Source organism: Mauremys reevesii, linkage group 1, assembly GCF_016161935.1.
Source record: "Mauremys reevesii isolate NIE-2019 linkage group 1, ASM1616193v1, whole genome shotgun sequence".
NCBI lineage: Eukaryota > Metazoa > Chordata > Testudines > Geoemydidae > Mauremys > Mauremys reevesii.
In genome coordinates, this window is record NC_052623.1 from 145,501,124 (window position 1) to 145,623,019 (window position 121,896).

The following is a 121,896-nucleotide window of genomic DNA, read 5'->3' on the forward strand; positions in this document are numbered from 1 at the left end:
TCTGTGATGTGGAGTAATGTGGATAAAGAAGCATCCTCACCGCCACCCCCACTCCCACTTAAGAACCACAGGACATTGTTGTGAGGTTTTATACCAACCAGTTAGACCCCCCCCCCTTCTGGGAACATAGACCAATTGACTTGTTTTTGCTAGAGCAGTCTAAATTAGTCAACTAAAACCCAGTAACATGCAGCTGGCATTTGTGTGAGATGTTCTAGTGACTATTCTCTGTTAACATCTGTCCAGAAAGTAAAAGTACTTGAAAGTATTTCAATATCTGGGAAAATGTTCACTTAACTCGTGGGTTATGGAACTCAAACTGATGTTTTCTGGTGCTGTGTGGCTTGAGTGCTTTGGTTTCAGGAGGCTGCATGTGTTACACAATGATTAGTGCATCCGTTGTAACGAATTGGTGATTTGCCCATCACTGCATAGTACCGTTCTTTAGCACTAATTCAAAATGGCTCCCATTAGACCTGTGTGAAATCCTCAGATTCCATTTTGTGAATTTTAATTTTCAAAGAGATATTTCTTACAACTTTTTGCTTAGCCAAAAATTCAGACCTTTTACCCTGAAGCAAAGTTTGATGACTATGTAGGAGCAACTGGAAGCTCTAATGTAACTTCATTCTTGGCAGAAAAACTGTCAGACATCCTCAGGCTTGTAGAAAGACAACAGAACCTGGGGATGGGTGGAAAGGTACTTTGAGGAGTGCTAGATAGCCTCTTCAAGGACCTGTTGTTTGTTTGGGGGTTTTGTTTGCTTTGTTTTTGATATGTTCTTGAGGCTCAAGCCTTGGCCTGTAGTTTCCAGCCAGATGGGGGATGGAGAGAGATTCGGGAGCATAGAAAATCAGCTTAGTTTTAGTAAAAATTCAAGACTTTTCATGTGATTGTCTACTCTAAAGTGTGATTCTTGTCTACCTGTTTCACTTCCACTTTCATTTTTTTCCACAGAACTCTAAGCACACTGTTGCTTTTTGTGAGCTGAACTTTGAGAGTCCTTTGAAAGATCCAATTTTTCATATCTGTTTCTGAGCTTGATGTAAGTCTTTAAATTAGGTCCCCAGCTGCACATTTATTTCAAATTTTATGTGACAGTCATTATTGTCATCCAAATAACACTCAATTACCCTTCATTGAACTGTTCAACAGATAGATAAATACCTCTTTATTGAAGTTTAAAAGCTAGTGTAACTATCAGTAGATTTACTAACATCCACTATTATAAAACTCTTTACATTTAAGTTAAATGAATAGCTGGGACTGTCTTTTAAGTGCTCCTGAGGGAAGGGATGGGTATTCAAGCTTGTAGCTTCATAGGTCTCTCATTAAATCTAAGTAAAATGGGGCCTTTTGATATCTCCAAGGAAGAACATTAAAAAAAAGTTAGAACACCTACTCTTTTGTCCCAAAATCTGGTGGAGAGAGGGTGTTGACACAAAGTGGTATCATTCCCCTCAGCCCCACGGAAACCCCACCATGAAAACTCCATGTAATGTGGTTTGGGGGTACACACATGTGGGGTTTTGCCTTGATTTATCAGAGATTGGGAAGGTCAGGGAGGAGCTACTTCTGCAGCATCACTTCCTCAGGGAGACCCAGAAGAATTTTCACACAGACACACATCCTGACCCTTCTACTTCTATTCCCCACCTTCAGAAAGAGGCTAGGCACAGTCAGGGAGCCAGTGTGATTCCTTAGGATGCTCCGGGCCAAAGGCAGGCTATATTCACCACAGTATTGATTAAAATTTGTATAATTTAGGCTCATATACCAACCCAGAGCTGGTTAATCCTGCACAAGAGATTACCCTTAATAAACAACTACAAAACATCCCTAAGTGCCTGTAAAATTCTGCTCACCCTGTTTTAGAGAGCCATCTTAGGTTAAGCAACTAGTTTTTGTCACATCCTTGAGTGATCCCTTGCCACAGGTTTCACTGTGTTTTTAACTGCAGTACAGAAAATCCCTTTTCCGGGGGGTGGGGAGTTCAGTCAGTGTCTAACACTGTGTTACTGTCAGGCACTGACTGAAAGTTATCTGAGGATAATAAAATATTATTCCAACTTTTTATTTTAGATGGCTCTATATATGATTACCATTCCATTCAGAACATAAATTACAAACATTAAAAATTCCATTTAATACATTATTGTTCAGAGCAAATTTCTGATAATGGACAAGCATGTAAAAAAAAATGCAAATGACCGTCAAGTTCAGTCTAGTCTTTCTTGCAAGATTATTCCCTATGGTGGCTTAACATGAGTTCATTTTTCAGTTTACAAGTATTCCATTCCGGGAAAACACTGAGAGAGAAAAACTGGAACATCTGGAATAATTTCTCGGTAAACAGAAATTGGCCAGGGCAGAATTTTCTGCCCAAAGCTTTATCAGAGAATTTTCTAGTTAGATTAAAATTAGAACTGTGAAAGCTGAGGAAAACCTGTATGGCAAGGAACAGCTCCTTTTCCAAAAACAAACAAGCGCAATCAGGTCAGTTTTATAAGCCCAAAGGGAGAGTAAAAAATGACAGAGAGTCCTGTGGCACCTTAGAGACTAACAGAAGTATTGGAGCATGAGTTTTTGTGGGTGAATATGTCTGACGAAGTGGCTATTCACCCACGAAAGCTTATGCTCCAATACATCTGTTAAGCTATAAAGGTGCCACAGGACTCTTTGCTGCTTTTTACAGATCCAGATTTTACAGATCCGACTAACACAGCTACCCCTCTGATAAAGGGAGAGCGCATCACTGAAGCAGCTTGATATATCTATGAAACATACCAGCATTTGCTTCACATCTGAGAGCCTTCTTGATCCAGGGCTGAATTCAGACAAAACGGACAAAGAAGTAGCATGCTGTAAAGTGACAGTTTGTATTTTTAAATGCTGGTCTGGATTCACTCTCCTCCTTCCTGCCAGTTGCCACAATCTACCCCAACCAAAAATTTGATTTCCTTCGTTTAAAAAAAATAAAATAGTTACAGCAATGTCACAACCTGACAGTCCCTCTTTAGAATGATGCCCACACCCTTAAACAAGAGAGAAGCAAAGCCCTCTGTTAAGGCTGAGTTCTACAAAGAGAAAAACTCTAGTTATTTCTAGCTTTCAAATGTTAACAGATACATAGTTTCCTGTTCCTTAAAGTTTGAAAGTAGATAAAATTACTATGAGCCAGATCTTCCCACAGTAGGCCTTGTATGCAATTCTACTTCATGGGGATGTGGGGACCAGAAGCAGAGGGCATGGATAAAGAGTCCAGGCTCCCTGTGCACAACGGAAGGGCGCCAGCCATCCTAGTGTGGATAGATTTTGGAGACCAGGCTGAGGTTCACACTGAGGAAAGCGTAAGACGTGCTGTGACTGCTGCAGGACCCCAACGGTAAGGCCCCGTCCACTTTCTTAAAGACTTTGCATAGTGGAGAGGATTTGTCCCCAAATATTTCCTGTACAGTATTACTAGATATCAATACTTAATGCAGTAAGTATCAAGTGATACTATTATCTCCAAACAAGATGTATTTTTCCCCCTTTTTCTTTTTATAAATACTTAAATTTGGTAATAAATATTTCTAGTGATAAAAGTTATCTACCTTTGAATGTTCTTAAATTAGGAACAGTATCTATTCATTTCAATTCCACCATGTCTTTGGTGAACGGACTGGTAGCATCAGCAGGAAACGAACAACTAATCCACCTACCATAGGTGTATGTATAGGCCCTGATCCTGCATTCGCCCCCACACAGTTGGACCCTTGTCCAACTGGGGCTCTGCACCGGCACAGAGGTTGACCCTCCTGCAGGATTGGGGCCTTAGGTTTCTCTGGCAGAGCATTGCACATAGGAACCCCCCATGAAATTCATTCACCACAGGGGAAGTGCAGGGAAGAACTTTTCTGATCCTATCCTTGCTAGAGCCCTGGTAGAGGCTGCTCGGCAAGCCTTGCCTATCTGCAGATGCAGAGAGGTGCTCCTGACTGCTACACTGAATCATGGGGCATGACTCACATATTTTGGCAGATATGCCCCCTTATCCAGCAGTGGCACCTAGGTGTGCACACACACACACATAGCCCTACATAGTTTAGTCACGCTGTTGCTACGCAAAGGATGGGCGCACAACAATGATGCCTTTGCAAGCATGTATTGTGTGGCCTTTTGGGAGGCACATATTTCTTTGACTTGAATTTGTCTCTGATAGTCTGCCTTCTAAAAATCTCCACAACCATTTGTTTGGGGGGAAAACAGATACAAAAAATTCGAGGTCATTTTGAATTTTCCAGCTCCAAGATATTCAAAAATCTAAATCCATGTGGTAAATTAACGTCTTGTAAAATTTCAGGTGATTTTTGGTTACTATTTTTGTATTAATTTAGGAAAAAACTTGTATAACAAATCTCAATGTACAGCCAATGCCTAAAATAAAATGTCTCTCCCTCTCTCTTGCTCGCTCTGCTTCCTCTGCTCCCAAACTGCTGCAGAATCATATTCTGTCCCCTAATTAAGAAACTGATTTATCTGGCCAAATCTTAAAGCGGTGCACTAGGTTCTCCATGAGGACCCGGTGGAGAAGAAATCTTCCCACAAGGCTGCACAGTAACAGTAGAATTACTGATTTCTGGTGGCCTTAGTGGATCTGTCTCTCTCTCTCTCTCTCACACACACACAAACACACACACACACACACGCTTTTCCTCCATTGGACTCTTCATGCTATCAGTAGGGCCCTACCAAATTAACGGCCATGAAAAACACATCAGAGACCATGAAATCTGGTCTTTTCTGTGCTTTTACCCCATACTATACAGATTTCATGGGGGGAGACCAGTGTTTCTCAAGTTGGGAGGTTCTGACCAAAAGGGAATTGCAAGGGGGTCACAAGGTTAATTTAGGGGGGTTGTGGTATTGCCACCCTTACTTCTGAGCTGCCCAGCTCTGAAGGCAGCGCTGTCGCCAGCAGCAGCACAGAAGTAAGGGTAGCAGTACCGCAACCCCCCCTACAAAACCTTGTGATCCCCCTGCAACTCCTTTTTGAGTCAGGACCTTTACAATCACAACACCGTGACATTTCAGATTTAAATAGCTGAAATCATGAAATATATTATTTTTAAAATCCTATGACTGGAAAATTGACCAAAATGGACCCTGAATTTCAGGCCCTACCTATTAGACGCCCTCACAGTACATAGCCCAACAGCAGGATTGGGACATTCACTCTCTACACAGGGTCCCCACAACTCGGTACAATGGAACAAAGACAACTCCACAGCAGGCAGGTCCCTCCATGTTCATAGGATTAGCCCTTTAAATATAAACAATCATATTATTCCTTTGCCTTAGCCACTTCCCGCAGCAGAATTCCAGCCCAACCCCAATTAATCAATTATTTAAAATAAAAATCTGGAGATAGTTGCAATTTGTTTGAGTGGCTCAAAATGCAGCATTATCTTGATGGCCTGAACAATGGTCCCACCCTTATTGCCAAAAGGACTGCTCTTAAAATCTTCCTTACCAACATCCCCAGACCTGAGATACACACTCCTCCTGATAACACTGAGGACATTGAGGCAGATCCCTGTCCATTCACAGCTGTGAATTCTTCCTGTGCATGTCTTTCTTCCCTCTCTCACACACACAGGCCAGTCATTGATTCGTAAAGCATTGTCATTTAACGTATGTGGCCAGATTTTCAGAGGCTCAGCTCCCATTTACACACCTAGATGAAATGACCAGGGGAGCCGCTGAGTGCTGAGCTCTTTTTCAAATCTGCCCAGTAATTACCACCTTTATTCACCTTCCCTCCTTTTCCTGCTCAGAGACTCCCACCATCACTGGAAAGCCAGAAGCCAGCTTCCCTCAGTGCTTTCCCTGAGCTGATTATTATTCCTTGAGGTCCATTTGGACCGACTGCTTCAGAACTGAAGTAAACAATTACACTGAGTGAAAAGTGTGTTAGCAGCAGTTGCTCTGACACACCTGGGTGCAGCAATCAGCTGAAAAAAAATGTCTACTCAAAAGAGCAAGAGAGCCGGACACAAGCCTAAGACACAATGAGAAGCAGCAAGTCTGGGAGCTGCAGAGGGTTTGACTGCCAGAGTTTTGCTCTTGGACACTTTAATTTAAAAGGCGATTGTGAGTATGGAAGTCAAATGTCATATTCAGAGGCAGGTTGATCAGCTTAGTTACCGTTGCTGCTCTAGTCCATTTCAATCATTCTTTATCAAATTATCTTAAAATCTACATTTTCATGCATGGATGGCAGAAATTCTGGCAGTAACAAAAAACTCCATAGATTTTCTGATTGCTAATCTAATGTAAGAGAGGCTACATCGTCTTTCAGGGACTCAAGGAACAAAATTTTAGTACAGTGCTAATGTGTATCTCCTGTCAACGTTACCGAGAGCTGTGTGACTAATTCTCCATGCATGTAACTGACTAATAATACCTTTTTTAAACGTACTAATATATTATTCCTGAAACACGCATTCCTCCCTACAGTCGTATCTTTAGGAGGTAGGCACATTGGATCTGATTTTTAAATAAGTGAGATGTGCAGTTGTGCACAAATGACATGCCCAAATTTCGTGTGCAATTCTTATGTTAGGGCATGCAAATCAGATAGTTTTACCAAATTACCATAATTAGTCACCTGTGCAATTACTTGATTTTCATGAGCAATTGAAGTAACTTGCACACATAAACAAGGCATAAATTTCCTGTGCACATAGAAACAGCTGTGTGCTAACACTTGCACTCACCATTTAAGGAAGTGCAAGTGTTAGCATTTGCACCTAGAGAACTCATTAGAAAGAACTGGGTATATTTTGTTGGTGAAAATATAAGTACTTGCTGGTGTTAGATAACAAGCTCGTGCAAAAGTGTTCCCTTTGTAGCAGGTGTTTGTGTGTAGGAAGTGCAGATGCATAAGAAATTTTACACACACACACACACACACACACACACACACACACACACACACACAGGTGCTGGTATAGGTCCAGTTTAAAGTTTACCCCTAAAGGAGATAAAGAGTTGTATAGCTAAAGAGCTATCTTGCCATTTTTCATATCCCATGTGTATATAACCTAGTAGTATAAACGTATGCAAAGTATTCCATAAATGTTCTCTGTGGCCATGTGCACTCCAATCTGTGTCTGAACTGAGCAGGCATAAATGTTCCCAGAAAGCAAATTTCAAAGTTGCATCAGTGAGTTTGGATGGAATCAAAATTTTAAATGTATACATATAAAGATTTGTGCCAGAAGTATTTGAACACTGTCCAACCAGGGAACAGAAGCAATACCATGTGACTTATCTGTCCTATCACAACTGAATAATCTAGCTTGAATAACAAATGCCAGATATTTACAGAGCACTGTTCACAATCAATCTACAGACAGTTATAAATAGTGTGCAAAAAAAAAATCAGTCAAATGCTTTCACAAAGTGGCTACATTTGAGAATATACCAATTTGTTTGCTGATTCTATAAACAAAAGTGGTTAAATTTGTCATATAAATTATTTAATAACCATATGCCCAACAAATACATATGCACTTTATGTAATATTTATACACACACACACAGATTGCAGTATGAAATGTTAAATACATTTCAGCCCATATGCTCAACACAACTCAGGCTGATAAGAGTTGCAGGAACAGCCAATCCAGCAATCCAGTGTTGAATGTTGGTTGGCAAAGCTACTTTAGTGGCCTTGCAAGCAGTAATGAATCAGCAAGAGGGGAGCAACAGGGAAGCTGTCAAGGAGTTTAGGAAAAGAGAAGCTGGATGCACAGATGCACAGCCAGAGGTGGTGTAGAAGAAATAAACAGACTATCAAGTGACCAAGATAGAAATGGTGTAGAAGCTGTTGAGTTTGAAAGAGGAAGGATGCATTGGTAAGCATAAGGAGATAGCAGTATTGCTTGAGTGTGTGTGTAGAATATGGAGCTAGAACATATACTAAGGTTACCTAACATAATTTATACAGTAAAAAAAGTCTATAATTCTCTCTCTTATTTGTACTGGTAACTATAGAAGATGGTCCAGCTTGACTCTCATTGTATGTGGCATCAAATTTCACAGCTGCCTATATAAATAACATATATAAAATCAAATCAGAGGTAGACTTAACGTCCCTGAACTTTTGGGTAAAATATGGAAACTCGGAATCTGAACCCAGATCCAGAAGTAAATTCTGGAGAACTCAAAACAGAACTCCTCACTGATATTTATAACATAATTTGGAATGAAGGAACAATCTGATAATTCTTTGGGTCAAAACTCATTGGCCAATTATTCCCTTTCAAAATATCTGTATTCTAATGATTGAATGAGAGAGAAAGAGAGAGAGATTTAGAATCCTAGCAAAAGGATTTTTATTTTATATATATATGGGATATATTGAGGAGTCTAAATTCTAAAGAAGCAAATGATTTAACATTTTTAAAGCCTACATCTTCCCTATAAAATATTAATGTGCTGGATGGGGTTTTTTTTTAAATGTCATCAATCTTTTTTCGTGCTCAAAAGTGAATCCATGTGGTACATTACCTGTCACAGGAAGTGGGAAATGTCAGTTCTCTCAGAAGATTCTTGAGTCAGGATCATCTGCAATTGAATTTCTCCCTTCCCCCCCCCCCCCCTTTTTTCTTCTTCTTCTCAGCATGTTATTTATTTGATCATATTGTGAGCTGCCTCAGCATTGCCTATTCACACCACTATACAATTCAACATACCGTGACTCTTACTGTGACTTTTGAATCTCTCCGTCTCTGCTGATTGCTTCACCTGTTCTTACTGTGAGCGTCCCTACTGCAACTCCCATGGGAAGTCAGACACTGTGCTGCTCTCATGCCTCTGATATGGGTAACTAACAAGGTGGAGCTCCCTTCGGTTAATCTGGGGAAATCTTCAAAGCCCTATGTCCAATACACACCTTGTTATTGTTTATTACCCTTGTACATGCATATGTAGTTTCTAGACAAACATTAGACTATTATAATGTGGCACTAGCAGAGGAATGGAATACAAAACAAAAGAGGTGATGCCACTTTAGCTATTTGAAATACCTTGTGCAGCAATGAGGGAAAGATCACGGCCTTGCGGACAGTGACAGCCACGCCTAAAGAAACTGGCTTATAAGGAAAGGTTAAAGGAACTGGGCTTGTTCTCATTGGGAAAAGAGAAACTTGAAGTTGATGTAATAAGAGATTTCAAAGCTTACAGAGTTCATTTCCCCCCTCCCCCTCCCGGTATGTGGTTCAAAAACGAAGGCACTGAGTCTAAATCAATGTATGGAATGAAAAATATATAAGAATATTTAGGGATAAGAGTTTCACTGGAAGGATAACAAATGGGTAGTTGACAGGAAAGACAAGTGAAATGGAGACAAAAAGTGAAATCAAGAAACGCCCAGATTTCTTTTAGAAGAGAGAGTAGAAGAGCATGATGTAAAAGCGAAGCAGAGAAGAACATTCAAATATACTCACAGCCCTGAACAAATCTTCAGGTGGTCTGTTTCAACAGCTTGCTGAAAATAAGGTAAGAATTTTAAATGATTGATATTTACGGCCTACCCCACTTTAAACTGGGGGACTGGGAAGAGAGAAAAATGTAAAACATGACTGGGAAAATTCTTTTCCATAAATAACTCTTGGTGACTAATTAGCTGCAGGTGAAGAGATGAAATTTAAATATATTTAAAACTAAAAGGCCAGAAATTCAGCTGGTATAAATCAGTATATCTCCATTGGAACTATAAAGATTTACACTTGCTGAAAATTAGGCTTTTAATGTTAAAAAATCAGTTCCTCCTTCACTTAGCTGCCAAGGGCTGAGTGTAGGGTTATCAGTTTCTCCTCTTAAGTTGATGGTAGCTCTTAACATTGACTGGAACAGTTGGAACTACAAGAAATGCATCCCTATAATACCTCAGTGGATAGGAGGTCATCAGCTGTTGAAAGAGAAGCAACCTGAACCTACTTGGAAGTGCAAAAGGCCTTTACTTAACCTTTCATTTTAAAAAAATGAAAACACAGTGCTAATATTTTAAAGGAAACTATTTTTTAAAGTGTTCTTTAAAAAACTTACCAAAAAAACCCAGCTGTGTCTTTCTTTAACTTGTACAATATTTTATAAAAGCAGTAACAGAGACACCTGTACTGGATGCCTGCACATCTCTAGCACTTGATGGGCATTCAGCCTTTAGCTTCATACCTTGCAACCCACCTAAGATGTGACAAGATTTTGTTCTCACAGTTGCTTGCTCAAAAAAACTGTATTTGTGTGTGAACAAGTATTTTCATGCATGAATCAGTGTATTTGCACTACAAGTGCTCACCCACCCATCCTACATTTACTGGGTTTGTGGTTTTGGAAATGAGGGTGTCAGAGACAGGAAGACAGTAGGAATTTGAGAAAAAAAACATTTTTAAAACAAACAAAGGCCCAGATTTGGAAAGTTGCCTCTGATTCAGTTACATGAGTTTTAGGTAACTTCATGTACCTACGGCCTGATTTTCAAAGGTGCTGAACACTCACAAATACAGCTGAAGTCAATGGGAACCTGGGGTTTGCTTTATTTCTGGAAATCAGAGTATGGCAAATACTCCTGCTGCCTGAAAAATATTTTTCCCACTGAAAATATCAACAAACATGAAAAAAATGCTTTCTTCGAAATTTTCAGCAGAAATTTTTGACTTTTCAATTAAAAAAACTGAAAACCAACAATTTTCAGATTTCATCCTTCCAGTTTTATGATAAAAAATAATTTTTTGAGGAAACAGACACATTCTGCAGAAATTTTCATTTGGTCGAAACCCCAGTTTTCCATGAAGAAAAAAAAAAGTATTTATGGAAAGTTGTCTACCAGCCCTTTTGAGTGCCCAAAACTTAAGGCACACAAAGCAGTGGACATTTTCTTAAAAAGTGGCCTAAATAAACAACTGAGTGATCACTCAGCATGAGCAATTAAGAGAAGCTTAAGGTAGGTAGAAAGGGGGTGCCACTGTAGAAGAATCTCTGTTCTGAAGTCGTTTCTTAAATGTTTCAGCCCAAGCCATGGAGCTAGGTGCTTGCAGTGTGTCCAGATATCAAGTCAGTTGGGGAATCAGTGTCTAGACACAACTGCCCTATGTAAAAACCTCTAAAGTGTATATAGTTCTGTGGTAACAAGGATACCCATCAGGCTGATTTCAAGATGCTGCTGGAAGGAATGAAAGCCATCAGCCCTAACTCCATCAACAGGGAAAAACAGGAGCGGGCAGAGAGCACAGCAAGCAGCAGTACCTGTCAGGAAAGGGGAGGCCCCCCGCAACAGCAGTTACCTGGTGTGAATGTGACAAGAGAGAACTCAATGCAGACAGCCAATAAATGTAGGTTATAGCTTTCTCTACCCCTCAGTAAGGAAAGACTCCAGCTATTTAAAACTCTGGGCTCCACCATCCGTTACCAAATATTCATGCTTGTGCAAAAAAGGACAAGAAACTCTTTTCAAAGTCCTAACATTTCTTAGACTTGTTTACCTCCTGCTACTGTCTCTCTGACTGAAGTAACTCCAACTAACTCTCTTTCTCTGTCTCTCTCTCAGATTCAAAGCCGCAGTTATTTCTTTAGGTACTGCCATAGCTCCTATTGATATGTTAGGTCATCCAATCAGCAAACATAAACCATAGCACATGATCTAGCTGACCATACACAGAGCTCAAATAGCAAATACCAAAAACTGATTGCTTGAAAGATTACTTGCTACATACAGCTTGCAAACATTCCAGAGGTCCACGTTTGTTCATAAAACTATTCATTTAACAATTATGAATAATGAACAAATCTGTAGAAATGAGAATCTATTTGTGGGCAATTTACTTATAAAAAGTAGGCCAAATAGAATGAACAAACTGTTCCCAACAAATAATTTCACTATGCCTAATTGTGAAGATAAAGTATCTCTGTTCAGATCCATCTAAAGAGAATACTGGCGAGATGTACAGAATACATAAAGAAGAAAGAAATAATGCATATGACCTCTTTAGAACCTTGGCAGTTGACCTTCCTGGGCTGAGAATAATGAGCTGTTTGGATGACTAGTACTGCATCAAGTGGCTGATTATATTTCCCCCCCACAAAAAATGCAATCCAGCTCTGCTAAAGAGTGCCAAAAATAAATATTGGCCATGGGAGGCTTCGTCATTAGCATCCTTTTCAAGGAGCATGAAAAAGAATCAGGTAATTGAACAGTGTAATCAAATGAATTCGTGAGATCTCTTCACTTTGAATTTCTTTAGAAGGTTTTTTTTAAAACCGTTGCCAAAGGGGGGAAAAATCAGAAATAAAAATGTTCCAAAGCCCAGAATTTACTTTTAATATATTTTTCCTTACAGACACACTGTCCCCAACCCCTTCTTCTTTTGCTCTTATGAAATTCCCAATCTTCGGCTATTGTGGTTCAATAGCTCCCCAAACACACTTTTGCAATTGTAAGCACTCAGGGGTTCCACTAAAAGGGTGGCTGGATGCAGCTTCAGGACTAATTGTATCCTACAAGTTATAGAATTATGCACCAACAGCTAAAAGGACACAATTACAAGTTGAACTATTCTGACACACACTGTGTAATGTCATACAATCAAATGCAATGTTTAGTAAACATAAACCTCTTTGTCATTTTGTATTTATTTATACAGGTTTAAAAAATAAAGCACACATTTAAAAAATGTAATTTCTCTACTGTATCTCTGTAATAATATGCACTTTTCTGAGCGGCTGAAAGATGGGGTGAAGATGAGCTTGAGAAATATGGAATGATTATTAGATTGCATTAAACTGCAAAGAGAATATTTTAATTCAGCACCCTGCCATAGCCTGCTTGGTGACTGTTTCAGCCTATCATGTCAATTAAGAATTGGCTTGTTAAGGAACCAAAATTCTACTGATTAGCGAGACCTTAACTAGGTCATCACATAGAAGAGTACAATGCTCCAAAGACGCAGTTATGGTCCATTGGGTTGATAAATACTGAAGAGTTTATAAAGTTAGAGTCCCCCTTCTGCTACACAGCACATGTGGGAGTAAAAGGAAAAGAAAATGGATTGAAAAGCTGTGAAGCCAGTGGCCAAGGAGACACACCATGACACACTCCTTCCCCTTCCCATAAGCCAGTGGAAGTTACTCTGCGAGGACACCAAATGGTGGGCTGCCTGGAGGTTTGAGGGAATAGTATGGCTTCATGAGGATGAACCTAGGGAATAGCTGCTGTCTGCAGCAGGCTCCTTTCCAACTCAGCAGATTTCCAAGAGGAAATTTCCAGGTGGTTAATACCGTTCTAAGCAGCAAACCTTCCAACCTGAGTCTTTTGCACTGGCAGAGAGGATGATAAATCACTGGGACAGCCAAGCAGCACAGGTCCTCAAAGCAGGAGGAGGACAGGGACCAGTATGGAGAGCCAGGCACTCAAAAAGTTGCCTCAAGATCCATGGATTTAGAGCATGATATTCCTCCATAAACTCAGATTCCACAGAATTTAAAGGGGGTACCTCTCATTCGTATGAAGATTTTTTTTCTATCTGTATCTCCCTTCCCCTACTTTCCCCCCACCCCACCCCATTTCCTTGTGGGATATATCACAGCAAAGGAAGCACGTAGGTCAATTCCTACATTTACAAAACAGGCCTTTTAGGCCAAAACCAGCTCTGACTGAAATGGGCACAACTGCCATTGATTTCAGTGGAAGGTCAATGATGTTTTTCATGCAATTGGACTACGCTCTCCTCTTTCCGTGTAAGAAACACAAGAAAGAGTAGGGGAGCAGATGGCCCAAACAATAGTATCTTAAGCAACAGTCAGAAAGCAATCATGCATTTTTATTAGTAGTTTTAAAAGGAGACTCACTACCTTAAAAACAAATTAAGGCCTCAATCCTGCAAACGCAATGGATTCAATGGGACTATCCACATGCTTAAAGTTATGTAAGTGTTTGCAGGAATCTGGCCATAACTAAAATAAAACTAACCACAAAGAAAGGACATTTAGAGTTGACTCCTTTATAAATCTCCTTCCATTACTCGCCCCTTCACATGCAAGTACTGGCATGGGATTTGATAGTGGCCATCATGAAAAAAAATAATCATTATTTGCCAATTGTTACCATGCAGTTTTTGAGAGGCCAGCTTTCTTACCTATTCTTAAAATAAGGCCATGTCTACGCTACTACTTATGTCAGCAAAACATATGTCATTCAGGGGTGTGAAAAAACACCCCCTGAGCAACTTACATTACATCGACATAAGCACCGGGGTGGACATTGCTAGGTTGGCTGTCTATGTTGGCTTAATAAGACTAAAATAAAGAGCCGTTTAGCAGCTGGTATTTTTTCCCTGTGAAGATACTTACACATGGTAATGAAGTCACCTCACAGGCTTCTTTCTGATAAACTACATCAATTAAGTTCACTATAAGCCATTTTCTCCAGCGTTCACAACATTTGTGTAGCTCTTTTCTGCACTCTCTCCAGAACTGTAGACACCAGAACTGTATGCAGTATTCCAGTATTTGTCTGGGCAATGCTGTATACAAAGGTAAAAAAATCACTTTACCACTCCTACCCTATTTATATATTGACAAATCATATTAGCTCTTTTTGCCAGAATGTTGCACTAGGAGCTCATGTTGCGTTGATTGTCCACTATGACCCCTAAATCCTTTTCAGAGGAACTGCTCTCCTGGAGAAAGGCCACTGTTCTGTAGGCATGGCCTGCATTCCATGTTCCTAGATGTATAACTTTGCATTTGGCTTCATTGAATTGCATGTTGTTTGAATGGGCCTAGCTTACCAAGTGATCCAGATTGTTCTGTATAACTGCCCTGTCTTCATCAGTATTTACTGCTCTGCCAATCTTTGTGTCATCTGCAAATTTTATCACTCGTGATTTTATATTTACTTCCAGAGCATTGGGCCTGGTATGGACCCCTGCAGAACCCCAATAGCACCACCCCCATTTAATGATGATTCGCCACTAACAACTATTTTTAGATCTAGCTATTAACCAGTTCTTAAGCCATACAACGTGTGCTTTGTTGATCTTGTATAATGATATTTTTTTAATCAGAATGGCATGATGTATTATGGCAGGCGCCTTTCATAAGTCTATCAACCAAACTTATAGTCTCATCAAAGAATTAAATCAGGTTAGTTTGACAAGATCTATTTTCAATGTTGACTGGCATTAATTATATTCCTATCCTTTAATTCTTTATTAATTGAATCTCATATCAGCGTTTCCATTATTTTGCTAAGATGACCTATAGTTACCCAGGTCATCCTGCTTGCCCTTTCTCAGTATTGGCACAACATTACAACTCTTCTAGTCTTCTGGAATTTTTCCCAGTATTCCAAACATTAAACATTAACAACACTGGGCCAGAGAGCTCCTCAGCTAGCTTTCAGAACTCTTGGGTGCAAGTTATTGGGGACTGCTGATTTAAAAATGATTATCCATAGTAGATTTTGTCTAACATTCACCTCGGTTACTAATGGATTGGAATGTACTTCATCATCCTTAGGTGATAGGAGTCTATCACCCTGCCTGTTGTGGGGAGGGATAGCTCAGTGGCTCGAGCACTAGCCTGCTAAACCTAGGGATGTGAATTTAATCCTTGAGAGAGGTCAGTTAGGGGTCTGGTGCAAAAATCTGTCTGGGGATGGGTCCTTCTTTGAGCATGCAGTTGGACTACATGACCTCCAGAGGTCCATTTTAACCCTAATATTCTATGATTCTTTCCAAATGCAGAACTGAAATATTTATTGAATAGCTCTGCCTTTTCAGCAACAGTATTCATAATGCTACCAGATCCATCTAGTAATGGACTCTACCAGTGTTATTTCCTTTGTTTCTGCTATACTTAAAAACACTTATCCTTGGCCCTACCAAATATGGCTTTTTCCCTGATGTCTTTAGCTTCCCTTATCAATTTTCTACACCTCGTTACTTCTAATTTATTCTGATTGCTGTCTGCTGCCTCTTTTTTTCATGTTATTTTTTTTCACTTCCCCTCTTAATCAGGATGGGCTTTTAACCAAAGTTATTTCTCTTTTTTAACTGTGGATAGACCAAAGAGCTATCTAGTATCAGAAATCCCTTCCATGGGTAGGTTCTTTTAGATAAGGATGTTGAGAAAAAGATGGTTCTGTGCAAGGATCAGGGAGTGGGGCTAAGAGGAGAAAATGACGGTTGTGTGCAAGGATGCCCTGTGTTAGGGAAATTGGCTTTGCCTCTTGGACTGGAATGGGGAGCACAATCCCTCTGTAAAACATCAGAGTTTGAACAACCCCTCCATGGAGCTGCTGAGGGAGGACAGACAGGCATGCAGGAGGCGTCACTAAAGTCCAGAGACATCAGTGCTTATAAATGACCCCTGACTCCATCCATCTAGCTCCAGTCTTGCCAATATAGTCCTCTTCCCCACTCAGGCCCGTGCACATACTGTTTCCCCACCTGCCCCTTCCCAATCAACTCTATCCCTTCACGGCCCTGCTCACCCTCTTCCCAAGCCGCCTCAACACCAGAAAGAAGCACTGTGGGAAGTCACCACTATGTCTTGACACTTGAGGAGATACTTGACGTATGTGAGGAGAACATGGAGATGTGAGGGGTCACAGAAGAGTCAGTGGGTAAGTGAGAAGCTGGGGCAGAGAGTGCGGAACGGGGGCGGGAAACAGCCATATTCGTCTATCCATCATCTCCTCAGTTCTGGAGGGAGGTTTGACCTTGTGGAGCAGGAGACTGATTTTGACTAATCTGATCTGGTCGGCCAGAGGAAATTTCCCCTCTGATGAAGCTCAGGCAGTTAATCAGAAGAAGCTGATCAGCTTTGCTCCTGAGCCATCACCATTGATAAGTCTCCTTCTTCTGCCTACAAGTAGGAGCCAAAGATAAAGTAGTTCTTCATCACTGATTGCAATATTAGCTTTGAAACAAGATAGTAGATTATGGAGAAGCAGGAATGACTCGATAGTTTAGATTGTAGCAGGATTTCTGTTTAAAGCCCAAGTTTTAAACCTCTTTGAAATCCACATGTATCATGAGATTGGCTTTAAATCTGGCCTGGCAGTTCAGGGTCTGTGATAGTTTTTGTGTGTCAAATCTGGGGTCATTTGCTCAAGGACCCACCAAACATTGTGTGATTTTAAAATTAAAACCTTTGCACATGGGTAGGAGGAAGAACCCAAGCTGACAGGACTGGGCTGCCCCGTGTGGGAGCTGATATCCAGCATACGCTCTAAACCTTACAAAAACAAGATAGTTAGTGGAGCTGGTTTTGTGTTCTGGAGAGCACAACACGACAGTGACTGAGCATCTGGGTTCTACTGTACCTAAGCACATAGTCATAACAAATAATTTATCTGATGAGTTTGGACTCTTTTCCCATTCATAGAATATTACAAGCAGATCAGTTTTCTCAAATGTACTCAAATTATTTAATATTATTTAACAAAATTTTGATGACTTTTTTAACTCTATGGATTGACTGCAGTTATTCTTTCCAAGTGTATGCTTGCGAAATTCACAGGAGTGAAGAGACGTATACCACTTACAAGGCTTAAATAGGACATACATGGAGCATAGCTCTGGTGGGAGGTTACTGCATAAAGGTGAATTTTACATCCAATTTGACATCTAGGCCTGGTCTACACTACGCATTTAAACCGGTTTAAGGAGCATTAAACTGATTTAATGCCACACCCGTCCACACTAAGAGGCCCTTTATATCGATATAAAGGGCTCTTTAAATCGATTTCTGTACTCCTCCCTAACGAGAGGAGTAGCGCTAGTATCGGAATTACCATATCGGATTAGGGTTAGTGTGGCCGCAGATCGACGGTATTGGCCTCCGGGTGGTATCCCACAGTGCACCACTGACTGCTCTGGACAGCAATCTGAACTCGGATGCAGTGGCCAGCTAGACAGGAAAAGCCCCGCGAACTTTTGAATATTTCCTGTTTGCCCAGCGTGGAGCTCCGATCAGCACATGTGGCGATGCAGTTAAAAATCAAAATAAAAAAAGAGCTCCAGCATGGACCATGTGGATGTGATCGCTGTATGGGCAGGCAAATCTGTTCTATCAGAGCTCCGTTACAGAAGACGAAATTCAAAATCATTTTTAAAAATTCTCCACACAGACGCCATAGCAGGGACTCAGCGCACTGCTGCGTGACAAGCGTAATGGAAAGCCAAAGAATCAAATGGACGCTCATGGAGGGAGGGAGTGGGGACTGGAGGACTCAAGCAATCCCTGCAGTCTCCTAAAAGCATTTGCATTCCTGGCTGAGCTCCAAATGCTTCTAGGGTCAAACACATTGTTCGCGGTGGTTCAGGGCATAGCTCGGCAATTTACGCCACCCCCCTGACACACCCCCAGAAGTGAAAGGGAAAACAATCCTCTCTTGACTCTTTTACATGTCACCGTATCTTTACTGAATGCTGCAGATAGACGCGATGCTGCAGCAGTCAACACCAATATCCTCACTCCCTCCCTCCCCCATGGGTGGCTGATGGTACAATATGGCTGATATCCATCATCATCATCAGCCTTTTGGCACATGGGGCAGTGCAAAAGGACTGGTAACCATGCCGACTAGCATCCAGTGAGGTCAATCATGGGTGCCTGTGTAAAAAACTCCTAATTTTTTCTGGTAGATGGTACAGTATGGCTGGTAACCGTCTTCATCATAGCAACAGGGGGCTGAGCTCCATCAGCCCCCGCCCTTCATGTGTAAAGAAAAGATTCAATTGTCCCTGGACTAGCAGCGGGATGCTGGGCTCCTCTCCCCCACTCTGCTTAATGTCCTGTCTGGAGTATCATAGCAGCTAGAGGCTGCCTTCCACTCATTTCTCACTAACTAGTCACTGTTTCTTATTCCTGCATTCTTTATTACTTCATCACACAAGTGGGGGGACACTGCAACGGTAGCCCAGGAAGGCTGGGGGAGGAGGGAATCAACAGGTGGGGTTGTTGCAGGGGCACCCCCTGTGAATAGCAGACAGCTCATCATTTCTGTGGGATCTGACACAGATCAGCTGTGCTCTCTGGTTCTATGATACAGTGGTTCTCTAGTACACTTGCCCATATTCTAGGAGGACTGATTCTATTTTTAGATACCAAAAAGGAGGGATTGACTCAGGGAGTCATTCCCAAGTTTGGCTTTTGCGCCCCCGGCTGATCTCAGCCAGGGGCACTTATGACAGCAGCAGATGGTGCAGTGCAAAAGGACTGGTAACCATGATCATCTTATTGCCAATTTATGGCATGGTAGATGGTACAGTATGGCTGATAACCATCTCTGCTGTCATGCAAAAGCAAATGCATGCTGCTGTGTAGCGCTGCTGAATCGCCTCTGTCAGCGGCATCTAGTACACATACGGTGACAGTCACAAAAGGCAAAACAGGCTCCATGATTGCCATGCTATGGCGTCTGCCAGGGCAATCCAGGGAAAAAAGGCGCAAAATGCTTGTCTGCCGTTGCTTTCCCAGAGGAAGGAGTGACTGACAACATTTACCCAGAACCACCCGCGACAATGTTTTTTGCCCCATCAGGTACTGGGATCTCAACCCTGAAATTCCAAGGGGTGGGGGAGGCTGCAGGAACTATGGGATAGCTACGGAATAGCTACCCACAGTGCAACACTCCAGAAATCGACGCTAGCCTCGGACCGTGGACGCACACCACCGATTTAATGTGTTTAGTGTGGCCGCGCGCACTTGATTTTATACAATCTGTTTTGCTAAACCGGTTTATGTAAATTCGGAATAATCCCGTAGTGTAGACGTACCCCTACTTGAGCTGTATTGCATAGTTATGATTGGTCAGATAAGACACAAGGTTTCGTTGCTGTTCTCTGTCTGGGACCCCAGTCCTGCAAGGGTCTGAGCTTTCTGGGGCCCGACCAGCAAAGCCCATAAGCATGTGTTTAACTTGAAGCACAAGTAATCTCACCGCACTCACTGGGATTACTCACATGTTTAAAATTAAGCTAATGCTTAAGTGCTTTGCTGGATCATAAACGGGCACTCAGTACCTGGAAGGACTGAGCCTTGGATGAGCATGTGAACATTTCTGGTGCTAATACTCACATATTTGAATTTCCACAAATACTTGCACATGAGACTTTGAAACTGACTTTTCTGGAACATTCATAGCCGTTCACTTCAGTTTCACTAATGTTCACAAATATTAAAAGGGACATGAACATGATCAAGGGGGATGCATTTTAAAATTAATATGCACAGAAAATGTTTAATGTTGAATTTTTTTCTTCCAGTCACCTCCTGCAAGGATCCACATTTCAATTCTCTCTTCCCACAGCTGGCATCTTGTCCTACTCCCATTAGAGTCAATGGGCCTAATTCACCATTGCACTGTATCACGTGTAGTCATTTGCACTTGCTCTGTACAGGAGTAAATTATGACAAAAGGCTCAGTGCAGTGGTGAATCTGACTTCAGCAGAAACAATGTAAGGCTCCTGCCTGTAAAATAAAGGGCTAGTCCAAAGGGGCTTGTAAGGTTTTGTGCCATTTCATTCTAGCACAGGGGTAGGCAACCTATGGCATGTGTGCCAACTTCGGCACATGAGCTGATTTTCAGTGGCACTCACATTACCTGGATCCTGGCCACCAGTCCGGGGAGGGCTCTGCATTTTAATTACATTTTAAATGAAGCTTCTTAAACAATTTTTTAAAGTATTTATTTTACATACAACAATAGTTTAGTTATATATTATAGACTTATAGAAAGAGACTGTCTAAAAACGTTAAAATGTATTACTGGCACGCAAAACCTTAAATTAGAGTGAATAAATGAAGACACGGCACACCACTTCTGAAAGGTTGCTGACCCCTGTTCTAGCATCACAAAATCCATCTTTATATTCTCCATGTAATGTACAAATAATTGCCCTACTCCTTTAGTAGAAGGCTAGTGAGCACTTTCCCTTGAGGTTGATGGTAATCTATACACTAGCCAGTGGGAGGGGCTTTCATTCTACTCTCTCCTTCAGAAATGTCTGAGATGAGAAAAATCAAAGTTGTCTCTTCCATGAGATTTTGGGCAGACAGTGAACATTATAAAGTGAACATTATGAAATACATGTGCTGCAATTAGTACTTCACAGCAACACCTGCTGTATTATATTCTTAATATACATCAGTCCATTAAACACCTCATCATATTCTTTAAGAATATCTTTTGCAACCTTTTCCATAGGTAAGTTAGATACCCTGCATTCAGGAGTTACGTTATACAAGCTGCATCACCTGCATTTACAGAATGCTCTTCAACCCAAGCACACTTGGGACCACCTGTTTCTCTATTTCAACCTGCCAAAAAAAGTCATTTCAAAATGTCAAGAACACATTGATCCATGGAAGAATGTCACTTGGAAAAGGCATGCTTTCTTTACAAGAAACCAGATGTCAGCTGAGACCACCAATCATTCTGTTAGCAACCTATCTGTTCAAGTTAAGTCACGTAAATCTGAATAGTGATTAGTTGGACTAATTACAGTCAGGAGTATGTTTGTAGGGGGACGGGTGTCTGGGACAAAAAAGGAGGGAAGGATGGGGAAGATCAGAGAAAAGGAAGGAGAGATTGAGGGGAGAAAAGATACTAAAAGAACATAACAGAAATAAAAAGACAAGATGGTAAACAGATAAGATAGAAGGAAAGAAAAAGACAGAAATATACATTAGAGACAAATATGTTTGGGGGAAAACAGAAATAAAAAAGAGAAAAAATGTACCACAATATACTCTCAATGAAAAGAAAATAAGAGTGAAGGAAAGGAAAAAGGAAGGAGAAGGAAGAAAAATACAAAGGAAAAATGATGAGTTCAAAAACAATTATCACTTAAAAGAAAGTGTAATGTCAAAATCCCAGGGGTGAAATCCTGGGCCCATTGACATTAATGGGAGGTTTGCGCTGACATTTAAATCTCTACCTGAAATCAAAGCTATGGGTCCTTGCATGTGTGTATATCTCACTGAAGTCAATAAGAGTTGTGTGCAGAAGGACAACATTTTAACGCATGCTTTTTTTTGGCATAGAAAATGTAAACCTAACTTTCTTTCCTCACCTGTTCTGCTTTACTGTCTGATTATTTGTGGCCTATAATCCCCATTTATAGTCCTTCTGCAATGATGGCTTGAAGAGGAAGAGAAGGCAGAAAGCACATATTGTCTGTGCTTAGCACATAATCATTAATAGACCCAGGAGCAGCACCGCAGCAATCTCAGATAACCGGTCCACTAGCCTTGAGTCAGCTCTTCTGTACTTGTTTCCTGTTGCTTGCATAATTGACCACATTTTACTTATTTATTTTGTCCATAAATACTGTTCTCAGCTGAAAAGTGTTGCAAACTCATTCAAATTTCATGAATCCACAATGAGTCTTCTGCAATGTATCCGTGAAGGAAAAAAAAAACAAACCAAAACTCTTTTCCCCCTAATTTTCAAAGGACAGAGACAAATGTCTGAATAACTGAAAATTATTCAACTATTTAATCCTTCTTCAGATTTGCAGCTTTACCCATATACAATGTCAATTCAAATGACTGGAATATTACACCATGACCCCTGGATATCCAGCCCGTTCACTAGATCAATGGTTTTCAACCTGTGCTCCATGGACCCCTGGAGGTCTGCAGACTATGTCTAAGGAGTCTGTGAAAGGTTGTTATTACTATAGACCAGTGATTTTCAACCTGGGAGTCTGCAGACTATGTCTAAGATTTCCAAGGGGGTCTATACCTCCATTTGAAATATTTTAGGAGTCTACAAATGAAAAAAGGTTGAAAACCTGAGCTGGAGTGTGGTAAGGAACAACATTGCAAAGTAAGTGTGTTCAGAACAATGATTCAAAGTTACTGTTGCATTGACATAAATTAGAGACAACAACACCTCTTAGTGTAACCCTTTCTAAATGTATTACCAATACACTGAAAACCACAACAGCTTAGATTTTCAAGGCTGATTTGTTAATGAGAAGAGCTAGAAACTTTTTTGTTGTTTTTATAGTAGCTTAGTTCTGAGGCAACCCACCAAAATCTGCAGGAAGTCTCCAAATCTGTTGACTTCCCTATTTTTCCTTGTCTGGGATGATGAGATAGATAAAATGCATACATATAATTAGTAGAGAAGACTGGTTTTCAGCTGCCTATATAGTGGGTGCAGTTTTACACTTACAATTAGTTGTGACTACAAATAATTGAGGGCAGAAATTATAGTATTGAGGTATGTAGCTATCTGCCTATGCAATCAGGTAGTTAGATGTACAAACAACACAATTTGTGCCTGGTGTTGAGGAGATAGTGTTGAGGTCCCTTTAAAATCAAGGCTTTCAAGCACAAATTAGTGAAAGGAGGAAGACTTGACTCTACGCTTACACTGTAAAATACTCCATAATATTTCACAAAGATGCTCACTAAGTAGAGCAACCATCTATATTTAAAGAAAATAAATAGCAACTGAATGAAAAAAACAGAACAAGGTTTATTTTTTCCCAATACAAATTCATATATTTGAATCACATTGTATCCTTTCATGATTACTACATAAAAATGTATTTTTATCTAACCAACTGCATAGTATCTCCTTAATACATATGGGTTATGGGAACTTAAGTACATCCATTAAAAAATCAGAGCAAGTGGTCATCTTATGATGAGAAATACAGTTAATCAAAACAATTAATAAGGGTCAGGTAAGTGGAATTCCAGTGAAATGAATAAACTAAATGCCATACTCCTTCTACGGGCACCACGGTTGCATTCAAAAAATCCTCAGAGTTTCCATCAAGATTTTACAATGCAGCAGATTCTCCTAGGTGTCACACTCAGGAAGTCGAATGTCATAATTGTGGTAGACATGAATGTGATGCTAGAGTGTGCCACTTTTCAAGAAAGAACACTATGAAACATTAGTGCCAGATTTTACTGTACTGAGTATTATATACTATCCATAACGTCCCACCTGCAAAACCTATAATTATTTGCACTGTGAGGAGCTCCTGGAGAGTTTGCTATCTCTCTGATCTAAATATCTTTTCTGTTCCTGTCTTCTCCATTTAATGGAGATTTCCTTTGCCAGCCTGCCCCTTTGACAATAACAATATAACATTTCCCACCAGATTTAAATGGAGAGCACCCAAATCCTGCCTGCCTTGCTCATGCAAGATGACTTCAGTAGGACTACTCCTGTGATTAAGGCAAGCAGGATTTGGACCCAGTCTTTAACATTTCTCTGAGAGATTTCTCTTACTGAAAAATTATTTATTGGGATTTCATTCCTTAACACCAACAAGTCCCATTCCTGCTCCTCTCTACATGATTACAACTACAAACCTGATTACAATGCATCTTTTTGATGCATAATCATCCTTTCATGTACACCTGCCAGATGGGACTGTATATTAGCTCTGAAGATGGAAACTAACAAGAATCTCTGCTTACTATGAAATTGGATTAGGAACAGCTTCTGATGCATTCCCCCTTTGTCTGGGGCTCCTTAGACATTCCAATGCAAACTATTTTCAGAACTTTTACATGGGAAGTGACATTTCAAAATATGAAATTCATTTCAGAGTAAACGAGGCAAATGATCATTTGTGACAGAAATGCATTATTGTGGCACTCAAGATCTTGCTCAAACATTTCCAAATAATGAAATGTATCTAACTCAGTAACTACATTAGTTACTTTTCAAATTTAATCCTGCCACTAAATACCTACAGGTACATACTAAACAAACACACATACATGCTGTCATTCTATGTTCTCACACTGTCTCCGTGGTACATGGGTGCTTTTCCATATACTAGTGTATACTGCACATTGTAGAGCACCCCAAAATATTTACACTAAAACTATTAGTCAAGGGACATTCTCTCAGTCTTGAAAGAACATATGATGACACTGAGAGACAGCCGAAGTATCCAAGCCAGGCAGCAACTATTACATCTAAATAACACACTGAAGGAATACTAAGGTTCCAAAATCAAGTGAACCAAAATTAGAGAACACCAGAATTAAGGTTGCCCATACAACCTTAATTCAACCCCTTGTGCATATGCATTATGATATCACCTTTAATTACAGGATCACTCGTGATTTTTTCCACAGAATCCCTGTTTCATTCAGTGCACTAAATGAGCAGCTACTCACTATTTTCTTTTAACCTCATTGTTCAACCTCATGCGCCTCATGCCTCATTTACTGCACACTGTTTAAACCTGTTCTGAAGAGAGAATTATTAATTTCCTCATGGGCTTTTTTATGGCGCTCATTGCTATAGGGTCTAAGTACTTCACAAAACATTAATTAATTCATCTTCCGATCATTCTTGTGCGATGAGGGATATTATTATCCTCATTTTACAGATGGAAAACCGAGGCACAGAGACATTAATGTCGAAAGGCTCCATAAATGTTTGGTGCCCAATTTGAGATGGCTGTGGTCTGATTTTTTTCAGGGAACTTTTCATTTTATAGCTCTTAATATGTTCAAAGCACAGCTCTCATTGGCTTCAGGTGCAATTGTGAGTGATCAGCATCTCTGCAAATCAAACCCCAGGCACCTAGAAAATAAGGAATACACAATTAGTGAATAGTTTGTTTTAAGAGACTTGACTAACATCACACAGGAAGTCTGTGGCAGAGGCAGGAATAGAATCAAGGTCTCATGGTGAACCTTGAAGAACTGGATTCTCTCTCTTTCTCTCCATGCAGACCCCTGCAACGAATGAGGCAGGGTCTTACAGATAACCATGTCATTCACTACACAACCCTAATTTATTCCCTGAGCACCATCCATCCCAGGCACAGGATGAGGCAGGGATCCTGTGGAAAAAATAGTATCTGATCTAATTAAAGACTGTGTGACTCGTCGTTTCTGTTCTCAGTTCAGACTGGAGTGTTCTCTAGTGGTTACAGACCTTCTGTCCCTGTGTACACGCACCCACTCCAAGCCTGAGGCTTTCTGCTCCTTGTCTCAGTCTCCATGCCCCAGCTCCTTTCAACTCTTCATGCCAGCCCTAGTACTTCTGCTCAGATCTGTGTCCTAATGCCAGTTCTCCTCTCTGCTGACTCCTCAACCCTCCAGCCCCGGTCCTCATTCCAGCCCCTGATCCCTCCCTCCAGTTCCTTGTCCCAATTCACACACACACTCTACATCCCATTCCTGATGCTCCCTCCCACTGTTCCTCATCCCTGGGCCACTTCCCCCACCACCTCCAGTTCCTTGTCCCCATTCTCCACCACATTCCTTATCCCAGGCCCCCCACCCACCAACCCTTGTCCTAGCTTCCTCACCTCTGCAGCCCCTTGTCCCAGTCTACCTCCTTGCCAACCTCGCCCCCACTCTGGCTGCCCACCCCTCTGCATTTCAGCCAGGCTGCTTTCTTCTCCTCCTCATTGCCTGGGTGCCAACAGGGGAAACACTGAGAGCACAGGAGGAGAGCACCTCACTGCTCTCAGTTCCAGAGTCCAGCAGTACTGCAGCAGAAAACAGCAATTACAAGAAAAGTTCTGCTCCACCCCTGCAACTCTGGAATGGAGCATGCCCAGTGCAGAGAGACTCTTTGGCAGATTTAGGTGCTAAACTCTAACTAATATCTACTGAGCATTCGCAAATGAAAATTTTTCAGGGGCTTATAACTTAGCAAAATTTGGATGAATTTTCATGGTGGCTTATTCCTGACATCAAAGTAACCTCTCTGCCAAATGTCAAGTACTTCCCCCAAAGCAGGAAGGTGCTAGGGCTTCTCAATAAAAAAAGTTAAAAAGTATTTTTAACATGAGCAAAGCAATGGGTTTTTTTTCCCTAATCTCATTGTCAATAAAGCTCAACCATTTTAGTTTATCCTTTGAAGAACAATTCAGCCCGAGGCAGACACTCAGCATGGAAAACTGCAGTCCAAGTGATTAAAGTCTGGCAAAGTTATAAGCAATTAAAAACAAGGTCTTATAATGGAAAGTGTCAGGCAACCTTAACTATAGGCGTTGTTTGCTGCACCACCTGTAATAACAATGGCCGCATCGAATGCAGTAAAAGCCTGAGATAGACAGACTTCTATTTTTTTCCTTACAAAATCAAAAAGCAGTTATAGACACCGCTTCCATTAATGAAATAAGGGGCACCATTAGTGAGGTATTTGGTTAAGCACATTGGATAAACTCAGGTTATTAATCATACTCACTATGCTACTATCAGATGTGTTTACGGCTGAGTAACCAAGCTACCCAACTCATAGTTTACAGACAGAACTTTCCCAGGCCCATGTCCTTCTATCTAGTTGCCAGGCTGTAGTTTTCCTGGCTCTCTTCAATCATATAAAGTCACGACTCCCTAATGAACAATACACCACCAATATGATTCAATGAATAATGATAAAAAAGCTGTTTACGTAAATATTCCATTCAATCTGATCAGTTCTACATCTGGAGCTGGTTTCCTTCAGGAAGTTATTTTCAGTCCTTCTTCCAGTCTATGCAATGAGTAGGGAGACCAATTCCAGATGAAAAGTGTCTGAGCAAGTCAAGTTCAACCATTACCACCTGTCCAGTTGTGAACAGAACATAAACTGTACAAAATGCCCCTTTTTACTGTGCAGACCTGCTTTCTAGAAGCCAAATTATAAAACAAAAGCCGCTAAGTTGCAAGGCCCACAAACTGGGAGTTCTAAATAATGAAACAAAAACCAGACAAAGTTAACTTACACCCTCCTCTGGTTTTCCAACACGTCCTTTCGTCTATAAGGGCTTGATGCTGGCAGACCCTTACATGGCCACAAGAAGTAAGGAGCTTCTTGCCCACTTGCACGGCCCAGGTAAGAGCTGTGTTCAGAAATCATTTATTCCCCCAAGCCACCAGATACCTCAAATACCAGGATCCCTATGTGCTGACCAGTGGAGCTGAGGTCAATAGAGTAATCCCAGTTCACACCAGCAGTGATCCAATATTTTTTCTTGTAGAGGTCTGTGCATTGATTCCACACATCTGTTTTTTTGACATATTATTGATATGCTGACCTTCTGAGAGCACTGCCAACTGGTTAAAGCAGGGGACCAGGAGTATGGAGTTGTGACATCTGCTCTGGTTCTGGGTTCTCTGAATTATTTAGGGCAACAAGTATCAACTGCAGTGTTCAAAAATCATGATATTGACTTAAAAATCATGAGATTTTTAAATATAATACATGCTGGGTCTTTTTATTTGGGTTTTGAGCCTTTACAATTCACATTTTCAAGATAGTCTCTGCAACTATTCAGGCTAGAAACTTACTTTGAAAAAAATTAAACCTGAGGTGGGAGGGATAGCTCAGTGGTTTGAGCATTGGCCTACTAAACGTGGGGTTGTGAGTTTCATCCTTGAAGGGGATATGGGGCAAAAATCTGTTGGCTGATTTAGTTGGGGATTGGTCGTGCTTTGAGCAGGGGGTTGGACGGGATGATCTCCTGAGGTCCCTTCCAACCCTGATATTCTATGATTTTCATATAATAACATGACTCCAGGAGCTGGTGCTTTAAAACATCAAATATCATGAGCAACACAATAAAATCACAAGAGTTTGCAATGCCATCACTTGCAGCCTGATTCTCAAACATACTCAGCACCCATAGTTCCTATCAACTTCAACAGAACATGAAGATGGTCAGCAAGTCTGAAATTTGACTCTTAACCTTTCTGTTCTTCAATTTCCCCATCTGTAACACAACAATAATATTTTATCAAACTAACAGGAGTGTTTTTAGGAGTCTTAATTAATGTTTGTAAATTGCTTTTAGATCCTTGAATGTAAGGTGTCAAACATATAAAAAAACATGATTTATTATTAGATACTCCAGAAAATTTTAAAGATGTCTTAATATGGCCAGCAGTTTTCCCCCAAGAGGCTAATAAAAATGTATTTGTTTTAGTCCTCTTTTAAAAGTTATTTTCTAATTGGATATAGTACTGTCAATTATTCTACAGCTTATGCTGTGAAAAATTAAAGGAAATATGACTGATGCCTTTGGTGAAGTAATTATCTTTTTTGACATGTCATTATATACGTGCTTCTTGTGTAGCTATCTTGCAGCTTAATAAAATCAGGACCAAGATGCCTCTGAGACAGGGTAGCTATTTCCTATCAATAAAATTTAACATTGCACAGTTAATTTATAGGAAACATGGACTTTGTTAAGTGCTCTGGGCTACTCACCGTGCAATAAAGTGTTATCCAGCAACAGAAGCTGCCTCGTTGTTATGGCTCTGCTACCACAGGATGTTTGTCCCTAAGCAATGAAAATTCATTTTATCTGAATAAGAGTTATGAGCAATTTGAGATTGTTCTGCACCAAAACGACCCACAGGATTTTGTATTTGCTTAATTATTCTCCAATTCATTTTTCATTTACAGGACTGATGATATACATCCACAAACCCAGGAAGGATAATGTTTGAATAATGACTTCATGGTCTACAATTTTTGGTACTGCAAGTGAACTGGTATTTGTTTCTGTAAAGATTCCTCTGGTCAGCCTAAATACTCTCTTGAAAGACGATACACTTGTTAATGGACAGTCTAGGATTTACAAAGACAAATCATTAGCATCATCCTTCTCATCCTCGTGTATTTATATGAAGCACTGCATCCCGCAACACAGACTTTGCGAAAGATGTTTATGATCCAGTCTAGACTGCGGTAAAACCAAGGGCATGTCTTAGACTGTAATCTCTGGGTGGCATTGCAGCTCACGTAGACATACCTGAGCTAGCTTGAATCTATCTAGCTTGGTTACTGGAGCAATGAAGCTGTGGAAGCACTAACTTCAGTGCAGGCTAACCCCATAAGTCATTACCCAGGGTTCCAGGTGGGTTTGTATAGCCCATACTGATGCTCGCGCTGCCATGACTTCACTGCTCCATGCTAGCTAGGTTAAAGCTAGCTTGGGTATGTCAGTGTGGAGTGCTTACAGCAGGGGTGAAAGTAACTTACAGGACTTACCGGTACTGCTGGAGTCCTGAGGGGGTGTGTGGCCTCAACCGGAAGAGGCGTGGCCTTAACCGGAAGAGGCGTATCTTCTCAAGATTTAAAGGCCCTGGGGCACCGGCTGTGGCTCAGAGACCCAGGACCTTTAAATCAACCCGGGGCTCAAGGGCAAATTAAAGAGCCCAGGGCTCTGGCCGCCGCAGAGTTCCGGACCCTTTAAATCCCCACCGCAGCTCCAGCTGCCGGAGCCGCGGGTGGGATTTAAAGGGCTCTGGGCTCCTGCAACCACAGCAGCCCAGCACCCTTTAAATCCGGCCCCAGCCCAGCCGCCGGAGCCGCGGGCGGGGTTTTTAAAGGGCTCTGGGCTGACCGCAGTGGCGACAGCCCAGAGCCCTTTAAATCTGGCCCCAGCCCGGCTGCGGGAGCCGCGGGTGGGGGGTTTAAAGGGCTCTGGGCTCCTGCAGCCGCAGCAGCCCAGAGCCTTTTAAATCCCAGCCCCAGTCCAGCCGCCGGAGCCGCGGGCAGGATTCAAAGGGCTCTGGGCTGCCCACTGCGGTTGGGAGCCCAAAGCCCTTTAAATCCCCGTCACGGAAGCCGGTCCGTCCGGCACGGCATACTGCCTCTTGCCGGTATGCCGTACCGGAGGGGACCGGCTTACTTTCACCTCTGGCTTACAGAGTCCCACAGTTACCGGGGAGGACCAGGATATATTGCTGCAGGGATCTTACTAAACAGGAACTGTGACACAGATGATTTCTGGTTTAAAAGAGAAAACACAAGAATATCAGGTGAATGCCCTGATATTTGCCCTGGCTGATGCTAATGATGGCATCCTATGTGCCTACTGCTCAGTGATGAGGGAAAAGAAAGAATACTCCAAACTGAAAGAGGCTTTTGATGCCCATTTCATATACAAGCAGAATATTCTATATGAAAGGGCCAAACTGAAAAGGAGGTGCCAGGAACAAGGAGAAACAGCTGACGCTCTTATTATTGCAGTTCATCGCCTTATGGAACACTGAAAATATGGAATATTTAAAGGACTAATACGAGTCAGAATAGTTGTTGGTATAAAAGACACCAATTTATTGGCACAGCTTCAGTTAGACTCAACTATCACACTAGCAAAACTATAGCAAAAGTAGACGGCAAGAAACCATAATGAAACAGCAACGTGACTTACATGCTAGCAGCACAAGACAGTCTGCATCAGACAATATTGACACAGCAAAGAGAAAAGACACAAATGTGAAAGGAGCAGTCAGATCAAATTTACAACATCGGACTAGCTCACAACTAGAGAGTGGGAGACCAAAGAACCTTAACAGAAGGGAAGCTTGGAAAAGCTGTGGAAGATGTGGCAAGACCCCAACCACAGCTGGCAACAGTGTCCAGATACCAAAACAAGATGTAGGAGATGCCACAAAACAGGACATTTTGCAATAGCAAATGGGTCACTGGGACTTGTGGAAACATTCCATGAGGGAGTGTTATCATCAGATGATGATGAGTCCATACTTCTAGGGACTCTAACCTCAATATTACAGACAGCACCTTGTACACAAATAGGAATCTAAGGCTTGGTCTACACTAGTGGGGGGGTCAATCAAGTTACGCAACTTACGCTTCGTGAATAACGTAGCTGAAGTCGACATACTTAGATCGACTTACTGTGGTGTCTTCACTGCGGTGAGTCAACTACTGCCGCTCCCCCATCGACTTTGCCTGCGCCTCTCACCGAGCTGGAGTACAGGAGTCAATGGGAGAGCACTCGGGGGTCGATTTATCGCGTCTAAACTAGACGCGATAAATCGATCCTCACTGAATCGATCGCTGCCCGCCGATCCGGCTGGTAGTGAAGACATACCCTACATTGTTGAAACTTTACATTTAAAATTGATACTAGGGCAGCAATTCCAAAAAAGAATTATAAATGATCTCAGGATGGAGAGCTGCAAAGATTCTACGTGGGGCTAATAACACTACATTGGATGTCTGCCGCTAGCTCCTTGGGAAACTGGAGAAAAAATAGAAAGGTCTTCAACAAATGATATACATAAGACAAGGACTAACCACTCCCCTACTAGGGTTGTCAGCGAGACAAGAACTACACCTAGCTGAGAAACTGGAATTCATTAATGGCAAAAAAATGAACTATACAAGAGATATATGCACCCATCTTCATGGGGCTAGGAAAGCCGTCAGGGGAGTACAAAAGAAAACTGGTGCCATCAGCAACTGACTCCCTTTGCTGGCATGAACCCACATCACTTCCCTATATTCTTGCTAGGGAAAGTCAAAGAAGAATTAAAGAGAATGGATGACCTGGGGGTTATTTCCCACATGGAAGAACCCACTGACTGGTGTGGGGGATAGTTGTAGCACCAAAGCCCAATGGCAAAACCTGGATTTGTGTGGCCTTTATACAACTGAATAAAAGCATCTGCAAAGAAAGACATGCTTCCTGCAGTTGACCAGATATTGGCTCAGTTATCAGAAGTCAAAGTCTTTGCAAAGTTAGATGCTACAGCGGGCTTCTGGCAAATGCCCCTTGCTAAAAAAATCTATACCATTAACTATATTCATACGCCATTTGGCAGGTACCATTTCAATCTTTTTCCATTTGGCATATCTTCAGCACCATAACATTTCCAAAATAACATCTCTTGGATCTTTTGTCCTGCAGACATGTTGATAGATACAGGGGCGGCTCTAGCCATTTCGCCGCCCCAAGCACGGTGGCATGCCACAGGGGGGCGCTCTGCCAGTCGCCAGTCCCGCAGCTCCAGTGGACCTCCCGCAGATGTGCCTGCAGAGGGTCCGCTGGTCCCGCGGCTTCAGTGGAGCATCCGCAGGCACGCCTGCGGGAGGTCCATCAGAGCGCCTGCCGCCCTCCCGGCGACCAGCAGAGCACCCCCCCGTGGCGTGCCGCCCCAAGCACGCGCTTGGCGTGCTGGGGCCTGGAGCCGCCCCTGGGTAGATAGAGGGCAAAGGTAAGAATGATCATGATGAGCGACTACATGCAGTACTGAGACACTGCCAACAAACTGGGCTCACTCTGAATGAGAAATGTTAATTTGGAAAGGAGAGGCTAAAATATGTAGGTCACATAATTCGCAAACAGGGAATTTAGCCAGATTCAGACAAACTGAAGGCATTACTTGCTTTATCTGAACCCAAAGATATTCTTGCTGTAAGGATATTCCTGGGTAAAACAAATCATTTTGGGAAATTCTTATCAACTGTGGCTCATCTAACAAAAGCTTTAAGAGATCGCCTTAATGGTCACAATTCGTAGCTCTGGGCTAGCCCACAACAAAAAGCATTGAATAAAGTAAAAGAACTAATGACATCTCCACCAGATTTGACAATGTTCGGTAAGTGCCTAATAACAGTAACAGCAGGTGCATCTTCATATGGTTTAGGAGCAGTGCTCACACAAAAGCAGCAAGGAGACCAGAGACCTGTTGCCTACCCAGAAGCCTCACAGAAACTAAGCAGCAGTATGCTCAGTACAAAAGGAAGCTAGCAGTCACTTGGGCCTGTGAACAGCTCAGGCCATATCTGTTTGACTTGAATATTAATACAGAAACAGATCACAAGGATTTGGGGGCATTATTGGGTTCTACACCACTGGATGACTTTCCGCTTACGATTCAAAACCTTTGCCTGTGGCTGATGCAATTTTCTTTCAACACTGAACATATACCAGGGAAAAGCAAGCATAGCTCCCCAATTGAGCAGCCATCAATGGAAGAAGATAAGGCTCTAAAGCAGTGGTGGGCAACCTGTGGCCCATCAGGGTAATCCACTGGTGGGCCGCAAGACAGTTTGTTTACATTGACCATCCACAGGCACAGCCCCCTGCAGCTCTCAGTGGCCGCGTTTCACCATTCTTGCTCAATGGAAGCTGCAGGAAGTGGCAGCCAGCATGTCCCTGAGGCCCACACCACTTCCCGCAAATCCCATTGGCTGGGAATGGCAAACCGCGGCCACTGGGAGCTGCAGGCGGCCGTCCCTGCAAACGGTCAATGTAAACAAACTGTCTCGTGGCCTGCCAGTGGATTACCCTGATGGGCCACAGGTTGGCCACCACTGCTTTAGAGCTTTATCTTCTTCCTGATGGGCTGCGTGCGGGCTGCAGGCTGCCCACCACTGCTCTAGAGAGAGATGTCAAAATCTACACTAACCTTGTTCTGGCAACAATTCCAATATATGCCATCTAATTTCAGCAAATGAGAGATGAAAAAGTAAAGGATGAGACTTGCCAGAAACTCAGCCAAAGAAGATGCGTTTGAAGGAGTCAACTTCCAACGGGCCTCCTACCATATTTGCAGGACTGAAACAACCCTCACGTGGCCGATGGCCTGGTTCTGAAAGGACAGTGTATTCTGATCCCTACAGTACTTCGGAAAGAGAGATTCTCCAAAATCCATGGGGGACACCAAGGTGTAAACAAGTGCAGGGCACAAACACAACAATCTGTATGGGGGCCCAGTCTGGGTAGGCGAAGTCAGACCTTAGTAGATGGCTGTGAGCTAGGTAACAAGGGTGGGGAAGGGCAATTGCCAGAACTGTTACCCTCTACAAAGCTACCTGACAGACCTTGGCAGGAGGTAGCAACATATTTGTTTTTCTGGAAGGGACACACAGACATTATTGTAGTTAATTACTTCTCCAGATATATTGACTTGTCTATACTTACACAGATTTCATCTGCACAGGTCATCCAGAAACAAATGTGAATACTTGCAAGACTTGGAGTTCCTGAAATCCTTATTTCTGATAATGGACCTTGGTTTACCTCTATAACATTCCTAGCTTTGCACAGGTCTTTGACTTTGAACTTCGTACTTGTAGTCCACATTATCCCCAGAGCAATGGGGAGGTGGAGAGAGCAGTGCAGACTTTGTTTTTGCTAAAAACCACATAAAGCATACTTTGCATTTCAGTCAACACCACTTGGGTCTAAACCATCTCCAGAAAAACTATTGATGGGAAGACAACCAAGGACATCTTTAACTGTGGCACCTATACACCTGAAACCTAAAAGTTCAGACTTTGAGTCTTATGATTTTTTGAGCCCCTTTATCTCAAAAAATACAAAATATAGGAAGTCAAAAATACGTTCCAATTGAGAGTTTGGTGGGCTCTCAGTGGCTATGTAATTTGCTCATTAACAGAAAGAAAGAAATTGTATTCTTCATCATAACTGAATTCTTATGTGCCTTGCTCAGCTAACTGAGAAAAGATTTACTACAGCTTCTTCGGTTCTATAACACAGTATAAGGAAGCTTTTTTAAACAGGAGAGAAATACAAAATGGCCTTTTGACATATGCTCTCAGTAATGTTCCCTTCATCCAAAACTGGGCACTTAGGGAATGGATTTTGCTAGTCCCTGGCCATTTCTGTTGCATCAGAGAAGTTCTTCTACACAGTACCTGCTTATTTGACGAACAAGAGCTTCTGTGAAACTGGAGGTCGTGAACTGGCTGACAATGACCAATTTTGTGACAACCAGGATCTTCTATTGATTTGTCCAAGACTATGATCTCAATGAAACTATTCAGTCTGTTCTTGAAAAGTTTCATGAAGAATTGGATCTTTGACATGGCAGCTGTTGCTTTAATAAAGATCAGGATCGCTGAACTCTACTCCTGAATCTGCTCAATAGTAAAGTGTAGTGGATTAGTGGGGGTCCCTCCCGTTCTGGGTCAGTGGGAGGTCACTCCGCCTCACTACATTGCTGGGCATCGCTGGGAATTAGCTGGGCAACACAGGAGTGTGGCTCTGGCTGGAAGTTCAGTCAGAGACGCAGTCAGTTAGGGTCTCTAGCCTGCAATCAGGGCAGAGGAACAAACAGTTACAAATCCAAGCCCTTAGTCAGGGCTGTGGGGGCAGTAAAGAGTCTATGGCTCCAGCCTGTATTCAGAGCTGAGCAGCAAGAGGGTCAGGCTCTACTGCTCAGCTGATTTAGAAGTGGCGCTCTTGAGCCACCTGATGAGTTTAATGAAGACCAGAATCTTTGACAAAGCAATGGCTACTTTCATGCAGAACAAGAGCTCTGCAGCTAATCCAGCTGAGCTCTCTGAGGAAGATCCTGTTTTGTGTGAAATTGCTTTGTGAAGGATGCTATTTTTTTTAAATGGGAAATGTACACAAAAAACACTGTGTTGCTTGACAGTTACGGTTGCTCTCGTGAAGTTGACCTTATTTAGGTCAATGGATCAATGCCAATTGAAACCAGCAAAGAATCAGATCTATATTTTTCTTAAGTGAAGTATATGGTTATATTCAAATGAGCTTATTAAATGATGCCATGCTACAGCGACTAAGTGCCTTTAACTTTCTTTCCCAAAAAAGCTGGCAATCCCAGGTGAAAACTATAGCCGTCGGAGACCCCCTTCTCCTCCCACTTCTACTCACTCACCCGACTATTCACCCCCATCTCCTTCCTGTTTCCACACACAAAAAGACCTCCTGAGTTATGCAACAAATCTCCTTCTCAACATATTGACTTCTGCCTTTAAAAAAAAAAAGGCAATAAGGGTGGTGGAGTGGAATGGAAACAGGTACAGAAATTGTCCAAGGAATTGACAAAGCATACGAATTTTTTATATTCATTTACAGCCAGATAGCATTTGTCTGTTTTGTATAAAAAAGAAAAACTCCTGAAAACTGAGTTAATATAGATAGAAATTTAACTCTAGTTATTACCTTTGCAAATATACTTTTTGGCCCATTTATATGTCGCTTCCTAGCCAGCTGTACTTTTATAGAACATCATTTAATTTTATGCACAATTATAAAGCTTTAAAGGCAAATTTAGTTGTAGCAAATAGACTCTGAACTGAAAGGAAAATGCTTCCTAATATTCCGTGGAAAATGATTTCCTGGTGTTTTAAAGCAGGATTCAATTCAGCACCAATGTATTATGCATAAGTTACAGACTGATAGATTTTGTCGAATAGGTAGTGCTTTCTATTATATTTATATCCTCGGGGTTATTGGAGGAGTGGGGAAAGCTTAACATCACTCCACCAAAAAACTGTTTATGTAAATGGTCTTATTACATAATCTATTTGCACCAGCCAGTTCTCAGTGGAAAGAGCATTTATGCAGCCCAGTAGATTGGTTTCAAAAGACCATGAAAATACACTCCAGGACATAATGCAGTATAATGAAAAAAAATGACATCTTTGCTGCAAGCTATCGCAGTGGTCAACTTGTTTATAATTAGACTTTCCATCTTTAAAAAACTACAGTGGGTTATTAACGCAACAGCCTTTGCAGCAAATGTTTTACGCTTCGTAGTTTGGCATTTTTCATGCCGTTGCTAAAACGAGTCAGTATTGCCCAATTCCATCACTAAAGAAAATGTCATCAAGGTCAAATGACATTTTTGGAATTCACAAGTGGTTGTTTTTATCCCAAGAGACAGAGAAACTACTCAAAAAACTAGAAAGAAAATCTCAACGGGATAAATTAAGCAACCTTTTTGGTTTAATAGCACCTCAATTCCTTTCTGGATTTTTTTGGGGGAGTTAGGGGGGATTCTCTGTTTTTTGTTTGCCTTTTTTTTTTTTTGCAGAACCTAGTAACAACTACACTGTGCTTCCATGAATTACATTTCTGCATGTAAATGTGAACTGAACACTCAATATGATATAAAGGTGTTTTTGCTTGCAGATATTGTTGTAGTAATGAAGGTTAAACTGACTGATACTTCAAGCCAGCATCTACACTTTGGGTGTCAGAGCTTTGTAAATCAATCAAAATGTGATCTGTTTGTTATTATGGATAGAAACTAGATTCTTAACATTATAATGAAGTAGGATTTTTCCTTCTACTTTCCTGTTTTAACAGCAGTTGTTATTATTAGAAATATGTAGTCAAAATTGGATTTTTATGAAAAATCCCAATATTTTACTAATCTTCTGTTGGTATCAGACTGACTCCCTGGGTCTTTCATTTGCTTCTCATGAGTAATGCTACTTACAAGGCAAGTTGTCATGTTTACCATCTTCAGTCTCCAGATTGATTTGATCCTCATGTAGGGCATATTGCAGTAGTCTACGCTTGAGGCAATACAATTATAGATGATGATAGCAGGGTCTGCGTCCTGAAATTATGGTCACAATAATCTGACCCATAAAAGATGGGAGAAAAGCTTTCCTAGGCATTGCTGCTATGAGAGCATCCAGCCTAACCCCAGTCTCTGAACTTTGGCAAGAAAGGACAGGCACACATCCTCATTTAAAAGAGCAGACATAATTTTCACTACATCTTCTGATTGCTGCTCTCAACCCACCAGCATCACCTTAGTCTTATCCAGACTGAATTTGAGCCAGCTATCTTTCATCCATGGCCAAGAATACAATAGCTCATTCTAACACTGCTGGTGGCCCCATGTACATGCTGGACAAGACAGGAAACAAAAGGAAATTCTGTAGAGCCCCACACAAGAGAAAGCCCTCCAGACAGAAAGGAAATTTCCCAGAATTACACTCTGTGATCTCAGGGAGGTAAGACGAAAATTATATACAAAAAAACTGAGGTTGGGATCAAGAAATGGTACTTAATGGAAAACTAGTCACTGCCTGAACTATGGAGAAATAGCCATCTCTCTGTAATAATGAACAATGTAAGCAGATAGACGGGATCTAACTAAAGTACCTCTGCTAATATACTGAATAATGTTCAATCAAGATAAATGTAGACACACAAGTTTTGACACAAAGAATAAATCAGGGGCCTACTTCCTAAATGGAATGATGTTTCAGCCTATCAACCAAGACAAGGGACCAGACATCATTGTAGAAAAATGATCTATTCTTGTACATAGACTCGGTGAGCAGAGGAATTAAGAGAAGAAAGCAAACAGACTGCAAGGAGTATTCATTGTTAGGGCATTACAGCAAAACCCATATTCTATAGTAGTATATCGGATGCCAAATGATGAGCCATTAAAGATGTAAGGCCAAATTTTGCCCTGAATGTGCACATGTGCCTCCCATTGGTTACAACTGCGATTGAACAGACAAACTTTTGTAGTGACCTAATTGAAGATTTTTAGATTCTGAAGCACCGGGAGCTAGAATTACAAAGGTATTTAGGCACCGAAAAGGATTTACACAAGTACCTAAGCAGAATAGGTGCTTAAGTTACCATCAATATAGCACAGAACTTCACAAGAAATCTGAAGCATTAATTCTGTCAAAACCAAGCACTGAAACATCACTTTTTGTGATTTTATACAGACTTACTCTAACATTGCAAACTAAAATCTATGTAAGCCATTAAAAGATTATTATGAAAACATTATAGCCAAAATGTAGGAACGTTCTTTTTTCACCTTCTCACTTTTATATTTAATCTGGAAAACAACTCTCAAATTAAGTCTCACTTTTTCAAAAAGCTGTACATGCATTGAGACTGTAGCTCTTGGACCAAATTCTAATTTCAGTTTAAACCAGTGTAAACCTACAATAATTCCACTGACTATTTCCTTCTTTTTCCATATGCTTACATTGACTTAAATTAAATTACTCCAGATTTACATTACACTAACAGAGTTAGTTAAATCAAGTTAAATCAACTTTTCTTTGGTTTGTCTCAATGTTCCTATTACCTTCAAGGAATGATGTGGACTTCCTCCACCACCTAAAACTTCATGGGTTAATTCCTCATGTACTGTCTGCTCACCATAAACTATTTAATCTAGTGGATAAAGTGATGTATTTTAAAAGTACCTAGTTCAAACCCTGTAATGATTGTAATTTTATTTTTTTAAATCCATATGCATTTTTCTCTGGTCAAATGTATTCCCATTCTTTCACTGCAACACCTGCCTTGAACAGGTATTTGACATATATTAGAAAAATGTCCATTAGCTAAATAGCTCCATATCTGTCATTACTCTTTTTCTTTCCCCTCGTCATTATAATCTGCAGAATTGGAGACTCTACATTGGATAGTAATGTCATTATCCAAGTTACTTCTAGAATAATAAAAGCTGCAGACCTAACAACAATGCCCTACTGCGTCATTAGTACCTTTGTCTAGTCAGAATATTACTATGTGTATTGCAGTAGTGAGTACTGACATAGGTCATAGGCTAGGCGGCATTGTGCTAGGACTGTACGAACACAGAATAAAAAGAAAGCCAGGAATAGTAACTCCTGATTACTGATGGATTCTTCCCCTGTAGTCATTAATGAATGAGCCCAATTTTGATCTCTCCACTGTCTTCTTCCCCAGTTAAATTTACATTTCCATTGCATTTTTAATAAAGTTAGCAAAAAGCTGTTAATGGTATTTAAGGCCCATTTTAACTCCAGCTGAGCCAATGGAAAGATGGATTGATTTCAATGGGAGTTGGAGCCAGTTTACATATAGCAAGGTTTGGCGACTTCATCAATTAAGGTTCACCTTACTGCAATTTCAGCTTTCTACCTCCCTCTGGATAACCTGTTCTTTGTTTTTGCACAAAATGTCCATCAATCTCCTCAAGAGCCTAGAAAGGCTATACCCACAAATACGAGGACCGTCCCTCCGTGGGACCTAAACCTGGTCTGATCAAAGCTTACGGGCCCCCCATTTGAGCCATTGGCATACCTTTCCTGGAAAGTGGCCTTTCTGGTGGCTATTACTTCAGCAAGATAGGTATCGGAGATATGTGCCCTTATGTCAGAGCCCCCGTATACAATCTCTTTTAAGTACAAGGTTCAGCTATACCCTGACCCTGCCTTCCTACCAAACATGGTTTTGCAGTTCCACAGAAATCAGGCAAGTTTCCTGCTAGTTTTCTACCCAAAATCACACAGAAACAACAAGGAGCAATGTCTTCATACCTTGGACATTAGACAGGCCCTAGAGTTCTACATAGAGAGGACCAAACTGTTCTAAAGATCCACCCAACTCTTCATAACAATGGCTGACAAGATGACAGCCCTTCCCATCTTGGCCCAGAGTATCTTGTCCTGGATCACATCATGCATTTGTACATGTTATGAACCGGTGGGTGTTCCGTCACCTGCTATTCTGACTACCCACTCAATTACTTTACTCTGCATACCCCACTCAATCCACCTCAAGGCTTCTCACCATCAGGAAGTGCAAAATGAACTGGTAGGTCATCTCAGCAGGTCTTTCTTCAGTCATCATGAGTGATCCTTTCACCCAGACTCAAGGCTGAAGCATCATCAGCGGCATTCCTGGCTCAAGTCCCTATCCAGGACATTGGCAGAGCAGCAGCTTGGTCATCTGTGCACACATTTTCTACTCATTACACCATCACTCAACAGGCCAGGGACAATGCCAGTTTTGGTCAAGCTGATTTACAGTCAACATGTCCATGAACTCTGACCCCACCATCCTCTGTTACTGCTTAGGAGTCACCTACAGTGGAATGGACAGGTGCAAGCACTCAAAAAAAATGGTTACTACCCATTCTGTAACTGTTGTTGTTCAAGATGTGTTGCACACCTCTGTTCCATGACCCATCCTCCTACACCTCCTTGGAGTTTGCCAGAAAGAAGGAACTTAAAGGGGTACAGGGTCGGTCAAGCCCTTTATACTGGTGCTATGAGTGCACAGCACCGCGGGGGAGGGAGCAGAACTGACCAAACAGGTACCACTGAGGGGAAAATTTCCAGCATCTGTGCTTTGGGCACACACACACATACCTACAGTGGAATGGACATGTGCAACACATCTCTATCAAAGAACAGTCATGGAAAGATTAGTAACTGTTTTATTTGTGACACACAGTGAACCCCAAATCTCCTTTCCCAAATTACAGTACAGTACTGTCCACTTGCCAAGCCCCTCTCGCTTCTTCCTGAATTCAGAATTTCAGCCAGAGATTTTCTGTTGCCTTTTGTTTATATTCCCAGTAAGTGATCTTTTCTTAGTGCCTTATTCATTAAATAATTTTTTGTAATAACAATTGTGGGCTCTTGTTGGAGATTGCTTAATTCATCTTCAGCCCTGTAAATCTGATTTCAGAAGGGTTGCATCCTATCCTTTTAAAGACAAATGAAAAATAATCACTGGATTTCATTGCTATAATTTTTCTTTTGCTTCTGCTTCTCCGCTACCTCTTGTACAAAGGCCAACCATTTTCCTTTTGACATCACACTGTAATTTGAGAAAGCTGTCATGACTTTTTTTTTTATGTTTGCATATTCTCAGATGCATCTTGTTAAATCCTTTGAAATGTGGCTACTAAAGCAGGGAGGAGTCTAAGAAAATAACTGAAAAAGTACATATATTCATTTTACTTTCTTTTAAAGACTTGTCAACAAATCTTCACATAGCCCTTGATTCAGGAAAGCATCTTCAAACCCAAAAAACCCTAACCAACCAACCAACAAAAAACGCTGAAACAAATGAACCTTTAAAAAAAAAAAAGTAGTAAATTGAGAAAATTTTAAAACAAACAAAAACCCCAAGCAGAGGTTTTTACCCCAAAAAGAAAGAAGTTCCAGGGTATCTCTACACTGCAATTAGACACCTGTGGCTGGCCCATGCCAGCTGACTCAGTCTTGTGGGGCTCCAGCTGAAGGGCTGTTTAATTGCAGGGTAGACTTCCAGGCTCGGGATGCAGCTGGGCTCTGGGACCCTCCCACTTCACAGAGTCCTGCCAGTCTCATGATCAATAACAGGGTCAATCTGTGAATTACCGTATTTCCATTTTGCAATGGTGCATACAATACAGCAGATCAGGAAGGTTGTTGGAATGCCCAAAGAGACTGATGGAGACATGTTAACCTATAAATCACGTGTTCTCAAACTGGGGGTCACGAGCTGTCAACCTCCACCCCAAACCCCGCTTGCCTTCAGCATTTATAATGGTGTTAAATATATTTTAAAGGGTGTTTAATTTATTAGGGGGGTCGCACTCAGAGGCTTGCGATGTGAAAGGGGTCGCCAGTAAAAAAGTTTGAGACCTACTGCTATAAATAATAACATGGGGCCAGATTGCGTGGGACGAGTGAACGAGAAACCTGTCCCCATTTTTTGTATGCCTATCAGGGCCGGCTCCAGACTCCAGCGCGCCAAGCGCGCGCTTGGGGCGGCATTTTGCCGGGAGGGCGGCAGGCAGCTCCGGAGGACCTCCCGCAGGCATGACTGTGGAGGGTCCGCTGGTCCCGCAGCTCCGGTGGACCTCCCGCAGAAATGCCTGCGGAGGGTCCGCTGGTCCCGCAGCTCTGGTGGACCTCCCGCAGAAATGCCTGCGGAGGGTCCGCTGGTCCCGCGGCTCCGGTGGAGCTTCCGCAGGCGTGCCTGCGGGAGGTCCACCAGAGCCGCGGGACCAGCGGACCCTCTGCAGGCATGTCTGCAGGAGGTCCCCCAGAGCCGCGGGACCGGCGACCACCAGAGCGCGCCCCACGGCGCGCCGCCGTGCTTGGGGCAGCGGAATTCCTAGAGCCGCCCCTGATGCCTATACAAGGGCCGTTCACAACAGCAGTCCTGTTGTCTGGGGCATGCAGGGACTACTCTTGTTCCCTTCACAGAGGGCGGGACTCCACAAAGGGAGAGAGGAGGTACAGGCAGGAAACAGGGCCATAACAAGGTTCCCCTCCACACTGGCCACAGCATGAGGTCAGCATACTGAGGGTAGCAATCTTCTCCATTGCCCCTATGTGTATGGAGCAGCTCTGGAAGAACTCTATATGCCAGAGACACAATCCATCCCATGCTCCTCCTGGAGGGGAATAGCTCTGCACTGCACCTTCCAAAGATTTAAAAGCCACATGCTAACATAATGGTGTCCTGAAACAGTTAAAGGCAATGCAGAATCATTTTAAGTTTCAATTAGTAACTTGCACTGAGTTATCCTTAATTACTTATTAAAGGAAGATCATCAGCCATATTATAAATGTTACATGAGTAAACTAGGGATATAAAAAAGTGAAATGTATTCATTGCTTTATGAACACAAACCTTCCAGAGAGTGATACAAATCCACAGGATGTCCCAGAGTGCCAGAATTTGCTGTCTCATCTCAAAGATGAAAGACATGCAAAAGCATGTGTATCTAGACTGCTTCTGTTCTTAGTTACTCTGTGTCTGAGGAGATGTGTGTCTGTTGCTTATTCCAGGGAAAGCCTGTGCTAGGTTGTGCCCAAGATACTTACCAATAATACTTAGCACTTACAGGGCAATTTTCATCTGCAAAGTACTTTAAAAGCATCAGAGTGAGATAATAAGTATCGTTATCCCAATTGTACAGATGGGGAAAGTGGGACATAGCAGTTAAGGCCCAGATTGATACTCTTACATTGAGTGGCATCTTATTCTGCAACCAGCCCCTTGGTAACCATTTAGACTAGCTGTGGAGAAAGGCACTACTCCATCAGAACAAGGCTTGTTCTATCTAGCCCTGAGGGACTTTCCCAGATGACAGGAGTCACTGTGAGAATTAGGATGATATCTTGGCAGTTCCTATCTCTCAGTTCTGTGTTCAGACCACTTCTCTCTATATCAGTTGCTTGTTCCTCATATGTTTCTGTGGGCTGGTAGCCAGGGATGCTACAGGACGTAGGGCTAAAACATCATAATTTTGGGGTAAAGCACATTCCATTCTATTGTCTTTGAACACGGGCGTATTTGGCATCTGCATCTAACCTACTGCAGTTTTTCTAAAATGGAAAGTTTCCCAGATCACCACACTTCTCAAACTTTCTTTTGCATTAATGAAAATTTTTGCTGTGGGAATTTTTTAGTTTCTTAAAATAATTATTTAGCATTTGGTTTCTTTAACATACTTCCTACTTCAGTAGAGCAGGCAAAAAAAGAATAGCACTTTATTATGCAATTGTTTACTGCAGAGGTGAGAACTGCAGTGCGGCAATACTTTTCACAGCAACTTTGAATTCTTCTCCACAGACTCACAGAGCCAGATCTTCCATTTACTTTGCTGCCATAGAGCTCCAGATCCCGGCTAACCCTTGTATGGCTGTTTGGAGCTGGGAGGAAGGAGTGAGTTAAGGAGCCTCTCCCCCTGCATGACCCATATAAGAGCTGTACAGAACTTCAGACCCTCCCAACTAGATATTGGAGGGGCAGCTGCTTCAACTCTCAGTTTGCACCGTTCTAGTCCTTAAACTGGCAGTTACGATAAAAAGGGAGCTCCCTTTTTCTGGTCTAGAAACTCCTCGCCATCACATATATTGTGGCTACAAAGAGACAGGGGTGGCGAGTTGTATGGGCCTGTGGTGCCCAGGCTCCAGCAAATTCAGGGCCTGCTGCCCCCACACGCCTCCCTCGAGTGTCCCTGCCTGCCCTGGGCAGTGGGCAGCTGCCCTCTACAGTTCCACGCTGTGCTCCCTCGCCAGCCACTGCCGGCTACAAGGGAGTGGCGCCATGGGCAGGCTGAGGCAGCTGCTGCGCCTGAGGAGGGAGGAGGCGCATGGCAGCCCCCTCCCCGCAGCAGGTGACTCTTGTGGGGGGGTTATCCTGGGTGGACCTTCTGAGCAGCAGCCTGGGGGGCTTGGGTGAGTGTTGTGCTGGGGGGGTGGGGAGGGCCCGCCCCTTCCCCTCCCCCTCCCCCTTCACAGAGTTCGCTGCTGCCATAGGGGAGAGGACTGGGGGAGTCCTCTTCTCTGGCCCCCTGCCCCAGCCCCGAGGCAGCCTGCTTGCTGCACCCCAAACTCCTCATCTGTGGCCCAGCCCGCACCTCCTCCCACACCCCAACCCTCTGTCCCAGCCTGGAGCCTGCACCCAGCACCCAAACCTCCCTCCCAGAGCCTACACCCAGCACCCCAACCCCTCTCCAGTACCCCCTCCTGCACCCCAACCCCCTGTCCCAGCCCAGAGCCCACACCCAGTAACCAAACTCTGTCCCAGAGCCCACATCCAAACTCTCTCCCAGAGCCTGCACCTCAAACCCTGTCCTGGACTCAACCCCCCAGAGCCCACATCCAGCCTCCCAAGCTCCCTCCCACACCCCCTCCTGCACCCTAACCCCCTGTCCCAGCGCAGAGCCTACACCCAAAACCCAAACTCCATCCCAGAGCCCTCCCGCACCCAAACTTCCTCCCAGAGCCTTAGGCAGGTGTGGAGGGTGGGGAAGGGACTTGAACCCATTCTGGGCTCCACTAAACATTATACAAACCTGCCACCTCTGCAAAGAGGGGTAATGAAAGCTTTCAGTCACCGTGATTCAATTTCAAACAAATGCATCTTTTTCTCTGACCCTTTCTTAGACTTTAGCATGGGAAAAGAGTTGACAAAGAAAGTATAGAAATACATCCCACCTATGCTCATGCTACATAGCCAGTCACATAAAACCTTTGACAACCAATTACTAAGCACTCCTACAATACACCTTTTATTTAATTAATCTCTCTTATAGTCTGTATTCCTGATCTGAAGAAGAGCTCTGTGAAGCTTGAAAGATTGTAACTTCCATCAATAGACGTTAGTCCAATAAAAGATATTCCCTCACCCACCTTGTCTCTCTTATATCCTATCCTTATCTTTTGTGATTGAACACACACACATTCAGACAGGTTGTTTTAGCCTGTGGCAACCTGGAACTTCTGCACTGTGTTTAGTCAGGCCATTTGTTTGGACAGTCCTGTTTTTGTGTGGTTTGCCCCTGCCTGGTACTGATATAAAACTGGACAGTTGTTTTGTTCAGTATCACAGACGGAGGATGCCATTTTGAGAAGTGCACCCCTTTGCCCCGCAAAGGTTCCATTGACCTCTCACATGGGGTGATGCCCTCTTAAAACGGCATCCTCTGTGCCCCATGGTGCACGCAAGATCACGTCAGTGGGGGTGCAGTCGGCGAGGGCAGGCCCACACTGTTCTCAGAAGTACCAAAATGTCAGGTATTCTGGGGATGCATCAGTGGCCATCCTAACTGTGATATTATGAATATTTCCAAAGGATCCCAGGATCTAGAATGAAAAGATTTGTACTACAAACTCTGTTCTGTCCAAATTAGGTTTACAGTTTCAAAACTGAAATCCAGTGTTTGAAATAGAAGTAATTGATTGATTTCTTACTAGTCTATAAACAATGGAAATCATCTTCATTTTTTTCTAAAATTAACCCCCTTTTTTTAAACAGTTCTCTTCAATCCTGCAACTATGTACAGTGACAAGATTCCCTGCCTCGATACTATGGTAACTGGCATTTTCTACCTGACTCGACTAAGTAGATATGGGAAGGGAGAGCCATTTTCCTCTAGACAGGAATAACCTAGGTAAGGACAGAGGAAACTCCATGAGTTTCACCTGACAAAGTTTCCTCTCGGTTCTTCCATCAAAAGGATGGGACCTGGCTTGCTCCTCCATAGAGGAAGCAGGGGTTCTCTGCTGGATTAGGATTGAGTTGGTGGAGAGAGTAGGGAGACATTCCCCCTTTATATAGTCCAAAAGGGCCAGCCAAAAATGCAGTTCTTTTATTCAGGGGAGTGCAGAGGCCATGATTAATTACTCTCTGGGGTGGGGAAGGAAGGGTTAGAAAAATAAACACAGTCATGGTCCTGCTTTCCCATGTACCAGCAGGCCAGGCTGGCCGGCCAGGTGGAAGGAAAAAGTTGCACCCTTAAAGAGGTGTAGCACCTGGTGCCCTATTTAGAGTGTACAGTCAAGCCTTTATCCTGCAGGGACACCACTGGAGGCAAACGGCATCCGCCCTTCTGGCCTGCTCCCTACTCCCACTGACTCCTACACGAACCCTACTTCTTGGATCTTCCCCTACAGCAGCTTCCTCTAGAAACCTCCCTAAATTGGGTTTCCAGCACAAGTTAATATATCCTGAGAATCTGGAGGCAATGCAGCTACCTCACTCTCATCCTGTCTCCTCCTACTACGTAGACAGAGAACCCCACAGGACTCATATGGAACTCCCTCACTCACCCCTCTTATGTTGCAAGGGCTAATCAAATCGATAGACACATAGATTAGGCTGAGGATTTGTTGGCTTGTTTTTGAATACATATTTGTGAAGCCGTCTCACAGAATGCTTTAATTAGAAGTCTTGGGTCAGAGTATGTGATTCCTGCGGGCACGTCAAAATCTACAGCAGTATGTGAACTGTAACTGTTAATGAGCACTGACACAAAGCCCCTATCAGTTAAAAGCTTGCCATCTACTGCATGAATTGTCACATGGTCCTGGATAGAAATCTATGAGTTTCAAGAAGTCGGGAACTTTATGTGACATTAAACTGATCTGTTTCTGAAATGTACTGCCATATATGATGCTACTGCAAAAGAAAACACCACATGCAGTTAATGTAGTCTCTGTAAAACTCCCCTGTTACTAATTAATTTAATAAATTACCGAGCAATCTGAATTGTGCCTACAAAACCAGCTGGCATCAAACCCAGGACAAAGCCTCCAGTGCCGTTAATTCCCACATTTATATTTTAATCCAGTATTGATTTGTGAGTTTCTCTCCAGTCTGCTAGAATTAAAAATTGTTTCACCTCCCACTGCTTTCTCTTGATCCCCAGCAACAAAAAAAAATCTTAATTCATTAATAAAATCATATACAAACGATAATATGCACACACATAAACATACTGCATAGTGATATACACGATATTTATTAGAAGCAGCAAAGAATCCTGTGGCACCTTATAGACTAACAGACGTTTTGCAGCATGAGCTTTCATGGGTGAATACCCACTTCTTCGGATGCAAGCAGTATGAAGTGGGTATTCACCCATGAAAGCTCATGCTGCAAAACGTCTGTTAGTCTATAAGGTGCCACAGGATTCTTTGCTGCTTCTACAGAACCAGACTAACACGGCTACCCCTCTGATACTATATTTATTTATACTCTGAACTCATCTATTTTAAATAGATAAATACTACGTATATATGTAAAGTGTGTATATACATATGTATGGCATCTAGAGACATACTTAGTCTTTCATTAGTAGGGGGCAAAACATATAATTAAAACATAGGAAATGCACTTCTATTTAATTACAAAATAAGACCAGTTTAAATTGGCAGGTGACAAGTGGCAATGGATTAAATGAATTACATTATTCTAAATCATAGTACAACAAGGATAACAGTTTAGTTACATGAGAAAATGGAAGAACAGAGTGTGGTATTTGGGAGGGTGATGGGGATTGTTAAAACTAACACACACACACACACACACACTTTTGCTTCTCACAGTGCGGCAGAAGCTTTCCAAATGAAGAAGCTGTTTCCATGACACCAAACCCTTAATTTGAAGCCTACATATAAACAGCCTAGGAATGTGATCACACAATGCACCATTTCATATTTATTTTATTCTTTCTAGGTTCAGCTTTGGACAGAGACAGAGAATCCTCATGAAATCTAACATAAAAGTTACTCATTATAACTGGCAAACAGTCTCACCTTTACAATTCTACAAATGCCTTGATTTTGTTCCCTATTAAATTTTCTGTCATGGTTAATAAATCTTTGGCAATATGAAACAAGACTAGTAGATTAATTTGACTGCTTTGTATATATGCCTCGTTCCCTCATCAAATTAGTCTATTCAGTGCTTATGGCGTTTTTTCTGTGTAGTCTTAGCTCAATTTATCCTTTTCCTTAATATTTGTTTTTCTTTAGGAAGCTATTTTCCCTCCTTTTTTACCTCCTAGCAAGCTATTCTCTAGTCTTCTATCATTGCAAGCATATAGTACGAACTATGAAATGTAAATATTTATCCTCACTCATCTGAAAAGTAAATAAAGGCAAATTCTCCTCTGTACAGCATTTGTAATCATAAATATGCCATCATAGGAAAGACGTAATCTGAACTGAAATACTAGCAACTGAATGACATTAATGCCAGCTCACTAAGATATGGATCACATCCTATGCCCCCAAATCTATCTTATTCTCTGTTTCTTCAACTTGACTTAATTTATGGTTTGGGGTTTTTTAAAAGAAAACATGTCGTGTAAATATCCTCTGTTTTAAAACATTGTAACCATTTGTTTTATAAATGGACAGGATTAAGATGTAAAGAATAGGAATGAAGGTATGGGTAGGATTTCATGCACACATAGTATGCTCAGTATCACACAACTACAGATACAAATGTACTGCATTGTCAGAAACATCACGCAATAGCAGTCAAATATTATTCATGGGCTTAGCTTCATCAGCAAACCCAAGACACTTCCAGTATATACGCCCACACACCCCAAGTAAACTGCTAGAGAAAGAATTTATTTCCTGAATGCATTATTCTAAATTGCTTCGAGCAGCTATGGTGGTTGAATATAGGATCCAGTGCACTCGGCTCACTATTCTTAAGAAAAGTATAGTAGTTCAATTTCCAGCATTGCAGATTATGAACCATACTGTAGCTGTAGTTCACCTTGCATTTCTAAATGTATATGGAGTATTTAGGGGAAAGTGGCATATTTACATCTGGACTTCATTCATAGGTGAGCTGCTGAAGAGCATCTATTACCTTTAGCCCGGATGTTTCTCTGCCCTGGAAACCACGGAGCAATGAAAATAATAATATTAGGAACTCATGTTAATATGAATGTTTGCAAATTGTTCCCCAAAAAGTAGTGCTCAGGCCAGGGGAGGCTGTATGTATTTTGCTGCCCCAAGCATGACAGTCAAGCGGCTTTCGGTGGCGCGCCTGCGGGAGGTCCACTGGCCCCGCGCCTTCGGCGTCCCCGCCGCTGAAGCTGTGGGACCAGCGGACCTCCCGCAGGCATGCCGCCGAAGGCAGCCTGACTGCCACCCTTACAGCGACCGGCAGGTTCTCCCCCTCCCCCACACCCCGCGGCTTGCTGCCCCAGGCACATGCGCTGGTGCCTGGAGCCACCTCTGGCTCAGGCTATGCGGTATCAGATCCGACCCTCCAAGGTTTCATAGTCAAATAATCCACAGATTCCTACAGGCATGAGAAAGGGTCACAGTTTGTCTCTCTGGGGGAGGAAACTTGTGATGACAACTGGTTGAATAATATTCAGCTAACCGAGTCAATGAATTTCAGGACTGCTTAAAAATAAATATCTGCTCATTATCCACTCAGCTCTCCTTCTCACATGCCTCCCCCAGAAATGAGGCTTGATCCAAAGGCCACTGAAGTCAATGAGAGTCTTTCTACTGATATCAAGGGGCTTTGGATCATGCTGTGAACAGCACAGATGCAGTTGCAACCTCACCAGCAATTCATTCACAGAACCTTACCGGAAACAGCCAGGCTAGGCGTGTTTGAGACTCCTGAATGCTGCTGAAGGAGCCCCAGGTGGTAGAGATAAAACACAAATGCAACCAGCAAAATATAATGAAGGGCATTACAAAGCTGAGCAACATTTGCTCTCGGGAAGGTGAAGCCCTGGTGCATTCACTCCTGTACTAACACTTCCCTGTGGTGGCTCCCCAGGTCTCCTCTCTCACAGGTCTCCGAACAGCACAAATTCTCAAACCTGGCCACGCTGCAATCACAGCAGGACCGCCAGGGCTGTTAAGGCAGGTTCAGCCCCCAGCCACTTGCAATAGCCATTTGCCACAGCCCCCAGAGGCCATCCCAGCATAGCCAGAATAGCCAGAGTACAGCAGCACTCACTAAACCCTCTCCTTTCCCATATGGCTTCAGCACTTCCTTACCCTGAGGGCCACAGAGTTAGCTACCCAGGCAGTATCACATTTAGTTATTCCATTTCAGCAGAGGAATCCTCAGCTGGCCATGCAAGCTAGCAGAAAGGCTGCTTTGTGATCCGACTGCCTGACTGATTCCAAGGATTTGGCCCATTATGCATCAGCTTTCAAGAGCTTGCCTAGGTCTGGGGCATAATTGCAAGGCTTTCTAGGCTTTATTAAACACTGCTGCTCTGTGGTAACTAGTAGCTGGTTTATTGATGGCCACCAGGGTGAGAAGGTTTAAAGGAGGGGAAGGATGGACAGGTGGTTAGGGCACTGGCCTGGGCCTAAGACCCAGGGTCAACTCTCTGCTCCCCCACAGACTTTCTATGTGAGCTTGTGCATGTCTCTTAGCCTCTCTGTGCTCCCCAAGTGTACCTACCTCACCAAGGTGTGGGAAGCACAGATGGGTGAAATATTTCACGCAAAACATTTTTTATGCCACAGATTCTGGTCAATGGAAACAATATAAGAACTCAGGCTGAACTGGCCAAATTGTTCAGGTTGAGGGGAAAAAAACTAGAAAAAAATCCAAAAAATTCAAAATACTTTGTTTCTTTTTGAAAATATCATTCTGATTTTGCCATTTGAAATGCCTTTTCATCTCAAAGCTGACTGCAATGTCATGTTTTTATTTTTTAAAATGTTAAAATAAAAAAACAGGAAACAACATTTGGTTTGACTGCAAATGAATTTTTTTTTTAGATTTTTCATTTTTGCCACTGGACCAAAAAAAATCAGTTCTTTGCCCAACTCTAGTTGTGAGGACAAATGCCTTAAAAACCTGGGGGGGCTCCAATGCTGCCGGAATGGGAGCCACATTAGCACTTTAAATAGAAAGTATCAATTTGAAAATGTTTCTGTTCCTAGTCACCATTCCAAAAAGGCTGTATTAATACTGGGGCACATCTCACAGATAACTTGAACTGAAACTGGTGCCAGCAGGCGCCTGCAGAGCCCCAGTGTGGGGGGGTGGGCCTCCAAATGGAAGTCTTCACTCACCACACTTGTTGGAGATGGGAGAGAAAGGCAAGTCACAGAAAAGGGGCTTTGGGTGGGAGGAGGAAATGCCCAAACTTAATTTTAAATTGGAGTTGAAAGCCAGCCTGTAAGAAGAGGCAGTGGTGACTAAAACAAAGAGCACACACACTTGCTGCAGCACACAAATGGGAAGAGGCTAGCTACGGGGGGATTTGAACTGTGTATAGGCTTGGCAGAATTTGATCTATTTTTTTTTTAATTTCAATGGATGGTATCTGTTTATTTTGAAGGTTTTTTTTTCAATGTTTATCAGTTTAAATTTTCACAGTTGCAGCAAATTATGGGGAGTCAGACAACGGGAGAGGTCAGACAATAATGATTTTATGATAATAGACACTCAGAGGCAAAAAGATTCAAAAAGTCATATAACTGTTAAAACACAAATTGTCGATATCATACGTCAGAATTTACAAAGTAAATATCCTTAAATCAAACTCTAAGAAGTTTTCAAGCAGCATTTTTCTTACTTTGCCAAGCTGTAAATTTTGATTATTATCCATGGAAATATTTTTTCGTTGACTTGTGTGTGTGCAGTGAAATAGACATTTATCGACATTTACCGATAAAAATCTAATCTTCCCAAACTTAGTTAAATACCATTAGGCTCCTGCCTAGCTATTTTTAGCAACATTATTCTGAAGGGTGTTTGTGGTTTGTTGTCTTCTATTTGAATGATTGTCTCGGTTTTTCCCTAACAAATCTGCTTGGTATATGACACTGTCACACTTGAGGAGAAATTTTGGTTTAATTTACATGTCCTGCTTATCTTCTTTTATCCCTACTAAATATCTGTTGCTCCCTTTTCCCTACCCATCATCAGTGTGTTTACTTATCTGTCATTAGACTGAACCCCTTGAGGCAAGGATGGTACCTTCTCCTATTTTTGGAAACCACCCTCAGGGACTAAATTATGACAATTAAATCAACCAGAATTGGCTTGTGGTGACTGTCAGATTTGGAATAATCATTGTCACATATTCTCATCCTAGGATTTAGATATCCAGTTTTACAATTTCAAAGGAGAAAGAAACAAAGAAGAGGTAAGGAACATTAGGTCAAAGCTAGGGAACCGTGTATCCATTCTGTGAAAAAGTGCATAGAGAATACTGCTTACAGTTAAGTAAACATGGGGAGCAGGTAAAGATTTTGATAGGTCTCAAAATGTAATTGTAAATGAGAATCACCATTGAACAGGCGTATTTCTAGTAGAGTCCTGCAGGGATGGGTTCTTGGGCCTACGCTATTTAATAGTTTTCTTAATGACTTGGAAGAGAACGTAAAATCACTACTGATAAAGTTTGCAGATGACAAAAATTAGGAGAGTGGTAAATAATGAAGAGGCCAGGTACTGACACAGAGCAATCTGGATCAATTGGGAAGCTAGGCACAAGCAAATAATATTCATTTTAATATGGTTGGGGCCCTATCAAATTCACAGTCCATTTTGGTCAATTTCACAGCCAGAGGTTTTTAAAATGAGTCAGTTTCACAGTTTCATGTTTCAATCTGAAATTTCATGGTGTTGTAACCAGGGGGGTCCCAACAGATAAAAGCAGTCAGGGTGAGAGAGTCACAAAGTGATTGTTTGGGGGTCATGTGTTTGCCACCTTTACTTCTGCCCTGCTGTTGGCAGGGGCATTGTCTTTAGACCTGGGCAGCCAGAAAGAAAGGCTGCTGGCCCAGCATCCAGCTCTGAAGCCAGCGCCGCCACCACCAGCAGCGCAGAAGTAAGGGCCATAATGTATGGGGAGTGGTTTACCATATGTCCACTTTTCCTGGCAGTCTCCCATCCAAGTGGGGGCCTGACAGCTGGGGCCGCAGCCTCTCTGCACGGGGGAGTGGCAGCTGGAGCCGCCAAGCTTCCTGTAGCCGGGGAGATCCTAGAGGTGGGTCTGATCCACCCCAGGAGTGGCCCCTTCAGGGGAAGAGGGAGTCTTCTCCCTCCCTATCCCCAGCCGGGATGAGCAGCTGGAGCCCTGTGCAAGGTAGGAGCCCCTGGCTACAAGCCAGATTTCAGAGATTAGATTTCACAGTCTGTGGTGCATTTTTCATGGCCATGAATTTGGTAGGGCCCATAATATACATCTAGGAACAAAGAATGGAGGCCATACTTCCAGGATGGGGGGAATCTGTCCTGAGAAGCAGAGACTGACGATTTGGAAGTCGTGGTGAATAATCAGCTAAACATGTGCTCCCAGTGCAACGCTGTAGCCAAAAGGGCTAATGTGATCCTTGGCGGCATAAACAGGGGAATGTTGACAGGGCCAGCTCCAGGGTTTTTGCCACCCCAAGCAGCAAAAAAAAACCAACAAAAAAAACGCCGCCATCGCAATCTGCAGCTCTACCGTTGCCGCTTCAGTCTTCGGGGGCAGTTCAGCGGCTGGTCCTTTCACTCCGAGAGGGAGTGAGGGACCCATCGCCGAATTGCCGCAGAAGAGCCAGGCATGCTGCCCCTCTCCGTTGGCCGCCCCAAGCAGCTGCTTGCTGGGCTGGTGCCTGGAGCCGGCCCTGAATGTTGAGTACAACTAGCAAGTTTATCTCTATTTCTTTCTCTATTCGCACCAGTGCGACTGCTGATGGAACACTGTGTCCTGTTCTGCTGTCCACAATTCAAGAAGGATGTTGATAAATTGGTGAGGGTTCAGAGCCATGAGAATGATTAAAGGATTAGGAAACATGGCTTAAGGTGGTAAACTACAGAAATTGAGCTCGTAGCCTAACAAAGAGACGGTGAAGGGGTGACTTCCCCTTTCTTCCTTTTTTTATTTTTGAGATCGATATAGACACACATGAAGAGGGTAAATTGAGGCAGCAGTTTTACAAGATGCCCCAAAAGCCACAATCAAGGAAGAAAGCTATACTGGTTGAAAAAATGACCTCATTTAGAGGGGTAGTGAAGGCAGCTAAATATAAAAACCAGGCCATTTTTTAAACCCACATATCTCTCCTTTGGCCAGTTGGCTGTCAGTGTCAGTCAATTAGTCATTAATCAATTAAATCTATCAACTGGTCAATTCAGTCTGTAATCTAGGAGTAACTCTTGGATACCTCACTGACACTGAGTTCTCACATAGCAGCATCTGTGAGTAACGCTTCCTACCACCTCTGCTTGCCAAGAAACTCCATCCCCTGCTGACAGATGAAGACCTGGCCTCAGTTTATCCATGCCTACATCACCTCTTGACTGGATTACAGCAATATGCCTGGCCATGAAGACTTCAGCAATTCAGAAACTACAACCAGTTCAGAAACGGCAGCGCATCTGCTCAGCAATATAGGCAACTGCAAACACGTTAAACCTGTCATCTGCTCTCTACATTGGATTCCCATAGAATTTCAAATCAAGTTCAAAGTGTCAGTCTTATCTTCAAAGCGCTATATGGCCTGGGCCTTGGGTTTCTAAAAGATCATCTAAAACACAGGGACCGTGATCCTCCGGTTCCATGGAACTCTCAGCAATAAGAGTCTGTGTGAGCCACCTTCTAGAATGGTGGTTCAAGAATGTGGAATGACCTCCCTCAGGAACAAAGGACCATCACAAACCTCACCACTTTCCATTCCAAGTGCAGTGTTCATTTGTTTGGCCTTGCCATCTCTAATATAAACATATAGCAACAGGTATATTTATATTCAGGGGGAGGGAGCAATCAATCTACGTTTATCAATATTTACTGATAAAAATCTAATCCTTCTAAGCCTAAGAATAGACTAGAATAGCTTCCTCCAGCCACCATTGCTACTACACAGATGCCTTCTGCATCCTTTTCACAGTCCCTTTCAGGCTCCTTACTCAGTTCCCTCTGAGCTGAGACTCCTCCTGCTAATCTCTCAGCTGCTCACTGGAGAGACCTACCAGCAACTCTTCTCTCCAGGTCTCCTGAGTAGAGAGACACACAGTTACCTTCTCACTCCAGATGTCTCTTCACTGTGGGAAAAGAAGCTACCTGACCCCCTTTCCCAGCATTCCCTGCTGTCCCAGCCTCAGTTCTGAGCTGAAAACAGAAACAGGCCTGTGCTCAATATGAGGATGTCCTGAAAGGGCCAGCACCTCCTGTTACAGGGCTATTGTTTGTAATGTGTTTTGGGGTGAAGGGCTATTGGAAATGTAAGATAAACCATTAATGACCTCCTCCCAACACACATGCCCTCAAAAAATGGAAATATTTGAGATTCCCTCTTGCAAGTAACATATGTCTTAGTCACCATCAGAGAGGAGTGAGGAAATCTATTTCCTCCAATATAGTGATACAATATCATTGCTACATTTCCATTTGCATTGCACAAAGGAATTATGGAGTTTCTGAGTTGCAGCTATTTGCACAAAGGAGTTATGGAGTTTCTGAGTTGCAGCTATTTGCTAACCATTTCTTATGCTATGAAAATGATTTTTTAATTTTTTCTTTACAGACTTCTGGCTTGGTGATATTTAGCCAAGGCATAAACTTCTGAACAAAGAGATCTGTGATAAAAATTTTGACAGACCTTTGACTATAACATCACAAACAGCAGCACTATAGCAACCTCCGTAGAAGTTCCTGTGCCCACAGAATTTCAATACGGTACTGTCTCTTGGGAATGGTGTATTCCAGTCCCACTTTTCCAAGCATGTATTGTTTTGAAGTTTAAGTGGCAATTGTCTGAATACTGAAGGATGAACCTGGACAATTACATGAACATTTTAATTAGAAGCATATCTTGCTGAAAGATTGAGAAGGGAGAAGCATAAACTTATTTGAGGATGTGGAGAGAGGTTTAAAATATTTTCCAGTCATAGAAAAGTTAATTGAATGAAGGGGAAACAAATTCAATGTGATAAATGTAATAGATTTGTTTGCTGCAAACAATTGGCTTCAAGTATGAGCTTGATGCTAGAAAAAATCATTTGATAATTGGAACCTGTTTTTCCCTTTTTTATTATATCAACTTCTGTTATTATGACATACCATAAAAGGAAAAAAAATCACATTATGTATTTGCTGGCCTGTGTAATAATCTTGAAAGTATGCCACAGAATTTTTACATCTCTTTTTAGATCTCCATGACTGTCGTAGTAATGAAAGTATGCAGAAGATTAGACTGATACAGAACATGCGGTAAACACAGTATGTGACCTTTTCTTCATGACCAGAATGCCTCTGTGACCTCAGCCGATAGGGATTCAAGGTGAAAAAGTCAAAGCAGTCAAAATGTCAGAGGTAAAAAAAACCAAAACAGGGCTCAAAAATAAAACTTTACCAAGTGCGAACATTCCTTACTGGATTAAAACTTGTTCTTTTAAGCTATCTGTCATATACATATGTATATGTAAATACCAGGGACACACATTCACTTCATTCCTATACTGAGATCTTGCAACAGGTTGTGGTGAAGCTAATTACGTTTTTTCCATTGTAAATAATGACTCATAGGCTGTCTATATTAAAGTGGGCAGAGGGGGGAAGTGTGAAAGCTACTATAAAAGATAAAGTACAAGGACAGACTCTGATTTACTGTGTGGGGATTTTTTTTAAGTGAGTTTTTAAGTTTCTCTGTTCTTCTTGCCATAACTTTTTAGGGCCTTGTTCTGCAATCCTCCAGACAAAACTGTAGTTAGTTGTTTTTGCCTGAGAAGGAAGCGTTAAATAGGGCAATCTACATTGTTCTCTGTGACATAGACCTGCTGTTGTCTGTAGCCTTTTAATGTAAATATGTTACCACAGTACTAGTAACAAATAATAAGTATGCATGGGGGTAAGCATGTGTATACCCACACACACACAAGCACGCGTGTACTTACAGTAGAGGAAATGGAGGATGCTCTGTTCTGTTTGTCTCTGACTCTCATTCTCTACATTTTCCCCATTGTACTTCAGATCAGTGAGACCTGTTGATACACTTGGGTTCATCTACCCTTGTAAATTTGCTGAAATAGCTGTTCTGGAATAATTATTTCTTTATAAACCCTCATATAGAACTTCTTATTCCAGAATAAGTGCACCTTTTTCCAATTCAGCTTAACCCACTTCTAAAGTACCTACCCTGGGGTTTACTACTAAATAACTATTCCAGAATATATATATGCTCCAGAATAAACTATTTCAGTAAATGTACAAGGGTAGAGAAGCCCTAAATCATGGAGTGGACACACATGCCTGCTAAGGAGATAAATCTTTTTCCTGAGTGTTTTCAGTAGGACTCCATAGCAAGCCTTTATTTAAGATATGAACCAATTTAAAGAATAAAACTTAGTACATGCAAATAAAACAGACCTGTTTAAAATAATTGTGCTAGGAGTTTCAAAATACCCAAGATTGGCTCAACTAGTTTTACCAATAAGAAGCCTTTCCACCATGAGAATGTAAAAGCAGCAAAGAGTCCTGTGGCACCATGAGAATGACACTCCCAACACTGATTTTCTCCTCCTACCTCTAAACTTCTACCAACCAAAAGAAAAAAAACCTGACAAAATTAATAAAATCTAAGAACACAAGGAAATCCCCTGTCCTAAATGACTTAATGAATTCCACCCACGACTTGACTATTGCCATGGATTTTACATCGAAGGATTCTGTGGTGATGGACAGCAGTATAAAACCATTAGATAGCTGGATAGACTTAAATAGGAATAGTCAACGCAGGCTTCTATGTGGGAAAAAGTTAGGCCAACACTTAGTGCTTTGAAAATACCACCCTATTACCAGAACAAAGCTGTCCAGCTCCCTTTAGAACTCTTAGAAGAAAAAATTATTGCAAAATACCCAACTTTGTATATTGGGGACAACTTTTTCCCATCTTCAGACCTCATGCAACCCCAATAAAGTCAGAGGAAAGTCACAGAATGTTAAGCCATGTATCTGATCCTTTATCTCCACTAAATGTATGAGGATTTACAGGATTTCCACTACAATATACTATTTCATCATTTAAATAAAATCCCAATAAAAACTGTTTATAAATCACTACATTTAAACATCATCTTTTCACTTTAACGCTTGATACAATTCTCATTAAAGCTATTGGAGCCACCCCAAAGTTGCCAAGGGCCATTCTCTGCCCTGCATGAATTTCTCCTGTCTAGGACAGGAAACGCCTCAAGTTTTGACTCAGTGTTTCCTGCTCACCATTCTACAGGGAATAAGTAAGTCAGGGCTTTCACGCTCTTCCATTGAGTGAGCAATAGGCTTGGGCCCAAAACCCTACAGAGAGGTGGAGGCACAGTCCTCTGCCAAGCTACCTTTCAGCCCACCTCCGTTGGCAGCACAGTTCCTCCTGGGGCTTACTTCATTGGCTGACTCCCCCTGCAGCTGTCTCATACCAGTTATGTAGAGGGAATCCAGATATATTAATGATATTCCATTAGAACATCAAAGGGTTATGGAGGGAAGCGTAGTGTGGAGAGCAGCTGCTGCCCTGCTTGACCCATGCTGAAGAAGGCCTCCACCTCCCTAAAAAACACAGATGATTCTTGAAACAGAAGAGCTTCTGCTGGGTACATGGAAGGGAAGGATCATGCCACACAGTGTTGGCTCTCCCCAGGGGTGAAAGTAACTTAAAGGACTTGCCGGTACTCCAGAGTCCTGCAGAGGGGAGGCCTCAACCAGAAGAGGCGTGGCCTCTATCAGAAGAGGTGGAGCCTTTAAATCCCAGGGCTTTTAAATCAGGATTTAAAGGGCTCGGGGATTCAGCTGAAGCTAGGCCCTTTAAATCACCCCCGGAGCTACCAGCTGCAGAGGTGGCTGGGATCCCTGGGGTTTGGGCAGGGGTGAAAGTAATTTACATTTCTTACCCATATGGTCCAATTGCAAGCAACCCACCTCTCCTACGTACTTCATGGATCCCTCCCATTGCATGACATAGATAGAGAAAATAAAGCTACTATTACTACTACCAGTACTGTCTGTAATAAAACTTTACTATTGGAATAAGCCTGAAAAAGTGAAAACTCACTGTCACATTTTTCTCCATGTCTTCCCTCCTCCTCCAGCCAGGCTGCAGACACTAGGCTTCATGCTTTCTCCCTGCCTGGCACTGAGCAGCAGCTGCTGGGGCTTCCCTCTAGCTTGCAGCAGGGAGACTGGCTGAGGGAGGGAGAAGCCTGCCTCCTGCATAAGAACAGTTTAAACTCAGCTGCTCCCTGCGCAGTTCAGTAACATTTCAAAGAGGATCTGCAAGCAGTTTGGACATCACAACCATGATCCTCTGCTGGGGAGAGAATGGGATAGATTTGAACTTGGAAATGGTTCCTGATTTTGATTGTGTTTTTTGTGTATAGGAGATCCCCTCATCCCGGGGGCAGAAAAGAACTGCCCCTGCCATGGTCACATACCCCCTCTCCCCCCCAACAGCAATTGGGAGTGAAATTAACAAGGATGCCAGAAACGGCTTCTAACCCCGAGGGCTGAACCACTCAGGGAACAGCTGAGTTTAAACTATTCTTATGCAGGGGGCAGGCTTCTCCCTCCCTCAGCCAGTCTCCTTTTCTTACCGGTCCTCCGTACCTGCCCGTACCGGCTTACTGTCACCTCTGGCTCTCCCTCCCCCATAAGCTCCAATCAGGATTCAAGTATTTTTCCTCCCCTTGCAGAACAGGAGAAGTATCACTCCACAATATTAAATTCTATTTCCTAACAACAAAAATAAAAGTTTATTCACCAGCGCACTCCTATTGGTTTTGTAGAGAATTCAAATGTGACCATAGTTCTAGTGTTGAAGCTATGTTAACCAGAGCTATAAGTTACCCTATTAATATTGCATGGTCAAATATATGATCGCAACTGTGTCATGTTTTCATCCTCAGGATGCAGTCATCCTTCCTCAGGATAGCTGCCATCCTAGCCGATGCCATGCCACTGCACCTCTCATTTATGACATGACTGTTTCACAAACATTAGTCAGTCAGCACCATATTAGACCTAGTTGTTATCTGAATCCTTCCTATGTGGTTAGATGTTGCTTAGGGCATGAATAAGGTTCCATCATTCCTGCCTATCCTGGGCCACTCTTTGCATGTGTCTTTGTTATAAGACCTGAAGAAGAGCTCTTTGTAAGTTTTGAAAGCTAGGGTTGCCAACTTTCTAATTGCACAAAACCAAACACCCTAGCTCCGCCCCTCCCCTGAGGTTGCTCCACCCCACCCCACCCCTTTCCAGAGGCCCCACCCTCTGCTCACTACATTCCCGCTCCCTCAGTGGCTCACTCTCCCCCACTTTCACTGGGCTGGGGAAGGGGATTGGGGCACAGGAGGAGGTGAGGGCTTCGGTTGAAGGTGCAGGCTCTGGGGTGGGGCTAGGGATGAGGGGTTTGGGATGCAGGAGGGGACTCCAGGCTTGGGGTGTGGGACCAAACAATTTGGAATGTGGGAGGGGGCTGCAGGTTGAGGCAGGGGGTTGGGGTGTGGGAGAGGGTATGGATTCTGGGATGGGGATGCAGGCTCTGGGGTGGGGATGGGGATGAGGGGTTTGGGATGCAAGAGGGGGCTCTGGGTTTGGGGGGGCTCAGGGCTGGGGCACACACTTACCTCAGGCGGCTCCAGATCAGCAGCACAATGGGGCTAAGTCAGACTCCCTGCCTGTCCTGCACCCCGGAAGCAGCCAACAGGTCCAGCACCTAGGCGGGGGGAGGCAGGAGGCTCCGCGCACTGCTCTTGCCTGCAGGCATTGTCCCCCCCAACTCCCATCGGCCGGAAGGGAGTGCGGCCAATGGGAGTGTGGATCCAGTGTTCGGGGCAGGGGCAGCCCGCGGAGTCTTGTGCCCCCCCTCTTAGGAGCCGGACCTGTTGCTGGCCACTTCCGGGGTGCAGTGTGGTGCCAGGACAGATAGGGAATAGCCTGCCTTAGCCCTGCAGCACCACCGACCGGACTTTTAATGGCCCAGTCGGCAGTGCTGACCAGAGCTGCCAGGGTCCCTTTTCGACTGGGCAGTCCAGTTGAAAACCGGACACCTGGCAACCCTATTGAAAGCTTGTCTCTCTCCCCAACAGAAGTTGCTCCAGTAAAAGATACTACCACACCCGCTTTGTTTTTGTTATAAAGCATTTTAAAGCAAGCAGATAGCCCCATCTAGTGTACTCATGTATTAAAGGCCCTATTCTGATCTGTTGAGTTCATGTATCCCTTCCATTAGGCTGGGGGGGAAAGTGAGTGAATGTTGCTGCTCATCGAAAAGACTAATAAGTAGCCCTGTTTGAGCCAGAGTGACATCATGCAAGCTTCATTCATGCAAACAGCTCTGCCAATGCCCCAGAACTACTGTTATTCCAGTCCTGGGTTTCTCTTGAGCAGAGACAGTTAATGGTGCCAAATTGTTCCATGCCTTTTGTTAACTCTGCAATGTTTATGTCGTGGCTCTTTCTTCAAACCCCACATCAGTGGTAGCAAGAGGGTTTTGGCAGATTATCTCTAGAGGGTAAATTTAACATGATTATGCTGCCACCAACCCCCTGCTTTGCATAAAGTACTCTAAGTGAATGGTGGTCTCCCAGGTCCTTCTAGATTAGATATACGTAAAAATCGTGTGCTTCTTGAGGGTGAGACCCATAACCCTCTGTCTGCTCCAAATTTAATTCATGTATCGGTATTTTGTTAATTTAATACAGCATCCATCACTGTTAGAGTTAGGTGAATTGAATACAAATATTGGTTTCAATAAACTAGCCTTTCGAATTACCACTCCCATGACTGTCACTCACCATGACTTAATTACACCAAATATTCATCCCAAACTGATCAAATTAACGAAAAAATTAAATAAGCCTAAACTGAAACTAAACTAAATGCAGATAGCCACAAAAATCACTAACCATCACACATAGCCTTCAGTCTTGTTCTCACCCTCCCCATGTTCAGGTTCCTGCAGGTCACAAAGGGGAGCAAATTCCAAAAGCTTTGCCACTGGCCTCAGGGTCCTACCTTAGGACCTGACAGGAGGTGCATCCCTGCCAAACTCAGCTACCTCTGGGGAGGTTACGGTGACAGGTGGTCGCTCAGGCTTCTTTAAATTAGAGTTTTTTGTCATGGTGTAACATGTGTTCGCTAACACAGTTGTAAATACTAATGTAGTCACTTCACAATTGTCACCAGGGCCAGGGCCATCCTTAGGCATATCCAGCTGCATAGGGCACCTAAAACTTTGGGGCACCCCGGGTCTTAGTGTCTACCCTCCCGTCTCTTTCTATCCCTGTTCTGACCCTTCCTGCAGGCTCCCACCACAACTGGCTGCTGCATCCTACAGAGTCTTCCTCCAGAGGGGATCTAGTACTTAAAAGCGAAAAATCCTTCCAGCCTGCCAGACCTATTAGCACAACACTGAAACTGTTAAAGAGCCATTCAAGTGGTAATGAAGCCATTTAACAGGCATTTGCCAACCCCCAGGTATATACTGTCAGTTTCTGAATGTACTGACAAAAACAGTTGTGCATGACTGTAATATTTACTCAGAACATGTCAGTCTACAGCACCTTAGTTTAAAATTTGCTTTAAAAATATTTCATTAGTGTGTTGCTGAAGATAAGAAAATCACATCTCTTAAAAATCCTTGCATAGATTTTTAGATATACAATCTGGGAATTCATCTTTAGCCTTAAATGCTTGGATCTTCAGACATATAGTTTTTTTAAATAAATCCTTCAAAAGACTACCCTTATCTAAAATACACATGCTAGCCCAGGCTGCCATTGGGCATAGGGCAGGGGTCCCCAACACGGTGCCCGCAGGTGCCATGGTGCCCGCGGGGGCATCTAAATGTGCCCGCGTCCTGGCCGGCAGTCGAGCAGCCGCTGAAATGCTGCCGAAATTCAGTGGCATTTTAGCGGCGACGCCTCTGGATGATGCCACTTGCCGCCGACAAGCGACGTCATCCAGAGGCGTCACCGCCGAAATGCCGCCGAATTTCAGCGGCATTTCAGCGGATGCTCGACCGCCGCCACGGTCCTTCGTTTGGCGCCCACCAGACGAAAAAGGTTGGGGACCACTGGCATAGGGACACCAGTTTAATAATATTGCATAAGGCCCCATAAATCCTAAGGATGCCCCTGATTGTCACAGTTCACTCTAGACTCGGCCTTGGCAATCAGTTAGCATGTTCAGCATAACCAAGGCCTCTGGTAACCAGTTTCATCAGCAAGCAAGACTTTAAAGGATAATAGGCAAGATCTTCAGTTGCTCCCAGAAACAAATAAGAGACAGTGCAGAGACTTGAGTCTAGGCATTATGTTGCTACCGTATCTGCCACACTCAGGAGGGTACATTCTGCACCAATGGAAATGTCTGTGTACCTGTGTAGTCTTCAAGGGTAGCCCTAAATAGAGAATATCACATTTGCTAAGCCTGGAGGTAACAAATGAATGATGGACACCAAGAGGTGTGGGTCAGGGAGATGGCCATCCTAGCCAGCCATCGAAGATGAAAGGCATTATAGCCCACCACTGCCACCTAAGGATGTAAGTATAGTGATGGCTCCAAAGAGGTGTAAGGAAACAAGCTATTTTGGCAAAAGGCATTTATCTGCCCTCAATAAGTACTGCTGTCACCCCACCTTGCAACTATATAATCTGCCATCTGCCATTAAATATCACCTCCATCTTGTGACTATGACTGAGCTGCAACCTGTTAGCTTTCATCAAAGTCACCATTTTCAGCCAGGGAGGATGAGGTGTTGCCCTGCTCTGGGACCTCTCTAAGAAGCAGTGAATCTATTCAGGTCTCACTCCATCAACCTCCACAGGATCCTAGAAGCAAATCAACAATACAGTACTTTATAGTCAACAGTATCAAATAGTCCAAGTCCATTGCCGGGGTAGATTATTAGATGGACAATATCACTCAGCAAAGCATCTTAGAGAAGATTTCATTTGTGTAGGTTAGAAGAGAATGTACATCAATGGGTCTCAACCAGGGGTACATTTCTTCCAAGGGGTACATCAACTCATCCAGATATTAGCCTAGTTCTACCACAGGATACATAAAAAGCACTAGTGAAGTCAGTACAAAGTAACATTTCATACAATGACTTGCTTATACTGAAATGTAAGTACAATATTTATATTCCAATTGATTTATCTTATAATCATAGGGCAAAAATGAGAAATTAAGCGATGTTTTCAGTGACAGTGTGCTGTGATACTTTTGTATGTTTATGTCTGATTTTGTAAGCAAGTAGTTTTTAAGTGAGAGTGAAACTTGGGGGATATGCAAGACAAATCAGATTCCTGAAAGAAGAACAGTAGTCTGGAAAGGTTGAGAGCCACTGGTGTACATAACAAGAAAACAAAATCAATACAGTCCATCCAACTCCCGTTGAAGTCAATGGAAAGACTCCCATTCGTCTCAGTGGGAGTTGGATTGGGCCCTTGGTTCCATACATAGGACTGAAACCGGACTGACAAGGATTCGGGAAGTTTGTGAATTCCAGGTGTTGCTGGAGTTGCTCATTATCAATTTCCAGTTAACCTTTAGAGCTCAGTAACTTTCAGGGAAAAAAATCTCTGATTCTGGACGAAGTTTGACACTTTCGTATTTGGATAAATTCATTTGGACAAATTAATAAAAATAGCTCATCTAACTGTATAATTATAATTATTAGTGTGTCCACAAACAATGTACCATATTCTTAGTGGGTGTACATAGTGAGCTTCAGGAGAGTTGGATGATTTTGAAACCACCAAATGATCACTCTTATTTCCCTCAAATAGCATCAGGCGGAGTTGCTATAAACTTCAGACTCCAGCTTCCATTCTATCCCAGATCCTTTCCCCACATTGTTCCCACCAATCCAGTGAGCCATAACACACCTCCTACATAGGGTTGCCAGGAGTTGGGTTTTCAACTGAAATACCTAGTTGAAAAGGTACCCTGGTAGCTCTGGTCAGCACTGCTGACCGGCCCATTAAAAGTCCGGGCAGTGAAACAGTGAGGCTAAGGCAGGCTCCGTGCCCGGCTCCGCGCAGCTCCCAGAACCGGCCAGCATGTCCCTATGGCCCCTAGGCACAGAGGCGATCAGAGAAGCTTCGTGCACTGCCCCCGCCCTGAGCGCCGCCTCTGCAGCTCCCATTGGCCAGGAACCGTGACCAATGGGAGCTGCAGGGGAGGCGCCTGCAGGCAGAGAAGCACACAGAGCCCCCTGGTCCCTCCGCCTAGGAGCCGGACATGCCGGCCACTTCCGGAAACCGCAGTGCTGACCAGAGCTACCAGGGTACCTTTTCAACTAGGTATTTCAGTTGAAAACCCAACTCCTGGCAACAGAGCCAGGCAGAGAGCCTGTCTTAGCCCCGCTGTGTCGCCGACCTAGCTGAGCCTGCACCCTGAACCCCCTCCTACACTCCAACCCCAACCCCCAGCCAGAACCCCCTTCTGCACTCTAACTCCCTCCCAGAGCCCACACTCCAACCCCCTGCCCCAGCCCTGAGCCTCCTCCCTCATTCCAACCCTCCCGCATCCAAACTCCTTCTTCAAGCCTGGACCCCGCACCCTCTTCCACACCTCCTCCCTCACCCCAATCCCCTGCCCTAGCCCAGAGCCTCCTCCTGCACCGCAAGCCCCTCATCCCCTGCTCCACACCAGACCCCACATCCCCAGAGCCCACACCCCCTCCCACACCCCAACTCCCTGCCCCAACCTGGAACCCCCTCCTGCACCCTGAACCCCTCATTTCTGGCCCCACCCAAGAGTCCGCACCCCCAGCCCAGTGAAAGTGAGTGAGGGTGAGCGAGCGGTGAAGGGGAGAGGGATGGAGTGAGCAGGTGCGGGGCCCCAGAGAAGGGGCCGGGGCTGGGCCTCAGGGAAGGGAAGGGGCAGGGCAAGGGTGTTCTGTTTTTTGCAATTAGAAAGTTGGCAACCCTACTCCTACACAAGGGCCATGACTGCTGTCCTTTACACATAGAACGGCCTCTTTCCTCCTTCAAGTTCCTTCTAAAAAGCTCATTTCTCCCAGGAGCCTCCAATCCAAACCGTCCCTCCCACAGTCTTGCTTACGAACATATGTTTTTTAATATGAAATATAAACCAATCCCCCCAACCCTGAAACTGCAGCTCTTGGAGCCCTGCCATTTCCAACAGTGCAAATTCACATGACTTCGTATTTACATCCTTCTTCCAAATGTTACCCAATATATAAGTAAGATCTTCAGGAGAGGACCTTGCCTTCTTGAATTTGTCTATAATTTACAATGCCACATCTAAAGTGCTGCATTAAAACCAGTTCATGATATACACAGGCAATGCTAGAAAGGTGTTAACAGATACATTTGAATTTAAAAGAGAGGTGAGCAAAGGAAAATAGCACCCTATTAATATGCTACACGTGTGCAAAACAGCGGATGATTCCCTAAAATATGAATGAATAGTAAAATCAAACCCTGCATCCTCTACTCCAAGCAGTCACTAATACTAGTATTCTTTGACCCCTTTCTCATTAGAATTTTTAAATCCATAGATTTTAATGTCTTATGTAGTGGATTGTTACAGTGGTAGTGAACATAGTAATCTACATTTCTAAATGTCCATGACCATTAATATATAGTTCCCATTTTAGCATTAGATTCATTATTTATATACAACTTGTAGTTTGCAAAATGTTTACAGAATTATTTTGGACCTGCCTCAGTGTGAATGTCTGGACATTTATTGGGACCGAGATCCAGACAGTAAATTAAAGTGATGCAGATTCAGCTTTAATTTATCTGCTTTTATTTGTCAGAACATTCTTTTTTCTCAAGAAGGTTTAATTTAGGTGAATTTCACTCTTTCATCTTTAGGTGCCTCTGGGTCATTAATGCTTTCCTTCTACTGTCGTTCATTCCTGTGTAACCAAAAATCTTCCCATGATGTATGCAACCAAGCACTCATTTTAAGTATAGAGAGTATAGAGAGAGAGAATCTCAACTGAGTTATGTGAAAATAAGAGTTATGAAATATATAAAGCATGGCAAAGCAGGGTCATAAATAAAGAATTACACAAAACAGGACTTGAAGCAAATAACTCAGAAATCAGTAGGACTCTGTCAGCTAAGCATATCCACCATACAGCACTTCTGTTCCAGATATAGGATATGGACATTCCTTTGCAGAATCTAGATAGATAGAGATAGATAGATTCATTCCTCAGTGAGCTCCTCCCTCAAAATTTTTGTCCATCTCTTTAAAAAAAAGGGTAAAATTGGAGTTTTGCCATTGACTTCAAAGGGGCCAAGATTTCATCGAAGTTCTTTTTTAAGGTTTGGGAAGTGGAGTTAAGGACTTTCATATGCTCAAATCAACCTCTTTGAAGCTAAGAGATTGCAGGTATCTCCAGGTACTGTACCCATCAGCCTGAAGCAGTCAAGAAAACCTGTTTAGAAAAGCAGATTTCAATTCACTTTGTGCTATCCAGCTCTACTAATACTCTGCAAATAATCTCTCAAGATCTCTAGTTACATAACTGGTGCTAAGCAAGCTTTGTCAAGTCTAAACAACTAAAAACAAACTATGAATCTAGCATGCATTCTGCTATATATATCAGTGTAACTACAGAGCTCACAGGAGGGCACAACTACTTGAGTGCCACTTGAGACGCGTGGAACACAGGGGCACAGTTGAGTACAGAAAAGCTAATTATCCCGACTTGTTAATACTGGAAGTTCAACATTGACTTTCTAAGCCTGGGCTTTCAACATAACATTGTTGTCTGATGCAAGGTTGTTTGACATTCAGTACCCACCAGATTTGCTGCCAGCAGGGATACCAGAAAGGAAATGGATACCTATAACCAGGAAAATGCCTACAACAAACATTATAATGTAGAGAATCATAAAAGTTATAGAGAATTGGCAGCATTAGAAACTCTAATCTCCTTTATCTAGAGACTTCATGGGAATAGAATAAGGCTCAAAATGGGTAAACGGCACAAGTTCGATGAGAGACAGATACACAGACAGCAGTGCAAGCTTCCCCACTGCACAATATGCACAAATTCTGTTCTGGAGGGTGCAGCTCTACTAGTCCATTTTCCATGTCTAGTAGTCCCTGCTTCCTCCGATGAAAACGTGAACAAGGTGCTGATGCATGCCAATTATCATCATTTAATTCTGAAACTGGTTTTTTTGATTGAAAAAAAATCTCATTTAAAAATGACGTTGAAAATAAATTGCTCCTCTGTGGGAAACACATTCCCACTTAAATCATCTTAACCATATCTAAATTGCTAAAATTAGCATTTATATTATGGCCAACTTGTACTTTCTTCTGAATTATTTGTATGATAGAACAATCATCTTTTTCTGTATACTGGCTCCCCCATTTCCTGTGGACATGTGGATACTAGAATGTGTGTGCATGTATGTGTGAGAGAGAGAGAGAGAGAGAGTTAGGAATACAATTGTGCAAAATATTCAGTGCAAAATTTAAAAAACGCAAACACGTTTTAAAACAAACTAGCCTGTGTTTGCATTAGCAGAATTCCCAGGAACATGCAGTGTTTTCTGCTAACATTTTTTAATCAGCAATATTTTTATTGAAATTGGGCACAACTTTTTTTTTTTTTTGTGCTATCTGGAGGTCCACAAAAATTTCAAGGTGACTTTTTGTTGTGTATTTTTTAATACTGAGCTGGAAATGGTTACTATACATTGTGGAAATCAATTAGATGAAATCACACTAATATATATACATATAGTCCCCTGGTTTGCTCAGCCCACTGGAACATAGTCAGGTTTAGGACCCAGTAGAATTCCATTTGGAGTTAGTTTTGTTTGTTTACATTCCCTGGGGATGGGAGAGTCAGGTTGTCTACTGTTCGCTTGACAGGGGCTCCTTCCTAAATCAATGGGAGTCTTTCCATTGTCTCACACATGTGGAATCAGGACTTTGGTTTGGAGACAGTACAAGAGCCACAGTTGGAGTCTCAGAAGGGAGAGAACATAATTAATGCTTTGAGTACATTTTGGGAGCCAATCCAGAACAGACAAGCTTAGCTACTGCTAAAGATGCTGTGCAGATTGTGCATTGGTGCGTACCCTTTCAAATCTAATCTCTGCCTATTCTTTTAATTCATGCTGCTGTTGCAGCTGGTATTTCTTACTGAATCAATATCAATTTTGATGCTCGGTTCCTATTATCAACAACCTCTCCCTCTGTTCCAAAATGCAAAACTAGTAAAACTTTTGGTGCAAGAATTACTGACACACTCACTTGTTGACTTGTAGATATTTGGATAAAACAAACTCAAAAAGGCCACACAGCCCGGTGGTCATGTCACAACTCAATAGCCCACTCCCCTTAGGGAGTCCCCTGGGAAGGTAGATCAGTACTGTATATAGCTAACGCTGTTGCAAGCATCACAAAGCATTTTGGGGAGGGAGAAAGGTGTGTCAATGGAGAGTGGAAGATTCCTTTGCAGATAGTGAGAGGCCAAGAGGGGGAAAGAAGGAAGAGAGCAGAGAATGGGTTAACTCGGCACTTTAGCTAGCACCGTGTGGAGATAAGACGCTGACCCCAGCTCAAGGTCATGGGCTTGACGAGAAATCTACAGACGAGAAATCTACAGCTGCCCAGTAGTGCAAAGAGGAGAACTAAGTAGAGCAGAGCTGCAGAGATAGCAGCAAAAACAGAGTGAATGAGGCAGCAACGCTGAAGGCCAACAGAAGGGAAAACAAATTCTCTGGAGCCAGTGTGTTTTGGGCAGCCAAGAAGGGCACAGAAAGCCAGTTTGGACTGGCACAAATTGCACCAGGAGTAGAGTTCCCTGAATGAAACCCCCACCCCAAGGAGCCCAGGACTTAAAAACCCTCCTGAGAGCTGAAGCAACTTGGAGAGCACAGCAGATTCTTGAACGACCTGGGCCCAGGACAGCACTCCCGTCCATCTTTCCCTCCCCCCTCCCCAACTTCTTCTGACATTACACCCAGACTTGGCCAGTCTGGGTCGTACGTGTGTGAGTATGAAAGTGGGTTAGGGCTTGGGGCTCTAATGCTTTCTTTCTTCCCGTGAGTGACATGGGAGCATTCCCAGCACTCTCTGCTGTATTTTATTATTTTATTAATAAAGCTTTAAAATTTAAACACTTGGTGTGTTCCGTCATCTCTTCCCCCAAACAATCCTGTGGCATCAGCCTGATCACCTGACGCTCCAGGCAGATTGGTAATGAAAATCTGTCAGTCAGTCCATTGACGGTGTGTAGGAATGCCGTCTGGGGCAGAGAAAGGAAAGGAAAGACAAATAGAAGGCAGCACAGGAGCAGATGTACAGCATACTATTTCTTTCAGTCATTCCCATCTTCCCTCCTTGCGAACGAAAATGATGGGAGCTATTCCAATTTCATTTCTGTTCCAGAATCTCAGCTTTCTTTTTTTTTAAATATAAGTTTCTAGCCCTCGTGCTTGTGAAGAAAAGCTTCTAACTTTGAACTGAGCATAACTGATGCAGTGATGATTGCCTGAGTCTGTAGGCAGCCTGAAACAATGACTGAGAAGAATGAACTGCCCTGCCTCCTTTTATACTGATCTGACGTGAGCTCTAAAATACATTTGTGACACTTCAGTGCCAACATTATCAACGTTGGTGGTGATCATTTTTATAGATGGATTGAGACCTGGAATGGGAGTGAAGACCACAAGGAGGTGGAAATTGCAGAGGGAAAGACAGAGGAGATACAAACAGGAAAGAAGGAGAGACAGGAGGCTGGAAAAAGAAGAGAAAAAGGGCAACAATACCAATGACCCTAAAGGGGACAATATTTTCCCACCAAGAGATGCTGAATGTGACAGAAAAATAAACATCAATAAAAAACACCTAAAATTTTAGTTACTACATAAAGACCAAATTCTCCCCTTAAGCTTTCTCTGAACCTCCCCCCGACATCAGTGAATTCAGGGATATATACAGTCCTAATTTGTAACCTAGCCCCAGGGCAATCATTTAACATGGGATTCAGTCCTTGACACTGAGTGAGTTTGATGCCTCCTCATAGAACAGTGCCATTCCAGAGACATTAAATGGCCTGAAACAAAATGGTGAAAATTTGTGAAATTTTTGAGACAATGTTTTTACCCACTTTCAAGCAGCTCTAGATAGAAACTAAATTTCAAGATGTGAACGTAAGAACAGTGATTTGTCTTAATTCTCCTTTCATTCCCAATGTACAGCTCAGCAAGAGGCATGAAAAGTGAGAGCAAAGCAGTGAGAGAACGGAGAGCGAAGGACATGTGTGGGAAAGCGAGGCCATGGGGCGAGGTCTCAGGAACAGAGCAGGAAGTGGCAAAGCACCCAGACTGGGAAGACACTGACTGTTGATAGCAAACTATGTCATGTGTTAAGGACAGGAGGGAAGTTTAATCTTGTAGTTAAAGCATAGGGCATGTCACCTGGAGATCTGGGTTCAAGACTGGATGTTTTTCTAAAAGATGCTTTAGGAATTATTTTGGGGAAGGTCTATGGCCTGTGTTACTAGATGATCACAATGATCCCATCTGGCCTTAGAATCAGGGCCGGCTCCAGACCCCAGCGCGCCAAGCGCGCGCTAGGAGCGGCGTCCCGCGGGAGGGCGGCAGGCGGCTCCGGTGGACCTCCCGCAGGCATGCCTGCGGAGGGTCCGCTGGTCCCACGGCTCTGGTGGACCTGCCACAGATGTGCCTGCGGAGGGTCCGCTGCTCCCGCGGCTTTGGTGGAGCATCCGCAGGCATGCCTGCAGGAGGTCCACCGGACCCGCGGGCCCAGCGGACCCTCCGCAGGCACATCTGCAGGAGGTCCACCGGAGACGCGGGACCGGCGACCGCCAGAGCGCCCCCCGCAGTTCGCCGCCCTGCTTGGGGCACCACAAATCCTAGAGCCGCCCCTGCTTAGAATCTAGGAAAGCCGGGAAGAAGGATATGTATTAGCAGGGAGAGATCAAGAGAAGAAAAAGGCTAAAGAGAAGAGAGGTGCAAGGAAGACAAAGGGTCTGAAAGAAACCAGTGGACCTGGCACCAGAGAGAAGAAAGACCTGACAAAAGAGAGGTAAGAAATAATTGTGTTTCCCCATATAATTCTTTGTAAATTAAAAGCAAGATTTTATAACCTGTTATAAATTGAATATGTAACCCATGTAATGAAGCTAACATTTCAGTAATATATTGATTCATACTAGGAGCCAGGGCTCTGGCAGCTGGATGGTGAACCAATTATAATCTACATAGCATATTAACAACAGGACCGGCCAACTAAAAATTGCAATAGCCTACCCTCAATATTATAAATGTGTATACTTTCAACTCCACATCAATCCATAAGGAAACTGTAGGTCTCTGGAGTTTCTAGCCTAGTAAGGAAGATCTATAAGAGACAATTCCTCAGTGACTGGGCAGAGAGAGAGAGAGAGATTAGCAACAGGAAAGGAAAGGTCCAGTCCAGCGAGCTGTTGGGTGCCATTCTCTCTAATGACATCAAATCATATCAAATCTGCCCTGGGCATTGTGCATCACCAAAAAAGGAAGCTGAAGGCGCTCCGCGTCTCGCAAGAAATACACATCATCCCATTTCAGGACCATACGCAAAAATCTAAAGGCTTTTCTACACAGGAAACTTGTATTTGTTTAACTTAAAAGTTTAAAAACCAATTTCGTTATCTAGTGCAAAACTGTGTGTCTAGGCTCTTTTTTAGGCTTGAAAGGATTCGATTTTTATCGGTACATGTTGATAAACATTGATTTCACTATATACACACAAATCAATCAAAAATATTTCCATTGATAACTGAAATTTACTGATAGGCAAAGTAAGAAAAATTCTTCTTGAGAATTTACTAGAGTTTGACTTAAGGATATTTACTTCACACATTTTGACATGTGATGTTGACAATTTGTGTTTTAATGGTTATCAAATTTTATCATTTTGAATCTCAATGTCTACTGTATTGTCCGACCCCTCTCATAATTTTGTGCAACTGTTGCAATTTAAATCAACCAAAAAAAGCTTAAAAATAAACATCAATATTATCCATCGAAATTATAAAAAAGAAAAATCAAATTCTGAATTCTGCCATTTAAGTTTAAGAATGACTTATTTCAGTTTAGATTAAATTGATAGGTAATAGACTTCCATTAAATTGATATAAGCCTCTCTTGAACTGAAATAAGCATGTCCACACAGAGTTCTGAAGTGGCTTAATTAAATCAGTTTAAAAACACACTATTACACCAGGTCTACACTACAGACCTGTATCAGTATAACTACGTTGCTCAAGAGTGTGAAAAATCCACACCTCTGTGTGATTATACAGAGTTATACTGACCTTACCTCCCCCCCACTGTCCCCTAACACACACTTCCAACCCCTCCCGTCTAGACAATGCTATGTCAACAGGAAAGCGTCTCCTGTCAACATAGCTACCACCTCTTTGGGAGGTAGATTAGCTATGCTGATGGAAGAAGCTCTCTCATCGACATAGTAGCATCTTCACTAAAGCACTACAGTGGTGCAGCTGCACCAGAATGGCTGCGCTGCTGTAGCACTGTATGTGAAGGCAAGCCCTTAATTAAACTGGTATAAGTTTGTGGTATAAGGCCTAAAGAAAAGTCATCTTCCCAGTGGGTTGTGTAAAGGTGAAAAGACTGTTTTTGTTTAGTCTGAGCAAACTTTTGATTTCTGGGATGCATTTCTAAAATAGGCCTTTGTAAGAGTTTTATTTAGCCTGATGGGTCCTCTCTTTGATTTCTGTGCAGCAAATTCTTTGAATATAAAAGTTTTCTGCTGATAAAAGCCCCTGAGAACTTACTCCCATTGTAAGTTTTGGTTGTTGAATTTCCCATGAGGATCTACCCACTTTCAAATACATTGTGGGTAAATATTGTGTGCATTTACTTTATAGCTGCATGTGGCCTTTTAAAAACTTTTATGAGGATTGTTTTTATATGAAAAAAAAAAAGCTACAGAGGAAAAAACCCACTAAGAACATTAAGCCACAAGAACACTGGGATAATCTTGCATAGGCCAGCAAATGCAAACATATTCAGAGTTAGTTGCTACAATATTCAACATCCCTCATTGCATCTCTAAAAGTTTCAGATTTAACTCTGGATTTTCTGGCTTTGTGAGTTTCCATAAGACTTTTACATCGATTTGGGTGAATTTGAATACACACAAATTCCTAGCAAAAGAAAAGCGTTGGAGTCCAACTTCCCAGTGGAAATACCCATTGGATGGTGCATTATCTACCTTAGGTTTTTCTCACCACATTATCTAAGGCCAGGTCTGCATTAGAAATTTTTGCTAGTATAATGATGGTTAAGAGAATGATTTTAATGAAATTTTATACCAGCAAAAGCCCTAATTTAGACATGGTTATACCAGCAAAAAGAGTTCTTTTGTGTAGCTTATTTTGTTCCGGGGATTGATACAACTATAACAGCAAAAGGACTTTTTTTGCTGGTAGAAGTTTCATCTACACTAGGAAGGTTTGCTGGTATAGCTAAAGTGGTATAACTCTATCAGAAAACCATTTCTAGTGTAGTTGAGGGTTAGGGTGTCCAATGAGTGGGTGGGGGAGAACAGGGGAAATAAGGCATGTGCCCCTCAGCCAGTGCAGAGAGATTTCCTTACTCCTGCATACAACAGATTAATCTTTAGTAGCCCTGTAGAATTACTTGATTGCTCAGTTCCATAAATTGCATAAGTTTTTCTAGGTCAAGAATTTAAAAAATGGTATAAAGGATTAAAATCTCCTCAAGGGCAAACAGTGATTGAAGGTAGAGCTGGTCAAAAATTGGGTTGTTTTTCTATAGAAAAATTTGAATATGACAAAATTTTGGCCAAACAAAACAAAAACATGTTGATTTGGAAATGCTGCCACGATGCCTCATGGGAGTTTTAGTTCAGTTGCTCATGCTCCCATTCTTCTCTGTTCACTAGGCTCCTTACTGAATGTAATGTCTCGTGATGCACCATGGTCTCCCCTTTTGGAGAGGGGCGGTATTATATCACTGTGTCTCTGGCCATGGTGCAGCAAGAGAAACATAGTCTGATGGGGGAACCCAGCTCATAGAGGAGAATGGGGACACGAGGTAATCAAACTACAACTCCCATAAGGCACCAGAGTAGCATTTCCAAATCAAACTATTAGCTTTCAGCTGAAATTTTTCAGTATCTGACTTTCCCCTGAAAATTCACAAAGTTTCAGTGGTTGTTTTGCTTCTTTGGGTATATGTTTAAATGTATATTAATGACCATAAAAGTTACTTCCTTAATTATATGGAACAATGATGGAATAATCTCTCTTCTAATATTAAACAACAACAAAAAAGGGGTGCCAAAAGATTTATCTAATTTTGCTCAGGCTTGGAATTTAATAATAGCCTTCTTCATCATTTAATCTTCTTCAGTACCAATTAAGTCAAGCTAACTTTCTCCTTTAATTAAATTGCAACATATTGTATAACTTTCAGTAGAAAACTCGATCATTTCGATACTGCTGATATTAAAAAATATGAGTACTATGCAAGGTGAACAGTTTAATGATTAATTTTTACGTCTTTGTTTTTCCCACAATATTCTTTACAAGTGTTGTTGATAGAAATGTCATGTTACTATGTTTTATACTGTTATGAGATAATTTTAATGATAGCATTGCAATTCCCAAAATGCAATAGCTTGTATTAAATATTTATAGATTTATAAAACTTACATTCTTAAGACTTAGGAAGAATCAATCTTATAATTTTGAATTCATCAGCTTTAAGATTTCATTCATACACGTGCTGGGATATTTGCTAGAGTTAATATGATGGATGGTGCTCAGTGGTGGTGCTGCCTAGTGGGTTAGGCCTCTGCACTACACCGCTAATCTTTCCCCCAGGCCATCTTCATGCCTGTTTGCAGCCTTTTGTTTGGCATTTGACTCAAGCCTCCAGATGGGTTGCTCCTCAGTATTATGTCCTCCTGGTATGACAGAGTTCCTAGGAAGATATGGGGTTAATCTATTGACTCCCATGAGTGTCCAAGCCCTGCTGGAGGTTCCAAAAGGCATTTATCCTTTCTCTCCTTCTCCCGGGGTGGGGGGGGGAGAGTCTAGAAGATGAGGGGTTTTGTGCCCTTATTAATGGGGGGAGAGTATTGGGAGGGGAGCCCAGGCCCTCCCACTCTGCCAGGCTCCAGCCCAAGGCCTTGTAAGGGTTCCCAGACATCCAGAACCCTGGAGTTCCTACTACCCACTCTTGTGTCAGAGTCTTTCAGTCTGTCTCTGAGTTGTAGGAGACAAGGTCAGCCTCTCTGGGCTCAGCAGGCAGACTCCTCCTCTCCCAGGGAAGGTTCCCGTATCACCCTTCCTCAGGAGCTCTCAGGGTAGCTGCCCCCTCTGCCTTGTCAGGCCTCTTCTGAGCTATCTGGCTACCTCTTATGCTCCAGCTGGAGCATGCTTTGTAGGTGAGGCTGGGCAGGGTTGCCTGGGCCCAGAGTTGCTCCTTAACCCCTTCAGTTCCAGTGCAGCATCTAAAAATAATAGACCCCATCACAAAGCACTTACTAGCTCTCCTTTAGCCATAGTTGATTTTGCCCTTTTCAGAAAGTATATTACAATCAAATAGTTGTGCATCTTTCTGCATTAAAAAAGACCCAGGTTGATAATCAAAACTGTCCTTTGATTTTCATGGATCTAAGTGTGCAGACCCTGCAGAGGGAAGGGTTTTCAGAACCATATTTTTGCCAAGCATAGACTGCATTTAACTCTGACCATATCTGGGTTCTTCCTGACATGACACACTTCAGGCCAAGTTTTCAAAAAGTTCTGCATAATAGGCAAGTTGCCCAAACGGTGTAATTCACCCATTATGCAGAGAGTCAGCGCAAGGCTTTCAGCACCATTTAATCCCTGTAGAGGGGCTGCAGTGGGGGACTGTAGAAGAAGGCATACATGGGTGTCTGTACATCCTCTTCCTACCACAGAAAGGTTCTGCAGGGATGGGCCAGAGGAAGGGCTGTGGATCTGCATTATTGCCAACTCATACCACAAGCTTGGAAGGTCTGACAGCCACTGTTCCATGAGCAGCAGCCCTGTATCATGGCCTCCATCAGGGAAGGGATGGATTTCACCTCACCTGTCCATTCCACTCCACACTTCACACATATGGAGCTCACTTACTCAGGCTTTATGGACGTAGAATGAATTTGAACTGTTGTGCAATAAATAATCCCATATGTGTGTGCAACTACAGGGGCAGATGGGTACCTGTGTGCACAGTGTCCTGGTTGGTATGCACATGTAGGACTGTACCTTAGCAATAGGTAGATGTAGATTTTGTGTGGCTCTGCCCATTGCACAGGGCTTTTAAAACTTAGAATCATAGAATCATAGAATATCAGGGTTGGAAGGGACCTCAGGAGGTCATCTAGTCCAACCCCCTGCTCAAAGCAGGACCAACCCCAACTAAATCATCCCAGCCAGGGCTTTGTCAAGCCTGACCTTAAAAACCTCTAAGGAAGGAGATTCCACCACCTCCCTAGGTAACCCATTCCAGTGCTTCACCACTCTCTGAGTGAAAAAGTTTTTCCTAATATCCAACCTAAACCTCCCCCACTTGGCACTTCATATCTCATTTTGGCTGTCTATTCCAGATCAGTTTCTTTATCAGATATAGCATAGACCAGTGTAATAGCGGATTAGCATTATGGATACAATCTAGCTAAAAATAGCATAGCCTTGTGTTTCATGCAATCCCTTCAGGTGCATGTATGGTAATGTTACGATGGACATAACTGTCTAGAAGGGGAAAAGTCCTGTGTGGAATGGCAGACAATGTTCCAGTTACACAATGAAGAGTTGCAAAGCTGCTTAGACTGGAGAAAAAGAGCTAGCCTGCCAAACCACCTGGCTGTCTTACAACATCCCATTTTCAGGAGCTGCCCCTCCCAAACTGGGGCATACAGCTAATTCTCTTGCACAGGCAAAAGTGAGTAAAGGGTTAAGAATGAATACTATCCCCATCGCATTCAGAACTGAATGCAAAGCTCATATCTTTGCCTTAGCTTTTCCTCAATAATTCTTTACATCCACCTCCTTCCATACAAAAAACCCAAACAATGATCCAAAAAACCCTCTAGAAACAAAGCTGTTTCTTCTCCTATCTGCAAAGAAAGAGAAAGAAATTATTTCTGTTTTTTAAATCTTCAGGAGGTGCTCAGATACTGTGGTGAGGGGGCATATCGGTAGGTAACTAGGTAGATAGCAGAAGAATGACAAAACTGGCCAAAGACTAACCTAATAGGAGAAAGGAAATCATTTGCCCTGATGGGAGCTCTCTCAGTGAGCATTTTCAGGAAAGCAAGTACACACACCCCAGATTCTGTGGGAGATCCTCTTTTCTACTCTCCATTTCTATGGGGTGAGAATGGATGACCTTTGGCCATATCACTTCTGTCTTTAACCTCCTTGGTTGACAGGTACATCATGGAGCTCAGTCAGAGAGAGATTGCTTCAGGCCCTCTACATTTCTTCTCTAGTTACTACACAAACCGGTCATTGAGGAATCCTAGCTATACACTCATGTACACAAAGATATATAGTAAAATGCGGGAGAGGGCAACAAATGGGGGAAAAAAAGATAGCACCCATTCAGAGATAGATACAATACTCAGAATGCATCCCTTTTGGCAGTACCTATTCCACGCCAGCAAAGTATCATTTCTGACCTGCCTCTAACTCAAGTGACACTGATGTTTGGGCTTCAATGACCTTGTCCTCTTTATGATAGAGCATTACATGGATTTATCATTTTAGAAATAAAAATAGTATTTCCTGTTGTTGGACAGGAACAATTTGTTCCTATCAATACATTGTTGGATTTATTTATTTATTTTTCTGCTCCTTTGTCTACCCATCTGTGCTGCTTTGATAACAATAACTCAAGTTGACATTACTCACACTATATAAGATTTTATATAGTTCAATAAATCCCCCTCAGCTGACTTTTCCCCTATGCCATGTAAATTCACGTGTTTTTAATCACAACTATACACCTAAGACTAGGGTTAACTTCTTTACCTTCCACCAGATAATGTAAATGTTGCAACCAGATTTGAAATTTGTATTTCAGAAAGACATCTTAATCAGAACATTATTGAATAAACAACAAATTTATATTTCATTTTTTATGCATGTAAAAACAACTCCCCAATATTTGGAAGGATCCTTGGGTCTCCATATTGCCTGAGCCATTCTAGGTAAAGCCTTTATTCTTGCCATTAATATTTATCCAATTGTATCTGTATCAATATCTGTCTGTATCCATTCCTTGCTCCCTGAATTTTTGCAGCTCTGCCTGATCTGTCACATAGAACTTTAGTATACATTTTCTGGATTCTAAATAAATCACTCTATAATGGTACACGTTGCCATTTTCATCCTTCGATGTAACCATCTAAAAAAAACATTGAGAAAGTCAAGCACTACTGTACTATATGTACTCTTGTAAATTGTCCCAAAGTATCATTTCCATTATTATCTGGCAGACGCTATGAATGAACATCAGTGATTTCTCTTAAAAATGACAGTAGTGTAACAAATTATGGAACAAGATTTATGTCACAGAGGGGCCAGTTCACTCAGAATGGCTTGTGTGTCTCTATGTGACTGGAGTTACATGCTTTTTCATTTAGAAGTCAGACTGTTCTCTGACTGCCCTTTCAGAAAGGACATACAGTCTTTAGCTCAGACACATACAAAATGTAAATGGTTATTGTGACACAATAAAGGATATTGAATATTCTAATGCTAACTCTGAATGTTCTTGCATTTGATGGCCGATACAAAAATACCCCAGGGTTCAGTGGCTTAATGTTCTTAGTCTATTTTTAACTCTGTAGTTTTTAAAAAAAAAAATAGACAAGCAATCCTCAAACATTTTTTAAAAGCTACATGCAGCAAGAATGGGCTAGCTTATAAATGCACACAATATTTACCCAAAAATATGTTTGAAAGCTAGTTGATCCTCATGGGCAGTTCAACAACCAAAACTTGCAATGGGAATACGTTCTCAGGGTCTTTTATCAACAGACTGTGCATCGCAACTTTAATATTCAAACAATTTGCATCACAGAAATCAAGGAAAGGACCCCCCTGCTAAACAAAACTCTTACAAAGGCCTGTTTTAGAAATATATTCCAGAAATCAAAAAGGTTTGCTCAGTCTAAACAAAAACTGTCTTTATGCTTTTACACAATACACTGGGAAGAGGCATTTTCTTCAGGCCTTGTCTACACAAAAACTTACACCAGTTTAACTAATAATGTATTTTTAAACTAATTTAGTTAAACCACTTCAAAACTCAGTGTGGTCACTCTTATTTCAGTTCAGGAGAGGCTTATATAAATTTAATTTAAGGCTATTATTTACCAACTTAATCTACATTGAAATAAGACACTCAAACCGTTTTCATGTTCTCTCCACAGGTACTAATGCGGAGAGTGGAGTGGATGATACATCTGAGGAAAGGGAGCAGAAGGAGACTCCACCGATTGGAAGGCATGAGATGCACTGCCCTATGGATGGGGGTTCCACCTATGGGGGACTGAGTCATCTCTCGGCCATCCTGACCAGGATAACTGAGAAGTGTACTGCTTGCCAGGAGCTAGGATTCATCATGTGATGGAGAGACTGCGGAAACTCATCAAGCCCTCGGATCGCTACCCCCTTCCTGCTTCTCCACATGGGCACCAATGGTACTGACAAGAATGACATTGAGCAGATCACTGCAGACTATGTGGCTCTGTGGAGAAGTATAAAGGAGCTTGAGGCACAAGTGGTGTTCTCATCCATCCTCCCTGTGGAAGGAAAAGACCCGGATAGAGACCGGTGAATCATGGAAGTCAACGAATGGCTGCGCAGGTGGTGTCAGAGAGAAGGGTTTGGATTCTTCTTGGAACACCATCCAATGGTCATAGAAGGATTGCTAGGGAGAGACAGGCTCCACCTAAGAAAGAGAGGGAAGAGCATCTTCACAAGCAGGCTGGCTAACCTGGAGCGAGGAGGGCTTTAAACTAGATTCACTGGGGGAAGGACACCAAAGCCCTGAGGTAAATGGGAAGTGGGATACCAGGGGGAAGCATGAGCAAGACAACACAAGAGGGGAGGACTCCTGCCTCATACTGAGAAAGCAGGATGATCAGTGAGTTATCTTAAGTGCCTATACACAAATACAAGAAGCCTGGGAAACAAGCAGGGAGAACTTGACTTCCATGGAAGTCCGAGCACAGTCAAGGAATTAGGATGTGATTGGAACAACAGAGACTTGGTGGGATAACTCACATGACTGGAGTACTGTCATGGATGGATATAAACTGTTCAGGAACGACAGGCAGGCCAGAAAAGGTGAGAGAGTTGCATTGTATGTAAGAGAGCAGTATGACGGCTCAGAGCTCCAGTATGAAACTGCAGAAAAACCTGAGAGTCTCTGGATTAAGTTTAGAAGTGTGAGCAACAAGGGTGATGTCATGGTGGGAATCTGCTACAGACCACCAGACCACAGGGATGGGGTGGACAAGGCTTTCTTCAGGCAACTAACAGAAGTTACTAGATCACAGGCCCTGGTTCTCATGGGGGACTTCAATCACTCCAATATCTGCTGGGAGAGCAATACAGCTGTGCACAGAAAATCCAGGACGCTTTTGGAAAGTGTAGGGGACAATTTCCTAGTGAAAGTGCTGGAGGAACCAACTAGGGGCAGAGCTCTTCTCGACCTGCTGCTCACAAACAGGGAAGAATTAGTAGGGGAAGCAAAGTCAGATGGGAACTAGGGAGGCAGTGACCATGAGATGGTCAGGTTCAGGATCTTGACACAAGGAAGAAAGGAGAGCAGCAGAATACGGACCCTGGACTTCAGAAAAGCAGACTTTGACTCCCTCAGGGAACTGATGGGCAGGATCCCCTGAGAGAATAATATGAGGGGAAAGGAGTCCAGGAGAGCTGGCTGTATTTTAAAGAATCCTTATTGCGGTTGCAGGAACAAACCATCCCGATGTGTGAAAAGAATAGTAAATATGGCAGGCGACCAGCTTGGCTTAACAGTGAAATCCTTGCTGATCTTAAACACAAAAAAGAAGCTTACAAGAAGTGGAAGCTTGGACAAATGACCAGGGAGGAGTATAAAAATATTGCTCAGGCATGCAGGAGTGAAATCAGGAAGGCCAAATCACACTTGGAGTCGCAGCTAGCAAGGGATGTTAAGAGTAACAAGAAGGGTTTCTACAGGTATGTTAGCAACAAGAAGGTGGTCAGGGAAAGTGTGGGCCCCTTACTGAATGTGGGAGGCAACCTAGTGACAGAGGATGTAGAAAAAGCTAATGTACAAAATGCTCTTTTTGCCTCTGTCTTCACGAACAAGGTCAGCTCCCAGACTACTGCACTGGGCAGCACAGTATGGGGAGAAGGTGACCAGTCCTCTGTGGAGAAAGAAGTGGTTCAGGACTATTTAGAAAAGTTGGACGAGCACAAGTCCATGGGACTGAATGCATTGCATCCGAGGGTGCTAAAGGAGTTGGAGGATGTGATTGCAGAGCCATTGGCCATTATCTTTGAAAACTCATGGAGATCGGGCGAGGTCCCGGATGACTGGAAAAAAGACTAATGTAGTGCCCATCTTTAAAAAAGGGAAGAAGGAGGATCCGGGAAACTACAGGCCAGTCAGCCTCACCTCAGTCCCTGGAAAAATCATGGAGCAGGTCCTCAAGGAATCAATCTTGAAGTACTTTGAGGAGAGGAAAGTGATCAGGAACAGTCAGCATGGATTCACCAAGGGCAAGTCATGCCTGACTAACCTGATTGCCTTCTATGATGAGATAACTGGCTCTGTGGATGAGGGGAAAGCAGTGGATGTGTTATTCCTTGACTTTAGCAAAGCTTTTGATACGGTCTCCCACAGTATTCTTGCCAGCAATTTAAAGAAGTATGGGCTGGATGAATGGACTATAAGGTGGATAGAAAGCTGGCTAGATCGTCGGGCTCCATGGGTAGTGATCAATAGCTCCATGTCTAGTTGGCAGCCGGTATCAAGCGGAGTGCCCCAAGGGTCAGTCCTGGGGCCGGTTTTGTTCACTATCTTCATTCATGATCTGGAAGATGGCGTGGATTGCACCCTCAGCAAGTTTGCAGGTGACACTAAATTGAGAGGACAAAAACAACTTGTGGCATCTGAAGAAGTGAGGTTTCTTACCCACGAAAGCTTATGCCCAAATAAATCTGTTAGTCTTTAAAATGCCACCAGACTCCTTGTTGTTTTTGTGGATACAGACTAACACGGCTACCCCCTGATACTAAACTGGGAGGAGTGGTAGATACACTGGAGGGTAGGGATAGGATACAGAGGGACCTAGACAAATTAGAGGAATGGGCCAAAAGAAATCTGATGAAGTTCAATAAGGACAAGTGCAGAGTCCTGCACTTAGGAAGGAAGAATCCCATGTACTGCTATAGACTAGGGACCGAATGGCTGGGCAGCAGTTCTGCAGAAAAGGACCTAGGGGTTACAGTGGACAAGAAGCTGGATATCAGTCAACAGTGTGCCCTGTTGCCAGGAAGGCTAATGGCATTTTGGGCTGTATAAGTAGGAGCACTGCCAGCAGATCAAGGGATGTGATCATTCCCCTCTATTCGGCATTGGTGAGGCCTCATCTGGAGTACTGTGTCCAGTTTTGGGCCCCACACTACAAGAAGGATGTGGAAAAATTGGAAAGAGTCCAGCAGAGGGCAACAAAAATGATTAGGGGGCTGGAGCACATGATTTATGAGGAGAGGCTGAGGGAACTGGGATTATTTAGTCTGCGGAAGAGAAGACTGAGGGGGGATTTGATAGCTGCTTTCAACTACCTGAAAGGGGGTTCCAGAGAGGATGGATCTAGACTGTTCTCAATGGTACCGGATGACAGAACAAGAAGTAATGGTCTCAAGTTGCAGTGGGGGAGGTTTAGGTTGGATATTAGGAAAAACTATTTCACTAGGAGAGTGATGAAGCACTGGAATGGGTTACCTAGGGAGGTGGTGGAATCTCCTTCCTTAGAGGTTTTTAAGGTCAGGCTTGACAAAGCCCTGGCTGGGATGATTTAGTTGGGGATTGGTCCTGCTTTGAGCAGGGGGTTGGACTAGATGACCTCCTGAGGTTCCTTCCAACTCTGATATTCTATGATTCTATGAAACTGAAATGAGTGTCTACCCAGGGGTTTGCATGAATTTAATTAGGGCATGTTTACACTACAAACTTTTGCAGCTGCAAGTTACATCTCGATAAAGCTGCCACAGTTAATACATCACTTCTGCACATGCATACTTGGCTCCTTGCAGCGGCACTGCACATACTCACCAGGAATGCTTGTTTCCATGGGCGGTGGGTGGAACCTCACTTTAGGGAAGCTAGCCCCGGCTCTTCCCTTTCCACCCACCCACCCACTGTGGCTGGAGCCCTGAGGCCCCCCCTCCCTCTCTCTCTCTCTCTCACACACACACACAGACACCACGGCTGGTGTAGTGCCAGAAATTGCTATCTGTAGGAATTTGCTACATCAGATGGCAGGTTTTTTTACAATCCTTTACATATGAGTAACTGCTACAGGTAGCAAATTCCCACCAGGGTCTGGTGCAGTTTCTTACACTGCACCAGACCCTGCCCACAACCACCACCTGGAGGAGCCCTGAGACCCACATCAGCCAGAGGAGCCCAGAGCCAACCGAAGTCCCAACTGCCCCCCCCACACACACACACACAGATACACACACACACATCCCTGCCTGGAGAAGTCGAGGGCCAGCTGCAGCTGTACTGTGCCTCCCCTCCCCAGACCCCAAGGCACCTGGAGAAAAGCGTCTCTCAGACTCTTCTCCAGAAGAAGCTTTTGATATGCCCCATACAGGTTCTAGGGCAGCTGAGGAGGTAGTATTTGCTGCTCAGCTTCCTGGGTTCATCAATAATCCCCCTATTACTGATGAACCCAGGAAGCTGAATAGCACATACCACCTTGTCAGTCACCCCAGGACCTGCATGGGGCATAATAAATCTAAAACTTCCCCCCAAAACCCTGCAACCGGGGCTCTGGCGGCCACAGCAGTGCCAGGGGAGGCTCAGCCTCCTCTGGCCTATTGTACCCACTGCCCGTGCTTGTTTCTAGTCACAATGTGATGCACCATGGGTAAGTATCTCAGTGTGCAACTCGCCACTGTCCAGTCTTTTGGAAAGTTTTGGCAATGTATGATATGGCAAAAATGAGTCATGTAGGGACGACTGGGATTGCAGGATCAAGTTCCCATCACGTAACTTTCTCCACCCCATAAGACCATCTCTATCCCATAATTGTTGGACCTATTTTTAAAATCCCACAAATCCATGCAGGACTTGTGACTGTCCACTATCTCTGACAGAAGCCTGGAGCCTGCATAGGTTTGCACTATTGTCATGAACATTGCAAGCACAGGACACAGGATCCATTGGTGTTTGCTGAGCTGCAAGAAGAGCCACAGGGAACATGACGATTTCCTGGAGGGCAGATTGCTGTGAGACACGGTGAGAACCAGTTCAAGGTTGTTGCTGGCATTCATGGAGCAACTGCAAGTGATGGAGTTCTGTTTCTGGGCCCAAGAAATGAGCACTGATGGTGGGATCGCATCATAATTCAGGCTTCAGATGACGAGCAGTGGCTGCAGAATTTTTGGATGCACAAGGCCACATTCCTGGACCTGTACACTGAACTTGCCCCAGCCCTTCAGCACAGAGACGCTAAAATGAGAACTGCACAGACAAGAGAGAAGAGAGTGGCAATCACACTGTGGGAATTTGCAACACCGGACTACTACCAGTCAGTGGGAAATCATTTTGGAGCTGGAAAATCCACTGTGGGGGCCACTGTCATGCATGTGTGTGGGGCCATTGATCATCATCTGCTATATAAGACTGTGACTCTCAGTAACGTGCAGGACGTAGTGGATGGATTTGCAGCAATGGGATTCCTGAGCTGTGCTGGAGCAATAGCACACATATCCCTATTTTGTCACCAGACCATCCTGCCACAGAGTACGTCAACAGAAAGGGCTATATTTCTATGGTTATGCAAGTGCTGGTGGATCACTGGGGACATTTCATCAACGTCAGTGTTGGCTGGTCAAGGAAGGTGCACGATACTAGCATCCTTAAGAACACAGGACTACAAGCTACATGCAGAGACTTTCTTTCTCGACTAGCAGATTACCATTGGTGATGTTGAAATGCCAATACTAATCCTGGGGGACCCAGCCTACTTTCTGTGGACAGTGTACAACTTACATACACGGGTACCATCACTTACTGACAACATTGTCTCCCTTCTGCTGGTGCCATTACATAGAGTAGACTAGTTCATATAAATACAGTAATTCAGGGCCGCCCGGGGGGAGGCAAGTGGGGCAATTTGCCCCAGGCCCCGGGCCCCGCAGGGCCCCCCATGAGAGTTTTTGGGGGCCCTGGAGCGGGATCCTTCACTCGCTCCGGGGACCCCAGAAAACTCTCATGGGGCCCGGGCCCCCGGAGTTTCTTCCACTCCAGGTCTTCGGCAGCAATTGTGCAGCGGGGGGCCCCCGCCGCAGGTCTTTGGGGCACTTCGGGGGCGGGTCCCGGAGTGGAAGAACCCCCCGCCGCCAAAGACCCCAGGCCCCCTGAATCCTCTGGGCTGCCCTGCAGTAATTACTACTCCTAAGGACATTCTGCACCAAAAAATTAAAAATTCTGTGCACAATATTTTAAAATTCTGAAAAATTCTGAAAAATTGATTTGTCAAATACATGTGGAGGCTGCAGGTTGTTTGCAGGTTGTTGGGGTGAGCACATTCATAAAGTCCACAAAGGGAAGGTGCCTGAAATTAAAATTCTCCAGGTTTAAACAGCCCTATGTTCTATGTATTGTTGAATAAAGTGACCCAGTGTGTTCTGTGTTCTACATTTAACCATTCTGAGAAACCTGAGATTGTCATCTGTAATTTCTTTCATCTGTAATTGTTAAAACTCTGCTTATCAAGAAAGTTCTGTCACAATATGGGTTGTCATAACTCTGTTGTGGCAGGAAGGGTTAGCCACCACACCCGCATTAAAATCTAAGGAGGGAGTTTTGTAATTGCCTCTGAGGTTGTGGTTCAGATATTAGATAAAAATTTTGTTTCAGTATTAAAATATTCAGCCAGTTCCAAGTTATAGATTTGATTGACTTTGGCACACTCCTTTAGTTATAACCAAGTGGGCAGTCATCTCTTTAGAATCCTCCTTAGAATTTATAAGTCGTTAGTTTTATGACTAATTTGATGATTTAACTCATTAGCTGTCACAGCTCAGGGTTAGCTGCCTGCACCTTTGACCCCTTCTGTGATCTCTCTCTGGACACACTGTAGGAGTAGGGTTTTATATTTGTATTAGAGGTTACAATGATTGACAGTTATAATAATGTAGTATGTATTAAATGTATTAATGTATGATTGGATTTCATCCTGCCTGCCACTCTTTTTGATTTCAAGGCAGGATAGACCAGAATAGTCTTTATGGCTGATTATGGTCACCTTTTGTTTTAGGATAAGATTTCATTAAAGTATTTGCTATAAGGTCTTGCTTCTTGTATGCATTGCAAACTAAGTTGTATAAGTTTCTTTTGTAATCCCTTTAGTAACCATATAATCCTTTCCAAAATGTTATCCTGTCTGAAAGTCTCTGTAAAAATGTTTGGTGTGAGTAAAGGATGTGTGCATGGTTAAGGAGTGTGAAAGCTACCACAAATGTCCAGATGGTCAAGAAAAAGTGAGAGACTGGGAAACACCAGGAGACAATCAGAAAACATCCATTGTATCCAATGCTAAACATGTTAGCAGCATTGATGACCGCAGAGGTGAGGCAGGCACCCCCGAAGGCGAGACAACAAATAGGAGATAATGATGGGAAGCCCGACAATAACCATCAATGATAACAGCAGAAAACCCCAAGATTAACACCACTTAAGAACTAATGATTACAGGATGACATTGCAAAATGCATGGACTCAAATGGGAATTTACAACTATAAAGTTGGGGTGTTTTGCCATGAAACTCTGGGTTCAGTCCTGCAAAGTCTTGGAGCATCAGATCGCGACCGACAGAGCCCTGCTCCTCACTTGTGCTCAATCTACCTGGCCATTAGATCGATTCGAGCTACGACAGACTGGTAAATATAAGACCATCTGCAGGATTGTGTGTGTGTTGTGTAATAGAATGCATATGCTAACTATTGTATTTTCAGTAAACGCAGCAAATTGCCTTTTTCCCTGAAAAAGATCCTGTGTGCTTCTTATAAGCAGAACAACACCCCCATCAGATTTTAGGCCTTGAAATTTCACCTTTCTGGGGTGGAATCCTGCAATTCTCCCACCCTCAGACCAGGTCTCAGGCTATTGTACCCTGTATACCAACTAAAAGAACAGGAGTACTTGTGGCACCTTAGAGACTAACAAATTTATTTGGGCATAAGCTTTCGTGGGCTACAGCTCACTTCTTCGGATGCAAAGAATGGAACACACAGACAGAAGATATTTATACATACAAAGTACCAACTGGGATTCCTCAGCAGGACTGACTGGGTTCAAGACCTGAAATCCTTCCCTTTACAGGGCCGGCTTTAAGCCGATTCCCCCGATTCCCTGGAATTGGGCCCCACAGCTAAGAGGGCCCTGTGCCCACGCCTAAGAGGGCCCCGCGTCTTAGGCATCTTTTAATTTTAATTTTTTTTTATACTCACCTGGGGGTCCGCTCCAGGTCTTGGGCAGCATTTCGGCAGCAGGAGGTGCACTCCGGGGCTTCGGCAGCATTTTGGCGGCGGGGGGGGGTGTCTTTTGGTGCCACGGAAGACCCAGAGCGGACCCCCGCCGCCAAAGTGCCGCCGAAGCCCCAGACCACCACCGGGTATTCAAATCGGGCCCCACCTTTGATAGAGCCGGCCCTGCCCTTTAGGAGCGCTGACCAGTGTGTGCATACAGTGACCCAAAACAGCCTTTTCCAGATGAACAGTAGGAACACATCATAACAAGAATAACGGGTTTTTAACATAAACAGTCTTCAAGCATATCTGTCTTACCTAAAGCATAGGGAGGCCTGGTTTCTCCCAGATACTCCACCTCTAGGGGCTGGAGGTTCACTTTGCTCCCCAGTGGCAGTCCCTGCCTCTCTCTCTCCCTTGTTCTTCAGGGGTCTGCCTATTAATCCACCCCAAAGTTCTTTGTCTCCCTGTGTCTCTTGAACAAACCAGTTTAGACAGCCCACCAGGGAGGGCAGAGGTACCATCTCACAGTTAATAGCCCTGGCTGGGTTCTTGCTGAGGAACTCTTATCTGGGTTATTATCAGTTTTCTTGGACAGTTGACTGACTATCCAGCTATTGAATTAACCCCTTGAAATCAAATAGTAAACCCCACAACAAAAAACAGACATATAATAGTCATAAAATATTACAGGCAGCTCTCACATCCTTCAATGGGGATTTAACCTCAATCCCATATTCAGGCTAACTCGTTGATTCGACCTTGATATTGATTTGATAGTTGTATTGTTTTATTCTTAATTTAATAATATTAATAGGTATCTTAGCTTTGATTAGATGTTGTCTTGATTTTATTTTTGTTTTAGTGTTTGAATAAAATGTATAAAGAGATTCTGAGTCACACCTCTTTCAATAAGCAATGTGGGTCCAAAATCTTTGAGGACCAGGGAGATGCCAACTGGCCAATCTAAAAGCCTGACCAGCTCCCCTAATTAGTTTTTGATTCTCACATTTCTTATACCTCTTTTTGTACTCTCCTCAGTGATGTAATCCAGCCTACTGCAAGGGCCATATGAAGCCATTATGTTGTTACTTCACTTTGATTTGTGTATGCCGTTTCTCCTCGTCTGCATGGTACCTATATTGACACTGGTCAATTGTGTTAATGATTTTCCCTTGTTCTTTTGAATAGCCTAATTCATTCCAGCCTCTCTTAAAGGAATGTAATCATCTGAAAATCTTAGCTATTCATGTTTGGCCAATTACATCTGAAAGTGCTGAAAATTCTCTTTCTGCAGAGTATATCCATTTTGAGCAGTCTTTTTTCCTGGAAAAAGGTTTTTATTGTTCTTAACTCAGAATTGCCTTTTTCTATGTTACAAGATCTTCATAACTTCCTAGAATTCCCCAGAGGATAGCTGGATGGAGATGAGCAGTGCCACTATAAAACCCTACATTTTTTAATATGGAATAGTAAGAAAAATTGTCATGGATTCTTTTCAGAGATTAATAATCCCCACTGAACAACATGCCACTTTACGGTTGCTTAATCTCATAATATATTTTGCTAATTTATTTTAAGTAGCATTTATTACCTATAGATTTAAAAACTTATTTTAGATATTTGTAGGTCAGTACAGGGGAGGGAGGTGGGAGTCACTAGAAAGATACAATGATTGATGAGCTGTCTACTTAATATCATTATCAATTCATTAATGGCCGGATCCTCAGCAATGGAGCTATACCAACTGAGGATCTGTTCTTAACACTTGAAAAACTTTTAACAAAGATGATTTAAATGATGAGACTACATAAACATTTGTGTGTGTGTTGTGTAATAGAATGCATATGCTAACTATTGTATTTTCAGTAAACGCAGCAAATTGCCTTTTTCCCTGAAAAAGATCCTGTGTGCTTCTTATAAGCAGAACAACACCCCCATCAGATTTTAGGCCTTGAAATTTCACCTTTCTGGGGTGGAATCCTGCAATTCTCCCACCCTCAGACCAGGTCTCAGGCTATTGTACCCTGTATACCAACTAAAAGAACAGGAGTACTTGTGGCACCTTAGAGAGTAACAAATTTATTTGGGCATAAGCTTTCGTGGGCTACAGCTCACTTCTTCGGATGCAAAGAATGGAACACACAGACAGAAGATATTTATACATACAAAGTACCAACTGGGATTCCTCAGCAGGACTGACTGGGTTCAAGACCTGAAATCCTTCCCTTTACAGGGCCGGCTTTAAGCCGATTCCCCCGATTCCCTGGAATTGGGCCCCACAGCTATGAGGGCCCTGTGCCCACGCCTAAGAGGGCCCCGCGCCTTAGGCATCTTTTAATTTTAATTTTTTTTTAAACTCACCTGGGGGTCCGCTCCAGGTCTTGGGCAGCATTTCGGCAGCAGGAGGTGCACTCCGGGGCTTCGGCAGCATTTTGGCGGCGGGGGGTGTCTTTTGGTGCCACGGAAGACCCAGAGCGGACCCCCGCCGCCAAAGTGCCGCCGAAGCCCCAGACCACCACCGGGTATTCAAATCGGGCCCCACTTTTGATAGGCCCTGCCCTTTAGGAGCGCTGACCAGTGTGTGCATACAGTGACCCAAAACAGCCTTTTCCAGATGAACAGTAGGAACACATCATAACAAGAATAACGGGTTTTTAACATAAACAGTCTTCAAGCATATCTGTCTTACCTAAAGCATAGGGAGGCCTGGTTTCTCCCAGATACTCCACCTCTAGGGGCTGGAGGTTCACTTTGCTCCCCAGTGGCAGTCCCTGCCTCTCTCTCTCCCTTGTTCTTCAGGGGTCTGCCTATTAATCCACCCCAAAGTTCTTTGTCTCCCTGTGTCTCTTGAACAAACCAGTTTAGACAGCCCACCAGGGAGGGCAGAGGTACCATCTCACAGTTAATAGCCCTGGCTGGGTTCTTGCTGAGGAACTCTTATCTGGGTTATTATCAGTTTTCTTGGACAGTTGACTGACTATCCAGCTATTGAATTAACCCCTTGAAATCAAATAGTAAACCCCACAACAAAAAACAGACATATAATAGTCATAAAATATTACAGGCAGCTCTCACATCCTTCAATGGGGATTTAACCTCAATCCCATATTCAGGCTAACTCGTTGATTCGACCTTGATATTGATTTGATAGTTGTATTGTTTTATTCTTAATTTAATAATATTAATAGGTATCTTAGCTTTGATTAGATGTTGTCTTGATTTTATTTTTGTTTTAGTGTTTGAATAAAATGTATAAAGAGATTCTGAGTCACACCTCTTTCAATAAGCAATGTGGGTCCAAAATCTTTGAGGACCAGGGAGATGCCAACTGGCCAATCTAAAAGCCTGACCAGCTCCCCTAATTAGTTTTTGATTCTCACATTTCTTATACCTCTTTTTGTACTCTCCTCAGTGATGTAATCCAGCCTACTGCAAGGGCCATATGAAGCCATTATGTTGTTACTTCACTTTGATTTGTGTATGCCGTTTCTCCTCGTCTGCATGGTACCTATATTGACACTGGTCAATTGTGTTAATGATTTTCCCTTGTTCTTTTGAATAGCCTAATTCATTCCAGCCTCTCTTAAAGGAATGTAATCATCTGAAATTCTTAGCTATTCATGTTTGGCCAATTACATCTGAAAGTGCTGAAAATTCTCTTTCTGCAGAGTATATCCATTTTGAGTAGTCTTTTTTCCTGGAAAAAGGCTTTTATTGTTCTTAACTCAGAATTGCCTTTTTCTATGTTACAAGATCTTCGTAACTTCCTAGAATTCCCCAGAGGACAGCTGGATGGAGATGAGCAGTGCCACTATAAAACCCTACATTTTTTAATATGGAATAGTAAGAAAAATTGTCATGGATTCTTTTCAGAGATTAATAATCCCCACTGAACAACATGCCACTTTACGGTTGCTTAATCTCATAATATATTTTGCTAATTTATTTTAAGTAGCATTTATTACCTATAGATTTAAAAACTTATTTTAGATATTTGTAGGTCAGTACAGGGGAGGGAGGTGGGAGTCACTAGAAAGATACAATGATTGATGAGCTGTCTACTTAATATCATTATCAATTCATTAATGGCCGGATCCTCAGCAATGGAGCTATACCAACTGAGGATCTGTTCTTAACACTTGAAAAACTTTTAACAAAGATGATTTAAATGATGAGACTACATAAACATTTCTGGAGGTTATTCAATTCCCAAGTTTAAGTGAGGAACGGTTTTTCCCTCTGGTTAATTAGAGCTAAGTCTAGATCTTCTTGAGAAGTTTCCTTTAACTTCTTTAATTTACTAAATATTTGAATGCTCAAAACTATCTTACTTCCTCTATAAAAACTATGGGTCAAACGCTGCCACCTTTACAGATGCTTGAAGAGAGTGGAACTACTCTTTAAGTGTTACCCAGTGTGAGTATATGCAGCACAATCTGGGACTCTAGGTTTACGGGATTCAATCCAGAGAATTCCAGGGTCTCTTTTGTTACCAAAGGAAAGCCTGTGAGTTATTGGATTTCTGCTGAGACCAGATAAGGGTGAGGTCATTGGAAATACAAACATGAGCTGGTCTCTTGAGGCAAGCTAATTTCATATGAAAACAGCCAGAGAGCAACCTTCTAGATTCAATTAGCTAATAACTCCTAATAGGTATAGGCCTATGGCCTATACCATTCCAATATATTCTTGGAATGTACTGAGGAAAACTTTTTGTTCCACACTAGCGCTGGAAGGTGTAAATTCCAGTTCAAGGAGACCTATCCCCACTAGCTCTGATCCAGCCCACCAAGGAATAAAATAGAACAGTAACCGCAGCTGTGCGAGCGATGGGAAAGAAGAGCCAACCCAAGTACCTAGCTAGGGTCTCGGACAGAATCCTAGGTGGGACAACTAGCCCCTCCCCCTATTCATGCTGCTGCAGCTACATTCTATTTTTAGTATGCCAGCTCAATCAAAGCTAGTGTATGTCCCCATAAGCTCCTTCCAGCTCCAGTGCAGACATACAGATGAAAGAGAAACATATCACATCTGTTTTAGTGGAATATATTCCATCTAATACAGTGATTGCATATTTCAGTTTTATACTAACGCTTCATGATCACAGCTTCTAACTACCCTCTCCCCAATCTCCCTCTACAACAGAGACAAAGTAGTGTTTGGAATTAATCTACAGTAAGGAAAGAACCCAACAACAACTTTTGGCCCCATTGCTCTTTCAAAGGTTTCACCCTTTTGAATGGCCTTCTACAGACCACTAAATCAGGAGGAGGAAGTCGATGAGGCATTTCTAGAGAAAATAACAAATATCCAAAAGACGAGACCTGGTAGTAATGAGAGACTTTAACTACTCAGATATCTGTTGGAAAAATAATAAGGCAAAACACAAAATTTTCAATAAGTTCTTGGAATATACTGAGGAAAACTTTTTGTTCCAGAAAGTGGAAGAAGTAACCAGGGGAACAGCTGTTTTTAACATGATTCCAACTAACAAGCAGGAACTGGTTGAGAATCTGAAGATTGAAGGCCATTTGACTGAAAGTGATCATAAAGTGACAGATTTCATGTTACCGAGGAAAGGGAGAAATGAGAGCAACAGAATAAGGCCAATGGACTTCAAAAGTGTAGACTTTAAGAAACTCAGAGAATGGATAGGTAAGGTCCCATGAAAAGAGAATCTAAGGAAAATCGAAGTTCAGGAGGCTAGCAGTTTCCCAACAAGACAATATTAAAGACACAGCTGCAAACTATCATGATGCAAAGGAAAGATAGAAAGAATAATAAAAGGCTCCACCAGGAGTTCTTTAATTACCTGAAAACAAAAAGTCCTACAAAAAGTAAAAACAAGGACAAATTGATAAGGATGATTATAAAGGAATAGCACAAGACTGTAGGGGCAAAATCAGAAAGGCTAAAGCACAAAATGAGTTACACCTAGCAAGGGACATAAAAGGAAATAAGACAACATTCTATAAATACATTAGGACAGGAGAAAGATGAAGTGAAGTGTAGGTTCTCTACTTAGCAGAGAAGGAGAGCTAATAATCAATGACATCAAAAAAGTTGAGGCATTTCATGCCTATTTTGCTTCAGTCTTCAATGAACAGGTAAATTGTGACCAGATACTTAACACAATATCAACAACAAGGGGGAAGGAATGTAAGCCAAAATATGCAAAGAACAGGTTAAAGAACATTTAGGTAAGTTATATGCATTCAAGCCAGCAGGGCCTGATGAAATACACCCAAGGGTAATTAAGGAACAAGCTGAAGCAATCACAGAATGATTAGCAATTATCTCTGAGAACTTGTGAGGGATGGTGAGGTCCCAGAAGACTAGAGAATGGCAAACATAGTACCTATCTTTAAGAAGTGAAAAAAAGAGGACCCAGGGAATTATAGACCAGTCAACTTACCTTTGATGCCTGGAAAATTACTGGAACAAATTATTAAGCAATCAATTTGTAAGCACCTAGAGGATAACAGGGTTATAAGCAATAACCAACATAGATTTGTAAAGAAGAAATTGTGCGAAACCAACCTAATTTCCTTCTTTGACATGGTTACTGGCCTAGTGGATGGGGACGGGGGTTGTTTACATCAGTGGTTCTCAAATCCGGTCCACTGCTTGTTCAGGGTGTCATAAGTAGTTAGTTAAGGGTTAAGGTCTACCTGTAAAGGGTTAACACAGACCTGGTGAAACACCTGACCAAAGGACCAATCAGGGAAGAGAATTTGAAAATCCCAGAGAGCGGGAACTTGGGTCTCTGTGTTCTTTGTTCTGAGTTCTTAGCCGTCTGGACCTACACCAGCCCAGACGCTTAACCAAGTCTGCTCATCTTTCTGAACTAATTTCTTCTATTCAAGCTAGTGAGTATTAGAAGAACTGGGTAATTTCATATAAGAATCCTGTGTCTGCAATTCTGTGTGTTTGCATTGATTATTCGTAATTTTGCCTGTATTGTTTGTACTGAGGAAAAGGGAGAAATTTCTCCAGGGATTAATAAGATTAGACCCTATGAATGTCTATCTTGGATTCATAGAGATTGTGTATTTTTTCTCTTCTTTCTTTTATTCTTTTAATAAACTCTTTTAAGTTCAGGACTTGGTTAAGTTCCTTACCTGTGGATTCAGGGGAAGGAAGCTAGGCGCCACTCTGTGGAGACAAGAGTTGTCTCCAAGCAGAGAGAGAGCAGGAGAGGGAGGGGGGAAGTGGGCTGCTTCCCTGTGTGTAGAGATTCAAGGGATTTGAATCTGGGTTCCCCAGGGGAAGCTTGGGGGACAGGCCGTGCGTCAGACACGTTAACCTGACTGGTGGCAGCGAGAAGGAATCCTACCCTAAGGGTTAGGGTGGGGGGAGAATACCTGCGGGTCCCCTCTTTGAACCCACAAGCTCAAAGTGGGGGTGAGATCCCATGACATGGTGGCAGCGGTGGGCAGGGAGGGGTGTGGCCAGCACCCCAAGGCACAGATATGACGGAAACAAGTGACCAACTAGAGCTTGCTCGATTGCAAATAAAAATCCTGGAAGCCAAAGAGAGAGAACACAAGATGGCCATGGCAGCCATAGAGGCAGACCAGAAAGCCAGAGAGGCAGACCACATCAGACAAATGGAATTAAGAGAGAAAGATCTGGAAATCCAGAGGCAGGCTCTGGAAGTAGAACAGGCTAAGCAGCATAATCCACCACCCCATCCACCTACTGATCAAATTTTTCGGAAAAAATTTCCCGCCTACAAGGCAGGTGATGATGTTGAGGCCTTTTTAGAAAACTTTGAGAGGGCCTGTATTGGATACCGTCTTCCTAAAGACCAATACATGATGGAGCTGAGGTCACAGCTCAGCGGACAATTATCCCTTGTGGCAGCTGAAATGCCTAGAGACCAGATGGACGACTTTCCACTGTTCCTAACCAAGGCCAGACTCAGAATGGGCATCACCCTGATCACGCCGTCAGCGTTTCAGAGCCCAGAAATCGACACCCGAGCTGTCAGTTCCCGAGCACGCTGCTTACCTGGAAAGACACTATTTCTCATGGATATCAGGATCCAAGGTTAAGGAGCTAGACGACCTACACCTCCTGATGATGATGGAGCAGTTCCTAGATGGTGTTCCTGAGAACATTAGACGCTACATCCAAGATGGTAAACCAAAAACTCTCACTGAGGCAGGAGAGATTGGAGCCAGATGGATGGCATCGGTAGACAACACAAAAGCTACTGCCAAAGGGAGCGAATCACACAAGGTACCCACCGAGACTAAACCTTACCATCGAGGGCCAATCAAGCCCACACCTACAACCCAAGCACAGTCACACCCTACCTCTTCTTCTACCTCACCAGTTTCCAGTAAACCAACACAACCCCGTGACCCATCAAGTGGGCGATGTTTTGGATGCAATGAACTGGGGCATATCAAAGCCAAATGCCCAAAGAACCTGAACCGGGTCCAACTCCTTGCACCTGCACACCAAGGAAACCCGGAATTAGATATCTCTCAAATACCCGTATGCTTTAGGGAAACTTTGAGAGTGGACGGAAAGGAAGTTATCGCATGGAGAGACACTGCAGCACAGGTGTCAGCTATCCACCGAACCTTCGTGGACCCCAAATTCATCAACCCGAAAACCAAAGTGACAGTTCGCCCCTTCATGTCAAAACCTGTAACATTACCTACAGTGCGTTTACCTGTCCAGTACAAGGGCTGGTCAGGGACGTGGACTTTTGCTGTCTATGACAATTATTCTGTCCCCATGATACTGGGCAACCACTTGGCCCATCACGTTGAGCCGCCAGAAACAGAGGGAGTGGTTACATGCAGCCAAGCCAGACGAGCTGCTGCACCCATCCCTGTTCCTGAGCCATCCACCAAGACCCCGTCTGTGTTACCAGAGACCCAGACAGAGGTGGTGGAACCGGATCCCAGGCCAACACCGACAGCAGCCATAGTTCATCCAGTCCCAGAACCGGAACTGGAAGGGCACCCAGCGCCAGCACCGGCGCCAGCTATTACAACTCCACCGCCAGAGGGCGACAACGGGCCTGAACTGGAAAAACCAGCAGACAACCCTACCCTAGAGGCTCAGCCGGAGCCTGAAATAACACCTCGTGGACCAGCGGAGAGCGGTTCACGGTCAACAGAAACAATTTCATCACCTACATCACTTCCAGAGGAACTGGTGTCTCCCGCCTCAAGGGAACAGTTCCAGACAGAGCAGGAAGCCGATGACAGCCTCAAGAAAGCATGGGCGGCGGCACGCAGCAACCCACCGCCTCTCAGCTCCACTAACCGATCCCGGTTCGTTGTGGACCAAGGACTTTTATACAAGGAAAGTCTTTATGGTGGACACCAAGAGGGCTGGCATCCTCAAAAAAGGTTGCTAGTTCCGACGAAGTATCGGGAAAAGCTCTTAAGCTTAGCCCATGATCATCCCAGTGGCCATGCTGGGGTGAACCGAAGCAAAGAGAGGTTGGGAAGGTCCTTCGACTGGGAGGGGATGGGCAAGGACGTTGCCAAGTATGTCCGGTCTTGTGAGGTATGCCAAAAGGTAGGAAAACCTCAAGACCAGGTCAAGGCCCCTCTCCAGCCACTTCCCATAATTGAGGTCCCATTTCAGCGAGTAGCTGTGGATATTATGGGTCCTTTCCCAAAAAAGACCCCCAGAGGAAAGCAGTACATACTGACTTTTGTGGACTTTGCTACCAGATGGCCGGAAGCAGTAGCTCTAGGCAACACCAGGGCTCAAACGGTGTGCCAGGCCTTAACTGACATTTTTACCAGGGTGGGTTGGCCCTCTGAAATTCTTACAGATTCGGGAACAAATTTCCTATCAGGGACCATGAAAGACCTGTGGTAAACACATTGGGTGCATCATTTGGTTGCCACCCCACCACCACCAAACTAATGGCCTAGTGGAAAGGTTTAATGGAGCATTGGGGGCCATGATCCGCAAATTCGTCAATGAACACTCCAATAATTGGGATCTAGTGTTACAACAGTTGCTGTTTGCCTACAGGGCTGTTCCACATCCCAGTTTAGGATTCTCACCATTCGAGCTGGTATATGGCCATGAGGTTAAGGGGCCATTACAGCTGGTAAAGCAGCAATGGGAGGGGTTTACACCTCCTCCAGGGACTAACATTCTGGACTTTGTAAGCAACCTTCAAAACACCCTCCGAGACTCTTGGGCCCTTGCTCGAGAGAACTTAAGAGATGCTCAAGCGGAGCAAAAGGTCTGGTATGATCGACATGCCAAGGAGCGGTCCTTCAAGGTAGGAGACCAGGTCATGGTCTTGAAGGCGCAACAGGCCCATAAGATGGAAGCGTCCTGGGAAGGACCATACATGGTCCAGGAGCGCCTGGGAGCTGTTAACTACCTCATAACATTCCCTGATTCCTCTTTAAAGCCTAAAGTGTTTCATGTTAACTCTCTAAAGCCCTTTTATCCCAGAGAATTACAGGTCTGTCACTTTACAGTTCAGGAAGGAGATGACACCGAGTGGCCTGAAGGTGTCTACTACGAAGGTAAAAGAAATGGTGGTGTGGAAGAGGTGACCCTCACCACAACCCTGCAACGTCTGCAGCGTCAACAGATCAAGGAGCTGTGCACTCACTTCGCGCCCTTGTTCTCAGCCAACCCAGGACGGACTGAGCAAACCTGCCACTCCATTGACACAGGTAATGCTCACCCAATTAGGACCCCACCCTACAGGGTGTCACCTCATGCCAAAGTTGCTATTAAACAGGAGATTGACAACATGTTGGAGATGGGTATCATCCGCCCTTCTACCAGTGCATGGGCATCTCCAGTGGTTCTGGTTCCCAAACCAGATGGGGAAATACGCTTTTGTGTGGACTACCGTAAGCTCAATGCTGTAACTCGTCCAGACAACTATCCAATGCCACGCACTGATGAGCTATTGGAAAAGTTGGGACGTGCCCAGTTCATCTCTACCATTGATTTAACCAAGGGATACTGGCAGGTACCACTAGATGAACCCGCCAGGGAAAAATCTGCCTTCATCACCCATGCAGGGGTGTATGAGTTTACTGTGCTTCCATTCGGACTGCGGAATGCACCTGCCACCTTCCAAAGGCTGGTGGATGGTCTACTAGCAGGATTGGAAGACTGTGCAGTTGCATACCTCGATGATGTGGCCATTTTCTCTGATTCATGGCCTGAACACCTAGAACATTTGAAAATGGTTTTTGAGCGCATCAGGCAGGCAGGACTAACTGTTAAGGCCAAAAAGTGTCAAATAGGCCAAAACAGAGTGACTTACCTAGGACACCAGGTGGGTCAAGGAACCATCAACCCCCTACAGGCCAAGGTGGAGGCTATCCAACAGTGGCCTGTCCCAAGGTCAAAGAAACAGGTCCAATCCTTCTTAGGTTTGGCCGGATATTACAGGCGGTTTGTACCACACTACAGCCAGATCGCTGCTCCACTAACTGATCTGACCAGGAAAACCCAGCCAAATGCAGTTAAGTGGACTGATGAGTGTCAGGAAGCCTTTATCCAGCTTAAGGCGATGCTCATGTCTGACCCTGTATTAAGGGCCCCGGACTTTGACAAACCCTTCCTAGTTACCACTGATGCATCTGAACGTGGGGTAGGAGCGGTACTAATGCAGGAAGGACCGGATCACAACTTCCATCCTGTCGTGTTTCTCAGCAAGAAGCTGTCTGAGAGGGAAAGCCACTGGTCCGTCAGTGAAAAAGAGTGTTACGCCATTGTGTATGCCTTGGAAAAGCTACGCCCATACCTTTGGGGACGGCAGTTCCAGCTACAAACCGATCATGCTGCACTAAAGTGGCTTCATACTAACAAGGGAAACAACAAAAAACTTATCAGATGGAGTTTAGCTCTCCAAGACTTTGATTTTGAAATTCAACACATTTCAGGAGCTTCCAACAAAGTTGCTGATGCACTCTCTCGTGACAGTTTCCCAGAATCTAGTGGCTAAAAGTGTTCTTTACATGTTATATGCTTAGTAGTATATGTAATAGTGCATGTGTTTATTACTCTGTTGGTTTTGCAGTTTAGGAGGAAATCACCGCCAGTGCTCCCACTGTTGGTGATTTGGGGGGCGTGTCATAAGTAGTTAGTTAAGGGTTAAGGTCTACCTGTAAAGGGTTAACACAGACCTGGTGAAACACCTGACCAAAGGACCAATCAGGGAAGAGAATTTGAAAATCCCAGAGAGCGGGAACTTGGGTCTCTGTGTTCTTTGTTCTGAGTTCTTAGCCGTCTGGACCTACACCAGCCCAGACGCTAACCAAGTCTGCTCATCTTTCTGAACTAATTTCTTCTATTCAAGCTAGTGAGTATTAGAAGAACTGGGTAATTTCATATAAGAATCCTGTGTCTGCAATTCTGTGTGTTTGCATTGATTATTCGTAATTTTGCCTGTATTGTTTGTACTGAGGAAAAGGGAGAAATTTCTCCAGGGATTAATAAGATTAGACCCTATGAATGTCTATCTTGGATTCATAGAGATTGTGTATTTTTCTCTTCTTTCTTTTATTCTTTTAATAAACTCTTTTAAGTTCAGGACTTGGTTAAGTTCCTTACCTGTGGATTCAGGAAGGAAGCTAGGCGCCACTCTGTGGAGACAAGAGTTGTCTCCAAGCAGAGAGAGAGCAGGAGAGGGAGGGGGGAAGTGGGCTGCTTCCCTGTGTGTAGAGATTCAAGGGATTTGAATCTGGGTTCCCCAGGGGAAGCTTGGGGGACAGGCCGTGCGTCAGACACGTTAACCTGACTGGTGGCAGCGAGAAGGAATCCTACCCTAAGGGTTAGGGTGGGGGGAGAATACCTGCGGGTCCCCTCTTTGAACCCACAAGCTCAAAGTGGGGGTGAGATCCCATGACACAGGGTAAGCCCCCGGCAGGCCAGGCCAGTTTGTTTACCTGCTATGTCTGCAGGTTCAGCCAATTGCAGTTCCCATTGGCCGCGGTTCACCGCTCCAGGCCAATGCGGGCTACGGGAAGCAGCGCGGGCCAAGGGATGTGCTGGCCGCTGCTTCCCACCACCCCCATTGACCTGGAGCAGCGAACTGCAGCCAGTGGGAGCTGCGATTGGCCGAACCTGCAGACATAGCAGGTAAACAAACTGGCCTGGCCTGCCGGGGGCTTTCCCTGAACAAGCAGCGGACCGGCTTTGAGAACCACTGGTCTACATGATATATCTTGATTTTAGCAAGGCTTTTGACACAGTACCACATGATATTTTCATAAGCAAACTAGAGAAATGTGGTCTAGATGAAATTATTATAAAGTAGATGCAAAACTGATCCATGCTGAAAGGGTAGTTATAAATGGTTCACTGTCAAACTGCAGGAGGGATGTATCGACTGGTGTCAGGGTTCCCTCCCTTCTCTGAACTCTGGGGTACAGATGTGGGGACACACATGAAAGACCCCCTAAGCTTATATTCCACCATCTTAGATTAAAAACTTCCCCAAGGCACAAATTCCTTTCCTTGTCCTTGGACGGTACTGCTACCACCACCAAGTGATTTAAGCAAACATTCAGGGAGGGCCCACTTGGAGCCCTGTTCCCCCCCCAAAAAAAATATATTCCCAAGCCCCTTCATCCCCAGCCTGTGCCCGGTCCCTAAATTTTACTAAAAATAACTGTGACAAAATGGGAAGGCACTGCCTGCCGCTCTGCTGCCCATGGTGGGCTGGGAGCTGTGAGGCTGGTGACTCTGAGCTGCAGGGGCTCTCCTGCCACCCACGCCGGCTGGGAGCTACAGTGACCCCCAAGCTCTAAGGCCAGTGGCTTGGAGCTGCAGGGGCCCCACCCATGGGGGCTGGAAGCTGTGGGGGTTCCCTGCTCCGGCTCAGAGCTCCAGAGCCAGCAGCTGGGAGTTGTGGGGAACCCTGCTGCCTGCAGCGGCTTAGAGCTCTGGGACCCCCGCTAGCTGACAGCTCCAGCCCCATGGCCCCAGGGCTGAAGCAGTAAATGTCACAGTGATCTCTGGAAATCACAGATTCCATGACTTCCATGACATAATCTTAGCTTTAGTAATAAGCACTGTACTACATCCAGATAGTAACAAAACATTTATAAGCATTTGATCATGATACTTGCAAACAGGCTACACCCAGGGGTGCTTAGTCCCATATGGGTTGGCTACAACATGGTCAGGCAGATATTAACAATGAACACTTCAAGAGCTTACTTTTTTATACCCTCAACAAACAAGTGATGCCATTGCCAAGTACTGACTTCAGCTAAAAGCCAATTTGACACAGTTCACCCTTATTTCCAGTCTTATTCCAGATAAGGTTTACAACCTCCTTTCTTCTTGAGCCCTTTCCTCCCATCCCTCTTGCTGTCCAACATTTATTCCATTGCACCTGTATTCACATAGGTATTAGCACTGGTATGTGGGTTAAAATGAGCCAACATGGATCTTCCTAAGACAAATTCTCTTTCCGTTATTTAAAAAACATCTGAAGTCATCCCTATAGGTCAAAGGCCTGCTTTTTAAAAACTTTCCCTTATCTCCTTAGTTATTCTTTGAACCAGACATCCTCCCTACTTCATTCCTTCTGGCCTTATAACTTATTACTTTCAAGGCCTTCCTTCTATTTGCTAATCAGGTCTTTTCTTTACAACACATATATGCCTCCTGAACCAAACTTAAGCTAACTCTAATTCTTTAATTCCATATTTATTCTATAGTAGAACAAGAAGTAATCAGATTGATCAGCAGCAAGAGAGATTTAGGGTTGAAGGTATTAGGAAAACCTTTCTACCTACAAGGATAGTTAAACACTGGAATAGGCTTTCAAGGGAGGTTGTGGAATCACCATCATTGGATGTGCTTATGAACAGGTTGGACAAACACCTGTCAGAGATCATCTAGGTTTACTTGGTCCTGCCTCAGCACAGGGGGCTGGATTAGATGACCTCTCTTGGTCCCTTCCAGCCCTAAATTTCTATGATTCTATTACAACAGTTGACAGGAAAGAGCTTGCCATTGCACTAGGACAGCTGTACAACTCTCAGAAAAGGCTCAATGGAGTCTCCTACTGTCATTTTCAAAAGCTTGACCGATGTACTGTATGGCAAATCTGATCAGGCAGAGTAAATCAGTAATTCCATTCTGCAGCAAGATTAGGGCCAAATGCCTGAGGCATTTTATATTCACTGAAGGAGAGCAGTTTCATATAGAAACTCCAATGTGTCTGAAGAACACAAGAAGCTCATCCAAGGGTCAGTAGCCACAGGGGCTATTGGGTTGAAATGAGCCATCCAATTTCACAGCCAACTTAGAAAATAGTGATGACACTGGGTACCACTATAGTGAATTAGGACGAAACAGTGTAAAAGCTGCAAATTCTTATTGTTCTCACAAGAAGACATTGGCCTCTGGAAGACAAACTGCAGCAACATATCAGAGAAGCAATTTTTTAGTTACAAATGTGAAAGCAAATTTCTTGCCAGATTTACCTTGGGTCATTAGCTGAATTATAATACTTCTGCTCTTCACAACTGATTCCCACTTTAATTTGATTTTGAGCACCTGATTAAATTTATCTTCTATGCAGAAACAGACATTTAATTTAGCTCCAGTTCTGTATTGTGCTCACACTGCAATGCCATTTTCATAGAAGCAGCTATAGTTAAAGAGTAATTCTCTCTCCAGCAACAATGTATAGGTTGGCTTGGAAGGATAAGATTTTTATTGGTAAATGTCAGTAAACATCGATTTCATCATACACACACAAACCGACAAAAAATATTTCCATCAATAAATGAAATTTACAGAAAGACTAAGTAAGAAAAATACTGCTTGAAAACTTTTTGCAGTTTGATTTAAGGATATTTATTTTGTATATTTTGACATGTGATGTTGACAATTTGTATTTTAATGGTTCTAAGCCTTAACTTTTTGAATCTCAATGTCTACTGTCATTAAATAATTAGTTTCTGACCCCTCTCTTATCTGCCTCTCCATAATTTCCCTCAAACTGTGAAAATTTAAATTAATAAAAATTAAAAAACACCATTAAAAATAAACATCAATATTATCTGTCAAAAATGTAAGAAAAATAAAAAACAAATCCTGCCACGCTTATATATGTTTGTTATTATAGCCATCTGCTGTTTTGCTCGAGCTCAGAGATTTGTTAAGAGCTGGAGAATAAATAAAGGTACAGTATTAAACATGTAGCAATAAACCATTAAAAATCTCCTGCAAACTGTAGCATTATAAACCGAATGTCCCCAAATAACCAGTGTGAGGGAGTGCTTAGCCCAACTTACCTTCACTGGTTTACACTTTCCACTATGTCTAAACCCACTACAGAATGTTATTCAGCTTCCCCGGCATGCTCTTTGTTCTTGATGTCACAATCCTACTGAGGTTGGATCCAACATCTGAGGGTAAGGTACCCCATGTTTTGCTATAATATTGCACCAGGTTTTTTTCCATTTATTTAGGACAGTCTGGGTTGCTGGATCAATTTGTCATTTTGGAAAGCGCATTGCCACCTCTGGGACTCCCATTGGACAATCAGAGCCACTCAGTCTACTGAGGGTATTTCTACACAGGGATAAAAGACACGTAGTATTGCTGTGGCTGGCCCAGGTCAGCTGACCCAGGCTTGTGGGAGTCAGGCTGTGGGGCTAAAAACTGTTGGGTAGACATCCAGGGATCCTCCACCCTTGCAGCCTGAGCCCAAATGTCTACACAGTGATTTTTCAGAGCCTGAGCCTCACAAGCCCAAGTCGGCTGACCTGTGCCCGCTGAATGTATTTTATCCCTATGTAGACATACCCTAAAAATGTCTGGGGTCTTTTGCATCTTCCTCGCTGCTGCAAGTCTCCCAAATTGATCCTTCCATCTCTGTTTTCAGCCACTAGCTGAACAAATTAGATGATAGGTCTTCCTTTTAAATGGATAATGAAAAAGTAATTTGGTTCATCCACTGACTGACACAGATTTTGAACTTAATGACCCATAGTGGTGCTGCCCTTTTAAGATTCTGAGATCAACTCCTAGATTAGGGGTAGCCAAACTTTTTGGCCCAAGGGTATAGAATCTGGGTATAGAAATGATATGGCAGGCCATGAATGCTCACCAAATTAGGGTTGGGGGTTGGGGTGTAGGAGGATGCTCCGGGCTGGGACTGAGGGGGTTGGAGGATGGGAGGGGGATCAGGGCCAGGGCAGGGGGTTGGGGCACCGGTGGCGGGGTCGTTCAGGGGTGCAGGCTCAGGGCAGCGCTTACCTCAAGCAGCTCCAAGTAGCAACAGCATGTCTCTTCTCCAGCTCCTAGGCGGAGGCGTGGCCAGGTGGCTCTGCTGTGTGATGCCCCCTCCGAAGGTGCCACCTCTGCAGCTCCCATTGGCCATGGTTCCCAGCCAATGGGAGCTGCAGGGGCGGCACTTGGGGTGGGGACAGCATGCGGGGCAGAGTCCCCTGGCTGTCCCTACATGTAGGAGCCAGAGGGGGGACATGCCACTGCTTCCAGAAGCCACACAGATCAGCCCCCCCCCCCACCCTGCAAGCCCCAGAACTTCCTCCCCAGTGAGAGCTCAAGGGCTCGATTAAAATGGCTTACGGGCCAGATGTGGCCTGTAGGCTGTAGTTTGCCCACTCCTGTCCTAGATACTATGGTGATTGACACTCTATAAATACTTGAGACAGAAGCTGCATATTATGTTGAACTCTACTATTGCTAAAATTTTCTTTAAATAACTTCAGTGTGATGTACCATCTGGTACTAAGTAACTCTCCGTAAAATTAATTTTGCAAACGTAAGGTCTACCACTTGTCAATTTCACTTACCATTCTGTTAACTGACTCATTCTTTTTAGCTTCAGATTTCTCATTAAATATCTTCCAAAGTCTTAGGGATGCTTAGCTTAAGCGACTTGCTGCCTCAGCTTCTCAGTATAAAATGAAATTCTTAGATGTGTAAAGGCAAAACAAAGAGCCACTAGTAGCTTAAGTAGCACTTTACATATATAAAATCCTATCAGTAAAAGAATTCAATTAGAGAGCTAATTAGAAAACACTCACACTGCCCCAAAACTACCATGCGTAGACAGATCTAGCAGCTGCAGCATAGTATGCACAGAGTTTCACAACACACTATAGACAAAGGGTTGCTTTCCAGGAGCCATCCAACAGTAAGAGAGGGTGTGGGAGTTAATGAGAAAAGAAAGTTCCCAAGTGAGAAACTAGGAAAGAGCCCATATTCTGAGGCCCAGGAGGTCTGTCATTAAAATTTAAGATCCAAGTCCTGCAGTGAGCTCTGTGTACTCATGCACCCATGGAAAGCTCATTGCAGGGTCTGGGCCTAAAAATTTCCTTTCTGTGAATACAGATCATGTGTATTATGTCAATATGAGTTCAACATTCTTTATAAAAGAGCCACAAAGTCCCAGTATGGAAAGGGAACAATATTACTTCTCACTTTGTTCACTAAAAAAAATTAGCAGTAGAGAAACAAGATCAATTTAAAAAAAAAAACTCAAATGCAAAACCACCAATCAGATGCTGTTTTCCATCCTAGCTACATAGCACTTCAAGATTTCATTTCAAATTCAAAGCTTTGGGCCAGATCCTCAGCTAGAGTAAATTCGTGTAAATCGATTGACTTCACTGGAGCTAGGATGAATTCTCAGTTAATTATTTTATCCTTATTTCAAAATTTTACCACATCAACATTTCCTGTCTGTATGTAACACGTCTTGAGCAAACAATGCATACAAGGAGTTGATATTTCACTGCACTCTGGACCCATGTCAATACTTAGTATTCAGAAAAGAAAAAAAAATCAAATCAATGCTTGGAATGCAATTCCAGCCACATTAGGACAAATACTTACAGGGAGTATAGCGTAGAAGAATACTTTTCAGGTAATTAAACACTGATAAACAAGGTAAAGTTTCCAGCTCAGGAGCTCACTAGGCTTCATTATAGCTTTTGTTTTTCATTGTGTTTCATTGCATACCATATTTTAGCAACAGCTGACACCATTCATATTCTGAGACCTGGTATCTGTTCATTTATTTGTCTTTTCCCCCCCTCCATTTTCTTTTTCTTGGCATTTTTATTTAACTTTTCATAGTCCATTGTTACTATAATAATCCCAGTCCTGTATTGAGCCTCTTGAGACATCTGACCAGAAAAGAAACATATGCTAGGTGGAATGGGATTAGAATCATTGGCGACTCTTCCTGGTTGTGTTCTGTATATAGCTATGATTCTGTGAAAACGACTGTGGGGCGTGAACGACAACACCAGGGATGATGGGGGCTGGAGGGAGCAGCCTGGGGAATCCGAGAAGGGGCCCTGAAGGAACAAAAGGCAGTCAAAGAAACCCCACGAAGGAGAGTGAGGGGAGCAGAAGGGAGAGGCCGAGCTGTGGGAGCCCAGTGATGCAGGCCCCCCAATACTGTCCTGAGCCTAGCTGTGCACTGGCTGGCAGAGCCCCAGCAGCCCCTGCATCCAGGGAGAAAGCAGCAAGTCCTGCAGCTGGTTCTGCAGAAGCTTTTCCAGTCCAGTCCTGAGGCAAAGACCTCTATGAGCTGGGCACAGCTCAGGTAATGGCAGCCCCACCTCGCAACAGGCAGGGGAGTCCAGAGCTCAGAAGAGGACAGGGTTTTTTTGTGGTCTCTTTTTTTCTCCTTTTCAGTCAACTGTTGACTAGGGGGGTGGGGAGGGGGAGGGAGGAGTGGACCATTCCTGCAGTAAGGACTCAGCCAGTGTATTCACCTGCTTGGGAGCTTGATCTACTCCATTCACTAAAACCAGCTGGGGAACATCCAATGACCTTTCAAACCACCATCTCCATTGTAGAGGAAGATTTGGGGGTTGCACACAAAAAAAGAAAAGGGGGGCAGGTGTGAACACTGCTGTGATAATTTGTGTGGAACTCCGAGTGAAGCTATAACTTGATGGGTGGGGCATTACCCTCCTCACACAGCCCTTCTGGGGCTGTCAAACCAAAGAGACAAGTTTCACCACTCCACAAAAGGGACTATTACCGTTTAAAGTGGAGGGGCAGGGGGGGCTTGTATGTATACATATAGAGTAAATAGTTCAGTTTGCCTTTTTCATTTGGGTGTAGGAAGTAGTGTTAGGATTCGTTTAGTCTATTTAAAACCTTTCAGCTGCTTAGTATATTTTGAAACCTGCTAACAGGTTTTCTCCTGTTCCTGAGAAAGATAAATCTGTTTTATTTGATTTGGTGTTTTGTGTGTGTGTGTGCCCTTTTTAACAGTTTAATTCAAGACAAAGCTACTACGCTGGTAAAGGTATGTTACTTATTTGGAATTTAGTAACTAGGTGGGAGCCCTTCACCTCACAGATGGATCTGATACAGGTCAGAGGAACAAGCATGGAGGAAGTACCATGATGAGAGAGGGCAGTGCAATTTGGAATCTTCCTCACCATATTCTCCAGTGTTCAGGCTCAGTCCTGGGAACTCACAAGCAGCTGTGATGTCCCTCAAGTAGGGTTGCCAACCCTCCAGGATTGGCCGGGAGTCTCCAGGAATTAAAGATTAATCTTTAATTTAAGATTATGTCATGTGATTAAAATTTCCAGGACGACATCCAACCAAAATTGGCAACTCTACCCTCAAGAGGGAAGGTAATTGGCGTGCAGCCTTAAACCCAATCCCAGAGTATTTTGGGGACCCAGTAGGAAAGACCCTGCTGGAGTAGCGTCGGTGTGTCGCTAGACAGATCAGGAGAAAGGAAGTCCTCTGGAGTTACTAATGTCCCACCCCTTCCCATAGGTGGGGAACCATGGCCAGCCTGTTTCTCTGGGTAATGCCTGGGGCAGCGAGAGACGGGTAGCTTCTCGTCCCACTGAGATAACTTAGGGTGAGGTAGGGTGCCATTTTACCATACTCTTTCCCCTAATCCTGTTACATCTCATATGGAGACTTCTGTTGATTTTTGAGGGGGCAGGACGGGAGTCGGGGAGTATTTTCCTTAATCTGAAATAAAAGTCATCTAGACAGATGTCTATGCAATGGATTCTCCTGGGGGGGAAACAAGCGTGTACAATGCTAGTAGTGACAGAGTTACAGCTACTTCTCTTCCACGCCTCCTCCCAACAATAAAGACTCAACTGGTCTCATTACAAGGTGCATCCCAACCTACCTCATTCTTAAAGCAATCAATTTCCAGGAGCTCACTGTAATCATATCATCAGCAAAGCCCTCATTAGGGATCAGCGTAGGAGCACTGAGATCAGAATTTGAATGCGTTGAAGAATGCTTGATGTAATGAGCCACCACTTTAATAAATAATTTGCTAAATATAAACATTCATGTGGTGAGCTGTTCAAATATGTGTACCAAAGTAACAAGTCAGATGGGAACAGTGGGTAATTTGCGATGTACACTACTTCTATCGGCAGGGGAATAAAACCCAATAACTTGAGGTACAGTCAAGCCTGCTTAATGTCAATATCAATTTGCTACATAAATCTGAGATTTTACCTAAGGTTTTCCAATAAGTGAACTGATCTTCTGGATGTTGAAAATGAAATCACTGAAGCAGAGGCATTTTTTAAATAATTTTTAAGCTCAAAAGTGAAATAATTATTCTAGTCTGCTCAGAATATTGCTGCATATACAAACCACACACCGAAACTGAAAACATGGCATGCCTTTGTCAAGTGGCAGCAGATGAAGAGCACCTTGCATGTGGGTTTACTACTGTGTCAGAAGAATGATGCAGAGTGAGGGCTTTTTCTTAATGTAACTTCTTTTACACTGAACAGAGATGGTCAAACACTACACAGGCAATCTCCTCTTTCAGGAATCTCAGCCAAAACACCAATGCCCAGTTCCCAGGAAGTAACACTGCCCCAGGAATTGACTCTAGTTACAGAGGCTAAGGCAGAGAGCAAATTCTTCCACTGTTTGCAATGGGTCCCCCCCAAAAGGAAAAATACCACAAAATTAACACTGCATTTCTCAAAGACTGGACAGCGCTCGCAACACTGAGGCCAGGTCTACATTAAAGTTAATTTGACGCAGCTATATTGCTCAGGAGTGTGAAAAATCTACCTGTTCAGAGGAAAAAGAAGAAGAGTGCCTTTTGAATTGAGAGAAAGGGCATATGAGAGAGCATGGATGGGTTGGTTCAAACTGTAATGCTCCTCTATAGCCCAGAAGAAACCTTATATGGACTATCTGATTCTCCGGGGACTGTGACATCAACCTTGCAATGCTGGTGGAATGGGAGTTGATATGATGTTTATTCAATATAGCTTTTGCAATTGGAAAAATGCACTCTCAAGGCAAATGTTTAATCAAACATGAAAATTGCTTAGTCCACTGATTTGACTGCAAGAAGGAAAAGAGAAGCTACAGGTAATGTTTTGTTATTTCTACATTTTTGTGACAATCATGTTCCAGACACCCCAAGAGGGCATCAGGGTCTGACCACCACAGAATATGCAATTGAATCAACTGGTTGTACACAATATTATTGTGTATAAATATATGTCAGATAAGATCTCTTATGAAAACTTGGCATGTTCTGAACCTGGTGGTCTTTATGAGATAGTGGTGGTAGTCATCACCACCTGTCCTCTCCTTGCATAATTTGTTTCACTATCAGATTTCCCCCAAGCGAGGCTGCACTGAGTTCTAATGCCATAACCAGGTTTTATTATTAAACCAAGCATTCTCTTTTCCCTTTTTACTGAATGTTAGGTTTAGTACCTTTACAAAATAGTAAAATAAAAAAATTAAGCAGGCTGGTGTAGTAAAGTTTAACACTTGCATTAAAAAAATTTAACTTCTTACTTTTTAAAAAAATTACTTACTTATTTTTCAAAGTGACAGTTTTAGCAGATTTCTTTTAGTGGATTTGCTTTTTGCTTTTTATGCACTTATTTTTAGCTACAATTAATTTTTTTTTGGTTGCCCATGGGTTTTATTTTAAAATCGTAATGACATTTAACGTGCTTTCTATTCACTACCAAGCATTCTTGTACACAAGTATTTAAAATACCTTTTAAATTTTCTTTTAAAATACCTCATCAGACTGCATGGCAAGTACCTTATATCTCTCTCTTTGGTTTTTTTAGGCCCCCAATTTTATTTATTTATTTATTTTTAGGGGGGGAAATTACTTTTGTTAAACAGGGCTCCTAATGTTCAGGATTAGTTTTTGCAACAAGTTTTTTGCTTCTTTGTTTTGCATTTTTTATTTAGCACTATTTGTTGGAGTTCCTTTTGCACCCAGCCCCAGTCTTCTCCTAATACTTCCCTGAGGAGTCCATAGTGACCTCCTTTAGATCTAGTCACTACCCAGTGCTCTGGAAACCTTCTCAAGTTTACATTTAGACATTGCTAAACTGCTGTGTTACGATCCTTGACAGCAAAGCTACACATATAAGAAACTATACATTACCTGCTCCAGATGAATGGACTCTGATCACTACATTGGGGTTCCCCCAACACCTTTTCCACTTGGTTCCCCAAGAACTCAGTTCAACTCCAGTCTTGTTACTCAAACTCCTTTATTTGGCATACACTAAAGCTACACAGCGTTGATTAGACTCAGATGTACAGGGTTGGTAGAGAGTATACCACACATCCAAAGTTACACTGAATCTCCCTTTCTTTATATACCTTTACACATTACATTACTTTACTTTCACTATATATTGCATTACAGGTTTGAGATTGGCTTGGTTACTTTGTAGGAACCAACCCCTGCACAGCATGCTCTGTCCCTGCACGATCTGTTCACGACTCTCTCTTTACCTCATCTTACATTCCAGGTTTTATTATCCATTGTTATTTCATCCATTGTAAATGGTTTCCTGGTTCTTAACTTAGTTAGTACAGACATTCTGTTTCCAGCTTGCTGATTCTTTTATCTTCCTAATCCTCCTGTCTCCCCATTCTGCTCCTGAGGGGCTGCCTTACCAACCAGACAATGAAGCTAACTCCAAGTACTTAGCATTGTACAACCCAAGAAAGGACAATTATGGACCATTACAGTTAAAGGGAAAACACTGAAACAACTTGAAACTGAAAAGATGACCCTTGTCATGGAAAACTAAGAATGAAGGAAATTTTCCCAAACCTGAAGAATCAGAAGTCACCATGCCAAGAGGGTTAAAAAACAGGCTTGTCAGCACTTATGAATATTAAATCCTTTCTCTTAAGGAAAACTCCAAAATTTGATGTGGTAGATCCAGCATATCAAAAATTTACTAATTTTATTATTTCTTTTTGTTCATTTGCTCAATAACATTAATGGATTATTAATTTGATTATGATATTTACTTTATCATAACTTCCTTTTCCAGGTGCCACAATTGCTGTTTTGGTGTCATCCTTTCAAATTGAAATGAACAGATACTATTTTAAAACTGTGGCAAAAATTATCCAGTTTGCTATGATAAATGAGTTGCCCCTGAGAGAAGATCAAGATATCATAAACTTCAAGGACTTAGACCTTATTCTGAACAATTCATCAGGAAGTTTCATCAACCTACTTAAATTTACTGCAGAACAAGATCCAAAATTCATGGCTGCGCTGAAAACCATTCCAAAAAATGCAAAGTACATTTCTGCTGAAATTCAGAATGAAATAATTGATATTAAGATGGTTATAGAAGATATCATTGAAGATATTCAGGAAAATGGTGATGTCAAGTGCTTCTGCCTGAGAGTTTGGCTACACTTGCAGATGTACAGCGCTGAGAGTTAAAGCTGTCTTCGTACAGCTGTGTAGGGAAAGCGCTGCAGTATGGCCACACTGACAGCTACCAGCGCTGCAGTGTGGCCACACTGACAGCTACCAGCGCTGCAGTGTGGCCACATTTGCAGCATTTGCAGCGGTGTTGGGAGTGGTGCATTATGGGCAGCTATCCCAGCGTTCAAGTGGCAGCAACGTGCTTTTCAAAAGAGGGAGGTGGGGTGGAGTGTGACAGGGAGCGTGGGGGAGAGAGAGAGTGGATTTTTGGAGCCGACACTGTGTCAGCTCCCTTCCTTGCAAATTCTGACCACTTCCCCGACCCCTCATTCACTCTTAAATGCAAATAGCCTGCAGACCAGATAAGCAGCTGCTCCGATGGACTCCCTTTCCGCCCCCCCCCCCCCCCGCCGTGCTGTTTCTCTCCTCAAGCAAACACTAGCTGTGGACATTCATCCGCCTGCCTGCCTCATTCACAGCAAACAGGAGCTGTGTTTGTTTTTTAGGTAAGCAGCTCTGGGAGCCCCGAATTCACAACAAAACAAAAAGAGGCATCATAACAAAACAAAGAGAGTTCTTTAGTTAAAAGCATTATGGGAAAATGCTGGAGGTCAGTTACAGCGTAGTAAGATTAATCACTGTTTACACTGGCACTCCAGTGCTGCAGCACCAGCGCTGCAGTCGTTATTCCCCAGGCAGAGGTGGAGTACAGCCAGCGCTGTAGCCAGGGAGATACAGCGCTGTATCTGCCTTGCAAGTGTGGATGGTGAGTGAGTTGCAGCGCTGTAAAGCCACCACCAGCGCTGCAACTCTCCAGTGTAGCCAAGCCCTGAGATGTGATACAAGGGATGCTGTCAATGTAGGAAATTTGTCCATTGTTTTACACTACACTAATAGCAAAAGCCACGGAGAGACTTATTGGAGTAGCCCAATTTCATGGCCTCACAACAAATTTTGAAAGACTTTCATGAACTGGGTCTCCATGAACTCAACTTTACTTTAGGTTCTTACCTTGAGGGAACCAATGTTATGTCAGGGTGCAAAAGAGGTGTACAAATGCATTTACACCAGAATTTACACAAGCAAATACCTTACAAGCAGTGCTTGAATCACCAGTTCCATCTGGTGGTTATTCATGTGTGAGAAGAACTCAGCAATGGCAGATGTTTTCTCAGCTATAAGTCTCTATACACATTTTTTCACAGGCATGAAGTGAGTGTGCTGTACAAAGGCCAGCATCTGCAAACACTCAGAGAAACAAGATAAACTGGTCACCTGAAAACCTAGGAAATAACCCTCAATAATTTGGAAGAGATTCAGAGTTATCTGCCAAACTTTGTGACTGGATATGGCAATCTGTTCAATGAATCAAGAGGGCTGTTGGAAGTTGCAAAATCATCTGAATTCTTGTTCTTAGCTGAGGTTATGAGAATGATTTTGAAAGTTTTGCTCTTGTGAACAACTATCTTCAAAAGGAAATAATGCACCTTGCTAAAGGAGTTGAATTGATTGCTATGGCCTCTGAAGAACATCAACAAAAGATAGACTTTTGAAAGTTTTTTCTCAGAGATTTTGTCCAGGCACCCTGTTTTGAAAGATGCATGTAATGAAGCATCAACATTAAATTGTGCCACCAAAAAAGCCAAGGTATTTCCCCAAAAGTTTCAAGATTCTAGGTTTCAACTTTCAAGAGTCACAGAGCACTTAGCAGGAATCCAAAGTGCAAATGAGCATAAGCAGTCCCAGATTTATCATGAACAGATTGATGAAACCAGTGGTGAATTGCAAAGGAGATTTTCTGAGAATAACTCCAAGTTATATAAAAGCTTGTCAGCAATCTATTCTACCAGCTCTTCAGACTTCTTGAAACTGGAATCACTGCATGCTTTGATTGACTTGCTTGGATTAGATATGATGAAGGTGAAAGTTGAAATGGCTGAATTTAAGCCACTGATAGATAAGAGACATTGCAAAGAATATGAAGATGTTCTAAATGCTGCCAAGGAATTAAAGAGGCTTTCCCATATATTTTTCCCATATAGTGGTCTTATTATTCAGAGCGTCAACTACAGGTGGTAAGAATTCCTTTTCTTGTTTGAAAAGAATATTATCACACTTAAGGATGAGCATGAGAGTGAGAAAGAGAGCGAGAGAGAGAGGGAAACCTCTATCTCCTGTCATATGAAAGTGATTTGACCTTAAAACAGAAACTGGATGTCTTTAAGGAAGAATTCAGACACTATTATCAGACTTCACATGAAAGTTCTGTGTAAAGTATAGACTGTTCATGCAACTAAAGCTGAAGAGCTATACTTTTATATTTCTGAATCTTTGAACGTTTTGAATGCTTGAATATTTGTTATACTGAACAATCACATAAATAGGAATCTTATTTTTTCTTATTTCACAAGAACAAAGTTTTTAAAAAGGCTTCTGACTGAGACTGCATGTTTCACTCAGTCTATGAACTTCTGAAGGCAACTGCCCCTCTCATCACGCAGGCTGCTCCCCGTGTTGATGTCCTGGCTATGGAACTGGATTTAGCTCTATGCATTCAGGCAGGCCACAATACCGCACATAATAATCTTAAAAATAATATACACTTTTCCCAGTTTATCACAGCATGTACATAACGCTGGCTCAAGCTTTATTGGGGGCTGTCGCGTCATGAAAAATATGACCTCCTAATTCACGGTATCCTAAATATAAACAGAACTGTATAAAGGGGGGTTCAAAACAGTTCCAGTGGAACCAAGCCTTGGCCTATCAGGGGCCCTTAAAGGATAAGGGCTTTGGGAGGGGGGTGATTGTTTGTTTGGGGAGGTATACTTCTCATTTTTTAGTTCTGTCACAAGGCCCTAGCCTTCTCTATTTAGTGCATCCTGAATGGTGTGTTCAGGGTCCTGTTTAGTGCTTTGTAGATTTCATTGTCATCCACACCAAAATAGGGAAGGGTATTATGGAGGTTGTTTTAGAGAAGTGAAAAAAGATGGTTTATATATGGCTGATTGCAGAGGACAATGCTATGAGAACAGAACTAACATGGCTGCAGCATGCAGTGATGTTCAAAATTGAATTCAGGTAAATCAGTATGCACCCTTCATCCCAGATGCTATCCACTCACTGAATCTTGTTGGAGAAGCTGCTGCAATGGCTGTTCTACTTTTTAAAATTGTTTTAACACTGTATACCCTGTTTTCTGTTTCTACTAGTGTTTGGGATGTGTTGAAAAAACATATTAGCATGACATTAAAATGCTGAAGCACGACAAGATGGTCAGCAAGGGTAGAGGCGATTCATCCACTACAAAATCAGATTGAGGGCATTCTTGATGCTTTAGATGAGATCAAGGTTTCACATTATTTTATGCCAGAAATTAAGTCAAAAGCCAATAGCTTACAAACAAACATTTCAGTTTTCATTTCTTGTTTTGGCCAAGGTGTGGTATATTTTCTTATAAAAAATTAACACCTTAAACAAAAATTGCAGAGTTCAGATCCTGACATTCAAATGGCTCATGGTTTAATTGGTGGCCTTTGTCAGAATTAGTCTTCAAGGTTCATTGCACATAAGAAGGCTGCTTCTTCACAGGCTGAAATGTTAGGAATATCCACACCATTCAAAGAGAAATGAGTTTGAAGGAGGGAAGTCATGCCAGGCAAACTAATGAAAGGTCATCAGTCCTGAGGAGTTCTTGAATGTGAGTTTTTCAACCTCATCTTAGGCTCAGTATTAACACAACTGGATAATAGGATGCATAAGTACAATGGAGTCAGAGAAAGGATTGGTTTTTCGATGGGCAAGAAACTGAAGTCTCATCAGTGAAGGCACGCTCAAAACCTAGGAAGCAGCTACCCTGAGGATTTAAACTCAGAGTTTTGAGAGTAAGACCAAGCTCTTCGCAAGTTTTTACGAGAAAATCTTTAAAGGTGACTTGAACTCAAAGGTGCCTATTGATCTCCTTAACTACATTCACAAAATGTCGTTGGATGTGAATTTCCCTAACACAGAAACAGCACTGCGTATTTTTTGCTGTCTTGCTGTAATCATGGCTGTTAATGAGAGACAGCAAACTAAAACTACCTATGAGTGTCTACAGTGAGCTCAGAATCAAGGCAGATAGACTGTGATGAGCTAACTAATGAGATTTCTTCAGAGAAGGCTCGAAGTTTCCTTTGCAAAAGTACTTAGTGGTGATTGTCAGGTTTTTTGCAGCACACAAGCAGGGAGGGGGGCAGATTTCAGTCATCAAACTGGGACCAGAACATCCTTGGCATTGGGCTGAATATAAAAAAATAAAATGGGTATTCAAGCAAGCCATGCTGGTTGTGAAAGTTCAGAATTATTCGAACTACAGTGAATCGACTGCATCATTTTCACTGCTGGAGAAAGAGATCTGTACCTCACGCTCCCCATTTACAGAATCCTATGATCAAATGAAAACAGCCCTCCATCTTCAAGACCCTGGGTCATCATAACTCCTACCCCTCTTGCCTAAAGGGCTGGTTAGCACTTAACAGCATGACTCCACAGAGCTATTGTTGAATAACACAAGGCAGTCCCTCCCTCTCTTGAGGGATATAACATTAATTTTCAATTTAAAACCTAGTTTCTGTTGCTCCATTCAAGAAGGGATTTTCTTCCCAGTACTTTACAATTCTGATGTTACTAGAAGGAGCTTGGTTTCCATGCCAGCTTCCAAAGCACTTTAAAAAAGAGAGCATGTTGATTAGTTTGATTTGCATAGTAATATGATTAATGAGATATTGAGACACCTCATGGCATATGACAGCAGCAAAGAGAATACAGAGAGAGTGTCCTTTTCTTCCAACAATGAACTTTATTGGAATTAAGATTATAGCATTATCTCTAAAGCTAAGCAGCGTGCCCCTGCTCCCTTAAAGAGCTTCTGCTTAGAACCTTTGCCAGCCCCTCCTACCTGGCTACCTACTAGAAATTTTTTTAAAAGTATATATATCTTCATATGTGAAAAGGTGCTTCTATCCAAAATAACACCTGCACAATAAGGATAGACCAGGGATCGGCAACCTTTGGCCCGCGGCCCACCAGGGTAAGCCCCCAGCAGGCCAGGCCGGTTTGTTTACCTGCCGCGTCCCCAGGTTTGGCTGATGGCGGCTCCCACTGGCCACAGTTGGCTGCTGCTTCCCGCCGCCCCCATTGGCCTGGAGCAGCGGGAAGCAGCAGCCAGCACATCCCTCGGCCTGCACTGCTTACCGCAGCTCCCATTGGCCTGGGACTGCGAACCGTGTCCAGTGGGAGCTGCAATCGGCCGAACCTGCAGACACGGCAGGTAAACAAACCGGCCCGGCCCACCGGGGGGCTTACCCTGGCGGGCAGTGTGCCAAAGGTTGCCGATCCTGGGATAGACTCACTGCCTTTTAAATAATATTTAGATGAAAAATGATAATTTATCCAATAGTTTGTTCTAGAGGCCCCTGGCATCTAGAGGCTCCAAGGATCAGGGCCCCATGGAGCCAGGCACTGTGCACACACAGTCTAAAAATAGCTCAATCTGTTTCATGTAAAATTATAATTGCACACTATATAACGTAAAGATCCCTTAATTCTACAGCATGTACAAAATTGTAGTATGTGAAGAACATGAGAGATATCTGTAATATTTGTATGATTATTATGTGACGTTCTGTTTGTTTGCAGATTACGGTGTTGCTGGCTAAAGGATATAAAGCAGGAAACAGTAGACATTTGGAAACTGTTAAAAGACAGCCCTGATGAAGAGGGGGGAAAGGCAAGGGTCTGCAAGAAGCTGACAGAAGCCTGGGTCTCCAGGAAATAGACAGGCCCAACTTATCCCAGGTACCCTAAGTCCTGAGGAAAATGCTAAGCTGTAGGTAAGACAATACACATGTAGGCCTCTTGCTGTTTTAACTCTTTTCCCTCTGATTGCTATGTTCCCATGGAAAAATAAACTAGTTCTGGTGTCACTGCATTTTCCTGCTGATCACAGCTTCTACAAGGAAGTGTCTGGCAGGCATCAAACCCAGCTGGGCCTGATAAGGAAACACAGGTGGTGAACAGGGGTGCTGTAGCCTGGAGCCCCAGTCTAAAGGTGGGATGAATCACAGGATTGCAGTCTGAAAGAAGTGCAGGCGCTGGGCATGTCAAAAAGGGATGCCCATGGAAAGACTGAGGGAGGGGCCAAAAATACAGCAAACCCTGAACCACGACACAGTGTCAAATGAAAACCCTTCTTACACAGTAGAATAAAATCATGTATTTGTCAAAATCTGCTTGAGAGCTGATGTAAGTGGTAGAGGAAGTTGGGGGCAAGATCTAATTGACCCGCACACACATTTTCCTTTGTTGTTGAGTAATGCTTCAGAGTGGAGAAAAGGGGAGGAAGGATTTTTGGGACCCCAAAGACTTGAGGAACATGGGCAGACTGACCATTTAGACCCTTCCACAATGGAAGCTCCCCCATTATAGTTTTACATGAGACAGATAAGAACCAAGAAAATATGTTCTAGTCTGCACACACATTGCCTAGCCCTATGAGGCCCTAAATGCTACTGGAATACAAGTAATTAATAATAAATAACAATTGTAACAAAGTACTGTTTTTCAGACACCTGATACAGATCAGAGACTGAAAATATAAAACCAAACCGCTCTTAATCCCTACCTATGTGTCTGAGTGAATTAAAAATACTTTCTCATAGTACCTATTGCCAGCATTTAACTTTAACACCCAGTTTGACTGAAATTTAATTCACCTAATGCTGATTATTTTTTTAATAAAGAAAGCTTACGTTTTAATAGTGATGACT

At 43.0% G+C, this 121,896-nt stretch overlaps 1 long non-coding RNA gene across 2 annotated transcripts; it reads left to right on the top strand.

Moving 5' to 3' along the window:
* Positions 1-56,187: 56,187 nt before the first annotated feature.
* Positions 56,188-120,954, top strand: LOC120395201. Of its 2 annotated transcripts, XR_005592515.1 has the most exons (4): positions 56,188-56,312; positions 57,102-57,253; positions 57,727-57,889; positions 120,767-120,954. It is a non-coding gene; the product is annotated as an uncharacterized LOC120395201 (long non-coding RNA). The 2 variants fall into 2 exon arrangements; XR_005592516.1 differs by lacking the exon at positions 120,767-120,954 and having other exon boundaries at positions 57,727-57,972.
* The last annotated feature ends 942 nt before the right edge of the window (positions 120,955-121,896 follow it).